Source organism: Oryx dammah, unplaced genomic scaffold (assembly GCF_014754425.2).
Source record: "Oryx dammah isolate SB20612 unplaced genomic scaffold, SCBI_Odam_1.1 HiC_scaffold_26, whole genome shotgun sequence".
NCBI classification, from domain to species: Eukaryota; Metazoa; Chordata; class Mammalia; order Artiodactyla; family Bovidae; genus Oryx; species Oryx dammah.
The window spans coordinates 39,997,953-40,142,131 of NW_024070210.1; the positions used below are offsets into that span (position 1 = coordinate 39,997,953).

Here is a 144,179-nt window from a genome sequence, read left to right on the forward strand (position 1 = left end):
CATCCGCTGGATCATCGAAAAAGCAAAAGAGTTCCAGAAAAACATCTATTTCTGCTTTATTGACTATGCCAAAGCCTTTGACTGTGTGGATCACAATGAACTGTGGAAAATTCTGAAAGAGATGAGAATACCAGACCACCTGACCTGCCTCTTTCTTGAGAAACCTATATGCAGGTCAGGAAGCAACAGTTAGAACTGGACATGGAACAACAGACTGGTTCCAAATAGGAAAAGGAGTAAGTCAAGGCTGTATATTGTCACCCTGCTTTTTTAACTTATATGCAGAATACATGATGAGAAATGCTGGGCTGGAGGAAGCACAAGCTGGAATCAAGATTGCCAGGAGAAAATATCAATAACCTCAGATATGCAGATGACACCACCCTTATGGCAGAAAGTGAAGAAGAACTAAAAAGCCTCTTGATGAAAGTGGAAAAGGAGAGTGAAAAAGTTGGCTTAAAGCTCAACATTCAGAAAATGAAGATTGGCATCTGGTCCCAAAACTTCATAGGAAATAGATGGGGAAACAGTGGAAACAGTGTCAGACTTTATTTGGGGCGGGGCTCCAAAATCACTGCAGATAGTGATTGCAGCCATGAAATTAAAAGACGCTTACACCTTGGAAGGAAAGTTATGACCAACCTAGATAGCATATTGAAAAGCAGAGACATTACTTTGCCAACAAAGGTCCGTCTAGTCAAGGCTATGGTTTTTCCAGCAGTCATGTATGGATGTGAAAGTTGGACTGTGAAGAAAGCTGAGTGCCGAAGAATTGATGCTTTTGAACTGTGATGCTGGAGAGGGCTCTTGAAAGTCCCTTGGACTGCAAGGAGATCCAACCAGTCCATTCTAAAGGAGACCAGCCTCGGGTGTCCTTTGGAAGGAATGATGCTAAAGCCGAAACTCCAGTACTTTGGCCACCTCATGCGAAGAGTTGACTCATTGGAAAAGACTCTGATGCTGGGAGGGGTTGGGGGCAGGAGGAAAAGGGGACAACAGAGGATGAGATGGCTGGATGGCATCACCGACTTGATGGATATGAGTTTGAGTGAACTCTGGGAGTTGGTAATGGACAGGGAGGCCTGGCATGCTGCAATTCATGGGGTCGCAAAGAGTCGGACATGACTGAGCGACTGAACTGAACTGAAAGCAACTTTTGGGCTTCCCAGGTGATGCTGGCAGTAAAGAACCTGGCTTCAAAGAAAACATAAGAGACCCAGGTTCAATTCCTGGGTCAGGAAGCCCCCGTGGAGGAGGGCATGGCAACCCACTCCAGAATTCTTGCCTGGAGAATCCCATGGACAGAGGAGCCTGGTGGGCTACAGTCTATGGGGTCATGAAAATGTCAAAGTACTTGGGCATCTCCAAACTTGATTTCTTTCTTATTAAGCTCTATGAGATCTGATACTTTTAATTACACATAGCCCAATATTTCAAGTTTTCCATGCAGACAAAAGATGGGAAGTTACAATCTGTGCAACTTCAGGAATTCTGACATTGAGTTGTTCCTCCAGTCAAACTCAAATAGGCTCTCACTTTCAATTCCATGCAATGATGGAGGGCTAATTAGGTTACTCTGCCAATGCCAAGTAACTATTCACAAACAAGCTGTTGGTGTGGAATCTGATAACCAAAGAAGGATAGAGAACTATTCAGATTATCTGAATTATATTTTGAAGCATTAAAATTTCAGTTGCTCTATTACAAACCACCCCAAAACTTTCATCTTGAAACAAATATTCATTTGTGGTTAAGCTGGACCCAGATGGAGTGTTTCTCTCTTAGGGTGTCTCATGGAGTCACAGATGGTAACTGGAGGGTTTCAGTCTTGTGAAGTTTGGCTGAGCTGGACATCCAAGAAGATCACACTCTTGGCTAGAAGTAGGTACTGGTCATGGGCTGGGAGCTGAGCTGGGGCTATTGACTTGTATAGCCTATGCATAGCCTCTCCATGTGGCTTGGACTTCTCACAACACTAAAACTGGGTCCTAGAGGCACACTAGAGCGCCCCTAGAAGCTCAGGTAGAAGCTGCTCAGATCTCTCACAACCTAGCCTTGCAAATTTCCCATGTCACTTTGCTGCATTCTATTGGGCAAGCGGATTCAAGGGGAGAAGAATCAGCCTCCATATCTTAATGGGAAAGTGGCAAAAATCACACTACAGACACATGTGTGGAAATGGATAATAAGCTATAGCCATTTTAGAAAATGTAATTTGTCATAGTTACTAAGAATCAAGAGTTTGGGGTCCATTTCTGTGTGACTTTAGTTTCAATGTCTTCCCTCTCTGGGTCCCAGAGCTTCAATTCTTAACTGAGAGAATTGAACAAGATACACTTTACAGTTTATTCACACTAAAGACATCCAGTGTTTGGCTCCTTGTGAAAGACGACATCTGTATCTCTCTGAAAACCAAGAAATAGTATAAAAGGCACAGCTTAAATTGCCAGCAATTCTCATAATGTAGCTTTTAGACAGAGAATGTAAGAAATTAGATGATTAAAGACTTTTCACAAAAGCACACCATGTTTGAAAGCTGTAGAGCAGCAAAGAAGCATTATAATTCTACTAAATTAAAAAAGCCTCAGTAGAAAAAGGGAGTGTGAAAATGGGGAGTATCCTTTCTCAACAAGAACCACCCTGTGAACATTAATTTTCTCCTGCAAATCTCAAAGTGTTTGACACATTCACTAGCCTGAGGTTTTACTATTTTCTTTTTATTAGAGAGGCACCACTGGCACAAAGAATGTAATTTTATCATAGAAAATTAGAGCTGAAGGGGACCCCAAGGTCATCTTATCCAATGGAGTGATACAGGGCAGAAGAGTACAAATTATATATACCCACTGAGATCGTAATCTAGAGATTAGGTGATTTCCTCAGCATCAAACAATGAGTCAGTGGCTGAGTTGTGTCAAGAAGGTAAAGTTCCCAGCTTCTCAGCAACAGACTAGTGGAAGTCCCTTTCTTAGCCCCTGACATTCAAAAATTGCTTTATGATTTTAAGATATTTTTATTTCCTCCCTCCCTTTTTCCCTTCCTTCCTTTTCTTATGTATCAGAAAGTGCTACCTAAATTATTTCATTTTATCCTTACACCAACTATGATGGTGCTAAATACTATTGTCCACATTTCACAGCTGAGGGAAATGGGTACTTGTAAGTGAAGAGACTTAAAACCAAAACCACAGAGCTAGTAACCAGCAAAGTGTTTCAGGTGAGGTAGTGACGTATTGACTTCTATTCCAGCCCACTTTCTCTTTCCTTTTAGTCCTAAGTATTGTTCTAATCACTAAGATTTACTAAGTCTTTTCTATGTGTTGGGTTCGATATTAGTTTATTTTTTATAGTTTATTTAATCCTACACATAATTTCATATCTTATATAGGACTTTCTGTTCTTACCTCAAAGAACTGAGGTCAATGGCATAAATGAAAGTTACCTTTTCACATCAAAACTTAGATATTTATTGGTAAGTTGGAGCTTTGCCCACTGCTCAAATGACTCAGTACAGACCACTGCTAGATGGTATAATAGAAAAAGAAAATATATGCAAAATATACCTCTGACAGGGTGTTAATATCTAAAATATACAAGGAACACATGTATCTCAATAACAAAAAGACAAATAACCTGATTTTAAAATGGGCAAAGATCTTGAGTAGACATTTCTCCAAAGAAGATATAAAAATGACCAACAGATATGTGAAAAAAATACTCAAAACATCATTAATCATCAGGGAAATACAAATCTAAACCACAAGGAGATACTACCTCACATCCATAAGGATGGCCATTATCAAAACGAAAAAGAAGACAAAGCAAAAGCAGAAAACGAAGTTGGCAAGAAAATGAAGAACTAGAACCCTGGTGGGCTGCCGTCTCTGGGGTCGCACAGAGTTGGACACAATTGAAGCGACTTAGCAGCAGTAGCAGCAGCAGAACCCTCATACACTGTTGTTTGGAACGTAAAATGGTATGTCATCTATGGAAATTAGTGGGAAAATTCCTGAAGAAATTAAAAATAGAGCAATCATACGTTCCAGCAATCCTACCTCTGGGCATTTATCTTAAAAAAATGAAGTCAGATTCTCTTAAAGATACTTGCATTTCCATCCTTATTGCAGCATTATTCACCTAGCTGAGAGATGAAAACAACCTTTAATAGCCATTGGCAGATGAACGGATTAAAAAAATGTAGTATATACTTACAATGAAGTACTGTTCAGCCTTAAAAAGGAAGGAAAATCTGACACATGCTACAACATGTATGAAAAGTGAAAGTGAAGTCGTGTCCGGCTCTGCAACCCCATGGACTGTAGCCTACCAGGCTTCTCTATCCATGGGATTTCCCAGGCAAGAGTCCCAGAGTGGGTTGCCATTTCCTTCTCCAGGGGTTCTTCCCAACTCAGGGTTCAAAGCCAGGTCTCCTGCATGGCAGGCAGATGCTTTACCCTCTGAGCCACCAGGGAAACTTGAGTATATTAAATTAAGTAATATCAGTTATGAAATATGAAAAAATTTTAGAGATGTGCTGTACAGCCCTGTGCTTATCAATAACAGTACTAAGGTTTGTTCAGAGGGTAGATCGCATATTATGTGTTATTTATCACAAATAAAAAAGAAAAACATTTGAATGAATGAATAAATGGGTGAATGAATGCCTGCTTCAGATCAGCCTTTGCTACTCAATTACTGTATGACATTGGACATGATATTTAACCTCTCCAAAGGGAGAGTTGGACCATAAAGAAGACTGAGCACCAAAGAATTGAGGCTTTTGAACTTGGTGTTGGAGAAGACTCTTGAGAGTCCCTTAGACTGCAAAGAGATCAAACCAGTTAATCCTAAAGGAAATCAGCTCTGAATATTCATTGGAAGGACTGATGCTGAAGCTGAAGCTCCAATACTTTGGCCACCTGATGCAAAGAACTGACTCATTGGAAAAGACCCTGATGCTGGGAAAGATTGAAGGCGGGAGGAGAAGGGGACGACAGAGGATGAGATTGTTGGATGGCATCACCGACTCGATAGACATGAGTTTGAGCAAACTCTGGGAGATGGTGAAGGACAGGGAAGCCTATGATGCTGCAGTCCATGGGGTTGCAAAGAGTCAGATACGACTTAACTGAATAACCACAACAACAAATCCTTAGATAGTAACATCCTTTTTAAAAGCGGTGATGTGTTAAAGATTGGACTTGTGGTTGCCAAAGAGGAAAGTAGGGAGGAGAGGGAGGGACTGGGAATTTGGGGTTGGTAAGTGCAAACTATTATATTTAGAATGGATAAGCAGTCAGATCCTACTGTATAACACAGGGAACTGTATCTAATCTCCTGAGATACACCCTAATGGAAAAAATATATTTAAAAAATGCATATATGTGTAAAACTGAGTCATTTTTCTGTATGGCAGAAACTAGCATTACATTGTAAAGTCAAATATACTTCAATAAAAAATTAAATTAAAAATTCAAAAGTGGTGATATGAAGTTGAAATGAAATGATTATTAATTATAAAGGATTATAAAATGAAAGATAAGTTTATTACTGTTATCATAAATTGTATTAGCATTTCCCCACCTGAAGAAGAGATTGTCTTGGGGATGTGGTTGATATTGGCAAAATTTTTCAAGTGTAATCAGTAATAAAAGTATTTAGCATAAAAAATACTCTCTAAGAAAAAGCTTTTAGGTCTAATGGCCTACTTGTTTCAAATAATATTCAATTTTTATTGTAGAAGCCAAGTTTCAGCTCCATAACATTAATCTTACTAAATGTCACTGAGTAAGGTGTGATTTAGGGGACATATATAAGCCCTGAAAGGGTAAAGTTAGCTCTTGGGTTTCTTCTCAACCAGTTAATATGTCAGGAGACAAAGATGCTGCAGCCTGACCCAAATTTTTGTGTCAGTTACATCTGCAGTATTCACATCATTTTAAATCATATCAAAAGAAAATATGTGAAGAATTTGTGACCCCAGTGACTTGATTCCGTCTTTATTCCCCCATTTCCAGGACTTAGTTTTCTTATCCCACATATCAAGTCTGGGATGGTTCTTTACCAGGATGGCTTAGCCATATCATTCTATGCAAGCAAAAAGCCAATTAAAGTATTACAAATCAATTGGTGTTGTATTCTAAGAATGATACAACTCTGTCAAGTAATAATATTCTAGTTAAGCTGAAAATGAAATCAGTTTTGATATAGTTTATATGGCCTGAGCAGTACACAAAACTTTGCTCACAAATGTCCATTGAGAGAAATGAGGATGGAAACCCTAGACACTACACAAACACCACTGGGGAGGAGGGGGAGAGATTCCCCCAGCAACAGATCATGCTCAACACTAATGCTGAGCACATAAATGCCGTTGATTGATTTCCTGAACACAGTGAACACACTCAGGTTTAATTCCCATGGCCACATCAAGACTCCAAACAGCAGACCATGAAGAGAAACGGTTAGTCTGTGCACGTATTTTTATGTCAATTTCTCCACCTAAAAGCAATGATGTTTAACTTCTGAAAATAGAAAAGCTGGTAGTTTACAAAAATTTAAAAATTCTTAAATTTGCATTGTATTATAAACTCAGCATTAGGAAAGCACTGCACTTTGGTATTTAGCACCTACTGAAGGCAATACTAGTTGTATGTCTTCATTCTTCTCAGAAAAAGTCAACCTTGAACATTTTATTTGTATTGATATTTGCCTTGTATTTTTTTGTAGACACTATACATCTAATGTATTATAATAATAGATTAGTGTTAACGTTAGTGTTACATTAGTGTTAACATCGCATACCAGTATTAGCATAGCTGTACTAGCACATGGATGATTCATTCTTCTCTGTGAGTCGAGGCACTGGGGCCATGGCTGAGGGAGATATTGACTGCACAGAAGAAATGCATTGTGTCTTCACTGAGTTTAGTTCTGGTAACATGTAACTAATCTTACTATTTTTCAAGCAGCATGCATTTAGTGACCCTGTTAATACCTAACAATAGCAAAATCCAAGAGATGCTGAGGACAGATGATCAAGAGGTAGAATTCTTTAAAGGGATGGATATGTTTTGTTTCAGTTGATACAGAGTCATCCTCAGGAAAACAGACTCAATAGTCTTCACACTTAAGCATTTTCAGCAAAAAGAAATGCATTTCAGGCCCCATTCCCCTCTTCCTAAAAGATGCTGATACCTTCTTGCAGCCACATCAAATGCTGCCTGCATTCAGAGAAGAGTCATGCTTGCATTAGCTTCATGTGGGCTATGCAGTTTTATGGAGTATTCCCAGTCTAATAATAAAAATAACAGCAATAATAACAGCTACTAACATTTATTCAGTGTTGACTATATGTTGTTTGGTACTGTCCTAAAAGTTATGGGTATAAATGTATTTAATGACTATATATATTTTTATGACTATATCATATATTATCATTTTTTTTTCTTTTTAAAGAGTTGAGCTAGGGACTATATCCATTTTACAATCAGTAGGGAAGCACAGAGACATGAAATAGAATGTAATCTCCATGAATGCAGGTATTTTTTACTAGTTTACTGCTGTTTCCTATTCTTTTATAATGTTTGAAACCTACCTTGTTGAGTGAATGAATGAATGAATGAATGAATATAGTTTGTCTAAGGCTACTATGCCAACAATTATCCAATTATAATTGAAAGCTAAATGTTTAGCAAATTGTAAGACCATTTAATATGAGGATTCTATTTTAAAAAATTTATATTTGAAGATGTATCACAATGATAATCAGTTTCAATGACAAATTCCTTAATTATTTATTCCCATGATATTAATTAAGATTAAATAATGTTTTGAAAGACTCACAACCTTATTCCAGGCCTTCTCAAATGTTTCTACTGAAGAATCCCTATGATCAGATGAGAAGGAAACTTTCTCTTCCAGGGTTCTTGTTCTATATCATGAAAGACCCATTGAAAGCATTAACTATTTTTGGTGAGTCATGTTTTGTCATAAAATTCATGACAGTTTTGTGCAATGTCATCCAATAAGTTTTCTCAGAATCTCTAGAAGACAGAGCCTTTAGGCAGGTTCTCTCATGTTAACTCTTCAGTGTTGTTAATGCAATCCCAGGGAGTAAGAAGGAAGACGAAAGGGCATGAAGCAGAGAAGAGAAAGTAAAATGGGGACATTACCAAAGTAGCCATTACCTATAGCAAAGGAAACTCATGTGCTCATATGATATGGGGACTACTGCCTTGAGAAAAGTTCATTGGAAGGGCTGGAGGGAGGGGATAGGGAGGAATTTATCTACTGGTCCCTTTCCATATTTATTACAATCTGTCCCACTGGGAGTTAACCCCTCTGCACTCTGGATTGGACCATACAGACCCTGCAAGGAACCATGGAGCAAGCCGTATCTCCTATAGGTGTGGTAGTTCTTTATCTGAGTCCAGAAGTAGGGAGAAGGTCCTGAGATCACTAGTGGGAGCCTCAAGCCAAAAAATCTCTAGGATCCTAGAGATAGGTGAGGCCCAGAGGGTTTGAGGCTGACCATATGAGGAATCTAATATAACTCATGAGTAAAAACTGATGTCAGGGAGTGCCACATTCCTGTTACGGCTTTGCATCTGCTTTAGACTCCACTCAACATCTTTAGGAGAACTAGTAACCAGAGGAAAAGCACAACCTGATTATGAGGAGCAGATCTGAGAATGGGCCAGAAGAAAAGTACATACTTACTGCCACAGAGCCCACTGGAGAACAGGTGGGCTCATAGACAGGAATAGAAATGACAATATTGGATATTGTTTATTTAAATGAAAATATGAATATTTACTCTCAGCCACTGTCCAGATATAAGAAGTGGATGGTACATTCCTGCACAGTGGCAAGATATATTATTAAGAGGACTTTAGTCATTTATAATCTATTTGGCTCTTAGGTGGATAAGTCATATTATAAAATCATTTGCAATGGTTCACAAGTAAAATCAAGTCCTGAATTGGGGCCAAAGAGAAAAACTTTTAGTGTTTACATGTTTTAGAAAAGTCATTTCAGTAAGTTCCAACCTTCTGAAACTTTTGAAAGTGCTTCAATGACAGTTTCATCCATAGACATGAAGAGTTATTATCTAAACATAGTTGGCTAACTTCAAAAAATTTTCAGAGGAATGATGCACATAGATTACATGATATGAGATTCTGAAAAAAAAATTATATCAGTAATAATGCATTTGCCTAGGTTGCTAACACCATGGACATGTACAACAGTGAAAAAGTATCACACAAGTTCCCTGTTGCCAAATATGGTGAGGCCCCAGGGTAGCTCCGTTGTCATTCTTTCCGTCCTCCTGGTCAGTTGCCCTCCCAGCCCCCTCCAACTCTCCTTTCACAGTTGTCTCCCAGCATATGGTCTCATTGTTATTTCCATATGTGTGCCAAATGTCTTGAATGAATACATAAAAGATAGTCTTATCAAACCTGTAGGTGACATAACTAAAGTAGTGTTAATTATGACAGACAGATCACCCCAAAATAATTTGAAAGACTTAAGCAATGGAACAGACCGAGAAGTACCTTTTTTTACAGAGATGAAGTGGAAGCTTCTACACTGGTGAACTTCTACAAATAATTCTGAACATTTGCTATAGGCCTGCCACTGTGTCTGTACTATGGATACAGTGACGGGCAAGACTGAGCGTTTCCCTGCCCTCAAACATCTTACAGTCCAGGAGAGACTCTGAGCTGGGAAGGAAGATCATTTAGCAGAACTAAAATGTGTGGCTAAGTGCTTTAGGAGTAGAAACAGTGTTGGGATACCTACTTTATCTGGTACATATCTTCCAAATCCCAAGAAGTGACATTTAGGCTAGAATCTAAAGAAAGATTGGGGGTTAGTAGGTAAGGCAGAGCTGTAGAGTGATTCAGACCAGCATGTGTCATGGTTATTCAAAGAACTGGAAAACGTAGCAAAAGTCAGATCATGAAAGTCCTCTTAAGCTACAATAAGTGATTCCATTTTACTAAAAAAGCAGTGGGAGCACACTGAACAGTTTTAAGCAAGAAGTAATATGATCAGATATGAGTCTTGGAAGTATCAACCTGGGAAGCATGTGGAAGATAGACAAATGTAGGAGAAATCCAGGCAGAAGAGTCTGATAACCAGTAGGAACAGAGAGAAGACATGTCTTAGGTTGAAGCAATTGGATATGTTTGCCAAGTTACTGAATATGAGATATGAGGTGGTGGGGAAACTCATTGATGATTCTGACTTTTCCAGCTTGAGTGTGTATGCTTATGCTATTCAGTGAGATGAAAATATTAGAGGAACAGAAGTTTAAGCAGTTTAAGAAAATAATGACTGAAACTTGAGTCATGTGGGATTTGACATTCTTATGGGCCATCCCAATACAGATGACCAAAGCACAGTGAGACATAAGAATCTGGAGCTCATGAATGAGGTCTAAGTTCATTGACTGAACTATGTCTAGGAGAGTCAACATATACATGATGACTAAAACTATTTGGATTAAATGAAGCCAGAGCATTAGAAATAGAATATATGGGAAATAGGGCTTGACTATACATTCACTAAGTTCACAGAGTCAACAACACAATGTGGCTAGCAAATGTGAAGTAATGATAGGATGTATAAAGGCACCATTTGGCTCCAAAATAAGACAGTGGAGAGCTCTGTTCTTCTTGGGGGTGTTCAGGCCATGCTGAGCATCATGTTAACTGGTGGGTACCACACTACAAGCAGATTCAGAAGAGGTGGTGGTGAGGAAGAGGTGGTGGTGAGGAAGAGATGGAAAACCAAGCTAAAACGTAAGAATGACTTATAAGAATAAGAAGCAAGCATGAATGTTCAGTCTAAATAAAAGTTGATTCTTCAAATATTAGAAATACAATCATATAGAAGCTGAATTACAATAATTGTAATGATAATGATAAAAATAATATCAGTAAAAATATTCATTTTTTCCACAATTATTCGTTAAAGTCATGGAGATAGTACACTCCTTGTCACTGGGGACATTTAAACATCAGTGAGGACCTGGAAAGGACTTTGTGGCTAGAATGACAAGATCAGGTAGATGGGTAGGTTAACAAGCTTTAATGCTCTTTCCAGCCTTGAGATGGTTTACACTGATTGGGGATGGCAGAGAGACACATACGAGGCGACATAGTTTTGGTGGACAGCCTGAACAAACACTTATTTTCTCGTTTTGAGTTGACCATTTAATAGTGTAATCTGGCAATTTCACCAGGCTGTGCTTGAGTTTCCGCAGTGAAATATGAGAAACTGACAAAATGTTTGCTAAGATCCTTAAATTCTGTGAAGATTTTGCTAACATTCCTGGCTACACTTTCTATCCATATGTAACTAATGAGTGTGTGCTCAGTGGCTCAGTTCAACCCTTTGCAATTCCATGGACTGTTGCTTGCCAGGTTCCTCTGTCCATGGGATTCTCCAGCAAAGAATATTGGAGTGGGTTGCCATTTCCTTCTCTAGGGGATCTTCCAGACCCAGGCATCAAACCCACGTCTCATACCTCTCCTGCACTGGCAGATGGATTCTTTACCACTGAGCCACCTGGGAAGCCCCTGTATGTAAGCAGTACCCCTCAGTTATTCACGTTTATCACACACATGTGTTGGTGAGATGAAAGGACTTTAAAAAAGAGGACTTCTGGGGAGGCAAAGGAAATGAGTCTTGGCTGATTGTGCATGTTGGCAAAAATGGTGTAAACTGATTGAGTCATAGATAAGCCATTTTGAATCGTGACAGTTGATTCAAATATTTTAATGGATTTAATACTGCTCAAAGACCCACCCAGGAAAAGGAAGGGCTCCAATATGGTGGCAAATATCAGCTTAGACTTGACATTGCAAGGTAAATGGATGGTGTATGTTCACATTCATCATCCTCAACAGTTACACTTATATTCAGATTTTTTAAAGTATGCTTCTAATTTTAGTCACCCCTTTGCAGATCATTTTTATATGGACAGTTGGAATATCTTTAGGCCCTGCTGACCTTTCAGAAAAGGCTGAAAACTTGAACATTGCTCTAGGAAGGCAGTCTCAGACAGCATGTGACTGAATTCCAAGGTAGAAATTGGTTTGGTTCCTTCCTGAATGAGGATGTAAAATTATACCAATCAGATGGCAACTCCCAGAGAATTTGGTCACAAAAAGGCTTAGCCATTTGGTTATATCTTAGAGTGGGGATTCTGGCCTTATAAAGTCAGCTTCTAGTTCAGTGTGGTGATTGGAAAGAACATTAGAAGGTAAGCAGATGGCTGGATTGCTTTCCTTAGTGTCTTTTCCCTAGTATCAAAATGTAAAGGCTTGCCCTGGGCACTGAATAAAATGAAGAGCCTTCAATGAAGAACCCCCATCAACACAAAAGCTCTAGCAAAGGAGGAGATATGGCCTCTACAAAGCTTAATTTTCTCTGGCCCCACCACCAACCCACAGCCACTCTGCCAACTTATTTGGGAAATAGCCTGACTGCATATTTCAGGGCAAGGTCCCGACTCCATTCCTGCCCCATCTCCTTGGCAGGCCTCTCCTCAAAGCCTCAGCTTCCACAATGTCTGATGACATGAGCTTGCTGGGGCACACAGCTTCTCTGTATGCATGAATCTGCTCATCATCTCTTTTCTGTTCACAGCTCCTCGGGGGTTTCCTGGGCAGCAGGAGATTTGCTATGGGGCGGGGAAAGCAGGGATTTAGAGTAAAGTGTTTCCCTGAAACATACTGCCTGGGCAGGCTGGTTCTGCTGTTAAAAGCTCCTCCACAGCCATATGCCTCCATTCCGCTATTAAGTGGAGTGTTACTGTCATATAGACAGAGGCGCCGGCTCCCTCCATCAGTTACACCCTTTGCTGCCCATCTGCACGCATGGCGTTTTGCCCATTTATGAGTTATAGACCAGCTACAATAGGAAACAACTTGCATCTACTGCAAAGCTCAGAAGCTTCAAAACCTAGGCAGTTCTCCCTTGTGTATTTGAAGTCACTGTTTCCAGCACCTGGCCCATAGTTAAATGATTGTGGACCTGTTCTTGATCTGTTTCAAGCTTACTGTGTATGGTGCAAATAGGGAAGGAGTGGCAACTGAATGAGTCAGTCTTTCATGATAGATGGCAAGAAGAGGAACTGCAGATATTAGAAATGCTATAGTTGTTACACAGACAGCACCCACTGCCTAGCTTGATTTCAGGCTTTATCCACATTCTCCACAAGGAATTCCTCATTTTCCCAAGAATGGCGGGGGTGGGATGGGAGTAGGGGCGTCAAAGACTATCCATTTCCATTCGTGTGTGTACAGATATCCTGTAGACTCCACAAGTTGTTTCTTTTGATTCCTCCTCCAGGAGGCACAATAATAACAAAGCATTAACATGTTATACCTTCAAAATCCACTCAACAGATTTTGGCACTGCAGAGTGAGTCCCAGTGGCACCAAACTTAGAGTTCCCAAATCATAAGCAAACTTTGTTCCACACATCCTCTGTAGATTTTTTTTCAGAGTTAGTTTTTAGAAATTGGAACTTTTTTTTTTTTGAGAAACGATGCTGTTTCTTAACATTTCATTTCATAATAATTTTGAACTTTAAAAAAGTTACAAAAATATACACAGAGCTCTATTATACACTTCATCCAACTTCCCTCTTCATGTTACATAACCATGGAATAAATAATCCATAATCCAAACCTAGAAATCAACACTGGTACTTTAGTATCAGTAACTACTCTGTGGACTTAGTTGAATTTCATCAGTTATCCCTCTAATGTTCTTCTTCAGGTTCAGCAGGCAGTTCAGGGTCTCCTGTAATCTGAGACTGGTTCTTCATGTCTACAGGCCACTTTTGAAGAGTACTGACTAGTTATTTGTTAGAATTCACCTCAGTTTGAAGTTAGCTGTGTTTTCTCTTGATTGAAATGAGGTTATGTATTTTTTTTTCCAAAAATTCCAATGAAACAATATTGAACCCATCTCAGAACATCCTATCAGAAAGTGCTTGAAGTTAATATGTCTTATTACTGATGATATTAACTTTGAGCTCTTGGTTCAAGTGGTATCTCCCAGGTTTCTCCAATGTAGAAGTTACTGTTTTTCCATTTGAACTGTTATTTTTTAAAGCTAGAATTTCAAGATAACACTCAAAACCTATGTAACCCATCATAGTAAACCCTGTGCACCTCAGGGTGCTTGAAATAAACAGAAGACAGAGAAGCTGAATCGTACTTCTTTTCATCTGTATCTATATTTACTGAAGGTGGTAGGCAGTATAAAAACTCACTCTGTCCCTGTCACTTTCACTAATGCTTTTGTCTGCAGTTGCAGGGTAATACATTGAGTTCAGAAGCAATTGTTACTCTCGTGATAAAATGAGAATCGTGTGTCAGATCATCCTCGGTTTGAATCATAGATCTGTGGTTTTGGACAAGTTATTAACCTTCTCATCTACAACATAGTGATAATAAGATCTTTCTTGCAGGATTGATTTGAATATTAGACAACATAAATTCAAGGTTTCCATGTAGGGCTGTGCCCACAGTAGGACTTAATAAAAACTATTAACCATGTCTGATGGGAGATGGGTGGATGTCATGAACGTTGGTCAGCTGTCCGTTTTCATGATACCTTTATTTGCCTGGTTTGTTCATTCATTCACTCAGAAAAATTTATATTGAGTGCCCACCAGAAGCTATATGGTCATATAGTCAGGTCATATAGTCACCACAGGTCATATAGTCTTTGCCTTCATAGAACTTACTCTCTACTGAAAGAAAAGACAGTAAACAAATGGAAAACATATAAAATGTGAAACTCTTAGAAAACTGGGAGAGGGAATATATGTTGATGGAATGGTAAAAGAAAACATCATTCAGGAGCTAACATTTACTGTGAAGCACAAAGGATAGCAGAATTTCTCTGTGCAAAGAGACAGGGAAAAGCATTTCTAGTAGACAGAATAGAAAAGGCAAAAACTCTTAAGATGCTTGGGATGTTTGCAAAAAAAGAAAGATGGCCAAAGTGACTGAACACAGTAAAGAATTTAACAGCTACCTGTACTAAAAGCTGAGTGCAAAAGAATTGATACTTTTGAACTGTGGTGTTGGAGAAGACTCTTGAGAGTTCATTGGACTGTGAGGAGATAAAACCAGTCAATCCTAAAGGAAATCAGTCCTGGGTGTTCATTGGAAGGACCGATGCTGAAGCTGAAGCTCCAATACTTTGGCTACCTGATACGAAGAACTGACTCATTGGAAAGGACCCTGATGCTGGGGAAGATTGAAGGCAAGAGAAGGGGACAACAGAGGATGAGACAGTTGGATGGAATCACCGACTCGATGGATATGAGTTTGAGCAAGCTCTGGGAGATGGTGATGGACTGGGAAGCTTGGAGTACTGCAGTCCATGAGGTTGCAAAGAGTTGGACACAACTGAGCAACGTGAAGAAAGCTGAGCACCAAAGAAGTGATGCTTTTGAACTGTGGTGTTGGAGAAGACTCTTGAGAGTCCCTTGGACTCCAAGGAGATCCAACCAGTCCATTCTAAAGGAGATCAGTCCTGGGTGTTCTTTGGAAGGAATGATGCTCAAGCTGAAACTCCAGTAGTTTAGCCACCTCATGTGAAGAGTTGACTCACTGGAAAAGACTCTGATGCTGGGAGGGATTGGGGGCAGGAGGAAAGGGGGACGACCGAGGATGAGATGGCTGGATGGCATCATGGACTCGATGGACGTGAGTCTGAGTGAACTCTGGGAGTTGGTGATGGACAGGGAGGCCTGGCGTGCTGTGATTCGTGGGGTCGCAAAGAGTCGGACACGACTGAGCAACTGAACTGAACTGAACTGAACTGAGCAACTGAATTAACTGACTGACTGCACTAAAATAGCCCAAACCCTTCAGAAACTTATTCACATATTTTTTCCTCTTAGTTAGTGACTGTTTAGAGTTCTGCTCAGCTTTGGGCATTTATCTAAGTCACAGGTGGTGTTAGAAATGAGTTTTTTGCCCCACCCAGTCCTTACCTTAATTCTGCTCATAACTGAAAGTGTTATTTATTCCAAGGAGTTTTCCTTCCTCTGCTGTGAACATATAAAAATATTGGATGTACACCCACTTACCATCTCTGCTTTCCTGTGTCTTCCATGCCAACCACTATTCTGTTGCCCTAGTAATGATCTTGCCTAGGTCCACTTGCTGATTACACACATTTCCTCCGCTTAAAAAAGTCCCTAGGCATGCTGCAAGCAGCATTCCTTCAGCACAGAGAGTTAAGCTGTGAAAACAAGGTTGTCTAGCTCTTTAAATATTGTCATGTTACATTAAAAACACATTATACCTGACTCTCCAATGCTCAGAGGAAAGCAGAGTCATGTAAACCTGTCAGAAAATTCTTGGCTGGCTGAGCTGGAAAGGGTGTTTCAGTTTTCTTGGGGTCTGGTTGCAGATGTGACCATTGCAATGCATACTAATGACCATCTCTTTTCTCATTATGTATCAGTGACCCTGAGACCTCATTCTGGTATCTCACTGCTCTGCTTCTGAAGCATCTTATGAAAAGTGCAGTCTGCAATCATTGACAAAGAAGACTATATTTACATATGACTGATTTTCTACAATTATAAAAAGCTTTAATTTGAATGGAAATTTTGCTAAAAGAGTCTCCCTCCTGAGAATACTTGCCATCTTATAAAGAACAGTATTAGTGTTGTGTGGATTGAATTGTGTTCAAACCCCCAACACCAGCCAAATTCACATATTGAAATCATAATTCCCAGGACCTTAGAATTTGACCTCTTTAGAGATACATAGGTCTTTACAGGGAGAAGGCAATGGCACCCCACTCCATTACTCTTGCCTGGAAAATCCCATAGACAGAGGAGCCTGGAAGGCTGCAGTCCATGGGGTCGCTAGGAGTCAGACACGACTGAGCGACTTCACTTTCACTTTCCACTTTCATGCATTGGAGAAGCAAATGGCAACCCACTCCAGTGTTCTTGCCTAGAGAATCCCAGGGACGGGGGAGCCTGGTGGGCTGCCGTCTCTGGGGTCGCACAGAGTTGGACACGACTGAAGCGACTTAGCAGCAGCAGCAGCAGCAGCAACAGGTCTTTATAGAAGCAATCAAGTTAAAATGAGGTCCTTTTGGGTGAGCTCTAACCCAATATGTTGTTGTTGTTTTAGATGCAAGTTGTGTCTGATTCTTTTGTGACTCCATGGACTATACCCCACAGGCTCCTCTGTCCATGGGATTTCCCAGGCAAAAATATCAGAGTGGGTTGCCATATCCTTCTTCAGGGCATCTTCCCAACCCAGGGATCGAACCTGTGTCTCTTGCATTGGCAGGCGGATTCTCTACCACTGAGCCACCAGGGAAGCCCTAATCCAACTGGCATCCTTATACAGAGACATCTAGAGACAGAGATGGGCACAGAGGGAAGGCAGTATGATTAGACATAAGGAGAACACCACCACCTACAATCCAAGGAGAGAGACTTGGAACAGATCCTTCTCTCACAGCCCTCAGAAGGAACCACCCCGACAACACCCTGATTTCAGACTTCTGGGCTCCAGAACTTTGAGACGATAAATTGCTGTTGTTTAAGCTCCCCATCAGTAGTACTTTGTCACAGCAGTTCTAGAAACCTAATGCAGTTGTTTATCACCTGGGATAGAAGAAAAATGAGAGGGAGAAGTCATTGAAAATGAAATAGGTCTTCTATCTCAAATACATTCCCTACCCCCACCATCACCAGGACCCCCCCTGTTGCTCTAATGCAGTGATTCTTGATTATGCCTGAACATTATTAGAGTCACTTGGAGAGTTTTGAAAGAAAGTTTGACTGCCTGGGCACCCCAGGCCAATTGAAATAGAATGTCTTGGAGCAGAGCCTGGGATCTGGTGCTTTTAAAACAGTTCCCGAAATGATCCCCATATGCAGATAGGTTTAGAAAGCTTGCATTAATTTCATGCAGTGCAAAGTGTGGCACCCAGGCCAAAAGCATGAGAGTCACTTGGGAAACTGTTAGAAATACAGAGTCTCAGGCTACACATCAGACCTACTGAGTCAGAAACTCTTGGAGTTGGGTTTCAGGAATTGGTGTTTTAATGAGACCTCCAGATGATGCTGATGCATGCTCGCATTTGCAAAACACTGGTCCAGTCCTTTGATATTTTGCATGATGGTAGCTCATGAGAATCTGAAAAATTATGCAAGTTTTCCACCAACAAAAATGTATATATGCACAAAACTTTGTGTTTAATATCAGATAATGCAAACTACCTATCTGTTCCATGGATGTCTCAGGGTCAAAAGATCCCAGCTTAAGAACTTGAGACTTTTTCTCTTTACCTCCAACTCACCAAGCCATAGACAAGAGAGTTTTTACCCTCTTTTAATTGCGAAATGGGCTTCCCTAGTGGTTCAGTTGGTAAAGAATCCACCTGCCAATGCAAGAGATGCAGGTTCAATCCTTAGTTCAGGAAGATCCTCTGGAGGAGGGCATGGTAACCCACTCTAGTATTCTTGACTGGAGAATCCCATGGACAGAGGAGCCTGGCAGTCTACTGTCCATGGATTCACAAAAGAATCAGCCATGACTTAGTGACTAAACAACAGCAACAATAATTGCAAAATAAGCAAACTTCCAGGAAAAAATCTTCTCTCCTGCCCCCATCACATGTCCCTCTCCAGCTAACTCAAGGGCTGCTTGGCAGAAACCTAAGCCTCCTTCTTTGGGCCATCGATCTCCATACTGAGGTTTGCATGCCTATAGCTGAGCTGTGCATTCACTCACCTGATAACAAATGGCGATATTTTTCCTAGGCTCACATGAATACAAACAACCCAGCTGTGCAAAGATCAGCGCATGTGTCTGTTGTGGTCAATAAGCTGCAAGTTATTGTTTGCAGCAGGGCACAGGAAGAAAACGGCAGCTTTTCTTAAATCAGAATCATTTTTATATGAAAGTGACAAAGATGAAAAGTCATGGCAGAGAAGGTTGGTAATTAAAATAAATCTGTAACCAATTAGAGTCTGTGTTGCAGTTATTGAGATCGTGAAGTTTGCCGGTTATAGAGAGAGGATCCAGAACCCCAATCATGATGGGCTTTTGAGCGGGGCACTGCCTTAGGCAAAAATTAAGTTAATATTGATAGAGATTATTTATTCATTAAATGGCAACATAGTGCCTGACATTGCCCCCAGGGCTTAAAACCTAAGTTACACACATACACATACAGGCAAATTGCCTCGCCACTGGTGGTCAATGCTTGTTTGGTGGCTGTTCTCAAAGAAGTCCCTCGTCTTGAGTCCAGATGTAAATCAGACTTCTGTGGACTCAAGCTGGTTTGTGATACCAAGGCCAAATCCAATTTTACTTTTTAAAACTGAGAAAAGAAAAAAAATGAAAGAAACGTGTTCCTTTTCCCCTTGCCTTTAAGAATCATGTGATCATAGCCATGTAAATTATGTACCTTTCAGTAAAGCCTTATTTCAGGCCCTAGTAGATTATGGGGTTTAAAAATGTAGAGACAGTTTGCTGCTGCTGCTGCTGCTTAGTCGCTTCAGTCGTGTCCAACTCTGTGCGACCCCATAGACGGCAGCCCACCAGGCTCCCACGTCCCTGGGATTCTCCAGGCAAGAATACTGGAGTGGGTTGCCATTTCCTTCTCCAATGCATGAAAGTGAAAAGTGAAAGTGAAGTCGCTCAGTCATGTCTGACCCTCAGTGACCCCATGGACTGCAGCCTTCCAGGCGCCTCTGTCCATGGGATTTTCCAGGCAAGTGTACTGGAGTGGGGTCCCATTGCCGTCTCCGAGAGATAGTTTTGGCATCCTTATTCCCTTGCAAGGTGCTGTGAATGGTCTCAGCTGAAAGCAGCTAGAAGAGATTCGCTCCTTTGAACTTGGAAACCCTGATAATCTCTAACTAGGAAAAGAGAAGTCATGTACACACATGTGCACAGACACACACACATGGAGATTTGTAGATCTTGTTAAATGAAGTTCTTAATTCTTATCATCATCTGATGCCTTCCCTTCAACTGTCAAATTTTCCAAATGTAAAATCTAAACATAACATTTATTATTTTTCTATCTAAGAAAATATATAATGTATTTTAATCCCCAAAACTAGTACAGGAAGAAAAAACTGAAGTGACATGAGTAAAAATCCATATTGGTGTGGGATTTGAATGTCTGTATGTGACAGAAAGTTGATTCATATTGGATTTTTGTATATTTTAGAGCCTGTAATGAGTTATTGATCTGTGATAAAGTAAACTGACATTTTTGTAACCCAGTATGCCATCAGTATATCCAGTAAGCGCAAGTTTCAGTAATATATTATTAGGATCAAGTCATTGGTAGTTTTGGCAAGCATTTGCAAACATTTGTTGCAGAAGAGAACATATACATATTTACAAGTAAAAGTGTTAGTCATTCAGTAGTGTCTGACTCTGCAACCCCATGGACTGTAGCCTGCCAGGCTCCTCTGTCCATGGGATTCCCAAGCAAGAACACTGGAGTGGGTTGCCATTCCCTTCTCCAGGGTATCGTCCTGACCCAGGAATTGAACCTGGGTCTCCAGCATTGCAGGCAGATTCGTAACCATCTGAACTACCAGGAAAGCCCCATATTTACAAATTTTCAAGTGTGCATGTGTATCTACAATGTTTTATTCTCTTTTCTACCTACTAGGAAATATATTTTTCCTTAGCATAAGTTTTCTCTTCTCTCACCTCCAATGTGCTTCCTTGATGTCAGTTGATGGATTAAGAGGGTGATCTAAACTTCACTTTTCCCAGACTTTTATTAGGGACTTAAACACTTGTTTTCAGTCCAGAGTCTCTTTAGATGACTCAGCCTTCGAATCTACCAGGTTGCATCATGTATTCCAGGTATTGGTTGGAAGTTCTACCATCTCCACCCGGCCTCAGAGTCAAAGTTGCCTGACCTGCCACTGAAATTCTGAACATCTCTGGAGCAACGAGCTCACTTGTTCAGTTCAGGAGAGAGGAAGGCCTTCCAGCAGTTTCTCTCAGCCTGAACAATACACTGCTCTCTGGGATGTTGCTCCCAGGGACTGCAGCTCTCCACGGCTATTTTTAGAGGTAGGGGAGGGAAGGGGGAGCCAGAGGGGTTCTCTGTGGTGAGAAAAACTTGGCAGAAGCTCCTAGTGACTTCTCTTGCTGCCAAGATGAAGAGAAAGGACGGAGGCCTGCTAAGGATCTGACATCTGCTCTGCAGCTTCTTGGAGGCCAAGCACTGTCAAAAGCACTTCACCCCCAGCCTTACCGTGTGGGAATTAATACTCTCATTTTGCACATAAGACACTGAGACTCCAAGGATTTGATTATTTTGAGTCACACGAGTAGTGATGGACCCGGCATGAGAACCACTGCTCTAGGGATGGCCTGCACATTTCATGGATATTCGTACAATGATGATGATAATAATGCCTCTCTCATGGATTTGCTATAAACACTCACATTTGTAAAGTATCTATTTAAGCACTTGACACAAGGGACTCAATCCATGGAAACTGCTATTATTATTATTCTCATCATCATAATCACCATTATCACCTTGTTAATACTACCCAGGTTCCTATTACTATGTGATGGTGTGCTTGTCACTTCAAAGTGTCTAGTAAATTTTATAAAATTATCTAATTACCAAATAGAAAAAAGACATATTTCCTGCTTCTCTTCACTCTTACACCACACCCAGGTTTTAAAGAACATGCTAGAGTGTGTCGGGAGGAGATTCCCCAGTGGGGCAATGGTAAAGAATCCGCCTGCCAATGCAGGAGATTCAAGAGACATGGGTTCGATTCCTGGGTGAGGAAGATCCCCTGGAGAAGGAAGTGGCAACCCATTCCAGATTCTTGCCTGGAAAATTCCATGGACAGAGGAGTCTGGCGAGCTACAGTCCCTGGGGTCACAAAGAGTCAGACAGGACTGAGCATGAGCACGCATGCAGGGTGTGTCAGTAGCACTTCTCTTGTGCAGGAAGGGTAAGGGCAATGCATGTCTGTGAATTGGCTTAGACAAGAGGACAGAATGTAGGGACCTTAGAGTGTCTCTCCTTGCTCCCAGAGCCGAGAACCACAGGAAGTCCATGACTGTTCACGGAAGTATCCTAGTATATATTCTGAGGATTAGCAGATACCTGCTGTCCTAAAAGAGTGAATCCTGCCTCGCCTTGCCCTCTGAACTCTCCGGAAGAACTTCCCAGGACACCCAGAGAGCCCACAGTGATGGCTTGTTGTCCTAGCTAAACTCTTACCTTTTTTTTTCCCACTAGCAAAGGTTGTGGCAATCTGTCCCATTGGTTGACTGATTCCAAGGTTGATCCTATTTTTGCTTATTTTCAGATAATAATCCAATAAATTATACTTGTTAGAATTCAGACTCCAAAATCCCTTTAGCCCATCACTTTTCAAGTATTCCTCAGTCTCTTTCAAAATCTTTTTTCCTATATCAAGAAGTTTGCTGACTTGAGGTTTATTCTAATTAATCTAATTTTATGTGTAACAATAATTAAACCTTTCTCATTTTTCCACTTCAACCTATCTACCCTTTCCTTTAGATAAGCCTCCTAGCATCATACTGCATATACTTATCATCTTATTTCAGACACAGCCCTGTTTAGGGGTAGCCCTGTTTGGTAGCAGATGCTATGATTGAGTGCCAAGCAACTTGGATTCTATTTCAACATGGGGCTTCCCTCAGTCACTAAAGCCCAAAGATCAGTAACTTCCCTGAGCCTCAGTTTTCCCATAAGTGAAGCAGAAAGCTTAGTCAAAGATAGTCTAGAATCCATTCAGATTTTAGTCTATTCTATCAAAAATCACTTGACCTTTAACATATGCATGGAGAAACTATGTGTACTTTTCATTTCCCCTCAGAATAACTACCACTTATTATTAAACTATGGGTTTGGTGAGATACCTTTGTAATTACATAGTTTTTGCATAATCCATGAAATTTGATATTTGGACAGTGCCTATGATGAAGTAGAGGAATGAGCAATAAATAGTTAAAAGCAAGCTATGTAAGATATTTTGCCTTTGTCTTTATGTAACCAATGGAACCGATGAGAAAATGAGGAAAAAAGGGCCAGAGTAAGCTGAGGTATTTTTTAACAGGCAAAATGATCAAACTCTCTGATGGCAAGAACAAAATTTTATAAATGCTTTTTGCTTCTACTTTAAAACCTCTAGCAATAAAAATAAAACTTTCTTAAGACTTCTTTAAGGCATGGCTATTAAAATCCTCCTACCAAGGAAAACTTCTCAAGAGAGAAATGAAAATTTTTTTGATGTGGATGAACCTAAACAAGTGAATCTACTAAATGAGAAACATTTATAAACTTGATTATTCTTTTCATGTCTGTAAATCACCTGTTACGTTCTCTCTTCCTTTATTTGTTCCTCTGGTTTAGCTTATTCACACGTGTGAAATAGAAATACATGGCACACAGGCTTCCAGTCCTTCTTGCTGTACCCATGGCAGGCATAAGTAATCAATCATTGTCCTCTTTCCCCATGCTTTCTTCTGCAGTCATAGCATATTTGCCAATGCAGAATCCCACGCAGTCAGTATCAGAGCTGGCATAATGCATAACACTTACTTGCCCACCAAGAACTAGAGACTAACTAGGTCCCTAGTGGTATGATTTTCCAGGCATGCCACCTCCACGGTAGTAGCTTTGCCCATCATATCATTCAATAAAGTTTAAAAATGGCTGTGAGAGCACAGGCAGTTATAAGGGAAGTCACTATGATTATGAAAGAGGGAAAACATGAAAAAATGTAATTAGTAAATTGCTTTTTTGCCAGTTATCTATATAATTTATTGAACATCTACCCTGTGCCCAGGTCAGAGATGATGAGAAGGGTAAGCCTATGCCAGCCTTTCGAAGGCCTTTATTTCACTTGTCCTTTAATTCAGCACTATTCAGGACTTCCCTTGAGGTCCAATGATTAAGAATTCACCTGCCAAAGCAGGGGTCATGGGTTTGGTCCCTGGTCCTGGATGATCCCACATGCCATGGGGCAACTAGGTCCATGTGCCACAACTGCCAGTCCACCTTCTAGAGGCCGTGCGCTGCAGCTACTGAAGCCAGTGGGCCTCGAGTCTCCACAAGAGAAGCCGCTGCAATGAGTGGTCCATGCACTGCAACTAGAGAGTAACCTCCACTCACTGCAACTGGAGAAAGCCCACCTGCAGCAACAAAGACCCAGTACAGTCAAATATAAATAAATAAAAATTTTAAAACCCACTATTCAATGGGTACTTATATTTCATCTTGAAGCTAATCTCTGTATAATCATAATGATCTCAGAGAGAGCATTGAGCTGTCCTGAAGAGACATCTTACTAGTTTCCTGCCTAAGAACTGAACCTACCCACTAGTCCACCAGGGGCAAGATTCCCTGGTTCTTACCCTGTTTGAAAGTGAAAATGTTTCAAGGAGGCAAAAAGTGTAAAACCAAGTACAATGGGAGAGGACAAAGAGAAATAGTTTGTTTATTGAAGACTGAAGCTAGGCAGAACTACACACTCAGAAATGGTGTGGGCATCTTTCTTAATGAGGAAGAGCACAGTAAATAGATGATTTAAATCACTTATGTAAGACAGTCCTTCTGGGTCTTTGTTTCCATTTGACCAATTATCTCATTTCTTTTCCCACTCTTGACCTGTACTAGGACCCTCCCCAACATGCATGAGCAACTTTTTGCTAGGATGGATGTCACTGCAAAGGCCTGTGGGGGTATATCCGCACTTACTATAGCGTGGAGCCCCCTCCCTTTTGACCCCCAAGAAGCCTTCAGGCATATGTGGATATAGGAAAGTTTTCCTTGACCTCGGAAGTGGTCATCTTATCATTTTATTTCAGCAGAACTCAACTTCTGTCACTAGCTTTGTCTTTGGAGTGTCTAGGGGTGAACAAAACTTCAAATTTACTCCACTTTAAAAGCACCGGTTGTCCAGTCCAGGGGCCCATCTATCTCCTACCTCAATAGGATTTAGGTAAAAGAACATGAGACCCAATAATTATTGGAAATCTGCTGTGTGCCAAGTACTATGCTAAGGGCTTGACCAATGCGATATCATTAAGTCTTTAACAACCCTATGAGGTTTGGCATTATTCCTGTTTTATACATGAGAACATTAAAATTCACTGAGGTAAAGTAACATTTCCCATATCAGACTTTTTCAAGGAATTGGGATATAAACCCAGCTTTATCTGTCTCTATGCAGTGCTCTTTCCACTATACCAAATTACCTCTAAAAAGACCTGAAACATTTGGCACTCTTTTTATTAACATATCAGCAAACTGTATCCTGGAAACATAAGTTAGCAGCAACAGAGAGTAGTGGCTGTCTCTTAAGCTATGCCTACACATGTTGCTTAAGTTACCCTCCTATATCTACTGTCAACTCAGGAGGAAAGGAAGGGAAATATTTAGGAGAGCAAAGCCAACACTGGAAAAACAAGAATACCCAATTCAAGATATTCCTACTTTCCAATCACCTTCGTATAGCAGAATGTTTGTCAGTGCTTCCCCAAAATGACTATGGTGCAATGTGTGTGTATGTTTAAGGAGAAGGACAGATGGGAAGATTTTGAATATGGCTCTATGAATTAACAGTAAAATGTTCTTATTTCATATTTGCATTTACATGTTTGAAAAAGACACAATCTATTGAAATAATACCCTAAAAGAATTTAAAAATTCTAAAGCAGGTGTACATATTGTTAATCAAGTGCTTAATGTTTACTCTAGTTACCCCATTAGCTTTAACTAACAGTAATTTATAACCTGCTGTATTGTAGTTTTTATAGGCTAGATGTTCATTTTATAGTGCTTCAGAGCCTTTTGTGTAATCAATTAAAATATTTTCATGCTATTTTTATAGGAACAGAAATATATTTTTGCTATTTAAAGTAAGTATAAAGGCTTGCATTTGCATATTTGAATTTACGACATTGACTACTGCTGTAACTTATCATACTCGATAACAACACATGTTTGGTCTGCTATGTAACTGTTCATGTATGTCCCTAGTTTTATGGAAAAGAGAAAAGAGCCCATCATGAAACAGCTCACTTTTTGACAACTTCCAGAATTCCTGGAAGGAACAATGATGCCTGTAAGATGGCTTTTACTTTTTGAGCTTGTATTTTCATGAAAAAAAGTAGAAAATTAATACAGTAATATAGATGTGTGTGCATGCGTGTGCTAAGTCACGTCCGACTCTTTGTGACCCCATGGAGCCCGCCAGGCTCCTCTATCCATGGGTTTCTCCAGGCAAGAATCCTGGAGTGAGTTGCCATCTCCTGCTCCAGAGTATCTTCCCAACCCAGGGATTAAACCTGTCTCTTGCATTTGTAAGTATGTTCTTTACCACTAGTGCCACCTGGGAAGCCCACAGTAACAGACACATCTGGCAAAAAAGACTCTTCGTGAAATATCCAAATCCCTTAATAGAGATAAGAATAAGTGGCCCAGTTTTCTTTCTATCATTTTGGAGAGGAGGAAAGATGGAGTGGGTTTATGTGTGTATCATTATGTGAGAACATACCGAAAAGTTTTATAAGGTTTTAGGTTTTCTTAATCAAGATGAAGCTTTTGTTGCTAATAAAATTAATCCCTACTCAATGAAAGAAGAAAACTTCTGATGGTACATAGAAGTGTATTAAAGAAAGAAAATTACGTTTTAAAAACTTAGGAATTTTAACATTTTGATTTATACACAGACACTCTCCTCATTTTGGCTTTGTGTTTCAAAAATGAAAGCATATAAAATAAGAGATTCTACAGCTTATCTTTATATATTAGTATATAGTAGATATATTTATATGCCCAAAATATTAACATGTTTTATCACTTTGATAGTTGTATAGTGTTCCAGTGACTGAATGCAACCCAAATTTAAATACTCTCCCATTAATAGATACTTTAGGTTGTTTAAAATTTATTTTTATCATAAACAGACTGAAGTATGTGTGTGTGTGTGTATATATACATATATATATATGTATATCCATGGGCAGTTTCCTAATTCTTTTTAAAAGTAGTTCACAGAGATGGACTGTATAGTTAAAAGGGTCAGCACATCTTATGTTCAAATATATAGTGTCAAATTGTTCCCATCAACACATTCAAGAATGCTTATGTTCCCATACATACTGAACATTCTATTCTTTTAAATTAATGTCAACCTTATTGAAGAGAAATGATAGCTCATTTTGATTTGCATTTTGATTACTAATGAAAATGTTACCCGTTTTATAGATCAGTTGGTTGAAATTACCTGCTCATATCATTTGCCTTTTTATTATTGGCATATTAGTATTTTTAATTATTGAAGTATACTTAATATATTAAGAATATTAGTCCTTTCACTTGCAAAAGAATGAACATAGACCCCTATATCATACCATAATAAATTAATTCAAAAAGGAATCATACTGAAAAGCTAAAACTATTATACTCTTAGAAGAAAACATACAAGTAATATCTTGTGACCTTGGTTTAGGCAGTGGTTTCTTAGATATGACACTACAGCATAAGCAACAAAATACAAAATAGGTAAGTTGGAGTTCACTGAAATTTTAAACATTTGTGCTTCAAAGGACACCATCAAGAAAGTGAAAGACAACCATGGAATGAGAGAAAATGTTTGCAAATCATATGTCTTTTAAGGGACTTTCATACTTAATATATAAAGACCCCTTCAGTTCAGTTCAGTTCAGTCGCTCAGTCATGTCTGACCCCTTATGCCTCATTAATTAAAAAGGCTAATAAACCAATTAATAAATGGACAAAAGAACTTGAATAATTTCTCCAAAGAAAATACACAAATGGCCAATAAACACATGAAAAAATATTCCACATCTTTAGTCATTAAAAAAATGCAAAGCAATACCACAGTGAGATTCTATTTTGCAACCGCTAAGATGCTGTGTCCAAAAAGACAAGACTGTAACACATAGGTGAGTACATGAGAAATAAGAACTCTCACACATTGCTGGTAGGGATATAATATTGTTCAGCCAATGTGGAAAACAGTTTGGCAGTTCCTCAAAAAATGAAATATAGGGTTATCTTAACAATTCAACATCTAGTTATATACCCAAGAAAAATGAAAACATATGTCCATGCAAAATCTTATATATGAATTTTCACAGCAATATTATTCATAATAGCCAAAAAGTAAAAATAACCCAAACGTCCATCAACTGGTGAATAGATAAACAAAATTTGATACACCTATAGAAGAGCATATTATTCATCCATAAAAATAATCAAATACTGATATGTTATACAACATGGATGGACCATGAACCTTGAAAATTTTGTGCTGAGTTAAAGGAGCCAGACACAAAAGGCCACATATTGCATGATTCCATTTGCATGAAATGTCCAGAACAGGCAAATCTAAAGACAGAAAGTAGATTCATAGTTACCAGGGACAGAGGAAGGAGGGATGTGGAATGCCTGCTTATGAGTACAGGGTTTAGGGCCGATGAGATGTAATTAGACTGTGCTGATGAATGCACAGCTCTGTCAATATGCTAGAAAACCACTGAACTGTATACTTTAAGAGAATAAATATTATAACTTGTGAATTATATCTCAATATAGCTGTTATTTTAAAAAATAATAATAAGAATCCTTTTGTTCTTTCAGTTTCCAGGTAATAGTTTTAGGTTTTATTGTATTTTCCACTGTATATAAACTTTTGCCTTTTTATAGTAAAAAACTAATCTTTTTACTGATTTTTGATTTTGCATCATATGTAGAAACTTTATCCCTATTTGAGGTATGTGGAAACAATTATTTACACTCTTTAAAATTTAGATATTTGATCCATTAGAAATTTATCTGGAGGTAGGCAATCAAGTGTGTAATAGGATTCCAGCTTTTTTTCCAAATTGGATAGCCAGTTTTTTAATTTGGTTATTTAATAATTTATCCTTTTGCTGTTGTTTGACATGCTACTATATTTATATTTAATTTGCATATTAAGATGAATTTAATTTGTACTTTAAAATGTGTGCCTATCCCTATACTCTACTCTGGTCCATTGACTTGAATGGTTCTTCTTGCATCACTGAAGCACTGTTTTAGTTGTTGTAGCTTTAATATGCACATTCTTGCATGAGTAAGCAAGCAAGCGCTATCTTCTGTCTGAAACTGTAATTCTAAACATTCTTTAAAGTAGTCTTCAGTACCTCCATACACAAAAAAAGCATTGGGGATTTAATTGCGATTACACTGTATTCAGTCCTAAGCTGCTTCAGTCGCGTCCAACTCTGTGCTGCCCTGTGGACTGTAGCCCCCCAGGCTCCTTTGTCCATGGGATTCTCCAGGCAACAAAACTGGAATGGGTTGCCATCTCCTCTTCCGGAGGTCGGACCTACATCTCTTATGTCTCCTACATTGGCAGGCGAGCTCTTTACCACTAGCGCCACCTGGAAAGCCAGACTGTATTCAGTGGCTTTCCTGGTAGTTCAGCTGGTAAAGAATCCCCCCGTAAAGCAGGAGACCCCAGTCACTTCCTGGGTCAGGAAGATCCTCTGGAGAAGGGATAGGCTACCCACTCCAGTTTTCCTGGGCTTCCCTGATGGCTCAGCTGGTAAAGAATTCACCTCTTGGACATATTTATCACATTGAGACTTCTTATATAGTAATTAAATCTCATTTTTCATTTAGCCATCTCTCTTTATGCTCCTCAAAAGGACATGGCAGTTTCCTTCATACATATCCAACACATTTCTCTCCAAGTGTGTCCTCAGGTAACCTATGTGTGATTTTCCTTTGTGAATGCAATATTTTCCCATTAAACATGGCAATATCTGTGTGGTATTTGGCTTATAGGAAACTGATGATTTTTACATTATTTTATGAACTATTGATCTTGCTAAACCGTCTTATCCTTCTATAAATTTTACCATGTTTGCTTCTTTCTAATATTTATGATTATATTCTACATTTTTGATTTATTGTTGGGGAGCACATTCAAAATCATAGCATATAGTAGTAGCAATAGATGACTGATATCCATGGCTTTTTTTTTTTTTTCTTTAAGAGGAATTCTTGGATCTTAACACTAAGAACCGTATTGGATTTTGATTTGAGCAGTTTACATTTTCACCATGGTAGAGAATTATCTTATCCTAGTTTTGTTTCAGAGCTGTACTCAAGATGTATTTAAAATTTTTAATGTCTACACTGTAGTAATAGGAATACATTCACCTTTCTGGTAATAATCTCTGTGTTATCACTCAAATTGTCCTTTCAATAAATTTGTATTTAGCCAAACACTGACCTAAGCACTAGGGATACAAATATGGTACCTGCTTTCTAGCACTCACTGTTGAAGACAATTTCTTTTACTCTCTTTATACTCTGAAGAGCTAATGGGCCACAATATAACAGTGGATCACTAAAGCAATGGTGTCCATGAGAGAGGAGAGAAAGACACTGGAGAAATAGGTCATTGATGGAGAAGGAAAAGAGAGAGGGGTGGTGCATAACATTTATCAATACACCCTATGAGCTATATGACCACCATGTTGATCTTTGGACTTTAGTAATGCCTATCCTTAATATATAGTTTACAGTTTTACTCTATAACACTTGCATGCATTCTCACAAAATTACTCTACTCCTAACTCCTACTCATGTTACATATTATACCAGCATTACAGAAGAGAAAACTGAAACTTGGAATTGTTGGGATACTAAAGCTAAGCAAAAAAACCAAAATCTGTGCTCTTTGCAATCACTCTAGTAAAATAATTGAATAAAGTAATGTATGGTTTAATGATTTCCATAATCTTTGGCAGAGGGTTTTAGAATTCTTTCTTCCCTGATTTTTTAACCCCCCTCCCCCCGGCAAAGTCCCCATTTCCCACTTCAACCAGACAATCACTTGTCAATCACACCAGGCTTCCCAGTCTTTGCTTTTCCCAATCCCTCTGGATTGTAGGAATCTCTAAGGCCAGTCTTCTGTGAAAGTCCTATGTCCTTGTCCTACATTGACTTATGCTGATCAAAAGGCGAGGGAGGAGGTGCTCCAATTGGGACCAGATGCTGTGCTGCAGTATGAAAAGACATTGGTTTTTCCATCAAGCCCTGAAGGCTTAAGGCCATTAGCAGGGAGTCAGAAACCTTTGCAGGGTAGCCATGCTCCTCAAACCAAGCAGAACCTGCTTCCGCAAAGTGGGAGTTGCCTCAGTCCCAGAGTCCTTTTTCCAGTCCTCTCCTTTGACAGAGTGCACATAAGAGGCTGTTTGGGCAACAGGATGTTGTGTTTTTCTGCCTTTCTCCAACTTAAGGAGTATCAGAAGGAGAAAGTGGTAGAGGGAGCTCAGGAGGCCAGATCAGCAATTCAGTCCCTGGTGAAAATTGCTCCAGATCTCACAGCTAAAGTGGAATCTTGAGAGCTCTCTGGCATATTAAATATTCATCAAAAGCCAAACACTACTTTTTCAACATTTGACTAATATAAGCATAGCTTTGTCCCATCTCTACTCTTGTGTTGATCAGATATACATCACGCTAAACTACAGTTCTAATGAAGTCAGTTTAAACGATAAGGAAAGAATCCTTTGTAGTTTATCCCTGCCTTTCATTTCCTCTTAATTTAACCATAAACTAAATGGATTCATAAAATGTTTATAGAGGGCAATAAAATGATGTTTTTAATGCAAAGGTTGCTTATGTAATTAAGCATACATTCTGTGACATTCTGTGTAATTTGAAATAGTTTGCATGAAATTAACGAATACTTATATCTATTTTATTTCTTCTTCTGTTAATGGCAAAAAATAAAACAAAAAGAAAACAAGTAAGTTCCTGCCTATGTAAGTACCTACACTTTGGAAACTGAAACTGCAGATGTTGCTAAAGACTTTTTCTTGGAAATGTGTCATTAAATTTAATTAGGTTCCTTATTTGTCTTCCTTTTCTTTCACTCTTTTGCTCTACTTTTTCTTTTCTGCCCATCTCTCCTTTTTCTCTCTTCTCTCTCCTCCCTAAATGTTAGGAAAACACTATATATTTTTAAGTGACCTACATAATATAAATGAAAACTAATCACTATAAGAAAAAATAAAGTGGCTGTTTTTCTAATCCTCTAAGTTTGACAGTCTAAATTTTCTTGCAAATACTGTTACTTCAAACCTCACTGTGATCAGTACATAGTATGACAATAATCAGGCTACCACACTCACTTTTCATAAACTTTCTTTTTCTAAATAAGAAGGAAAACTGTCCTTGAAGAATTAAAGTCATATTCTATTTTATCTAGAACTTTTGTAAGGAGAATTGGAAGTGATCTAATCTTTATCGTTATAGCATTTCATCACCTAACTGTCAGGATGTGATTTCTTACTCTGAAATGATCCACTCTCTATTATATTTCATGTTAACATTTCAAATCAAGTAAAATGGTGATGTTCGTGTTGTCTAAGATAATTTAGAGAAGAAGCCACTGAATTGTATTCCTCTAAGTTCATTTAGAGTTTAGCAGCAAGTATTGATAATCAGAGCCTACAGATGCCTAATTTTACATGGAGTGATAATGGTTTCAGTAAACTAATTTGTGGACATTTTCCTCATCTAAGAATTAGATGAGATAGGACACTAAGAAAGACAGAAGTTCCCTTAGCAAACCTAACATAATGATTTTGGATAGTTTCACAAAAAGTTTTTAAAGTATCCGTCAGCAATTTTTGTAAACGTGTCAGGCTGAAAAGATATCACCAAACAGTCAGCTCAAAAAGGTACTAGATAAAATATGATGAATTGCCATATGTATTTTTTCTATGTTTGCAAGACATGAGTGAGAAATGGGAATAACCCCATAATTCTCCACTGTGTGGTTTCTGTGTTGGAGGAAACAGTCCAGAAGTGGGAAGGGTAAAAGTTTCTCACCTCAGTGCGTCTGAGGACATGTGACTTCAGAGAGTATATTCACTAGCCAGGGGCTGCCCTGGTGGCTCAGATGGTAAAGAATCTGCCTGCAATGCAGGAGACTGAGTTTGATCCCTGGGTCAGGAAGATCCCCTGGAGAAACCAAGGGCTACCCAGTCCAGAATTCTAGTCTGAAGAAGTCCAATAGTCAGAGGAGCCTGGCAGGCTACAGTCCATGGAGTCACAAAGAGTTGGACACACTGGGCAACTATCACTTTTACTTTCAGTCATTCAGTGATTTCCTCTTACTCTCTGTAAGTATTTAGCTCTTTTAGATTTTGGTGTTTCTCTGGAAGATAGAAGTTCCCTTGTCCACTAACTGTAATTATAAGAACAGTTTCCAATTTTCTGTTGGATATCCCCTCAGGGACACCATACCAGCACTTTAAGCTCCACTTAGCCAAAACTAAACTTAATTACTCCCCCTGCAAACCTGTTCCACTTCCTACATCTCCATCACTTATAATATTTCAACTTTTCTTAAATTCAGGAAGACAGAGAAACTTGGAAAAATCTCCCACATCTCCACCTCTGACATTCAAAGATCAGCCCACTCTGCTGCACCACTCGTATATATAATCCTACTTTCCTATCGACTCCGCCACTGAAGTTGTCTTCTGTCATGACCCCTAATAGCATCCTGACTTCTCTGCTGCCTCCTGTTTCTCCAAGCTGTGCTTCCCTCTTGAGAGCTGTCTCGCAAAAGTACAGCCTAGATTAGGATGACCTTTTCCGCAAAACTCTATGATTTCTAAACTCTCTGAGTAAAAATTTCAAATTCCAGCAAGTGCCAATTCAGAAATACCATAAAATGATCCTATCCTGTGCTTTCAGTCACATCTCCTCCTTCTTTGCCTCCAGAAACAGCAGTCATGCCCCAACTGCACCATGGCCCCTGCCACCCACTTCCACTTTTGCTGTCTTCGAGGTCCACAGTACTTTGGCCATAATCCTCTCCCTTTGACACCTGTCTCTCAGAGTGCTGGGCTCAGCTCACTTGATCCCACATCATTAAGTCCTTCACAACCTCACTGTTATTCGAGCCTTCTTTTTCCATCTACAGTACTCTTTCTCTGCTTCTGGATGTAGCATCTCCAGTGTGCTGCCACATACGATGTTGGCCTCTTGCATATTTTGTTTCTCCAGCTAGGATGCACACTCTGTCACTCATTCCATTCATCAAATGCATCCAGAGTTCCAGTCCTCATCACTGTTCTAGACAATAATGATACAAAGAGCTACTTCTCTCTCTCCAGAAGCTCAGTCTAGTAAGTGATAACAACAGGTCAGTAATGTGATATGGTGAAATAAGTATAATAAGGAAGTCCAAAAGGGCAGGGGATAGGGAGACCCTGTGATAAGCACCAACTTAAATTCAGAAGACTCAGGTTCAAGGTCTGGCTGTGCTGTGTAAGTTGTGATAAATGAATCTCCTTGTTTCAGTTTTTTCATTTGCAAAATTAAGATCCCTACCGCTTAGCGTTCTTGAAGGCTCAAAGTAAAATTAAGTAGTGCATTTCCATTTGTTCCACCATATTCACTCTCTGTCCTCTTCCTCTACTCCTTGCCTCTAGAAGTTGACCTCTAAGCAAGGGGTTCCCCTCCACATCACCACTGTGTTTCCAGGTTCCACTAATTGCTCCCTCCTCTGGCTGCTCAGGTCCTTGGGGTAGTCAGGCCCCAGAGTAACTCTCCCTTGTGGGTTCCCTGCACCTTTGCAAATAATTTCTTTATTAAAGGCTCCTCAAATTACCCAAGTCGAATGTGCCATCTGTTCCCTGCCCGGACTCTGACTGATAAAACTGCTTTTCAAACTTGAAGTTGCTGTCTAAATGCAAGTTATTTCTCATTTATCTCTGCACAGAGCTTTACACAAAGCAGATTGCTGCTATTAATAACAAATGGTAAAATGAATGTTGCAAGGATGAATGAGTGGATGATCCTACCCTCTTCCACTTCACTTATGTTCTTCTCTGGAGAATATCTCCTTGTCACCTTGATTGGATTTGGTGATGCCCTGATCTGACTTCTGTTCTCCTTGGAACTTACTGTCTCTTAGGTGAAACGCTTCTGCAGATAGTCTAACTCAGGCTCTGTATGTTCCTAGTGGTTTAACTTGGAAGTGTTAACTTTGTCTGAAATTTCTAAAATATCTGCCTTCAATAGGCTGCACATTTACGTGATATCAAAATGGATTGCTTATTTGTTCATTTGTTTGTATTTTTTGTTCATCAACGTAAAAGTTGGCAAATAAATCAAAAGCAAACAAACTGATTGTTCTCCTATCACTTGAGAACCAAGAGCATATTTAAGGAATCAATAACCCAGATTGAGGTAATTTTTTTCAAAAGCACAATAAATAAATGTGGGGTAAAAGATTTCCTCCACTGACCCCTTTTCTAGGTAAAATCCTAGCCAATGAATGGACAATTGGGTATCATCACCAGCTGATCTAAACAAAGATAAATCTCAGAATTCAGTATCTTGATATTTATGAAGAGGTGAGATCATGACTAATTAGGCTTTAATATGAAATTAATTTATTTACAGCAATTACAGACTATCTTTTTTTCCTTAATCCTCACCTATCTCAATAAAATAAGAGACAAACATTTCCTCTTATTTTAGCATTAGGTGGATGACTTAAAAATGTGAAACTGACCTATGGAAGCTATCTTTAAAAACATAATTTTGAGTAAACATATTTAATGGTATGCTTTGATAATGAGCAGGTATTATTCATTAGCAAATAATTACATAACTGGAATTCTTAATTAAAATTTGTGGTGAGAAATGAATCTGTTTATCCTGTAATTAGGACCCAGAGATTCAGAACATATTGGGATAGATTATGAGCACAATTCCCCAAATTTTAATATAATAAAAGAACTCACAAAGCCTTTAAATAGGGACTCTTGGAGGAAAACTACACATACAAAGACACACTCACCATGCACACAGCATGTGTGTGCATGGATTCAGATGCAATAATATTTGAGAAATCAACTGTTGAATATAACTATTAATATAACATGGAGATATTCTTACTTAATAATGTGTGATACTATTAAAAATCTCACTATTAAAAACAGTACTTCTGGACCTCTCTGGATTTTCCAGAAAGGCTCTTAGCTAATAATTTCTTATTTTAGCTTTGTAATTGAAATACAAATGCAGACAATTGAAAACTCTGTGAGACTCCTTTTTTTTTTTTTAATTTACAATATTGTATTGGTTTTGCCACACATCAACATGAATCCGCCACGGGTGTACATGTGTTCCCAATCCCGAACCCCTCCTCCCACCTCCCCGCAACACCATCCCTCTGGGTCATCCCAGTGCACCAGCCCCAAGCATCCTGCACCCTGCATCGAACCTAGACTGGCGATTCATTTCTTATATGATATTATACATGTTTCAATGCCATTCTCCCAAATCATCCCACCCTCTCCCTCTTCCACAGAGTCCAAAGACTGTTCTATACATCTGTGTCTCTTTTGCTGTCTCGCATACAGGGTTATCATTACCATCTTTCTAAATTCCGTATATATACGTTAGTATACTGTATTGGTGTTTTTCTTTCTGGCTTACTTCACTCTGTATAATCGGCTCCAGTCTCATCCACCTCATTAGAATTGATTCAAATGTATTCTGTGAGACTCCTTTTTAAAGCTTTCCTTAATAATACATTTGAAGTGATTGTTCAGCATCCATCACAATTAACACTTTTAAAAGACGGCCATGCAGGAGTCCATCCTGGCCCATAGTCAACTGAATCAGATAATATTTAAATCTAACTTGGCTACTAGGGCCTTCCTGGTAAGATATTCTGTTATAAAAATGAAACAGGCCTTGTTGTTTTTACTTGCTGACTGTCAACATGTGACAGGTTCTAGATTCGAAGACGAGAGATCTGGGGACAAGGAGAACATGAGTGCAGAATACCCTGTAGAAGAAGCGAAGTCGCTCAGTCATGTCCGACTCTTTGCAACCCCATGGACTGTAGTCTACAAGGCTCCTCTGTCCATGGAATTTTCCAGGCAATGGTATTGGAGTGGGTTCCCATTTCCTTCTTCAGGGGATCTTTCCCACCCAGGGATCGAACCCGGGTCTCCCACATTGCAGGCAGACGCTTTACTGTCTGAGCCACCAAATCACCCTAGAATACCCTGTGGAACCAAGCAAAGGCTAGATAAGCTGAAGGTTTCTCCTAACCTCATTCTAGAGCATAAATGAAACCCCGGGAGCTGGGGCTGGTGGAGCAAGCATTACCTCCTGTCACCTAGTTTGTGCCATTGCTGACTCAATGGTCACCATATCCCAGACCCGGATTTAAACACTTGTTACCCAGATATATCTCCTGTGTGCTGCTGGGCCTTGCCACTTCATCACGGTCTAATAGGGCACTGGGGATTTGAGACAACTCCTCTAATTACAGTGGAGCACTGACAGTGTTTGCTATTGATTTTTATCCCACAATGTCAACTTCTTCTGATCCTCTGTACACATACTATGCTCACTCCCCTGCATATCAGCAGTGTAATTTTTAAATGACTTTAATATATTCAATATTAACAAAATGCCTGTCATAGTAAGCATCCTCTCTGAGAAAGCGAAAAGAAACAAAGAAAGAAAAAATGTATTGTGTGCCTTTATTTTGAAAGACTGGAATTACCCAGAATCCTATTCCTTTTTTTTTGACCAATAGGTGGCACTAGTGCTTGCTGTCAATACCTTGGCTCTATCGCTCTAACATGTAGAAGTTCTAGTATTTAGAGGGTCATGATGATGATGATTTTGTCAAAGCTTTGATGATATAGCCCTAACTACTAACTGAAACATTTGTAACCTAACCAGTAAGGTTGATTTTAATATAAATTCACATTTATATGAATAGACCTGCTGCTAAACAGGTCTATTTTCTCTTTATTTACAAGCAATCCAGGGGAATTTCATGGGTAATAGAATACATATAATGTATAGAGGTTTAAGCTATGTTTTGCTACTGCTGCTGCTGCTAAGTCACTTCAGTCGTGTCCGACTCCGTGCAACCCCATAGATGGCAGCCCACCAGGCTCCTCTGTCCATGGGATTTTCCAGGCACGAGTACTGGAAGCTATGTTTTAAACCCCATCAAATGGTTCCTGACACTAGTTTATAGGTAACAAACAAAACCTAGTGAAGAATTAGAAACTGAAGCACACATTTTAACCTTACTCTGAATATCTAGTTGAGGATTTTTTTAATGTTTTTATTTCCTTTATAATTCAAGATTTTTTTTTTTTTTTAACTAATGGTCTTTCCATTTTTCAGAGCATAGTGTCCTTGAAAGAAAATTAGGCTTGAGAGCCAAACAGACCTTATTAGATTCTAGGCTCCATCATCTACTGGGGCTAAAAATCCTGACAAGATGGTTAACTTAAACAAGGATGGGTTTTTTTGTTCCTAAATGATGCCTGTCTCTAAGAGCTGTGTCAGAATTAAGTGATACTATCATGGCTAGTCACAATTTCTTCTCCCTTTGTTGATTTGAATTTTAATATTGACTTAAGCAATGATAATAATAATAGGAAAGGAGGTCTATTTTTAAAAACAAAGTAAAAAGTTATATATTTTTGAAACAGATGAAATTTTCTAATTCTCTGCCCCTTTTGATTATTTTTGTTGTCTTTGTCCTTGGTTAAGACATTCTAACATTTATTAGGTATTATTTGGTCCCAATTCTTCAAGGTCAGAGGCTTGGTTACTGTAGATTTGTGGAGAGAAGGCTGTCAGGAACTTACACAGAGTCTCATAAGCTGACCTCCCTGTATCCTAAGCTTTCCTCCTCAACGTATGTATAAATAAAATTAAGCAACTCAAACTGAGTTAATACCCCTTTATTTGACCTTTCCTTCAGAAAGTTTATTTTGCTTCTGTTTGTTCAAAAGATCTTCGATAAAATGTTGATAGCATCCTGCCTCTTGCCTGTTTTCAAAAGTGCTAGTATTATTAAAGGTTGTTTACTGTTCATCCTTGCTGGAAAAAGAAAAGCCTGGTTCTTTTTGTCTTGAGAACTCAGTGTCCTTCCACACAGTGGCACCTGAGGAATCATTAGCAAAACTAGCTAGGTAACTGATTTATTATTTCCATAAATGCATGGTGCATTCCCCTTCCTTTGGAGTGCACAGCAAAATTAGTCATGCTAAGATGGAGTAATCACAATGACTAAAAAAGCACATTTTTATCATTCCAAACATAAGCAGAACTGTGGTGGTATGCTATCATAGTACATAATAATAGAAATGAATTATGTCAGTAAAATCTCGAGGTTTAAGATTTATCATGATAAATATTTTTCATTAAAGTGAAATATCTTGGCAGAGTCACTTTCATATGCAGACTGTTGACACAGGAGACCAGCTGTGCCTATGCAGATGCTGAGATTTGGGTCTATATTATTAATGATTTATCATGTCATGGAGAGCTTAGATTAGTTTTGAAAGCAATCCCTTGGCACAAAAGCACTTTCTATAATGTGCGAACGCAAGGAATACTATATGTGCATTCCAAATTAAAGTAATCACAGAAGCTATACTACCTTTGAAATTTCAAAACCTCTAGCTTTTTATTTTGAAACATGAAATTCTACATTCTAAACTATGATTCATGAAAATTCATGCAAAATGTTATTTCATATCAACTGGATAGTAAGTGGTATATCTGAATTTACATATATTTGTATATATAATACACACACACACACACACACACATAGATGAGAAAATTAAAGCAATGGAACAAAAATTTATTGCAAACCTATTGTGTACCATGTGCTTTTACCCTAAGTCTCACATTTAGTGTGAGGTTGGATTAAGTTTCTAATCCAATTCTGCAGGATTCCAAGGTTGCTGTGCCTACAGGGCATGTATAATAACATTGGCTAATATTTATTCAGTGCTTGCAGTGTTCCAGGTAAGATGCTAACCACTTTACACGCATTATCCCAGTTTTCATAAAATCCATTTGAAGTATTGTTATGACTCCTGTTTCACAGATAAGAAGACTGATGCACAATGTAGTTAAATAAATTATCCCAGGAGAAGGGGGAGTCTGGATTTGAATCCAGGTTGTCTAATGTTTCCAAAGCATTCACTATTTACCACTGCTGTTAACTGTGACCTCAGTATTAACCACTATTATAACTAAGTAAGAGGTTAGGTTTCTCTTAGCCATGAAATTACAAGACGCTTACTCCTTGGAAGAAAAGTTATGACCAACCTAGATAGTATATTCAAAAGCAGAGACATTACTTTGCCGACTAAGGTCCGCCTAGTCAAGGCTACGGTTTTCCCTGTGGTCATGTATGGATGTGAGAGTTGGACTATGAAGAAGGCTGAGCGTCGAAGAATTGATGCGTTTGAACTGTGGTGTTGGAGAAGACTCTTGAAGGTCCCTTGGACTGCAAGGAGATCCAACCAGTCCATTCTGAAGGAGATCAACCCTGGGATTTCTTTGGAAGGAATGATGCTAAAGCTGAAACTCCAGTACTTTGGCCACCTCATGCGAAGAGTTGACTCATTGGAAAAGACTCTGATGCTGGGAGGGATTGGGGGCAGGAGGAGAAGGAGACGACCCAGGATGAGATGGCTGGATGGCATCATGGACTCAATGGACGTGAGTCTGAGCGAACTCCAGGAGATGGTGATGGACAGGGAGGCCTGGCGTGCTGCGATTCATGGGGTCGCAAAGAGTCGGACACGACTGAGCGACTGAACTGAACTCAACACAATTACTACCGGCGTGGCCTTAGGCAAGTCACTTAAACCCTCTAAGCCTCAGTTTCCTCTTCTACAAAATGTAGATAATAATACTTAACTCATAGAATTGTTGTGCACATTAATATTTTTAAAATGCTTAAAAGAGACTGACACAGTAAACACTAATGTTTTATTTAATAGCTGTAATAGTTAAGGAGTGGCGTTCTCTGATGATTGAGAAACCTTTACAATTACACAGATTTTCTGTAATTTTCAGATGAATTTTATTGTTAAAGCTGTATTAGAAATGAAACATAGAAACAAAATTTTGAACTTTTCCTAAAGCAAACAGACAAAAAAATATTGTAAACAAAGTTATTACTTATCACATCACTGCTGGCAGATGTATACAGATAACACAAAAGCATAATCCTTAACTACCTAAAACACAGACCATTCTTTCTAGGTGTTAAAAGAGCCAAATATCTTCCTTCTTTCTTTCTTGATTTGTTCATTCTTCACTCATTCAACAAACACCCTTGTATAGATACTGTGCTTGCCCTGGGGATACAAATGAATCAATCCCTACTGTGAAGATTGTATTCTCTGGTTCAGCACAAAAAAGCGTATGTTGGGAAAGTTGTGGCTTCCCTTGCCAGATCTATTTAACAAGTACTTGTTGAGTGTCCACTAAATGCCAGGAACTGTGCTAGGCCCTGGGGTTCGGTTCAGTTCAGTCGCTCAGTCTTGTCCGACTCTTTGCGACCCCATGAATCGCAGCATGCCAGGCCTCCCTGTCCATCACCAACTCCTGGAGTTCACTCAGACTCACGTCCATCGAGTCCGTGATGCCATCCAGCCATCTCATCCTCTGTCATCCCCTTCTCCTCCTGCCCCCAATCCCTCCCAGCATCAAAGTCTTTTCCAGTGAGTCAACTCTTTGCATGAGGTGGCCAAAGTACTGGAGTTTCAGCTTTAGCATCGTTCCTTCCAAAGAAATCCCAGGGCTGATGTCCTTCAGAATGGACTGGCTGGATCTCCTTGCAGTCCAAGGGACTCTCAAGAGACTTCTCCAACACCACAGTTCAAAAGCATCAATTCTTCAGCGCTCAGCCTTCTTCACAGTCCAACTCTTACATCCATACATGACTACTGGAAAAACCATAGCCTTGACTAGACGGACCTTAGTCGGCACCGGGGTTATTCGGGTAAATAAGACAAGATCCTCGCAGTTAAGAAGCACCCAGTAAGGAAGACATCCTGAGCAATTATTTTCCCTTCCATTTAGTAAATTAGAGAGTGAACTTGCTAGGAGAACACAGAAAAGAGATGCTTATATCCATCTTGGGGGCTAGTGGATAAGGGAAATTCTGACACCTAAGTGAAATTATTAAATGATTAAAAGTCAAGAAAAGCAGAAACTAAAGTACCTGAAGTGATGGAGAAAGAGAACCCCAAGAAGCAGACAAAAGTGAAGACACGGAAACAAGAGACAGTGTGACGGGGGGAACTTTACACAGCAGGGCTATGCTAGAGCCTAAGGGATTCCCAGGTGGCACAGTGATAAGGAAGCCACTGCCAATGCAGGAGACAGAGACTCGGCTTTAAGCCCTGGTTTGGGAAGATCCCCTGGAGTAAGAAATCGCAACCCATTCCAGTATTCTTGCCTGGAAAATCTCACGGACAGAGGAGCCTGGTGGGAAAGGACAAATGCTAATAAACTGCACAGAGTGAGCAGTTCCCTTAGATTTCTCTCCACTAAAACCCAGACAAAAAAAGAGTGTCATTTTCTTGACATTCGAGACTCTGGGAACCAGAGAAATGACTAATCTTTAAGAATAATATTTTTATCTGACCAAAAGTAATATTTTGATTTTTTTTTTTTTTTTAGATTTCCACTATAATGTGTTATTTCTAAAATACATCTGAAACAAACACATAAAATGTTAAGATGTGTTGAAGTTGACTGGTGGGCATATGAATGTTACAGCCTTTAATCTTCTAGTTGTTTGAAAAGTTCTTTTTCTTACAAATTACACCTTGAATATAGGGCCTGAATAACTCTCCTAAGTCTGCATTTTACTTGGTAAAAGTAACACTCAGTAAAAGTGTTCTTTACCATTCTTTCGGTGTCACTAAACTGTCCACTTCCGTCTCTCTCTTCCCGTACTGGACCAAACACGGGGATTGGCTCTGAGGTGTACACTGCTACTTAGTCTGAAAACATGTCTAACCCTTGGCTCGAAATGACCTATCAGCATATTCTTCTGCAACCTAAAAGGTGTTTTCATTCTTGAATATAAAACTCAGTCTAAGGTAAATGGCACTCTCTGGGGTGGTACTTTTTAAAGCTGGCCATCGCAGAATTTCAACAAAGAATTCACAAATCTGGAGAACTGAACTTTTTTTTTTCCTTAGCTGCTACTGCAGACAGAGGACAACTCGTAAGCTTTCTGCCTCTAGGTGGGTGGCGATATGATTTGTCAAGCCACTGGTCACCCCTTTGCATATTCATTCAGTGCACAGAGCCCTCTGCCTGCAGCGGGGCTTGCTCTCTTGATGGAGAAAGGACAGAATGACTGGATAGGAGTTAAAGAGGCAGAGCTTTCTGGGTCAGAAGTTGGCTGGGGAAGGGCCCTGACTGCCAAGTAACTTGCAATGATGTCAGAGCCCAGCACAACCCGAAAACACCAGCCAGCCAGCCAACAAAAGCCTTAACAACAACAGAAAAATCACAAAGCTGTGTTGTCAAAGCTGTTCTTTCCGCCCCCTACCCTTGGAATAGGAAGAACAGCAGGAAGAGAGCTTATATTTTAAAAGACTCCGGGTGCATCCTCTTTCTTCCTTTTGGTAACAAAGTGTTAACTAGTAAGGAAACGGTTTTCCGGATGAGTCCTGCAGCAGTTCCTTGGGGTGTCTTTTTTGAGTTCCTTTTCAAGGCTGTCCGTGGAAGTTTCAGAAATAACTCAGAACCGGGTTTTTTTTTTTTTTTTTCTAACTGTAAACAGGTAACTGTGCTTGGGAGAAGCAAAAACCATTGAGGAAAGGAAAATACTTTGCTCCCTTCTCTCTTTCACGGTAATTAACCATGCTCAAATGAAAATTAAAAGTTTGGCGGAAAAGCTGTCATCTTTTTCTTTAAATGAGGGCATCATGGTTCATTCCAGCCATTTAGAGCCCTCAGTGAGTCATAATTCAACTGGAAATTTTAATAAAACAAAGCCCGTTCTTGGATATGAAGTTTGAATTAAAATCCTCTCGTTTTTAAATGTGTGACTTTTTTCCTTTCCTTTGTGACAGTCAAATTTTAAATGATGTCACTTCAAGGACATTTTCATTTCTCCCACAACATATTACACGAAACACTTGCCTGTAAAACCGGCTCATTAGCCTGCAAAATTATACTGTACTGAATGGCTTTCATTCAAAGTAGAAATGGGATTTTTAGTAGGCAATTTTTGTATTTTGTAAAGATAAAACAATGTTTGATTGCTTCTCCCCAGCTGTTTTGCTCAGTGGTTATAAAGAGAAGTTGGGGGTGGGGGGGCGACAAAGGTAATATGGGGGCGGGCTTGTAAGGATGTGCATAAAAAAATAAATCTTAGATCAGAAAGTAAGGCATAACTTTACGGAACAACTGTGCCTGCAGCTCCTCTGGGCTGCAGTGATTTGTCCTCTAGATGTCTGGAGGAAAGCTCTGAAAAATCTTTCAGAGAGAGAAAAAAGAGGGAAAGGAGAGAAAGCGTAAAGGCTGCTTCGCAGGCTGCAGCCGCCGCCGCGAGCCGGATGAGTGAGGCGCTGGGAGTTGCTGGAAGGAGCAGCTCTTGAGAGGTGGCGAGAGCGAGGGCGCGCAGCCGAGAGCCGGGGAGGAGGGACGCGGAGGCCACTGAGGGGTCAGCCTGGCCGCGGCGCCGGGCTGGGGGCCTCCAGGCGGCGCTGGCCGCGGCGCTCGGGCGAGCGAGCGCGCCGGGCCGCCCGCGCCTCCTGCTGTCCGCGCCCGGGGGTGGGCCCCGCGCCGCGAGCTGCCGAGTGCGGGGAGGGAACGAGACTCCGGCTCGCCTGATGGATTGACTTGGAGATGGATCGAATTACACCATTTGCCGTGCCTCGATTTGTTTTGCTCCCGCTTGGTCCGGCTGCTGCTGTCGCTGCCGCTGCTGCAAGGACTGGTGGCGGCGAGTTTCAGGATTATACCGAAGAAACCAAAACCTAAAGAGACACAGGGATATATATATATAAATATATATTTCAATTTTTTTATTTTCATTTCTCCTTGAGCGTAACAAGCTTTTATTATTTTTTTAAACCAAGCCTCCCCCCATGAGGTAAGACAGCCCTATAAAAATTTGCTAATGCTCCAGGCGCCTGGTGGGGATCGGACCCAGATCCTTAGAGCCTGAATCGCTTCTAATGTGTGTGTGTGTGTGTGTACGTGTGCGGATGTGTGTGTGTTGGCACTGGAGAGTTGATTTCTTTTCCCAGCAGCTCTCCGCCTGCCGTGCAAGGGACGCGCAAAAGGCTGGAGAGGTTTGGTGGACGCGTCAAAACTGGCATTGCTGGAGGCTTGGGGGAGGGGCCCTTCAACATTGCGCACCCCCTCTCCCCCAAAAAAAGGAGAAGGAAGGAGCTAGGAAAAGTTTCTTGCCAGGCAGCGCCAGCTCCGCGCTCCCCCACACCTTATCAGTGGGAACCCGAGCTGCTTAGGTGCCGGGCACCACGTCTCCAGCTCTCGCCACCGTCGAGCCGAGGCTAAAGGAGCCGGCTGCGGTCTCCGCCGCCCGCTTCCGCCCGCCCAGCAGCCCCGGAGCCGACTCCAGCACCGCCGGGCCAGGCCAGCAGTGGACGGGCGAGCACTCGCCCGCGCCAGGAGAAGGGGCGCAGCGCAGCTGCCGACACCCGTGCAGCTCTCGGCCGCCGCCGGCTACCTGTCGGTGCGCCTCGGGGTCGGACGGCCCACCGGTAGTGCCGAGGGGCGGGGGCTCGGGGGACTCGGCCCCTCCCCAGCCCCCAGGCTTCTGCCCCGAGGGCGGCCACTTCCCACCCTCCCTCTCCCCCAGCTGGCCGAGCACTCCGCGGGCGGGCTCCGGGGCCGGAGCTGCCCACCGCCCACCCCCGCCTCGCAGCCGGCGCCCCGGTTTCTCTTCCCAGCCACTCTCCCCCGCAACTTTCCGTGCTTTGTTCTCCCGCTGGAAATGATTTACGGAAGCGTCTTGGACAGGGTCTCCGCCAGGCGGCAAGAGCCCAGCGCTGAGATGTGTTACATTCTCATCTACCCATCAATTATGGATGGAAACAAATAAGGAAGAGTCAATTTTGCATGAGCTCCTTCTCCGGCGGCCAGAGGCATCCGCAGCCGGGAGGGAGCCGCCGCGCGCGTCGGCAGCCGCTGGCAGGGGGATGGTGAGGAGAAGGTAGGGAAACTTTTATTTCCCGTCTTGACAGCGGTGGTGTTTGTTCCTGGTCTGCAGAAACTGATACTGCAGCTGCCTTGGGTAATTTGGAAGGGCTAAGAGCTTCCTCTATCATGTATAACTCTTGGATTGAAATAAAAGGTCCTAAGAACCTGAAGGTGTGGATGAGAACTGGGTTTGAAAATTTTTTGCCCTGTAGACTCTTGGGACCACTGGTGTCGGGTGATTCTTTAAATCCCGAACTTGTGAAGGGCTAAATGCCAAGGAGCTAGAGATGAGTGAGGCAGCAGTGTTAGAGAAACAGTAATGCTCTCCGTTCCGAGGGGACCAGTCAGTAACCGAAGTTCCAGCATCCCAACCTCTCTCACCGCGTTCAGCTGGGAGATTCACAGAGAAGGATTATTATAGATGTACAGACTTTGTAAACAGTCATTGGCCGTTATGTCCATTGCTATGGGCGACTGCTTTCCCTTAAAAATAACCGTAGTGTTTCCAGTTACTTGGGAGAAGAAATGACTGGGACAGTTTTCCCAAGAACTTCTGGATCCTAAGAATTTAAATCTGCAGTAAAATGTTGAGTGGCTTTTTAAGGATTATCCTTCCCTCTACTTGATATTTGGGCCAGTAAAGTGGATTCTTTTATTCAAGGCTGAAGTCCGAGGAAAAGGTTTAACATTTTTCTAATCTGCTTTGGTCTCCCCTCCCTGCCCAGAATTGGACAGATACTTGTTTGGAGAAATTTTTCAAGGTTTCTTTCTTGTAGAATTGAGAAATCTTATCCCAGACAGCTCAAGGTGAGGATTTTACTGTTCTTTTGGTGGTTTAGCAATAGGTTTTGATGCTGGCTTATTCATGTGGTTGAAAAATCCCTTCCCTCTCTTTGGTATCTAACTCAAGAAATTAAGTTGTGTGTAGTCATGTTTAATGTAGTAAGTGACAGGCATATTCTGTCAGGCTGGTGAGTACTATACAGACATTTACCCTGGCTCAGATAAATAGAAATTGCTAAATAAGTTCTGAGATGTAAGCCTATGTTACCATGAACTTGAACAAGTAAATACACTGTAGCCCAGCCATAACTTGAGTTTTGTATTTTATATTTGGTGTCTGCTTTGATTTAGGTCCCTGGATTGTTCCCTTAGAAAGACAGTTAAGTCAAAAAAATCCCTGAGATTTCCAAATGTGTTGTTTAGCAGACTGTTTTTTTCCAGTGGTATATTTGGTGAGATTTTGACAGCCAGCACCTAGTTTGGACTGGATTCTAGTTGTCACCTGTCTTTGTTTCTATGAGGGATGCTACATAGGTGAACTCTTTTTCTGAGAAACATTTCTGTGATTCAGGACAGTGTGTCAGGATTCTAGTGGCTTCTCCTTCACTAAACAGCTTGTTAACTTGACTTTGATTTAGATTTGTGGGCATTCTGCCCTTGTCCTCTTTTATTTATTTATTAGTTACTTATTTATTTTGAAGTCCTCTAATAGCACCATCTGGCCTTGTCTCCCCTCATTTGATGGATTTGAAAGATGGTTGTGACGTAAACTATAGAGTGGGGGTAACTTACTTAGAAACCCAGTTTCGCTGCTTGCTAAACAGGAAGGATCTGTCCAGTACCTGTTCTGGGGTAAGTAGGCCCCTGAATTCTGTGTGGTGATTTCTGTTTCTTTAAAGCACACAAGCAGAGTAAGCAGGAGTCAGAGCCTGGATTCATGAAGATACCCATAATTGTTAAGGACTTATTGAAACTGGAGAAGTTCTTCACTTCTTGCTGTTCCATCATAATAAACCTTGGTAATTAGCTTAGTCATTGTTCTTGCATTTGAGTTTCACTAAGTTACAAAGAGTGAAAAATGCATCTGAAATAGGGTCATTTTTCACCCTTCTGAGGCATTTTATGCAGAGTTAAGAGCCTGGCTGAATGCCTAACCATTATTGGTGTAAGAGTAGGAGGTGAACACCTTCCTTAGCATATTGCAAGATAAAATATTACCTTTTGTTTCAATTAATAGACTTTAAGCCTGCCCATTCTAGATTCATTCCTAGAGGAAGCAAGAGGCACTTGGGGTATGCAAGGCAGTCAGCATTTATTGAGTCCCTGTCATTTGTGAGGAGCTATGCTAGCCAGTGTTCCAGCATCACATGAGACAGACATGTTTCTCTACGTTAAACTTAGTAAGAATCTAAAGAAACAGAGAATGGCAAAACTGGATCATTTGGCAAGAAATGTAAATCTGCATCTTTTTCTAAAGCATGTTATTTCATCCCAAAGGTTTTAAGGCAAGATTGTCCATACCAGATATTTTCAAGGGGCCAGTCTTCCTGCCTTCAACAGTAATAATGCAATGTACTAGTAGTGTAATTCGCATGTTGACACTGTCAATGGAGCTGGAGATCTTGCTTTCAGTAGCTCCTGTGAATGGAGACTTAGCGTTAAAATCTACCAAAGCCAGTGTCTTAGGTTGCAGCTTATTTTGTGAAAAGCTGCCAACTTCCAGTTGGGGGAAAAAAGTGTGTTTTGATTTATTCCCATGACACGTGGTGAGAATGAAAATCATAGAACTATATTAAGCATATCGTAACCTTTTCAGTTACGGTGGCTATTGTCAGGCTGACTTTTTCTCCTCAAACCTGACAGCAGTGGCAATGCAGCTGATAAGTGAATCTGCTTCCATTCATCCCAACAGGAAAACTAGGAAATGTTCTTACTTTGCAAAGCAACTGTTTATGTAACCAAGAGCAATCAAATCAGTGCTCCACATAGGTACCACATGAGGTATACTTATTTCTCAAACTTTTCTTTTCTATTAAGCTTTTGTTAACTCACCCAGATTAGCATTTTAACAACCCTGAAGTGAACTTCTGCCATTCTCTCTACTTGGACACAGTATGTAGATCATCCATCATTCTGTCCTTGGCTACAACAGGCTGCTGGCTCCATCACCATTTGGAGCTACACAGAATCCATCCGACTGTGAACAACACAGCTGGCTGCAGCAATTTTTTCTTCCACACCACTGGCAGCATTGTCTGGCTGTGGTAACTAAAGTTAACACCCAGAACAGGAAGTTTCCATTGTTTGCCAACCTGTGCTGGGCCCCTCACCCACTTTAGGGGTGTTGCGGGGGGCGGGCACCTGCAGAAAGACCCTGCTGGCTTGCTGTGGCCTGTTCCACTTAAGAGGAGGCTTGCCTCAACCTTACAGGACTCACAGGAAAGCCTCTTCAGACTTGATACAATTAAATCACCAGAATTACAGAATGAGAGTCATTCAATCATCGTTCATCCTAGACCTTTAAATCTCAGTCTATCAAAAAGGGGAAGAAAATAATGAAGTGCCTTTAGCTGGTGATCCCAAATGACTGAAACAGAAAAAGACCCTGTCTGGTTGTTTGAAGAAGTGAACGTATCATTGTTTTATCTCTATCACAAAGAACGTGGAATGGACCTAAAATCTGAGACCCAAGCCTCATGGAACCCAGTGCATTCTATAACATTTTTTTTTTATCTTCCTTTTACTCAGTTAAGATACCTGTTACAGTAGCCATTGCTTATTAAAGCGAGAATGGCATGAATTAGGTGGACATGTTTGTAAGGTTATGTTGCCAAGCTTTTAAAAGAAAAAGATTTTATAAGTACTGTTTTTGGAGTTTAATATAGGAAGGGGAAAAGATCCTGATGCTGGGAAAGATTGCAGGCAAGAAGAGAAGGGGACAACAGAGGATGAGATGGTTGGATGACATCACCAACTCAATGGACATGAGTTTGAGTGAACTCCGGGAGTTGGCAATGGGTGGCCTGGCGTGCTGCAGTTCATGGGGTCGCAAAGAGTCGGACACGACTGAGTGACTGAACTGAACTGAACTGAATGGAAGGGGAAAGGGTCTCATAATTTGGTGGGAGCTAGTCTTCTCACCTCTTTTTCTAATGTTTACTAATGAAATCAGCTACAAGATACCTGGGATGATGTGATGATGATGGTGGAGAAAGAGGAGAAAGCAGCAGCCTTGACAACTATCACTTATCATTAGTCTGCTTACTAATTTCTAGGTACTACACTCACTAAGATCTTTATCTTAATTATGTCATGTAACACTCAGACAGCTGGGATGATTAAGGCGGGTTCTGTTATTATCACTGCTTTATCAAAAAAGCAGAAAAAGAAGCTCAAGCACCTGAGAAGTCAGGTCATTGTCCTGAGATCATAGAGCAGGGAAGTAGTGGAGTCAGTATTTGAACTCAGGTCTGCCTGACATCTCAGCCCACTGTGCCATCACCGCACTGAGTTGTTTTCAGGAATCCGGACCCCCAGGCAATTTTCTGACTCCTTGATACTTCTGACATTCTTTTTCAAAAAAAAGAGTTCTATTTTGAGGGAAATCTTTGCATTGATTGAAATGATATGTGCAGAATATGTATGCTCTTAACTTTTGGCCTTTCTCTGAACAAAACTGTATTGACACACTTGTCTTCATTTTGATTCCTGTTAGGCAAATAATTATGACATACCCTTCTTTTCAAGTGTCCTAGGGTAGCATCTTTTCCCACTATTTTTTCCCTGTTAGGTTTTCCTGTCCAAAATTGCATGGCACAGGACAAATGGCAATATTCATCACTCTACCAAAAAGTGCTTCTGCATCAGAGTGCGATTGACATTCATTTCGCTGATCTTGGCAGGTGAAGATCCATTATGTATCTTTGTCCCATTTCCCAGGAGTATTTATGGGCCCCATCAGCAAAGACAGTGAGAGCTGCAGCTGTTCAAGCTTTAGTGGCATGACGATGAAAAGCGTATTACTGAAGTTTGACTGCATATTATACTATAATATACACTTTTCTTACTTACAGCTGAGGGAGAATCCTTTTACCTCTGTGAGTAATCAGATATGTTGTTTGAGAAATCATCACCCATGCATCAGCATTTTTGGTTGATCTTTTTGATTCAGGATTCCTATGGGAGGGGAAAAAAAATACACATTACCGCTACCTATAGTGCTGAAATTTAAGGTTTTCAACATTTATTTGTGGAAAGGAAATACGGGTTTTAAAAAGTCCAATATGTTGGTACATGTATAAAAAGTCCTTGGGAAAATCTGCAATTACTTAGCCTATTATTGGAGTCTGTATTTAAAGATAAAGTCAGGAGTTTCTAGTCAGGCGAGGAACTGGCACATATGAACCAGAGCAGATGAAGCTCTTTGAGAAAATAACACTTCCATTCCCAGGAGCCAGCTGTCAGTAGACCAGGGATGCACACTCCCCCAGCGTCTACATTGGTCGAGGTCTCCTTTGTCATTAGAAGGGTCTCTGGAAACACTTTGTGGTCTGCAGAGTTGTCTACATATATCCCCAAACCTCCCCTGGGTAATTGGTAGATCAAGTAAATATATTTTTTAAAGCTGTTGAAGAAGAAGAAGGAGGAGAGATAGAAAAAAGAGGGATAAAGAATGTTGCAGTTGCTTCTGTTTCTATCATTGCTGGGGTAACCATTTGTTCATACAGCTAATTTTTACCAAGTATCTACTCCGTACAAGGAGGTGCCAGGGTGGGGAAACAGTTCAAAGAGGAACTGACATGGATCCAGAGCTCAAGGCTCTTACTGAGTGGTGTGTTGAAGACGAGGTAAACACATAGCCAAAATAAAATGGCCAGTGTCTTAAGTGCCAGAACACACACGGACCTATGGAAATTGAGAGCAGTGAGAAGTTATTTCTGGCTAGGGTGGTCAGGGAAGGCTTTGTGGAGCACTGATATTTGAGCTGGTCCTTGAACTAGGTAGGATTTGGACAGGTGGACACTGAGGCGCAGTAGGCGAGGTGCTGAGAGGGAGGGCATTCCAGGCATAGAGAACAGCTTAGGCAAAGGCCCTGGGATGGGGGCGGGGGTCTAGCTCACTTGCCCTCTTCTGAGTCCTGACCTAGACTTGTGTTTCAGGTGTGAAGAGGCAGTTTGCCAGGCAAATCCACAAATATTTACTGAGTGTCTCTGGTCTACTGTACTGAGCCGATCAGCAGATGGCCCTGCAGCTTAAGCCATCAGAATGGATGGGGTCAATCTTGTGATGATTCAGGAGTTTGCTTCGTGATCAGAGCTAAAACCCCCACATCCACTGCCAACTGATTCAGTGTTACACAGGGCATGGCAAAAGGATCACGTGGTTTGTCTTATATTACCCTGCAAGCCGGTTTCCCCCACAGAGAGGTTTATAAGAATCAGATTAGAAGTTTGCTACATCATGGGCTTCAGCTTTTTGCTTTAACTTGGAAAGACTAGGTGTAGACTCTTGACAAAGAACACGTTGCATATATAGATAGGGGTGTGGGGAGGATGTGGAAATAGGACGTGGAAGAGAGAGAGCAGCAGCTTGTTGGAATTGTGAGAAAAGCGTGAGTTGGACTCCAGGTGCCCCTTCGACTGCAACCCCCAGGTGCTTAGACTGCTTTATTCACCCCTGTAACTGAGCAGAGCGTGTGACACATCGTAGACATGTTGCAAATATTGTAGTAAACGTGTTAATTGAGTCTTAACTTCTTATTCGATTGTAGTTCTAATCTATCATGCCTGGTGAAGTGTGCAAGCAACGGGGTTGGAACTCTGGCAGCCGTCTCCTGATAGAACAAGTGAAACAGTAGCACCGAACAACTTGGAGTTACAAATGTAATGCTTCCCTTTGGAAGACCCCATCCTTGAGTGACCCTGGCGATCTAGCACCCCTTCCTGAGTCTGAGCTTTGAGGATAAACTCAGCCCCCCGCTACTGGCTCCCCCGATCCTGCCTTCCCAACTCCCTTACCTCCTCCCTGCTTACCCCCATGCCCATCCCTCCTCTATGTGGGGCTGTTTGGGTGTGAGGATTTCCAAGCCATTATTAACCCCTTGAGTTACCATAAATTGTAATCAATCCACAGTTACATTAAACAGTGGAGGTGATACGCTTTCTGGGCTTCCCTGCTAGCTCAGTGGTAAAGAATTCACCTACCAAGGCAGGAGACCGAGGTTCAGTCGACCCCTGGGTTGGGAAGATCGCCTGGAGAACGGAATGGCCACCCATTCCAGTATTTTGTCTGGGAAATTGCATGGATAGAGGAATCTGGCAGGCGATAGTCCACAGGGCCGCGAAGAGCTGGACACAACTGAGCGTCTAAACAACAATAAGCTTTCTGAAAGGAAATACCAGAAGTTCTCAGTAGTATAAGCACGAGAACACATACTAAAGGGAAAGTAAAATGAAAACAATTACATTAGGGGATGATTAAGCCAATTGCTTGGCCAAGAAATGCTCCAGTGGTTCAATTTTCCTTGGTATATTTAAGTCTTTTATAAGTTAATGGTTACATGACAGTCTGAGAGCAGATTCTTAGTCTGAAGAATCACTGCCAATGAAAGATCAATCGGAAATGTTAAGATAGGTCAATGGGGAAAAAGGGTTAAGCATTTACCAATTCAGTATTAGGAACTTTTCAGGAATATTCCAGTGACATAAAGCAGAGAACCTGTTGGATTTAATAATTAGTCTGGCTCCTACCCAATTACTTTCTGAAGTGAAGGGCATGCTGCCTCCCCTTGCATAGAACACAGTTGCCTTCCAGACAAAACCTAAAATAAACTGTCCTGGCTCAACTTGCCTAATAATAACAGCTAGCCCTCACCGTATGCTTACCGGGTACTGTGGCCCTGTGCCTAGTACTTTACGTATGTTATCTGATTTAATCCTCATGCTACCCCTGAGAGTGGAGGATGCATGAATAGCTAACTCAGAATTAGCATTTATTAAATGCTTACTGTGTGCTTGATACTCTTTTAAGTGAATATATTAAATCTTCTGGTCAGAATTCTTTGAGGTGGGTGCTACTGTTATTACTCCTATTGCACAGGGGAAAACGGATGGGAGATTAAGTAATTTTACCAGGGTCAGACAACTAATGAGTTCTAGAACCAGGGGACTTGGGCCCGTGAGAAGCAACTTAGTAAGGTGGTTAAGGACATGAACTCTGGCACAAGCTTATTGGGGTATGAGTCCTGGCTATGTGATCAATAAACTGTGTGATTTTGCGCAAATTACTTCACCTCTCTGAGCCTTAGTTTCATGACATGAAAGGTGGACGATGATGAGTGGTAGCCACCTGGTAGGGTGTTTGTGAGACATAAATGAATTAATATTTGCACGGCACTTAGACTAGTGCTTGGCCTGTAGTGTGTACTATATTTATCTCAGTGTCTGTTAAGTAAAAGTAAATGCAGTCTGGCTCCAAGGCCCATGCTTTTAGCCCTTATACTATGCAGTCTTTTCACATGTGGTTCTGTCATATCTCTTTGACTGATACATAGACCTTGAAGCCAGTTTTACAACCAGCTCTCCTCCACCCCCACACACTTGCCACACATTCAGCCAGACTGAAGAGGGGAATTTGGCAGGAGAGCTCCAAGGCCCTAGAGATGTACCCGGACCTTGATGCCTAGTTGCCTAGCCCTGACCCAGATAGCAGCCATTTCAGATCCATGATGTCAGAAATCTGGCTCCACTGATGGTTGGGCTGAAGGACAAAATGTAGGTGATTGGCATGTGTCCTATGCTATTTGCCCTCTAGGCCAATTAAAGTGTGAATAACATCATGGAAAATCAGGCCCATTGCTGTCATCACCCAAATCTTTGATCTCTACCAGTGGTCCTCAAACTTTAAAGCCGATCAGAATCACCTAGGGCTGCATGCAGATTCCCAGGACCCCAGCACCAATGGGTCTGTGTGGTTGGGTCTGGCATGAGGTCCCAGTGTTAGCATTTTCAACAGACTCCTCAAGTGACTCACATTCTATGGTACCTTGACCACAAATGGGGAAATGATGCTCTGGTGTAGCCAGAGTTTCTCAAAGCTCAGAGCACCTGCAGTTTGCCCAGCATCTTCTAACATTCAGATTGCCATCCAAGCAAAATGCTAGACGTCAAGACTAGTGTTGGCAGGCCACTGGGTAGCAGGTCACAAACCTCTTGCCCACAACACAGGGAGAATACACAGGAGCCAAAGGCAACCCGGCCAGCTCATGAAAGAGTGAAGAGAGTAATAAAATCTGCTCAAAGCTGAAGAGACTTTTTTTTTTCGTAGTTTGCAAAGGATCCCCCCAGTAAGCAGAAATTAAGAGAGAAAAAGGGCACTCACTCACTTCTGCTGACTGGCGTATATCACTTCATAAATGGAGTCCTGGTCCAGTATTCGTAGCAACAGTCTTTGATTTAATGATAAACTGAGATAAGGGTAATCAAACTTCATGCTTCAGGGCATCAGGTGATTGCCTGCTGCGGTCAGGATGAGATCTTTTCCCTTGTGCTTTGCACAATTGACTAGATGCATTTGAGACAAGCCGCAGGCTGCACTTGGAAAAGTTGGGGCAGGAGGCATGGGCAAAAAATGCCGCTGGATGAGACCACATGGGAAATGGCGTTGTGTGGGATGAACAACCCCATCATCATTTGGCCTTATCATTTTTGTTTCATTTTAAGATTCTCCATACCCTCTGTGTATATTTCTATAAACCACATGATGAAATCGGCAGCCTGCTGTGTCTGGAATGACTTAGACTCCTAACTTTGGCCAATAGTGGGCTCTCTGAGTGACCTAAGGGAAGCACTGTCCCCCTCGGAGGCTCTGGCTCCTCATCTGTGGACTCGCAGTTAAAATGAGCGTCAAATAAGACAGTGTTGATAAAAGGGCTTCATAAAAACCAAAGTGCCACTCAGAGGTAAGGGATCATTATGATACAATGAATTATACTTTATGGAATCACCATTTATCACAATCATAACATAGCCAACTCATCTCTGTGTAATGATATCATACATAATGACAGTGAACATTTATTGAGTTCTTCATTTCTGCCAAGCACTAAAGAGTTTTATTTACATTCTCTTATTTAATCCTCATGTCAGCCCTTTGGGGCACATATTTTTTTTCCTCCCATTTTTTAGATAAGGGCATGGATGCTCCAGGAGCATCAGTTAGTTTCCTGTTGCTGTTGTAACAAATTACTACAAACTTAGATGTCTAAACAACAGGGATTTGACCTGACGGTTCTGGAGGTTTGAAGTCCCAAATGGGCTTCACTGAGCCAAAGTCGAAGTGTCAGCAGGGCTGTGTTCTTTCCACAGGCTCAAGGGGAAAATCCCTTTCCTTCCATTTTCCAGCTTTTAGTAGGCTACCTGGATTTCTTTGCTGTGGCCCCTTTCTCCAAACTCAAAGTTAGCCATGCTATAACTCTGACTTCTCTTCCATAGTCATGTCTCCTTGGATTCTTCTGCCTTTTTCTTCCACCTTTTAAGGACCCTTGTGATTACATTGGGTCCACCCATGTAATCCAGGATAAATCCACCTATTTTAAGATCCCTTACTTAATCACATATACAAGGTTCCTCTTTCCATATATTACAGTATATTCACAGATTCTCGGGATTGGGCATGGACATCTTTGGAGATGAATGGGAACATTATTCTGTCCAGTACAATTATGTACCTGCTAGGAACACACAGTGGCAGAGTCAGAATTCATGCCCAAACCTGTCTGACTCCAAAGCCCATGATGTCAAACCACTCACTATAAAATCTCCTTGATTCATTCAGTGAAAGAAATAAAATCATAGAATGTAAGTAGTGAGGAGAGCCATGTTACTTTTATAATATCAATTGGGGGCTTTAAAATCATTATAATAGTAACAATAAAAATATTAACCTTACTGGTTTTCATGTCCTACTTTGTCCTAAGCATTCTGTATGCAGTTGTTCACTTTTTTCTTAGGAGGGTGAATATTATTTACCTGAATAACTGAATTGAAGGGTTCCTAAATCCAGCTGTCTTTCATGGGGTGACTAAACAAAGGAGTGGGGGACCAGGGGACCATTTTGGAGGACTATACAAAGGTGTTTTAATGAAGCTACTGGTGCAGCAAAGGATGGATGATCAAAGGTGATGGAGATAACCAGGCTCTCCTTTGCTGGCTCTGACACTGTCTCTTGGCCCGGCGGATGTGGTTCCTCAGGTGACAGTCACCCTGCCCACTCATAGCCAAGACCATGTCCAGTTTATGAGGCTTTCATGTCCTCAGAGGTCAATCAGGAGATCAGATGCTGTGTTTGACAGGAAGTGTGGGAAGTTATCAGAGATCTCTCCCTCACTCTTTCCTTGTCCTCTCTGCTTCTCTGCCACATGCTTAATAGCTAATTTGTGAGGCTTAATGTAATTTTAAAGTTCAAAACATGGTCCCATCACTGAAAAGGCCATCAGAGCAGTTTAAAAAGGAGTGAGAGGACAGAGCTGGGAATCTGGAAGCCTGGCCTGGTAACCCTATTAGCCAACCAGCTATCTCTGGACAAAGCCCAGGCCTTCTGTGCCCCTAGTGCTCTTATTAGAACAAAGTGAGGTTGGGATGGGCATCAAACAGAATCTAAATGACGTCCAAGTTTCTTTCTAGTAGTAGCATTCCTTAATGTTACACTTATCTTCGTATTTTAATTGCCACATAGTATCACATCTATTGGTGATTTCAAAAAATACGAACCCATCTCATGAATATAACCATCTGTACAAAGACACACACACCCACAAATAGCCCCACTTCTCAAATTTATTATTGCCATTTACATTTTATAACACTTTGCCCTTTTCTTTCAAGATCACTTAAAACTTCATTGCTGCTAATATAGTTTTTATACTCAATTTTCAGAAATATATAGATAATATTTTCAGTTAGCAGTAATTGCACCTCATTCAGCTCTCAAGGGTTGATACGCTACCATGGCACAATTTCCCTGTAATTTTCAGTTACATCCCTGAAGAGCCATTCCCCATGGAACACATAGGACAGGCAGAGAAAATGAGTTTCAAAGTAGAGAGGCCAAGCCTGACTGGTAGTAGGCTGTTTGCATCTTGTGTTGTAGAAATGTGTGGGGCTGCATCTAAGGTCAGGGAGAAAAAGGATACCTTGATTGATTTGCAGAGTCTTCTATGTGAAATAGAGTGCATGGTAGTCCCAATACAGTACATTTGCCATCTTTAATTTAATTTTTTTGAGACATTTATCTCCCTTAAAACACTCATATGTGCATGCTAAGTCGCTTCAGTCGTGTCCGACTCTTTGCGACCCCATGGACTGGAAATCCATCAGGTTCCTCTGTCCATGGGATTCTCCAGGCAAGAACACTGGAGCAGGTTACCACTGGAGTGGGTTACCACGCCCTCCTTCAGGTGATCTCTACCCAGGGATCGAACCCAAGTCTCTTACATCTCCTGCACTGGCAGGCATGCTCTTTATCACTATCGCCACCTGGAAGCCATCCTCATTAATGATCTCTGTATAGGTTGACGAGTATTTAGTGCAGATGCCATCTGGCTCGATGTCTCAGAACAGAGCTTGAATCATCTGACCTGTGAGAAGGCAAATAAGTAACTCAATGGATAAGTAAACTTGGTAATGATTACTTTTGCCAGTTCTTTCCATTTCTTTGTTGTTGTTGTACAGTGACTAAGTTATGTCCGACTCTTTGCAACCCCATGGGCTGCATCATGCCAGGCTTCCCTGTCCTTCACCATCTCCCAAAGTTTGCTCAAACTCATGTCCATTGAGTTGGTGATGCCATCCACCATCTCATCCTCTGTCATCCCCTTCTCCTCCTGCCCTAAATCTTTCCCAGCATCAGGGTATTTTCCAAGGAGTCAGCAGTCTAGGGCAGAGAATGGGACCACTATGATCAACTTACATGGAAGAGACTAGTTTATTATTGAAAACATGTTCAAAATCAGCATTTTGTTACAAACTATTTGCAACTGAACAACAACAGAATTTGTATTTATACATTGTTATATATGCATGTTATATACACCCCACGTAACATTACATAAACATGTTCATGAGGGCTTACAAGCTAGAAAACTTTGGCGTTTGGCCAGAAATATTTTTCTGCCATTATGAAAAAATTTTGCATCCCTGGAACAGCACTTTCATTTAATTAGGCAGTTAAAAAATGTAAAAATTATGACGTTGGTGGGCAATGCTACAAAAAAGTGGACAGGATATATCAAATGAATTTGCTCTCATATTTTTTCTTTTTTTTTTTTCTTCCCTATGGCTTGTTTTAAATGAGACGTAAGATACCCCTGCCAGATTTATACTTTGAAACATCATAATAAATACAAGCCATAATTATGAAGCCACTTCTATCTGGAGAGGTAAAGACAGAAACAGTAACTCTCTTCTCTTCAGTTCTGAGACAAATGTGAGTCTGTCATCATGAATGTTACCCACATTTTTGCCTGTCTGTCTCTTAATGAAATATATTGCAGACTACCTGAGTGGAAATCTCAGCCTGGTGAAGTCTTCCTTCACTCTTGAGTATAGAGTTCAGCCTCTTTTTCTGTTACAGTAATGCAGTGAATCAGATCCTAAAGCCCCGTAAAAGATAGGTGAGGAGGCTCCTCCTTTACCTGTCTTTATCCAAATTTGCAATAAGCTATAAAATTAACCACCTAGATTTTCAATATCAGAAATTTCTACTTTCAGGGTTTTATGACTGCATTTTTGCTCACCAAAGTGAAACTTCACTCAGTCCTTATCAGATAAAAGTCTCATTCCTTAAAGGCAGGCCGTAGCCCTTGCTCTGCTGTTTTGTGGTATAGCCAACCTTCCAAAGAACTATCAGTCTTCAGGAGTCCAAATGGTCCTAAAGGCAAATTCTGTCTGATGCGCCACTCGACCTCTTGGAACCTTGTTTTCCTCACTGGAAAATCACGATAATATATCTCCTTCATTCACAGTTTGATGTTTTGAGGTCTTTCTTCAGGAGAAGTATGCAAAGCACTGAGCATGGTATCTGACATAATAAAACTCAACAAATTGTCGTGTTGTTATTATTACTACTGTTTTCAAATCAGGGATGCTTGGCAATATATGAAATACTCGCATCTGAAGTATTTTGTAGTTTTGCACATGGATAGGTTCTGTAAAATATATCTGGATAGCTACTTCTAAACAGAAAGAGAAAAAGAACACAAGACCAGTTCTGCCAAAAAGCTGGCATTTCTTGAGCACATAAAAGCATTGTAACACTACCACATGTAAACCTCGCTGTTCACATTTTGTACATGGTACTGGCAACTCCCTTATGCTGGGGCTAGGAAATTTTTTGTGTTGTGAAGTATTTTCAGACTGTGAATTGTGTCACTTAAATAATGGACCAAGTTCTCAGGGTGACTTACTGTATTAACTCAACCTGTCCCTGGGTCTGAGGTGTAATTTTCTAGCTGCATTCTTTCACCCATTCACCTACACATTCATTCACTTACCCACATGATAGATCATTTTTTAGCTTATTCAGTGTTCAAAGAGATGTTCTTCCCCTTGGCCTTCAAAGAGTCACAGTTTAGTAAGTGCTGACATAACTGCAGCCAGGATCGGTTTCATGGATGTGTTACTTGTGCGGTCACACTTGGCCCCACGCCTAGAATGTGTTGCTCTAGCCGTCTTGAAATTCTTAATAATTTTTGAATAAGGAGCCCCCGTTTTCATTTTGCACTGGTCCCTACTTATGTCGCCTTTCCTGATTGCTCCTTTTTACCCATGCCATTTATTCTGTAGCATCTGAGTAGACAGACATGCGTTGGAAAGAGGCACGTTTTCTGGGTCTGCACACTCAGGCAAGGCACATAATTTCCCTGGGCCTTGGTTCTCTCAGTTGTAAATTGAGGCAGAATAGACATGGTGTTCAGGGCCACTGCTAGTAATCTGCACACTTCAAGAGACTATAAGACATGAGTGTCAAATGACATCCGGCCTGGGTTTGGGTTATAACTGGGGTGACTAGACTCTCAAAACTTAAAGTTATGGTATGGGGATTATATGAGATCAAAAAAAAAAGTAGAAGTCAGGACTCTTCTTGAGAAGTTGAGCTGTATAGCTGAAACTTTTGACCTCTAGACTAGGCCTACATGCCGTATGATGATTTTATAACAGAATCAAATTGATTCAGTGCTGGAATTATTCTGCTCATTTCATTTGGATCTGTCCTTTCCTCTCTATAGATTTTATGCTGATATCCCAGAGGAGGTGTAACTCACTCCAGGATTTTTGCCACGCTTAGAAAAAAAAATCTGTATCTGAGACTTTAAAACTCTAATATACAAATATTGGCATCCTTGAGAGTTCTCTAATTTACTGCCTCAGTTTTGTATATTACAAGGTGATAAACTATTTAGCCAGCCCACTGGCATGGGCCACTGACCAGTTAAAACAGACCCCACAATGTGGTGCCAAGTGAATGCTGGTTCTGGCTCTAGTCTCTGTAGTCTTTTCTTTAACATTTTTATTGGAGCATAGTTGCTTTACAATGTTGTATTAGTTTCTGCTGTACAGTAAAGTGAATCAGCTATATGCATATGTATATCCCCTCTTTTTTTTAATTTACTTCCCATTTAGGTCACCACAGAGCACTGAGTAGAGTTCTCTGAGCTATGCAGAAGGTCCTCATTAGTTATCTATTTTATATATAGTATCAGTAGTGTATGTATGTCAATCCCAACCTCCTAATTCATCCCACCCTCCCCTTTCTCCCTTGGTATCCACACATTTATTCTCTAAGCCTGTGTCTCTATTTCTGCTTTGTACGTAAGATGGTCTCTCCCAGTGTTTTTCAGATTCCACATATATGCATTAATATACGATGTTTCTCTCTTTCTGATTCACATCACTCTGACGACAGTCTCTAAGTCCATCCATGCGTGCGTCCTAAGTCACTTTGGTTGTGTCTGACAGTTTGTGACTGCATGAACTATAGCCTGCCAGGATCCTCTGTTGATGGGATTCTCCAGGCAAGAATACCGAAGTGGGTTGCCATGGCCTCCTCCAGGGGCTCTTCCCAACCCAGGGATCAAGCTTGTGTCCTAATGCACCTCCTGCTTTGGCGGGCAGGTTCTTTACCGCTAGCGCCACCTGGGAGGCCCAGGTCCATCCCTGTCTTTACAAATGAGCCAATTTCTGAGTAGTCTTAAACTTAGTTGTAACTTTTAGAAAAGGTGCCACTCTACTCATGGTGGCCCAAACATCTAGTTCTGTGGAGACCCAGTCACTCCAGGGCTCAGGAAAGAGGCGCCACCAATGAATCTGCCTTTACTCTGTGAGAAGCATGATTTTTCTGGTTCAGTCATTATGACACTTTGGAACACTTGCAAATTCTGTATTAAAACGTATAGCTATTTAATGGGAAGCACAGATTCCAGGTATACTCAGGTTTTTTATCAAGCTGAGGTACCAACTTGATAAGTAAATATGTATCAAATAAAGACTATCAAAGAAAAACAACTTTAATTGAGATGTAGCAATTATCATTTTTAGATAGATCTTCATTTCTGCCTGGAGCCACCTTCCACTTGAGCAGCTTTTAGACCGCAAGAGAATTTGGTGCTCCAAGTGTCTCTCATCACCCATCTAAACATTTACATCATTTAAGTGGACCTTTTCCACTTTCCAAACATGTTGTTGGCCAGTTTAAGTACAGAGATGGGAGGCTGTTCTGTAATGTTAAAGCCCACAAACATCTCCAGTGTAAGCCACAGTACCATGGGCCAATTAAAATCAAAGTCTTGATGCTACAGACTTCATCAATTAAATATTAAGCAATTTTTACTTTGACACTAATCAAGAGGTGTTAATGTAGATTCTTTTAAACAACTCAATTTAAGGTATGTATATGAGAAAAAGAATAATAATCTTTTTGACTTTTGAGAGCTGGAAGTATCATCTCTGTGGGCCTCAGTTTAGGGGTTGTTTATTCATTTATTTTAATTTAATTTAACCTCATTTAATTTTACTTTATCTTGGTAGAGAACATCTTGACTTCTGCCTGCTTTATTGTCTGTGTGCAATAAGATGCTTAACTTAGGAGCCTTGGAACCAAATAGGATTTTATACTTTAGCTCCCAAGACTTTTCTTGAGCCCCTAATGACTGGCTGACTGATGTGTTTACATTTATATTAGTGTTGAGTGGGCTCATTCAAAAAGGGCTACAGATAGAGCTGATGTCTGACTTCTTGTTGCTTTAATACCTAGAGGCAGATTTATGGAATTATCTTTCTCTACTATGGAATTTATTTTATGACTAAGAAAAATGGCTCAATGCGACCAAATTCTGAAATGGATTCAATGTTCCAGCAGCCATTTATCTTTTAAAGTAAATTGTAAACAGCTCTGCTTGGACATTAGCTTAGGAAAATGTGTATTTAATGTTTGGCTACACACACAAATAAAAGTATGTTTAATGCTTAGAATGGCACTTAGGTGGCTCATGGTGAGGTAGGTTGATGACTCCAGCAAGAAGGCTGGCAGAGAAGTCATCCTTCTTGCCACTCTGCTCACCGGGCTAAAAGAGGAAGTTTGAAATTTGAGTGAGCCAGGTCTTTCTTCTCCATTTTCCTGTGCATGTTTTTAGGATAGAGAAAGGAGACCTTAAAGCCAGTGTTTAAACAACCAGGGTAAAAATGGGTTTGGCTTTAAATATCCAAGGACACAATTGCAATCAGTTATCCTTTTGCTTTTACTGGCATGCACTTGATCACTGAGAAGTCTAAACCAGGTTTTCTTTCTCCTATGTGACTAGAATTCTTAATGTTTAATGCAAAAGACAAACACCATTTTACTAGCACCAGGAGTACAGCAGTGATTTTGAATTGGGGTGGATCTTTGTGAAAATCAGATTAAAGTTCACTTTAAAAGTAGAAACTATTGTTGCTGGTTTTATTTTAGCACTTTATATTTTGGAAGCCTAAGAAAGAAAAAATTGAAATTAAAAGTGGCGGGGGGGTGGGGGCGGTGCAGGGTGGGAAGCAAAGCCAAAATTATGATATGCTAACTTAACTGAAATCTTTGAATTACCTCCATTGTCTTTTATTAGATGCCCAGAGTGTAAAAATGATATAGAAAACTATAGAGGACTTATTTTCTAAGACATTATCATCTAAAATAATGTTTTAAGAGACAGATTCCACAGGATCCAAGTATTAGTTCTTGGCTTTGGTCAACAGGTCAATAATTGCCTTCATCAGGAAAATGTTTAGCTTATTTGGGTTGGAGAGTGATTTTATATCTTTAATGGATCATCGCTCAATCTCTCCTTTTATAATGTTAAAAGTATTATTCTTAAGAGGGAAAAATCCTAAAATAGCTTATTTTACTTTTATTCCCTTTTAACATTTGTCAATATGTATCTCTGTTTTTATAGAGTAGTAATTAATGAACATATAATTTTATACTCTGATTTCCCCATTTGGTATTACATCATAAACTAAGGATTACTGGTCTTCATTATTCTCATCTTAATGATTGCATGATATTCCATGAGCCTGGTATAATGTACTTTTATTTTTACTACTTCTCCATGTTAAATAAGCATCTTCCTTGTTCTTCTTTAGATCTTTTGCTTAGGATAAAGTATAAGAAGCAAAAGTCACTGAATCAGCATTAGTATTGTTAGCATACATGGATGGGAGCATGTGTGTACACACTGACAAATTGTTTTCTATATGTTGTAACTTTTTTACGCTGCCATGTGTAATATATCAATTAATTCCAATTAACATTATATATCATCCTTGAGAAAAAAGACATGTATTTGCCTTTTGTAAAATGTACCTTGGTGATATAATTTGCATTCCTGATTATTAACAAGAAGCCTGATGTTTCTTTAGAAACTGAGAAAAGACCTTTTAGGAACAAGTTTAGTCCTGCTGACACCTAGACAATCTGCAGGCTGGGAATTGTGTTAGCATCTACATTCTGACCAGCAGCTTCCTGTGTTTCTGCCGTATACTCAGCTCTGACAGCTAATTTCAGTCTTCAGCTGGACCAAGAGGAAAAAGCAAAACAAAGCAGTATTTCAAGCCCCAGAGAGTACCTTAAAGCATCTAGGAAAGGATTCTCCCCAAAACATGCAGTATATCAATTATCTAGCTTCGTTAGAGATCATTGCAAAACTGAGTGTTTAAAATAATTGCAATCATTCATCCGACTCAAAAATCTACAATTTGAGCAGAGCTCAGCACTGCTCCACTTTAAATCAAGTAGGGTGTCTCAATTATGGGCTGGAGGATCCATTTCAAAATTGGCCCACTCATGTGGGAAGCCCATGTGTGCTGCCTATAAGCTGGGAGATCAACTAGGGCTGAGCCTTAGTCTCAGAGACTAACCCACAGTCTAGTCTCTCTCTACATGGGCCTCTTCATGAAGACCTGATAAACAGCATGGGCTTCCTCATACTATGGTGTGTGTGTGTGTGTGTGTTTAGCCGTGTCTGACTGTGTGGCCCCATGGACTGTGTGTAGTCACCAGACTCCTCTGTCCATGGAATTTTCCAGGCAAGAATACTGAAGTGAGGTACCATTTCCTACTCCAGGGGATCGTCCCAACCCAGGGATGGAACCTGAGTCTTTTGTGTCTCCTGCCTTGGTGGGCAGATTTTTTTTTCACCACCAGTGCCACCTGGGAAGCCCCATATTATGGTGGCTGGGTTGAAAAAGTATCTGAAGAACCAGAAATTGGAAACTGCCCATTCATTACCTTCTGGACACACAAGTGACAAAACATCAGTTCACCATATTCTACTCTATTCAGGCAAGTCATATCTGAGACTCAAAGGAGGGCTCTATATACCCACTTCTCAATGGGAATGGTAGATGATATTTGGGGACCATGTTTTTGAGAGGCTAAGAATCTAGATATTTGAAACATCATAGTCTTGGAAGTGTTATAGCATTGATCTCTACCCTTGCTTTCTAGAATACTCCAGGAATGAGTTCTCCAATTATTTAACTCACCTCTCCCACAGCAGGGGATTCAGTCATTGAGTTGTGTCTCTTTACTAACTTTTCCACTAGCAGCATTCTTTCCATTCCCCACCCTTCCCTAGGAAGCCAGGTCTCAGGGCTTTTAGTCATCTATGTCATGGCTCTTTTCTTCTAAGACAGCGATTAGAAGTGGGCCTGAATATGTGATGCATCTTAAAAAAAATTAACAACTTTAAGTATATTTGGTGCATTTACACCAGTAAAATGTTTATCATCTGGTGTGCTCGCAGATTCCAAGAGATAATTTAGAACATAGAAGACACTGAAATCACCAGAGGTGGTCTTCAGGAAAGATTAGATTATCACAGGGCAGGGAAGACAGAAACTCTATTGACAAACACAGAGTTATGTCAGTAATGATACTAACAGCAATAACCATAATAGCTAAGACTTGACTTATTTGCCTGCACACTTTTCAAGATTTTCTGAATATGAAGCCTGTAACCTTTAAACAGTCCTTTAAGACAGTCTACTTGTTTTCTATTTTTTACAGGTACAAGACAAAGTAGGTTTTCCAAGGTCACACAGCTAATGGGTAGTAGAACCAGAATAGCCTTAAACCCCATTTCCTCAGTGAATTGTATGAGGGTGTTTAGTCTCAGGCACAGTGAGAAGATGGGCTGTCGTCTCATGGCTCCTTCTGTGGGCTTCCATACTGACCCCCTTTTTCCAGCCGTTTCTCAGGGTTGAGATGGAGTATGGATAAGAGTTTCCTCTCTGCTGTTCTCTTATTGATCATTGATGATAGAAAGAAAAGAAGTAGACGAGCCTTCAGAGCACAGACTTTCCTTCTTACGTGCTCCCTGCCACATCCATGCTGCCTGGCCTGCTGGACGTTTCCAGGAAGGAATTCTCAAGGAAAGCTTTCTTAACTCTGGAGACCCAGGAGCAGAGGGACCTGGTGAGCTTTCCACCCTCAGTTTGTGTCCACACAGGAGAAGCACCTAAACAAGAAGGTTCCCTGATTTTGAGGTGGGTCCCCATTGCACCCACACACACACCAGAAACAGCTTGAAGACTCTGATGTTGGGTCAGAGATGGTAAGGAAGAGGCCCTGGCCACTTCAAAGGTGGAGGTAGGAAGAAGAGGTGGAAAACAACTCCCACAACTTAGGGAGACAGGATCTTTGCTCACTTCCTGCATAAAAGTCCTCTTATTAATTTGTTGTTTCATAAAATCTTTTATTTATTTATTTGTCTGCTGCAGTTACCTGCTAGGTCATTAGACTAGAAGAAGACATGAATGCTGTTTATATCTTCAAATAACAATAATAAATGCAAGCTAAAAATATGACTATGCTTTTCTTAATAAATTAAAAAGGCCCCTTTCTCTTCTCCTTTCCATTTCTTCTGCATTATCTTTTTCTGGTGTCATGATTAAGACCACAGACATTGGAGTCCAACTGACTTAAGCCCTGCTATTTAGTTTTGTGACCTGAGGCAGATTACCTTTTTTATTTTCTTATCTGAAAATTTGGGAAAATAGCACCGGCTTCCTAAGGAGTGTTATTAGCACAGTGCCTAGTGTTTCCTTAGCATTCAACCATGGCTTGTTGTGCTCAGAATCATCTCCACTTTTCCAGTTTCTAGCATGTGCCTGTTACTCGGAACTCCAGGGATGTCCCATGAAAATAAAAGAGGAGTATGTTACTCGGCAAACGCTGCTCTCTTAGAGAAGTGGGCATGGGAGATATTTCATGTAGTGGCCCGTGAACTTATTTCCACTAAGAAGTCTCAGATCCTGCCTTCCAGGAACTCACTCTCATCAGAAAGAAAGACAAACTTGTAGATGGTCAGTGCAACCTACCGTGGTCAACTCACAGTCAAAATGGATGGAATGTTGCAAAAAGAGAGAAACAGAAAAGGGTTCAAATTGGTGAAAAGTCCTAAGGAATGAGTAGGAACTTGCCATCAGAGAACTCATGGAAACGATCCCTGCTCCAGAGAACAGCAGGAACCAAGAGTCGGCAGCCCATCAGGGCCCTCAGCTTGCAGAGTAGCTGCGTCCAAGGAAACAAGAAGGCTAATACTCATCTGAACCAAAGCAGAAGCAATGTCCATGTACCGTGCTGTTGCAGACTGGGACCAAATAAAGCACTGATAATAACGCTACTACTTCACACGTATAGCACCTTTACAATCTACAGAGTATTTTTACTCTCAGTTTCTCACTTGCCCCTTTAAAAAACCATGGTGAGTTAGTCAGCAGTGATGCTTCCTTATCTCACCTCCGTAGAAGCACTGGGCCGGCCTAAGAGCGTGGGAGGCTGAAGAATCTGACCTGTGAGTGGTAACCTTGCCCTGGGATCCCTCTTCTCCTGTGGCCTCCATGTCTTCTCCCTGGGGCAGGCTGGATGCTGCAAAAGACACAGTAAGCAGAGAAGGTGTAAAGGATCACTCGAGACAGAGCTTAGGGCCTGGGAATTTTGGATTAGGGCACCTCTGAAAGGAATGACCCACCTCCCTTGGCTTGAGGGTCATGCCTGTTGGTGGCTGCTGCTCCTTGATTTCCTGCCACTCCGAGGGCTGACTGGGACCTTAACATGTAAAGCATGAAAGAGGTAGCTCTCCATCCCCCAGCTTGGTGTAGACACAACTTTGGAGGAAATTCTGAGGTCCCTCCTGTCTTTCTTCTCCAAGTACCACTTACCAGTTCTCTGCTGAATCTCCTTGTAAGCCCACTTTTGTCCCTATATCCTTTATACAAAAGACCTCCAACCCTCCATCTCCCCTGAATTTTTAATCTTTCCTTTTTATCAAGTAGCTGTGAGTTTGTGATAAGGGCGGATGGTAAAAAGGAAAGCCAGCCACACTTTTTTCCCTCCAAAGGTAAGCAGGCTAATTTCAACAGTGTTCAGCCTGTTTGCATGAATAAAGCACTAATTATTTTTCTATACCTCCCCAGAATGCTGCCTGGGACAGCGGCAGAATTGTGGGCCCCAGGTCCAAGGCATTAATCATTAAAGGAAATAGGTCAGAGAATATTGCTGGAATATTATTGAAAGTCCTATATATCTATCCCAGCAATAGTAAGATCAGTGGAAGTCCAAGTCTTACTGTGGTTAGATCAGCAGTGGTAAGAGACCACCTTCCCCACATACTGTAACATTATTCAGTGTTGCTGTGTGTCTGTTACTTGGTGACTGGGGGTAAACTGTTGCTAGCAGTTCACCATGAGTGGGAAAGGTGCTCTTTGGAGATTTTATAAGTTTTCTTTTTTTTCCTTCACAAGATACAGAGCTGCATCTATCAACTCATCTAACCAATAGCCATTAAAAAAAAAACAAACCTATATGGTACTGATGAGCCTATTTGTAGGGCAGGAATAGAGAGGCAGACTTGGACATAGTGAGGAAAGGGGAGGATGGGACCAATTGGCAGAGTGATGTTGACATGTATACAATACCATGTGTAAAACAGCTAGTGGAAAGCTGCTGTATAGCCCAGGGAGCTCAGCGCTCTGCGATGACCTAGAGAGGTGGGGTGGGGGAGTGGAAGGGAGGTGCAAGAGGAAGGGGACATATGTATACAGCTGGCTGATTCACTGTTGTACAGCAGAAACGAACACAACATTGAAAAGCAATCATATGCCAATTAAAAAAAAAACAACAATGTACCCACCACTTTTTAAGGAATATATTTATGGATGTAAAGGACATAGTCTTTGCACTCAAGGAATTCACAGTGTGAGGCTGGGTGGGGGGAGAGAATACTGAGAAAATAAGGAATTTAATTTATTCTATTTTTATTTTCTATATTCTATATTTATATAGATATATTTATCTATATTTATTATCATGTACATAGCATATTATATGCTATGTGCTCTGAGAAAAGGTGAGCCCAGGTTTTGGCAACAGGTGGAGGAAAAGAGAGGAGAGCCTGGTGGGAAGTGATCTCTGATTAGAAACTGACCACATGAAGCAAGAGGGAGGACAAGAAGGGTGCCTGAAGGGGTAGGCACAGCATGTGCAAGGCCAAGAGACAGGAGAAACGGTGTTGTTTTTAGAATTCAGTGAATTCATACACCCAGAATTGGGGTACTAAAGGAGATGTCCTCTAAGAGAAGTGAGATCCAAATGCTGACCTCTGGACCTTTTGGGTCCTCATAGTTGTAAGCTCCTTGGACTGCAAGGAGATCAAGCCAGTCAATCCTAAAAGAAATTAACCCTGAATAGAAGGACTAATGCTGAAGCTGAAACTCCAATACGTTAACGACCTGATGCGAACAGCCAGTTCATTGGAAAAGACCCTGATGCTGGGAAAGATTGAAGGCAAAGGAGAAGGGGGTGGCAGAGGATGAGATGGTTGGATGGCATCACCTACTCAGTGGACATGAATTTGAGCAAACCCCAGGAGATAGTGAAGGACAGGGAAGCCTGGCGTGCCGTAGTCCATGCCGTTGCAGAGTCAGGAGAACTCTGTTCAGTGACTGAACAAGAACTTATAAATTCACCACTGAATGTCACTGTGGAACCTGGGTTTTCTTTTTCTATGCAAATCCACTTTGAGCCTCTGACATTAGCCACTGAGGTGATAGAGCAATGAGCCTGGAGACAGATGACCTAGAAGCCTGACCTGCAGCAGTTCTTGAACTCATTATCTCTACAATAAAGATTCATTCATTCACTCAGCAAACATTCTCTAAGTAGACACTGTGTACCAGACAACACAGTGGTTGTGGTTGTAAAGATAAAGCAGAGAACAGAACAGATGTAACTTCTGTCCTCATGAAGCCGACATGTTGTTCAGTGGAGATAATAATTTCTGTCTTAAACCTTTAAGGACCAAAATAGATAAGGTATGTCTGCTTTAAAAAGTGCAGGACGCTATAAAAGTGAACAGCCCATTGTCCGTGGTCTCTGGTCTGGGGTGACTGTCACTGAGAGCTGGGAGTTCCTGATCCCTGCCTAAACACAGAAGAAGTTAGTGAAATACCTCCAGCAGATCAGCTACCAAGTACCTCTAGAACGCAGAGAAGGGCTAAGAAACTTAGTGGTTCCTGGTGTATGTGACCTGAACTTCCCACGAGCATGTCCCTCAATTTAAAGAAGAAATTGAAAATTATCTTTTTGACCATAGGGAGGGCCCGCACCACCTCACCCCTGGGTCCAGAAATTAGAGATCAGCATCTAAAGGCAATTTTTCTAAGACCACGTGAGTGTGAGAGGGAAAAATGCACTCTCTGCCTTTCCATCTGGCTTAGAGTCAGAATGCCAGATCCACACACATCAGCATGTGTAGAGACACGTTCTGTGTTGAACACATCTGTCGGTTTGTACTACAGAGCCCGTTTGTGGTTTGGTGTTACAGATCAGAGGCAGCGATCACAGCTCTCCTGTCTTGGGGTTCAGAGGGAGCATGTGCGTTTTGTATCCTAGGCAACGCCAATGCTATAGGAAAAATTTACAAGTGTGAATTGGGAATTCTGTTCCTTTTGGTGAAGAGCCCTTTTCAACTCAGGCACCTAAGTCAGAATCAGTAAAATGTAATGACTTAGAAGGACCTTAGGGATCATCGATGTTCTAGCCCAACCCCTTGTTTATAGATGAGGAAACTGAAGCCAGAGGAGGTGGGGCCTCTGGGCTCCTAGAGGAGAATCTAGATTTCTCAAGCCCCTGTTATCTCCAGGTGTGTTTGATATGTTTGATGTTTGGGGTGAGATTAACATCCCCTCAGGTGAGTCATAGAAGAGGCGAGAATAAGTGTAAATAAAGGTCATATAACACTTGAGGCATAATTCTCTCCAGCAATAGCTTGAGCCACACAGCCCTTCCTCAAGGTTGTGCCGTTAGCCTTGCACCTTCCTGGTACTCACCTGACCATGGAACAGGGTCAAAGGAGCTCAGGGCACCTCACCTCTTGGGCACCTCACCCAGTCCTCACAGCATCTTTCCCTGAGAGGAGCTGCTAGTTCTCCCCACTTCACAGGGAGACAAGCACAGAGCAGTTAAGCAGCTTGCCCGAGGCTAATGAAGGGGCAAAGCTGGATCTCCTCCCTAGGCATTCTGGCTCCAGAGTCATGTTCGCAAGTTGGTACTGCACTGCTCAGCACTCACTCAGGCTCCAGCCCAGAGGAGGAAGGACCTGACTGCTCATACCCTCTGGGTGTTGAGTCGATTTGGTAAAAATCAAAAATTGGCATCAATTTACATAAACTCCCATTTTGCTTCTGTGAACACAGAGGTTTCTAAAGCTCATAGATTCAGAGCCCAGACAAAGGGCTCCAGGTGACTCCCAGGTAAACTGACTCTGGCCCTGACTGAGCCCTCACAAAGCTTTCTCTGGCCATAAAATTCACTTGGGCTGTTTATTAGTCCAGGACTGCTGGCTGAATGAAGACATAATTTGCATCAGTAGAACAAAAGAACATTTTTTAGAAGTTGTTTTGAACCGACTATAAACTAACAGGAAATTGCAACAGTAGCAGAGAACCGTGTACTTTTCACCCAGGAAGTGGATTTTTAAAAACAAGTCACAGTTCTTGAATACAGATAATAGTAGTGCTATGCTTTAGATCCTTCTGAACAGTTAGTCATCATTCTCTACATTTCCCATAAACAAGCAACTGTTAACTGTGTTTTCAAATAGGAGGGCAGATACAAAGGCAACTGGAAGCCACAGTGCTTGGATCAGGAATTTTTGGCTTTACAAATAAGTTTAAAGTGCACTTTTCTTTCTCTTGGTTGTTAAGTGTAACCCTTCTATAAACCCTTCAGCAACTGCTTTAAATCATGACATCACCCAGGAACCTCTGGTGAGGGGGCTTGCAGAAGATGAAACAGGAAGACATGAGCTTCTTCATGTTAGAGTGAATCCCTGCCGTGGGCAGGGCTGAGCAACGTAGATCGCTAGACTGCAGGGACATCTGGGTTCTATACTAGTTTCACGACTCCTGGACCTTAAGTTTCTTAATTTAGGTCCTCATTCTTTCCTAGAAATAGGAGCGGCAACCCGTCCTCAGTCCTTCCTTGCTTGGGTATTTTTCACGTCCTTTGAAAATCCTGAAATAAAAAGAAAAGGCACTGTGGAGGATACTGAAAGCTGTGTCTCCACAGAGGTGGCATCAGACATGCCGGTAGAATCAGAGCAAACATGCTCTACTTCTGTCATCCCAGCCTGGAGGGAGGAACCAGGCACGGACCCAGGCCCTATTCTACTGAACTGAGTGTCGTGGCGCAGGCGATACGGCAGCCTCAGCAGGTCAGCTGCTAGAGGAGGCCAGTGTTCCAAAGACAGGCTGAGTCCCTTGGCATCTCAGTCATCCCTGGGAACCCTGAGCCCTTCCTTTGTCTAGAATGGTTCCTTTCGTGGAGGCCAAAGGGGAACAGCCAAGTCGGGCTGGGACCACACATTTGGAGGAGATAACAAAGGAAAAGCTTTTCATGTCTTGTCACTAGTCAGCCTTAAAAGCCTTACGGTCCTCCCTGAAGAAAGGACACACTGTTGTCTTCATTTCTGCCACAGCAACCTTCTGCTTTCTTTCTCTTTTTTCAATTGTAGACGATTCCTGTGTTTTATATTTTCACAAAGCTAGTTCTCATCCTGATCTCATAAGAAGTTGATGTGTTTTGTCATCTGCCTGGTTAGCAGATAGTCTCTGCTTAGGTTGGGGCTCATCCTCGCTTTAGTTTCTTGTGTTAATTTCACTTTAAATGAAGATTGTTTCTAGAGTGGTTTAGCTTTAAAAACGTTACCCAATTGGAGTTAGGACGGACAGGCAAGATCTTGCAGGCAAGTTGTCACTGGAAGTATGCTCCCCAGAGCCATGGTTCTGGTCAGAGGTTGAGTTCTGGGATTCCTAATCAGATTTGCTTAGAATTTGGCAGAAACAGGTTAGATCCTGTTTTCCGTCCCTTCCTGCTCAATTCCTTTTAAGTGCTACTCCTTTTTGAATTATTAATATTTGACCAGAAGCATTACTGATGGAGATATTGTTATGCTTTGCTTTAAGAAAATCTAGGTTTAAAGGGGAAATCTTACGTAAGAGCTGCTTTAGTTTTCAGAAAACTTCTTTAAATAGCCAGCTTTCCTCATGCATGTAAAACATAATTAAAATAAACAAAACTGACCCAGCTTTTAGGAAGACATTGATTATAAAAGCAAGGCATTAATAAAGAGCACAACAGGCCTCCATACCCTGCAGTGTGCCCTTTCTTGCCTTCTGCAGCGTCTGCTGCCACCTTTCTCTTCTATCAGAATCTAGCCCCAAGGAAAGACCTTATAAATGTATTCTTACTGATTTCTGGCTTACGTTATGCTCTAGCACTACATACTCTATACCTGGAAAAAAAGGCTGTCAGCCAAAGAACATAATTTCCCGTTGTAGAGTCTCCAGCATCAGGCAGCCATTAGGCAGGCTGGTTTTTATTTTATTTTTGCTTGTTGGGTAATGGGGAATCAAACAAGACTTCCTTTTCTGCCTCTATATACCCTGCTCTTTAATCTCAGGAATATCCCTGCTTTCCTTTTCTTGTACTGGGAAGACTGTAAAATGAGGAGGAATTTCAGTGTGGGGGTGGGAGGGCGGTGACAGAAATCACTTACTCTCTTGGCCTGTGTTGCCCATCCCTCCTGGATTAAAGAGCAGTCTGTTAATGATGCGAAGGTGTGAAAGGAGGCATCTGTTGCTATTAGTAACAACCTGTTGGTTTGGGAGCACCTAGAAGTGCCCGGGGCTGATGAGGCTCATGGACTACTATTGTCAGAGGAAAGTGGTAGACCCAAGACTTGGTGTTTGTGGCAATGGTGGCGAAGCATTCAAGCCAAGGCGCCTGTACCATCACTGCTAAGTCAATCACATGTGTAGCCTTTGTCTGTTTTTCCTCTATCCTTTACATACTCATTGAGGACCTCCTTACATGCCAGGCTCTGTGCCTGATGCAAAGGATAAACAGGATGAATACAATGTACTCTTTCTCAAGCAGTCCTAGTTTAGTAGGGAAAATGTGGAAATAAGTAACATTATGATGAGTGGTGAGTTCTGTGTTAGAAGTATTTACACAGTATCATCATATGATTAGTCATCCTGAGGGAAACAGAGTAGCCTAGGGAGAGAGGGATTTGGAGTATGGGAAGAGTGGGAATGTGGCAAAGGCCAGGGGCATTTTGAGCTGGTAAGTAGACAATTGCCAGGAAGAGCTTTTGAGGGAAAATACTGTGTATAGAAGACACTACTTTAGGATCAAGGTTGGGAAGCATCTAAAACTGAAACAGAGAAGCTAGCAAGAATCAGGTGGTGGAGGACCTTGTACATCTTGGAAGTGATTTGGACTTTATTATATAGGCCTTCAGGAGCCATAAAATAGTTTTTAGACAGGGAATTAACATGATGCTATTTGGACTTTGAGAAGATTATTCTGGTGGCTTTGTGGTGAATCATCTAGAAGTCTAGAAGGGCAGAAACCAGTCCAGAGTGGATTCTAGAATGTTGAAAAGAGAGAATCAACAGAATGTACTGACAGGTTGAAAATGGGGTGATGGAGCAGGGGAGATCTAGGGCGACTCCCAGGTTTAAGGCTTCAGTGACTGAGTAGGATGTTGAAATACAGATAATAACAACAATATTGTAACAGTAATTACAACAATATTGTTGTAACAGCAATTACAACAATAGTAGTTCTAATTGTTGGATCTATAGCAGGTACAAAAGATTTAGCTATGTGCTTTGAGTAGATTATTTTATTGAATCATTGTAGTATTAGTGCTAAATTAACTTCATTTTAGGCATGAAAACTTGAGACTTGGAGAGGTAAAGCAGGGTCACATTGCTGATAAGTGATAATGCATGAATCTGAACCCAAGCATTTGAAGCTCAGAGCCTGCCCTCTGTAGGGAATTTAACAAGAGTACAAGTCAAGGCACAGTCCCTGAATTTCAGGCTTGCACCTTCCAAATTTAAGTTGCCTGTATTTTATAAGCCTAAATATCTAGCAAGAGAGTTGGACAACTGGATCTGGAGCTGAGGAGTATGGTCTCTGCTGGGCACATGGAGCTGAGGATCCATCAGTTAACTGGTGGGTGTGATGTGGGTGAATCTCCAAAGAGCCAGTGGGAGTCATGAAGAACCACATCTAAGTGGCACGTTTGCACAGGTTGGGGAAGGCTGCTGAAATGGAGTAGCTAGAGAGGTGAGGAGTTAACTAGGAAATCCAGAGGTCCAGTTTCAAGATCTGATGGAGGGACCAACATGACTGAATGCTTCAGGGAGATGAAAGAAGATTTAAAATGAGAATTGACTTGGATTTGACCATATGGTAGCTGATGGGCAAGAGTTGAAGTTAGACTGGGGGGGATTAAAATTTTAATAAAAAGTGAGTAAAGGGAGACAGTGAGCTCAGACTTCTTATTGAAGAAGTTTGACTGGAGAGGGGGTGAGAGACGGGGAGGTAACAGAGGCAGCCTCAGGATCAGGGGGACCCAGTTTGCGATGGAGTCACTTGAGATGCTGGTATGTGACAGGGAAAGACCATGTGGAGCAGTGGGTGTTACACCATGATGTTTTTCTGAGCAGGCAGGAAAGTTAGAATCTGCCCTCCAATCCCCAGAAGGAGCTCACAGACTGAGAAAAAGTGCTCCTACCCTTTGAATGTACCTACCTTTTATTGCATGAAGAAACTCAAGCCCCAAAAGTGAAGTGACCTGGTGCCTGATCCCTTTCTGCCCCCACTGCTGGTGTCCGTGGGAGAAGCAGCCCTGATGCGCCTTCCGGTCCCAAGCTCCCAGTCCTCCAGACCGACTCTTCCCTGCTCCATCAGAAGGCATATCCTTCTAGATTCTGACATGTCGGCAGGGCTTCATCTGTGTGTATGGGGAGGTGGGAGGGGGCGGTGAGTCAGAGGGCTGCTTTCCATTTCCTCAGCATGCCAGGGGGCAGTGTTTTAAGTTGTTAATTATAAAGTGTCATTAACATAACAGTGCAGGGCAGAACCGTCTCTCAAAATCAGGGGGCTCTCAGACATCTCTTCTCGCCCCAGGGTCAGGGAAGACATTTATTCATACCTGGTGCAAGGTCCCAAAGCCCTTGTGCAGAAGAGGACTGGATGGGTATGGGGTGGAATGTCAATTGAGAATTTCTTAAGTGAGAGAGCTAATGCTCTCCCGAGAGACTCCATCAGTCAAGAATCACTAAGTGAGCCTGGATGTAAGAAGCTACCTACGCTGCTCAGAAGGACCTAGAGAACCCCTAACTCTGCTTAGAGGTCTTCTGAAATCCGTGTCCTCATCCCTTCTTCTCATCTTATACTCCGGAGGTTATGCTGACAGCCTGGCTGCCATACCATTCTCATTAAATACTGATGTTGAGCACCAATTAAAATCCATAGCCCTGCACAGAATGAACTGCCTGGAATCTAGAAATGTGAGTGCTCTATAAACATAAACTTCTCTTTTGTAACTGACCTTCAATTACAACCCTCTGTGTGTTGGTAGACTCCAAGGAATAGCAATTAACTTTCTTCTCTTTACTCTTTTTCAGTCTGCTTAAACCCACTGCTCCTTTTCCGTTTTGTCATGTGAGGCTGTCAAGCCATAGACCTAACTCCTGTAGCTCTGTGGGCTGTCTTTCTCATCGACTGCCATGTGGACAGTGCCCCCTGGAATTTCACAGACTGTGCAGTGAATGGCACCCCTTATGCTGCAGCCTCGGGTCCACCCCTGTTCTCTCCTGCTGTTCACAGCACTCTCAAATAAAAGAATAAATGCTATTTGGGAACAGAACCCGGGGTGCCTATCCTCTCTGCGTTTGCTGCTCTCTCTCGTTGTTGTTGTTTTGTTTCATAGTATTAGATAAATCTAAATCAGACAGAAATCCAAAATGCTAATCTTGCCCTGAGAGATTTACCAGAGCTTGTGGTATTCAGGGCACATGATTAGTTCTTTTGTTTCTTCCTTCCTTTACACTTTATTCTCAGTTGTGTTGATGTTGACAACTGTGAGACATGCTTGTCCCAAGGGACTAGAAAAACTCTTCTCCAAGCTCTGAAAAAATTAGGAGGACTTAATTAGGTCAAGGATGGGAGGCAGGAAAGGCCATCCAGAGGGAAAGAGGAGCAAAGACTTGGTGGCATTTAGGTAGCATCTGACACATTCCAGGGTCAGGTGGTAGAAACAGAAGTAAAGAGGGAGAGAGGCTTGAGATAGGCTGGAGAGGGAGCCAGGACTCAGATCAGGAAAAGCCTCACGGCAGAGATCTGGACTTTGTCCTAGGAGTAATAAGAAGTTCCTGGAGGAGTATGAAATTCTGTGATGGGGTTTATTTTCTGAAAAGCTCATTCTTACTTCATCTACAGAATGAATGGGAAACAAACAAGGGGCAGCCAGAAAGTAGGTAAAAGGTCAGAAGAATGTGGTAGAAGGGACGGGAAGGATCCCCAGGGCTTGAAAAAGCTGTGGACCATCATCAGTGTCTTACGTTACTGAGGGATCCCATAACATAGAACCAGAAAGCATCCATTGTGTTGAGCTACCTGGAGGTCATCAGTGTTTTTAGAAAGGAACTATGGACAGAGGAGCTAGAACAGAGGAAGGAGAAAGCAGAGTGGAGGGTGTGGAGATGATGACAGCGAGAATGAAGAACTTTTTGTCAGTGTCCATGAATGGAAGAAAAGCGGTAAGTTGCAGCTGGAAAAAGATCTGAGGTTATGGAGCTTTTTCACCTTTTTTCTTTTTTGAGATGAGAGCAGTTTGAACAAATTTAAGTGCTGATGGATAGTTTTTATGCAATAAAAAATTATAGAATATGCTAGTAGAGAAAAACATAATCCATTCCTTTTTTTTTTTTTTTTCCCTGTTCCTGGGAAAACAGCAGGGATTGGATTTGGGGAGAGGAGTTGGGGAGTGAAATCCTCTTAAAGCAAGAGAAAAGGAGGAAAAACTAGAGGAAGAATCATATAGGTTGATATTCTTGGTAATGGGAGGGGGGAAGGAATAAGGAAGTTCTTATCTTAAGGCTTTATTTTCTAGGTAGCATCCAGGTAGGAGGGAAGAATTTATAGAGTGAGGAGGGAGAAGAGATAAGGGCCTTGAGGAGAAAGGGGAAAGTTTAAACTTACTGATTTGGGATGTGGGCAAATCTAGTAGAAAAATAGTGGACCCCACAGTTTTATAACTATGACATTAGTGTGTACCCAATTGCCATAAACTGTGGTTGACTTAATTGCTCAGCTGCTCTGGAACAGGTGCAGAAGGCTGAGTTCCTCCACAGTAGAAACTTTGTGAGAACCTCTGACACAGAAACAAAGGATGAGGGCGTTTAGAGTGCAGGCAAAAGTGTTATTGAAGTGATTGACTACTGAATATCACACGTAAGATGGATAAAGTGTCAAGACTGGGGGTGGATAATGGATGAGAAGAAAGTAGCATGAAGGCCTTGATGAGAAGAAAGTGTTGTCATGGTGAAAGCAGTCAGATAAGCAAGCTAGAAGGACAAAAGTTTGGGATCAAGGCATGTAATGCTTGACTTCATGATTTGGGGGATGAAGAATCTATAACTAATACCAAGTCTGAGAGTGGAACCATGGACCAGGACTGCTAAAGTCCTTGAAATGTTTTTCTTAGAGAAAGTGACTGGAAAGTTACTAGCTAAAAGAAAGGAGGAAAAGAACCTCAAGTAAGCACAAGATTTTTTTGTAAAAGGCTGGAAGCTCAAGGTCTCCAGATTAATTTGTGTGGGTCTTCCCAGGGTTTCCCAAAGGCACTGGGAAACTGGGAAGAAACAACTCCTCTTTCAGATCCTGAGGCTGGGGGAGTATGAGTCTAAACAGCTCCTGTTTGAGAAGGATCATTTCCCGAAGAGAGCCAGGAATCTAAAATCAGCGTGGTTTGTTTTTTTTTTCCTGAATTCTTTGGACTGGGGAGAAAATTAAGTAGGCCTGCTCTATTTCTGAATTCTCATTTCCTTTGAATTAATATAGTTTTAAGGGAGATAGACTATAGATCAGTTTCTCTGAGATTCATTAATTCCAAATGTGGCCACTATACTTTAACCATAAAAAGAACCTGTATTAACCAACCCTATAAATTTTCATACTTAAAGAACTTCCTTTCAGTATTTCTTTTATTTTGTGTCTGTTACACAATAAATCTCTCAGTTTTTGCTAGTCATAAACATCTTATCTCGCTTAATTTTTGAAGCATATTTTCACTGATTATAAGATTTTAGGCTTGAAAAGTATTTTCCTTCCGCACTTTAAAAATGTCATTCTGTGGTCTACTGGATTCCATCATTTCTGTTGATAAGTCAGCTGTCAGTATTCTTGCTTCTTGAGAGTAAAATATCTTAGCTTTTAACATTTTTAAAACATTTATTTTTAGCATCTTGACTATGATGGATATGTGTGTGTTTTTTCTTTATAAGTTCTTAGAACTTCTTTAATAGGTGTCGTATTGTCTTTTATCAACTTTGCAGCCATTATCTTGTCACATGTTGATTCTATTCATTTTTATCTCCTCAGTCTCAGGGATTCCCATATGTAACATCTTTTCACAAAATCTTATGTATCTCTTTCTGATTGGTCTGTTTTTTCCACCTTTTTTGCTGTCCGTGTTTCTGTCTGATAATTTCTATTAATGCATCTCCAGTTCACTAATCTTTTCTTCAGCTGTAAGAAATATGTTGCTAAAGACATCTATCAGAAAGCTGTAGTTCCGTGCTTTTTAGATGGAGAATTTCTCCTTAATAATTCTTTTTCAGTAGATTCTTGGGAGCTGGTGAAATTCTTCATCTTGTCATCTTTTTTTTTTTTTTTTGGACAAAATAAACATAACTTTTAAAACTATATCTGAGCATTCTAGTACCTGAGTCCTATTTTCTGTTGTCTTTTTTCTCTCTTAGTTCTTGGAATGTCTTGTCATTTCTTTTGGAATGAGCACTTTGTGTAAAAAAATATAGTCTCTGGGTGATTATCTTTTCTGTAAGTAGCTAGAGGGAGAGGAGTTTACATTCATCCAGTCCAGACTTAGTTTGCTAAGTCACCTCAGTCGAGTCCGACTCTGTGCGACCCCATCGACAGCAGCCTACCAGGCTCCTCCGTCCCTGGGATTCTCCAGGCAAGAACACTGGAGTGGGTTGTCATTTCCCTCTCCAATGCATGAAAGTGAAAAGTGAAAGTGAAGTTGCTCAGTTGTATCCGACTCTTAGCCACCCCATGGACTGCAGCCTACCAGGCTCCTCCATACATGGGATTTTCCAGGCAAGAGTACTGGAGTGGGGTACCATTGCCTTCTCTGAGACTTAGTTTATTAGAGATCAAATTGGAGTTTTTATAAGGCTTGATCGGTCTCTAAAGATCTATACTATAATTTTCAGAGGTCCAAATGAAAGGCTTTGGATATTTCTAGGAAGCCCCTACCCCCCGCCTTGTTGGTGGGTCCTAAATTGAGACTGCCAAAAATCTGGCATTTCATTATAACTACATTCTCACCTTTATCTAATTTAAGAACTAGCAAACCCATAATGTGAACTCAACTGCTGAGTGTGAGGCTCATTTCCTTGTACTTCCCTTTTCTCCTAAACCCTATCGTTTCAAACCCTGGCTATCTTGGCAACCCTGAACTCCTTTAAAGAGCTTTTGTCTTTATATTTAGGCTTAAAATCAGGAGTGTAAAGTTAACCCCATATAAGAAAATCCAAGCTATACTTACTCAAGTACCCCTGCTCTCTCACTGAAAGGAATGACCTCATATAAGTATGTACTTTACTATAAACTTACACATTAGAAATGTGGTGCCCTCCTCCTCCTTGGAGGCATCTGTGTCTATGAAGCTGTACCTTATCCTCTAAGAATACCTCTATTATTGTTATGATGATGTACATAGACAGTTGTAGGTAGTTATACAAAATGAAAGAGTAAACACTTTTTCCTTTTGCCCCATAAGATGTAACAATAATAGTCATGATAATATTCACTAAAATTTACTAGAGATTTACTAGGGACCAGATTCTGTGTTAGTTGTTTTGTATAGATTATCTCAGAAGAACCTGTGAAGTAGTAAAGGTAATTATTCATATTTTACACTTGAAGAAACTGAGGCTTAAAGAGATTAAGTCACCTTCAATAAGGTCTCAGAGCCAGGAAGCAAATGGCACAAGCAAGTTTAAACTCAGATCCTTCTGGGATTTCTTTGGTGGTTCAGCAGCTAAGACTCTGCATTTCCAATGCAGGGGGCCCAGTGTTTGATCCCTGGTCAGGGAACTAAATCCTGCACGCCACAACTAATTGTTCGTGTGCTGCAGCTGGAAGATCCTGCAGCAAAGGCTGAAGATGATCCCACATGGTGAAACTAAGACCCTGCACAGCCAAGTAAATAAACTCTAAAAAAATAAAACAAAACAAAACTCAGATCTTTCTAACCTCAAAGTCTATGTTCTTTACCAACATCTCATCCTGCCTCATGTCTTGCCTTCATTCCACATAATTGGTTTGATAATCTCACTACCCCTGGAACCCTGAGATTAAATATTGCCTTAAATAAGGCGAGAACAAAGTAGTCTAAATGGTTTACATACAAATAAATCTTCTTGGTCCATTTTTCTCAGGTGTTTCCAAATTCTTCCCTTCCCTACTCAGCTTTGCTTTGATATGTATTTCACATTAAATATTTCCATTTATAATTTCTATGGCAAATCTGAAAGTAGTTTTTTAAATACAGCTTTATACAGGGACAGGAAGTAATTAGCAGTGGGGTTTTATTTTTGGAAGATGAGATTGGTGGGGAATGGGGTATAGCGAGAAATTGCTTTCTGCGGTGTCAGTTGAATGAATTATAGGAAATGATGGTTCAGCCAGCAGCTTGGTGCTTGCCAGTGAGTCAGCAGTGATTCCATCCCCATCTCAGTGCCAGAATCACAGCTGTAAAAGACACTCTTCCTGGTGAGTGCCCCTCCCCGCCTTGCTGTCTGGGGCATGGAGGCTCTGCCTACATGATGGGAACTGTTCAGTTACCTGTCCCAGTGGACAAAGATTCACAGAATTATTTTGTGTTCAAGCAAATGTTTCTATGTTTCTTTAGGCTTCATTAGTGTTTCTCATTTTTCCATCTGATACCCAGCAGAAACGTCCAGTGTGGTATTGATGTCCTAGCAGATCTTAATTCCTAGGGCAACATTTCATATTTTTGTATGTCCTGGGTCTCTCTCTCTTTTTTTTTTTTTGGAGTATAATTGATTTATAGTGTTGTGTTAGTTTCAAGTATATAGCAAAGTGATTCAGATATACACACACACACACATACACATATATATCTATTTCTTTTCAGATTGTTTTCCTTATAGGTTATTACAAAATATTGAGTCTAATTCCCTGTGCTATATAGTAGGTTCTTATTGCTTATCTGTTTTATCTATTTCATATATATTAGTGTGTGTATGTTAATCCCAAAACTCTTAACTTATCCTTACCCTCCTTTCCCTTTTGGTAACCATAAGTTTGTTTTCTCTGTCTGTGGGTCTATTTCTGTTTTTCTGAATAAGTTCCTTTGTATCATTTTTATATATTCTGCATATAAGCAATATCTTATTTGTTTTCCTCTGTGGCTTACTTCACTTAGGATGCAGTCTCTAGGTCCGTGCATTTTGCTGCAGATGGCTTTGTCCATTGTGTGTGTTTACACACAGTGTCCCGGGTGGCACAGTGGGAAAGAATCTGCTTGCCAGTGCAGCAGGAGATGCAGGACGTGTGCATTTGACCCCTGGGTTGGAAGGACCTCCTGGAGGTAGAAATGCCAACCCACTGTAGCGTTCTCGCCTGGAAAATTCCATGGACAGAGGACCCTGGCAGGCTACAGTCCAAGGGCTCACAAAGCATCAGACATGACTGAGCACACACGCACGTATGTATATACAAACGTATGTTGTTGTCCAGTCGCTCAGTCGTGTCCAACTCTTTGTAACCCCATGGACTGCAGCACGCCAGGCTTCCCTGCCCTTCACTATCTCCCATAGTTTGTTCAAACTCTTGTCCATTGAGTCAGTGATACTATCTAACTATCTCATCCTCTGCTGTCCTCTTCTCCTTTTGCCTTCAATCTTTCCCAGCATCAGGGTCTTTTTCAATGAATCAGCTCTTCTCATCAGGTGGCCAAAGTATTAGAGCTTCAGTTTTAGCAACAGTCCTTAAAATGAATATTCAGGGTTGATTTCCTTTAGGATGGACTGATTTGATCTCCTTGCAGCCCAAGGAACTCTCAAGAGTCTTCCCTAGCACTACAGTTCAAAAGCATCAATTCTTGGGTTCTCAGCCTTTATGGTCCAACTCGCACATCCTTAATGACTACTGGAAAAACCATAGCTTTGACTATATGGACCTTCGTTGACAAAGTGATGTCTCTGCTTTTAATACTCTGTCTAGGTTTGTCATAGGTCTCCTTCCAAGGAACAAGTATGTTTTAATTTCATGGCTACAGTCATTGTCTGCAGTGATTTTGGAGCATGTCTTCTTTAGAATCTTTAAAATTGACAAAATACTGTGGAAAAGCAAGACAGGGAGATGCCACTTAAGGAGAAGTAGCAACTGAAAGAGGTTCTCTTCTGTGAAGATTGAAAATACGTGCATGTGGCAAGAAAACTAGAATCAGATCATCATAGTTGTTGGGTTGGGATGGTAGGATTATCAGTGATTGCTTTTTACTTTATTTTCTATGTTTGATAAATAGGCTCAAGTTGTAAAATTTATTCTAAAAACAACTTTAGCATTTTAAACCTTTGGGAAAACAATTGACCAAATAACTTTAATATTTTAGGATGCCTTTTTTCCAGACTCTGCCCATGTTCTTAAGGTCAACTTGGTCATATGCATGGTATCCTATAGGAAATGAGAGAGGAGGATCAACTTTGCTCAGAATCTGTAAGTGTCAGGCACTTAGTTCTTTTTCACCCAATGGAAATACCACCCAAAGTGGTATTATCCACATCTTATAAATAAGCTAATGCTAAGACAGATTGAAGAACCTTTCCCAGGTTGATAAGCCTGGTGGTAGAGTTCCATTCAAGCCCAAATCCCATCACAACCAAGTTCTCTAGTCTTTCAACTCAAGTACAAGATGATGATGCTGCAGGTTCCATTCCACCAGACTATTTTCAGGACATTTTAAATGTGTTAACTTACTACTGGATTAGTTGTCCATTAAGGAAAATTGTACTGCAATATTATTCTCTCCTTTTGTAAAACTAGGATTTGAAATGTTGCGTATACATAAATGGCTTCTACTTCCATTAAAAAGATAAATATTGAAAATGTTAGATAGAATGCATGTGTGTGCATCTGTGTTTTTGACATTAAGAAGATGAAGCAAAAAAAATTAAAGGAATTTCCCTGGCAGTCCAGTTGTTAAGACTCTAGCCAGGGTGTGGATTCAATGCCTGGTTGGGGAACTAAAAGCCCATATGCTGTGTGGCACAGCAAAAAAAAAAAGATGATGATGAAAGAGGTATATAGTATTAGTTGAGTGGTTGAACTCCCCAAGAATTTGAAGTGATTCTTATGATCCCTGCTAAAGTTTTTAGATATATAAAGACTGAGACTAACAGTATAGTAGCAGTAAGTGACAGTTTTAGTCAAGGAAGGGGTGATACTATTGTGAAGCAGAGCTTTTACCATTTCACAAAAATATCCATTGTCCCAGCAGGGCCTTAGTTTATTTTCTTAATTAATTAATAATATTTAAAGATTTTATTTAAAAATTACAGCTAATAATATACAATTAATGCTATAAGCTTTGTTCATATACTGACATGCAATACACTGCATATATGTAACTGTACAACTTGATAAAATTTAGCATAAACCTACACCTATGAAATATCACTTCAGTAAAGATAATGAGTATATTCATTATCCCCCAAAGATTACTATTTTTGTAGTGCTCTATTCTCTAAGGAGAAAAACCCAGTCATTTAATTTCATTATCTAATTTGATGGAAAACATCTGGATAGGGACTCAGGTAATGTCAGTCTGGACTCTCTGATCTTGCCCTAAATAGTTCCATGAAATTCAATGAGTCCCTTAATTTTTCAGGCCTTAGTTTTCTTATCTGAAAAATGAGGGGGTTGGACTAGGTGGTCCCTAAGGCCCCATATGGCTCTAAAGCTTAATAAAGCTAAGAGGACAGGCATACTTAGGGTATTGGTTTGTGTCCAAATGCTTTCATGTAAAAATATAGACTTCCCCAGTGGCCTGGTGTCAGCTGTGCTGGTCATCCCTGCCCTGCTTTGCCTGATTGATTGATCGTGAAATCATTTCATTTCTTTTCATTCTCTTTCACCCTGATTCAAGGTCATTCATGTCATTGCTTTCATGCTGTTCTTTCTAAGTTTAGGGAACTGTCCTACTTAAGAATTTAGGGGGTAGCTTGAATAATGCTGGGAATTTGGCAGTGCCTTAAGGGGCTGAGAGGGGCTACAGGCCCATCAGCTCCTTGGATACTCTCGAGACAGCTTGGGCATTTTGGGGGGATGGGGAGGGCAGAGACAAGCTGTACTGGATTTATTTCAGGGATGGGGGAAGGGAAGCAGATTGGCATTTAATTAAAATTCTAATCCCAACTTTGCCCATCTTCTTGCCAAGTCAGCAGCCAGCATTTCTGTTCGCGGTTCTGGTGATTTTGCTGTGATGACATACGTAGTTACCTCAAAAACTCTTGCAAATGGGCCTAAAACTTCGATATGCTCACCAGATGCTTTAATCAGACTTGGCAGAATGCTGCCTTTGGCCTGTGTTTGCAGAGGTATCTCCTCCACCACTGCCATCTTTCTGATGGGAGGGGGACGTTGGAGAGAGCTCATGATGAAACTGAACTGATTACAAATGCAAAGCTCTTTGATCACAGCAGAGATCTTTCCAAACTCTTTCTGTTTTCCAGGTAGCTAAGTGGACTCTCTGAGGAGGGGCTGCTCTGCCTACACCTTGGCCCAACCATGAGGTTCTTCCTGCTCTGTGCCTACATGCTGCTGCTACTGATTTCCCAGTTGAGGGCAGTCAGCTTTCCTGAAGATGATGAACCCCTTAATACTGTTGACTATCACTGTAAGTAATCTAAAGAATACTCTTTTCTAAGAAGGAAGGTATTTTTTGGTTTTGACTTTCTAAGCATATTCATTTTTAGAAAGAGGATTTTATGTCTTTAAAATGTTTTACATCCTCATTTATCCATAATCATTTCCTAGTGTCTGAAGAAAATGGGACAATTTAGTTAGGCACTTTTCTAAAGCAACCTATATATAGGTTAAACGTTTTCAGTTAAAAAGAAAAAGACCATTTGGTGATATTCACCATCTCTTATTCATTCATATTCAAGACCTTAAGTAAAGAATTTAGTTAAAACTCTTCTACAACTAGTATATACAGCTAATCAATGCTGTATATCGATTCTTCAGCTCCGTAATCCTGACTGATGGTTTAGCCCGTTTTTACTTGCAGATTCAAGGCAATATCCGGTTTTTAGAGGACGCCCTTCAGGCAATGAATCACAGCACAGGCTGGACTTTCAGCTGATGTTGAAAATTCGAGACACACTTTATATTGCTGGCAGGTAATTTTCCTCTCGTTGGTTTATTAGATTAAAATTCTTTTCTCTTGTGGTGCTTGCATTAATGTGTCTAGTTCATGAAAAACTAATATGTGATTGTGATCAAAAATTGCAAGTAGCCAAAAATACTCACTTGAGAAGAGTCAGCGTTGTGTACCAGGAACAAAATACAGCAAAAGCCTTCAGCAGTCCTATTTTATTACTGCAGTCAAGAAATCAGACACCACTCTTTATTCCTAAAGCAGCAGGAGAAAAAAACATTTTTTCTTTAGTCTTTTTTTAACTTGGAATTATTCAAGAAAATATTAAAAGTATGTCTATGCTAATACTGAGTAGTGGTTTGACCCATGCCTGAAGAAAAGGGCTTTCTTCACTCCCTAACCACAGTGATATATAAAAGCATCTCACTAATGAAAAAGTACTCTTTGTTGACTTTGTTGGAGACAGAGAAAATCCAAATGATCTCTAAAACACAATAAAAGCAGCTCTGTAAAAATAAAATAAGAAGCAGCTTAACATTTTTATGTATTCACATGATATGACTTACTGCCTTGTTTCCAACAGGGATCAAGTTTATACAGTAAACTTAAATGAAATCCCCAAAACAGAAGTAATACCAAACAAGGTGAGCAACTGTAGTTGGCAAATTTATTTGCATTCCCTTAGAACTTGGGTTATGTCCCTCTCCCCTCAATATTTAAAATATTGAACTTTGGTTTTGCTTGATTGATGCAGAAACTGACATGGCGGTCAAGACAACAGGATCGAGAAAACTGTGCTATGAAAGGCAAGCATAAAGTAAGTAAAACAAATATATGATCACTAGATTGAATCTGTATGGTGGCTTGAGCCCACGATGTAGGCATATGGAATGTCTGATGGTAGTGTCGTTCTTGCTTTCTTTAGGATGAATGCCACAACTTTATTAAAGTATTTGTTCCAAGAAACGATGAGATGGTTTTTGTTTGTGGCACCAATGCGTTTAATCCCATGTGTAGATACTATAAGGTAAGTATATTTTATACAATGTGCTGTTTTTAATCAATTCTTCTTCCTCTACTGGTATGGTATTAGCATCGAATCCTTTCTTCTATAAGTCCAGTAATTTGTTTTATCTCTAACACTATGAAAGAATAAAGACAGAATTTTTCCCATAGAATTTCAGTACAAATAAAGCAGTATTGCCTTCAAACATGTACATTGAACAGATGTGACACTAGCTATTTATTTTTCTTTTGTAGTTGAATACCTTAGAGTATGATGGAGAAGAAATTAGTGGCCTGGCAAGATGCCCATTTGATGCCAGACAAACTAATGTTGCCCTTTTTGCTGGTAAGATTCTTTAGTGTAATGAATATAAATGATTAATGACATTGAAGGTGCAAGAAGAATTTAAAGGAAGGAAAAAACCTCATAACTAGAATAGCTACCTTGACATGAGTGTTTCAAAGACTAAAAGCTATGAACAGATTTTCAAAAAAGAGGAATTATAACTGAGCATATTATAAGTATTCTGACACTTGGCTCTGTTGTTAGGCCAGTGACCCTGAATAAGCTGAAAGTGAAAGTATTAGTTGCTCGGTTGTGCCCAACTCTTTGCTACCCCATGGACTGTAGCCTGCCAGGCTCCTCTGTCTGTGGAATTCTCCAGGCAAGAACACTGGAGCCATTCCCTTTTCCAGGGGAATCTTCCCAACCCAGGGATCGAATCTGGATCTCCTGCATTGCAGGCACATTCTTTAACCATCTGAGCCACCAGGGAAGCCTTTTTTTACTAAGTTGCTTAACTTTTTGGTGCTCCAAGTTCTCATCTATAAACTTAGATAATACGGATCAACCTGTCACAAGTTGATTATGAACATCAGGTTTCTAGATTTATTTGTATATATAGCAATGATGTCAGTGAAAACACTCCAAAGGATATAACACACTTCATGGGAAAACATGGGCTTCCTAGGTGAGGCTGGGAGTAAAGAACCAGCCTGCCAATGCAAGAGACATAGATGTGGATTCCATCCCTGGGTTGAGAAGATCCCCTGAGGAGAGCATGGCAACCCAGTCCAGTATTCTTACCTGGAGAATCCCATGGACAGAGAAGCCTGGCAGGCTGCAGTTCATAAGGTTGCAAAGAATTGGACACAACTGAAGTGACTTAGCACACACATAAGATAACACACTTATGATAACTGTGGCTATTTTTATTTAAATTATAACCTTGGTTCCAGATGGGAAGCTGTATTCTGCCACAGTGGCTGACTTCTTGGCCAGTGATGCTGTTATTTATCGAAGCATGGGTGATGGATCTGCTCTTCGTACAATAAAATATGATTCCAAATGGATCAAAGGTAACTTTGAAGACCAATATTGCCAAGGGTGGCAGGATGGGTACATGGAAACAGGAGCCCTGGCATTGAAAAGTTCAGTGCATGACTTTATATTGTTAATTTAGAGCCCAGTACAAGCTGCCTTGGTTGGCTGCATTAGTGGGGAATGAGGAGACCAGTAGCTATGTCTGGAAAGTAGATTTCTATCTTAGGTGACCTCAAAAAAAAAAACAAAACAAAAAACCATTCTGTGTACCATTTGCCTAACTGAATGCAGGCACTGCTCCTTGCCCACTTCCTTCTGCCTATCCTGGAAAGTTTAACCCTGGAAATTGTTAGTTCATATCTTCAGAGTTATTTTGTTCTTTGGAGTCTAGAAATCAAGATTTTTAATTTTCAACATAAAAGGTTTCCTTTACTAGCTAAATAGGTTAATGAATAAATCTGTTGAAACAAAGACCTTTGCTGTAGTTCAGTTCCCTGTAGGCTTTTTCTAGTCCATTAGCTAACATTAAAGACTCTGGGTTCCCTAAAGCTTCAACATACCCATAATGGGACCCCTGAAACTTGGTGGCGTATCAAAGTGCTTGGCTTGAAAGTAGCAGTGTGATGTCTGTCAGTCATGCCTAGCAGTCGGGATATCGTGCTAATTGAATTACCCTTTAGGAACCAGTTTGTTTTCACTTTCTGTTTCAGAGCCACACTTTCTGCATGCCATAGAATATGGAAACTACGTCTATTTCTTCTTTCGAGAAATTGCTGTAGAACATAATAACTTAGGCAAGGCAAGTATATGACTGTGCGCCCGTACTGCATGGAATTGAGCCCGCCTTGGTAGGGTCTGTGCATGTTTTCCAGCACTCAGTGCATTTGGGGCCAAGTGCAGAGAGTTGTGTTGCTTAGCAAGAGAATAGTTGCTGGGAAATAACTGAACAATGGCCAGAGTGGAAACAGCAGCCTTGAGAAGGTTTTATTTTTTCCTGTTACTACAGAGAATGTGCTGCAGGCACCCTTGAGCTATGGATGCTTCTTGAACTCTTTAGAAATCTATTATAGCTGTTCTTTCTTAGTGTCAAAAGGCAGAACAGAAAGGAAGGGCCCCTGTTCATTGACGAGTACTTCAGTCCAAGTCCGTAAGATTCTAAAATATTGCATCTCCTTCTATGCCAGGTTTAAGGACGGTGCGTTTCGTTAACAATATGAGAAGCTAAGTGGGGAATGAAGTATGGGAATGGTTTCCATCCAGCCAGGCAGCCCAATGGCTCACTTCTTAGGGAGCTTGTTTGGTAGAACAGGAAAATGGCCCTCCTTTTTTGTTTTTCTCACAGGTAAATATAGTTTACATTCTTACTCTGCAGATCCCTAGAGGGAAGGCTGCTGGAGCCTTTTGAACCCCATGTATCTTTTATCATTTTTTGTCCCTCCCTAATCTGGCAGCTTTTTGTTCCTGTTCTCCCTCCATGCTCATGATCCTGTTGCCTTGCTTTTGTCCCCTGGGCAGGCTGTCTATTCCCGTGTGGCCCGCATATGTAAAAACGACATGGGTGGCTCCCAGCGGGTCCTGGAGAAACACTGGACTTCGTTTCTGAAGGCTCGGCTTAACTGTTCTGTCCCTGGAGATTCCTTTTTCTACTTTGATGTTCTGCAGTCTATTACAGACATAATACAAATCAATGGCATTCCCACAGTGGTAGGGGTGTTTACCACACAGCTCAACAGGTGAGAACCGACCCCAGCGCTTCAGAAGGTGCTCTGTGTCTTGTTTGTGGGAACCCAGAACAGGTCTGCTGTCCCCTGATGCTCTTCCTCTTTTTCAGCATTCCTGGTTCTGCAGTCTGTGCGTTTAGCATGGATGACATTGAAAAAGTATTCAAAGGACGGTTTAAAGAACAGAAAACTCCAGATTCTGTTTGGACAGCGGTCCCTGAAGACAAAGTACCAAAGCCAAGGTAGGAACACAAAAAAGACGGAAAGGATTTCTGTCTTTAACAAAGCCCTCTGGTCACTGGAAGCATGCATCCTCAGAGAGCAGCTGGGCCCCCCTCCCTCTCTAGGAAGGGTGTCTCTGTACAGCCCTGCAGATAGAAACTCAGTGACTGTGATTGAGATCCTGAATGTGGAGAGCCCACAGAGTTCGTGGAAATAATGTTATTCAGAGGGTTTGGCTCACTCTCCTTACTCTCTTAATGTTTTCTTCCAGAATAGACACCTTTTCCCTAGATACAAATTGTGAGGAGGGGGAAACTATTTTCCTTTCAGGCCTGGCTGTTGTGCAAAGCATGGTCTTGCTGAAGCTTATAAAACCTCCATCGATTTCCCTGATGAAACCCTGTCATTCATCAAATCCCACCCCCTGATGGACTCGGCCGTCCCACCCATTGCCGACGAGCCCTGGTTCACCAAGACTCGGATCAGGTAAGACTGGGCAGACACGCAGGCCCGCTCCTGTTCAGTAGTCCCCCTTCCTGTTGGCCCCCTCTCTAACCTGATTCACCTCCTCTGGCAGGTACAGACTGACAGCCATCGCCGTTGACCATTCTGCCGGACCCCACCAGAACTACACAGTCATCTTTGTTGGCTCAGAAGCTGGCGTGGTGCTTAAAGTTTTGGCGAAGACCAGCCCTTTCTCTTTGAATGACAGTGTATTACTGGAAGAGATTGAAGCGTACAACCATGGAAAGTAAGTGTATTATACCAGAACACTTTTTGTGACTTCCAGTGTCTGTTTCATCTAGTCATTTTCTTTCAGCCCTCTGTATTAGCAGTGGTAGAAATGGTGGTGGTTAGTCGCTAAATCATGTCCCACTCTTGTGACCCTATTGACAGTAGCCCACCAGGCCCCTCTGTCCATGGAGTTCTCCAGGCAAGAATACTGGAGTGTGTTGCCATTTCCTTCTCCAGAGGGTCTTTGCAACCCAGGGATAGAACCCAGGTCTCCTGCATTGCAGGTGGATTCTTTACTTATTGAGCCACCAGGAAAGCCTCAAATTAGTAGTGGTTTGGCTTATTAGTATTGTGGTTTGTTTGTTTTTCTCACTGAAATAAAAACCCGGATTTGGTGTTTTCTTGAGTCTCAGGGTTTGGAGGGTGGACGATGATACATTTAAAAACAATTCAGCCCTTGTTTGTCACCTATGGAAAATGAGAATATTTTACCCCACCCCTCTTACTTTACAGATCTATTTCAGGATGCTGTATCCGGAACTATGCTACAGCTGGTTGCAGATAGACACACATACACACATATACCCCATAATTCTTACAACCACTAATATAAAAAATTATATGAACCATTAAAACAAACGAGATAGATGAGAGTAATGGAGCAAAGAAGACTAAGGAGAGATCTAGAAATAGCACAGGAAGATTAAAATGCATTAGAACATTATCCTTTTTCTTCCCTATAACCTAACATGCTCTTCACAAATGCAATTCCCTTCTATCATCAGAACAGGAAACCAATCTTTAAAAAACCCTTTGTCCAGCCTGAAATTTAACTAACCATGCAAAGCAGTAGAAGATGAATCACATAATTATTACATCCTAAACTGCGTACTTGCCTAGTTTGCTACTGAGAGTATTCCTTAACACCTCCCCAGCTCTCAGTAATTGCGAGAACCAAACCTCACTTGCCTCGCCCAGTTCCTATAGCTCTTGACTTACTAAACCTCTATCTTGAAAATGTCTCCCACAATATAGGTGCAATGCTGAAAATGAGGAGGACAGAAAGGTCATCTCATTACAGTTGGATAAAGACCATCATGCTTTATATGTGGCGTTCTCCAGCTGCGTTATCCGCATCCCCCTCAGTCGCTGTGAGCGTTATGGATCATGTAAAAAGTAAGCTGATGTTTCTTTCCTTACCTTGGGTTTTTCAGGATCATGACCTTTGATAATGAGAAAATTCAGGTTACCTTCTGTCTGGTTGCATACAGGTCTTGTATTGCATCTCGAGACCCATACTGTGGCTGGTTAAGCCAAGGGGCCTGTGGCCGAGTGAGCCCAGCGATGCTGTAAGTACACTTTGTCACATTAACTGAGATCTTCTCCAGATGTGCTTCTGTCTTCTTCAGGGCCTCAAAAACTAGGAGTTTTAGAAAAATTCCAATAACACTACTTTTTTTCTTTTCTTTCTTTCTTGCCTTTTTTCTGTTTCTGTTGTTGTTGTATGGGAGAAAGAAAAACAGAAAATCTGGAGCTATGACAGGGAAAGGAGATTGTAGACAGCATAATACTTAAGGGAAAGGGATAGATGGTGAGAAAGAAAACAATTCTCTTCTGCTCTCTTAAACACTCTAGTTACTAAATGTTGAATACAAATATTCATCTTAGCAAGCTATGTTGAAATGTCCATTTTTCTCTCTCTGCTCATTCTTACTAATCTGTCTGTGTTCTTGGTTCTGCTCTGGTTGTCACTTGTGTTCCTATGAAGGCTGTTAACTGAAGACTTGTTTGCTTTCCATAACCACAGCGCTGGAGGATTTGAACAAGACACAGAATATGGCAACACGGCCCATCTAGGGGACTGCCACGGTAAGACCGAATCTTCCTTTCCCTCCTGGCGCTTCTTTTGGACCACATTTGCACGTGAACATTATTTTACAATCAGCCTTTTATAATGACTCAGTACACATGCCACCTAGCATTTAACTTGAACTTCGCAAAAGCTGAGCTGTTTGATCATGGGGATAAGTTAGAGAAGAATCTTACTTTTTTTTTTTTTTCTTCGCCATTTACAATTCCATAGGAAATCTAGAGAAAGGTAGTCTAACCAGTAGGTTCATTTTTTAATTTATAGTCCTTTCTTTTGACTTTTTGAGTTAATTGGAATTCGTAAATTTTTGCTTTCTTTTGGTTACTTCTTACTGATTACTTGTTCCTTTAATTCTTTTAGAAATTTTGCCTACTTCAACTACACCAGATTACAAAATATTTGGCGGTCCAACATCTGGTTAGTTTTTTTTCATTTTTTTGAATTAACAAACCTTTTCTTTCCTTCAGTTCAGCATTTTCAGCCCCTTCTCCCCTCCTTTTGCGCAGTTTGGCAGCCCCTCATTTTTGTGCTTTGACTCATAACCCCCTGATGGTCCCAAAGACTTTTTCTTACTCAGCACTTCACCTTGTGTAGCATGTTGATAGTCCATCATTGACCAAGGCACATCCTTTAAGAAAAATCCAATGGATTAACATAGGCTGCATTCCAGCTGCACGCCCGTCCACCTGAGCTTTCTTCTCTCACCCCTGTGCATCGTGAATGTTCCCTGCAGCCATCTATTTTTAATGGATGGCAGAACTTCATTATTTCCCCTTCTCTCCTCACCTTTCCTAAGACCTAGTAAACAAATACACATTTCCGCAGAATGTGTATTTATAAATTCTAGGGATCTTTTTTGGAATGGTTTGTGGTAATCCCTGGAACCTTTGAATGTTGTGATCTCAGTGGTATGAAAAAGGTCCCCATCGAGTGAAGCTGGTTTCTGATGTATTAAGATGTTCACTGGGTTCCCTGTGCTTCCCCGCCCCTGCCTTGTCTTCATCTGTTCTGGAGTCTTCATCTGTGACCCTTGTACCAGTCTGAATTTGGGTCTCCGGAGTTTTTGCCTAAAATCATATGCTTCCATTTTGATGGACACTCTGCTTGGCGGAACTCAGTAATAGATGCGCTAAGAGGTTAAGCTACTCCCGATCCTATCACTGGTTCTAAAATTCACTAGCTGTTTCATTCCTCAGAGGGGAGAATAGAATGGTAGATCCTGTGTATCAGGACATCCTTAATCAGCTCATAAATGCCATTTCTTGTGCATGAGTTGCTTCTTACTCTTTGGAAAAAAAACTCCACGGGCATTCTGGAAAGCTTCAGTGGTTCCCCATGGACAGTGACCCCTCAGTGCACTCAGGAATCTACAGATGGGCGGGAGGTCTGTGCTAAAACAGGACAGCCTGTTTGTCAAGTCCAAAATCGAGTGTTTATGCAGAACCAACCAGGTGCTTTCTGATGAAGTTACACTCTAGGTTCCCCAGTGAAAGATATACAGCTTCTTACCATCAATCAAAATTATTTTTTAAAAATACACAAAAAAGAAATGAAATGATGCTGTCCCACAAAAAGATGAGGAAATCACAGTCTGTGGGATTCATATTACCTTTTCCATGAGTGTCATTAATCACCCCAGAGGTTTCAGTAGGAGTATTCTGAGCATCTTCAAATTTGAAATCTGCGTAATGTGTCTTTATGATTAATTTTTCGTTTTTATTTCTCCCTTGCAAGAAAGGGATTTGGTATAATCTCCTTAGATGTGTTTTGATGAAATCCTCAAACAGGCTTTCTCATAAAATTTGCTTAAACTTTACTTGAAAATACAACAGCCCAGTCAGAAACAATGGGCTGACATTACCCACGTTAATAAAAATCTGTTTGCCACCACAGACATGGAGGTATCTTCATCTTCTGTTACCACAATGGCAAGTATCCCAGAAATTACACCTAAAGTGATTGATACCTGGAGACCTAAACTGACCGGCTCCCGGAAATTTGTAGTTCAAGATGACCCAAACACTTCTGATTTTACTGATCCTTTACCAGGTATCCCAAAGGGTAAGGCCTCACCAGGGAACTCATCTCTCGCTGAGTGGAAACCTGATTCCTAATATCTCTGAGGAGGGGGTGGAGGTGAACCCAGATGGAGCCCCCTCTGCTGTTATCACCGCCTTCATTGGCCGCGGTCACTCCGGTTTTCTGTCGTTACGTGGAGTGCATTCCTTAACAGCAACAGAGGTGGAAAGCTGAAACGGTTGGTGAAACAGCCACTCGGACAATCTAATCCATGTTGGCTTCCGTCTGAAGAAGCTGGACCCTGCTGGATATCAGAAAATGCTGAGGGCCCCCCGGGCAACATCCCAAAACAAAACTCATTAATTGCAAATATCCTGGTACTGGCTGTTTTATTTAGGAGCCTTTCCCAGTCTTTTGTTTAGCTCTAGTTTACAATGTGATCTGAGAAGTATTGATATATGCCAGGCACCAAGTTGTTCGAATACCACAAGCTATAAAACAAAACAGAGCACTTGTCCGGAACTATCATTTTCGGCCCACAATAGAAGCAGTTATCAAATAGCTGCCTGTTGAATTACCTTATTAGATCTATGACTCTGGGGGGTGGGGAAGTCTATTCTTTAGTGCTTACTAAACCATGGTATCAGGTTTCCAATCAGTTTTTATGGCAGTGCCATTGTTATTTATAATTTACGTCTATTGATTTTGGATTTTTATGTTTTCATTGTAAACAATTTTATAATCATTCTTCCTCTTTTGTTTTCTTTCATGATTTCATTTCTCTCTACTTTTCTTTGTCTTTCACATTGCCACTGAATTCCATTGCCCTCAACATTGATTAAAAACAACTAATGTTTGAAGGCCTTAGTACTAACCTAGAGCAACAGAATCTTCAATTCACTCTGACTTACCTTATTCTGGGATAGCTGTGTTTATAGCATGTAACAGACTTGGATACCTCTTAAACTAACATATCTAAATGTCTGTGGTTGCATTAAAAAAAGCAATAATTACAAACTAATTCACTCTTTTTCTTCTAGTCTAATTTAAATATTTCCTAAAATATCTCAAAACAATTGGATAATATCATTTAACTCTAATACATAGCATACTTCCTTAGACTGTCTGGATTTTTTTCATAGCAGACAATTCAAGAGTGCTTCACTCCAACATGGAATGCAAAAAAAAAGCAAACAGGAAAGGTTGTATTTGTAGCTAACAGTAACTAAGCAGATGCTTTTAGTTTGTGAACAAATTATGTAGTTTCATGCTAATTAAGAAGAACATAATTGTCTTAGCATAATTATTTTATCAAAATGTGTATTTATATGGATTCATACATTTCCCTAATCCCAGTAGCTGCCCTTTAATCCTGACTTATGAATTAACAGAAAATCATGAGAAAGAAAGACATTTTCTGAATTTGAAATGGGCCAGTTAGAAAATATGTAATTTCTAGCCCTAATTTTTAGATGGAAATGCTTAAAATTTTGTATGTTATATAACAACTATTTAAGAGGATTGGAAGGGAAAAGACTAATACATAATACAGATCAGTGGAAGAGTTATCCCTTATTTGTAGCAATTGTAAGTGTCTCTGGGGACCCTAGTGTGATTAAAGAAAAAAATATGTGATTTAGGAGTCCACCTCACTCTTCAAGCTAAGCATATGGACCATGTGAAGGTAGTGTTGATTCAAGGCAAGCCACTTGCTGGCTAATACTGTTTTAAAGAAGCTCCTCACTCAGACTCTTTTCCTGTGTGTCTGTTGCAGGTGTACGATGGGAAGTCCAGTCTGGAGAGTCCAACCAGATGGTCCACATGAATGTCCTCATCACCTGTGTCTTTGCAGCTTTTGTCTTGGGTGCGTTCATTGCAGGTGTGGCAGTCTACTGTTACCGTGACATGTTTGTTCGGAAAAACAGAAAGATCCATAAAGATGCAGAATCTGCCCAGTCATGCACAGACTCCAGTGGAAGTTTTGCCAAGCTAAATGGTCTCTTTGACAGCCCTGTCAAAGAATATCAACAGAATATCGATTCTCCCAAATTATACAGTAACCTGCTGACCAGTCGGAAAGAGCTGCCACCCAATGGAGATACAAAATCCATGGTCATGGACCATCGAGGCCAACCTCCTGAGTTGGCTGCTCTCCCCACTCCTGAGTCTACGCCTGTGCTTCACCAGAAGACCCTGCAAGCCATGAAGAGCCACTCAGAAAAGGCCCATGGCCATGGAGCTTCGAGGAAAGAAACCCCCCAGTTTTTTCCTTCTAGTCCTCCACCCCATTCCCCACTAAGTCACGGGCATATCCCCAGTGCCATTGTTCTTCCTAACGCTACCCATGACTACAACACTTCTTTCTCAAACTCCAATGCTCACAAAGCCGAAAAGAAGCTTCAAAACATTGACCACCCTCTGACAAAGTCATCCAGTAAAAGAGATCACCGGCGTTCTGTGGATTCCAGAAATACCCTCAATGATCTCCTGAAGCATCTAAATGACCCAAATAGTAACCCCAAAGCCATCATGGGAGACATCCAGATGGCCCACCAGACCCTAATGCTGGATCCCGTGGGACCCATGTCTGAGGTCCCACCCAAGGTCCCTAACCGCGAGGCCTCTCTCTACTCTCCTCCCTCGACTCTGCCCAGAAATAGCCCAACCAAGCGAGTGGACGTTCCCACCACCCCTGGAGTTCCGATGACTTCTTTGGAAAGACAGAGGGGTTATCATAAAAATTCCTCCCAGAGGCACTCTATATCGGCTATGCCTAAAAACTTAAGTTCACCAAATGGTGTTTTGTTATCTAGACAGCCTAGTATGAACCGTGGAGGGTACATGCCCACGCCTGCAGGGGCAAAGGTGGATTATATTCAGGGAGCACCAGTGAGTGTTCACCTACAGCCTTCCCTCTCCAGACAGAGCAGCTACACCAGTAATGGCACCCTTCCCCGGACGGGACTAAAGAGGACACCGTCCTTAAAACCTGACGTGCCACCAAAGCCTTCATTTGTTCCTCAAACCACCTCCGTCAGACCGCTGAACAAATACACTTACTAGGCCTCAAGTGTGTCCTTCCTTGTGTGGCTTTATCCTGTCCATGTTGTTGAGAGGATGATATGGTTAAGAAAAGAGACTCGCTTGTCTTTCAAGAGAACCAAGTGGCCAAAGAAACTCTTCCTAACTTTGGCAACATCAGAACTTGCCATATGTAGCTACTGCAGCAAGGCTTCTGTGTACTTGCTTGAAAACAAAGGAAGGTGCTGGTCATTCCATTTCTTTTGTTTGAAGCTAAAGAGATGTGTGGCTCTGAGGGGCTACCTGTAACCAGTATAAAGAGCTGATACAGCGCTCAGAAGAATCTGTCTGTGAGCAAATACTTGAAAATGGGTTCAAGTTAGACTGCCATTTTGTGTGGTCTTCCCATTAAATGTGAACATTTTAATATGTATGCATTCACCTTGCCTCTTGCACAAATGTCAAAAAAAAAAATGGTAATGTCTCAAAGAAACGAACTTGTAGATTACCAAACAATTTGCTAAAAATTCAGTCTTTGACCCAAACTGTAGCATCTTTTTTGCGTGTGGCATTTTTTCCCATGCCACCAAGGAACTGTGTTGCGTGTGCACGTATGCGTGTGTGTGTGAGTGTGTGTGAGTGTATGTGTGTTCTGTCCCCACTAGCGTTTGTTTAGGTGCCCATTGCATCTTTTTGTGCTATGGAGTTGTTTACATCGCGCATGACTGAACAAGAGACAATAATTTCTTCCCACAGCAGTCCATTGGGTTCAGCTTTGAGAAAGAAAACCAAGGCTGATTTTGACAGTCAAAATGATTAACTCGACTTCCATGTTACCCAATGCCAGAATGTAAGAGTACTAAGTAATTTTGTGCTGCTATTCACTGAAACTTCTATTACGGTCTTGCCAGCTTAAGGAGATAGAGACGTTAAGAGGTGTCCTTGATTTATCCACCAGTTTCAGTAGTAAAATTCACCAGTCCACTGTGAATCCAAGCCCCAATGACTCTATTAACCTTGGACACACTAACAAGGTTTTATTTTTATTGTGTTTGGTTTCTCCCCTGTAGTAAAATTCCTCTTGTTTTAACTCCCCTCTAACCCCAAAATGGGAAAGAAAAAAAAAAAAAGAACCACACACACATACAAAACAGAAGACAAAAGAAGGGAATGCGAGAGGGTCATAATTGGCTTAACAGAAACAGTCTATGAAAACCTGAGTGGTGCAATCACGTTGTCTGTGTTGTGTGATGTGAGAATTTTCTCCTAAGTCATGCAGGTAACGACAGTATACTGTAAATATTCCATGTGAGTTTACCTGAATCTGTGCATTTTGTGCCTTATTCATGAGAATGATAGAAGTACTCAAATATGTCAAGTGTTTTCAGTATAGCACATCATTTACTGAGTGCCAGTTGTACATGTTTTTCAACCAGCACCTGAAAAGACTTTTCAAAAAACTCGTAACAACAACCTAGAACAATTAACTGTAAAGCAATCCATCCAGATAGCCGCATTACATCCTTTGCCATGATAAACATTCCACTCCTGCTTTCACTAAGGAGGAATCAGTGATAATGTGAAGTCAAATGAGGTTTCCCGGGTAATGTGACACCTGCAGAAACCATATAGAGTCATTTAGTCGTAGTTTTGCAGAAGCCACTTACAGCTGATGATGTGCAACCCTGACGACTGTTTCAGTTAATATGCTGCACACCACGGTTTATTGAACCTCATCTAGAAAGTATCAAGGCAGAGGAATGCTCCTGACTTAGTCAGACAAATAAGTTCAACTGATTTCCTGTGATGATATCTATTACTTGGGGGAGGATGGGTTGCAAAAGACCAGAGCATTTTTATACAGAATGTAGAATACGGATGCAGTTATTCTTTTCCTTTGAGAATATTGTTTTATAAAGAACATGATTCCCTGAGGTCTCTGGAAGCTCAAAAGCTGAAACTTCTGTTTTTGCAACACTTCAGCTTTGAAACTAAAATAATACAGATTGATAATAAATTAAACCAACCAACGATAAACACTACTCAGTCCACCGCCGACAAACCTGTTTGAATTCACCCTGCCAATATTAATCCCGGCGTGCGGAAAATGGAACAGTAACTGTATGTGAACCCGGATAACATTTTGTAACATTGTGCTGCCTTGTAGTTTGTAATGTGAGTTCTATCAGTATTTATGTTGAGATTTCTAACATAAAATCTAGTCTCTATCCTGTTAATTTAATTTTTAAATGCTTTATTCATTTGTGCAAAGGTAAACACAGATTGTATCTTTTTTAATGGTACGGCATAAAAAGTAACCCTAAAGTGAAGTGGCTCTATACTGTTTTATAGAGTACTTTAACATGTATAGATATCTTGTAAACTTGTATTGTGGATGTGTAAATAATATGTACTTTGGGTTTTTAACACCGCATGTAAAGTCAAAATAAAATATACAAATCATTATATTCTGCCTCTAGATGTGGAAGAGGTTTATAAGGTGTCATATTTTTAAATATCTTTAAGTCAGTCAACACCAGTGAGCGCTTCTTTTAAAATATACCAAAATATTCTTACCTAGAATACTTGCCACCAAGTCATGGTTATAACACATTGCTCTTCTTAGAGTCTGATACTGATCATCAGAGCCCCTGAAAAATATACAATACAGAAAACCAGGTGAACTGTATTATTTAACAGTCATATTCTTCAGGCCAACATCCCAGTGGTTCAACCTGTCCACGTATTGTTAGTTCATCAGGTTTTTGGGGTTTTTTAACTTTTTTAGAAAATTTATTTTTAATTGGAGGATAATTTCTTTACATAATTGTGTTGGCTTCTGCCATACAACAATGTGAATCAGCCATAAGTATACATATATCCCCTCCCTCTCAAACCTCTCCCCACCGCCCATCAGAACTTGCCACAGAGTACTGGGTTGAGCTCCCTGTTTTACGCAGCAACTTCCCATTAGCTATCTGGTTTACATATGATGATGTAAATGTTCCAAAGCTACTCTTAGTTTTCCCCACCTTCTCCGTCCCCTGCAGTGTCCAAAGTCTGTTCTCTATGTCTGCACCTCTGTTCCTGCCCTGTAGATAGGTTCATCAGTACCATTTTTATACCTTCCACGTGTATGTGTCAATATGTTACTTGTTTTTCTCTTTCTAACTTAACTTCACTTTGTATAACAGGCTCTAGGTTCATCCACCTCACTAGAACTGACTCAAGTACATTCCCTTTTATGGCTAAGTAATATTCCATGGTTATATGTACCAAACTTCCATCTTCTTTATTCATTCACCTTGGTTTCTTCCATGTCTTAGCTATTGTAAATATTGCTGCAATGAACATCGGGGTACCTGTTTTTTTTCAGTTACAGCTTTCTCAGGGTATAAGCATAGTAGTGGGATTGCTGGGTCATATTATGATAGTTTTATTTCTAGATTTTTAAGGAGTCTATCTGCATACTGTTCTCCATAGTGGCTGTATCAGTTTACATTCCCACCAACAGTACAAGAGGGTTCCTTTTTCTCGACACCCTCTCCAACGTTTATTGTTTATAGATTTTTTGATGATGGCCATTATAACTAGTGTGAGGTGATATCTCATTGTAGTTTTGATTTGCATTTCTCTAATAATGAGCAATGTTGAACATCTTTTCATGTGTTTTCTGGCCATCCATATGTCATCTTCAGAAAAATGTCTGTGTAGGTCTTCTGCTTACTCTTTGATCACACTGTATTTCTAGTATTGAACTGCATGAGCTGCTTGTATATTTTGGACACTAATCCTTTGTCAGTTCTTTCATTTGCAATTGTTTTCTCTCATTCTGAGGGTTGATTTTTCATCTTGTTTATAGTTTCTTATGCTATGCAAAAGCTTTTAAGTTTAATTAGATCCCACTTGTTTATTTCTGTTTTTATTTCCATTGCTCTAGGAGGTTGGTCAGAGAGGATATAGCTGTGATTTATGTCAAAGAGTTCAACAGGCATTTTTAAAATTTGTGATTTGTATTCTCATATGAAATTTTTAATATCATTTTAATCTAAAACTATAACTGGTAAATCAGGTTCCTGTGAATATTTATTGTCGTTTGGTATAGGATGTTTCTCAATTCCATCATTTCAGTTGAATAAGACGATAGTAAGATATGTGTTCCTCAGTTATTGAAATGGGAGGCAAAATCATGATTCCATTTGGTTCTCTTAGCATGCATGAGTTAGTAGCTGCTGTCATTGGATCTGGAAAAATGAATGAAGGAAGAGACAATAAGGGAAATGTATCTTCAGCCTTGTTTCTCCTTGGCTATTTGAGCATTATATTCTCTTTCATTTCCATTGTCTGTCTCTATTAAGTTGCTGTTTATCGTACTGCCTGGCCATTATACCAGTTTTCCTGGGTACAGCATTTTTTTTGTTCTAAAAAGTGCATCTTTCTCTTTTCCCTTTATGGCAGATTTTAGCCTTTTTCAATCATGGACATCTTTGATAACTTAATAAATGGTATGGACTGATAACTGAATTTCTTTTCTTTTTTTTTTCAGGAGATTTACAGAACCCTTAAATCATACCTATGAATCCTCAAGGTAAATGTTTAGATGCCATTTGAAAGAAATGGGGTTAGAGGACTTGGAGCTTTTCATAAGGAAAGCTTTGTGAAGAAACAAATAAAATGAATTAACCAAGACATACCAGAGTGGTGGTGCCAGAAATCCCACTGGTTGGCATTTAGGTTACTCTGGGAAATAGGACAAATGAAATGCTGGTTCAGCCTAGGAAGAAATGTTGCCTCACATGCAAGGATCACCTAGGTGCTGGCCAGGTGCCAGGAGGACTCCTTCCTGCTGAGAGAAGCCTACTTTCTTCTCCTGCCCTCCCAGCTCTTCTCTTTCATTCTCCTTGTTACAGGAGGGCAAAGAACAAGACATCCGAAATAGCTCAGGGTCCAGGTCTGGGAGCTGGATTCATATCCTGGCTCCACTATTAATCAAGTCACTGCAGCGCTATACCTCTCTTTTCTTTAGCTTTTTATTTTTTATTGGAGTACAGTTGATGAACAATGTTGTGTTAGTTTCAGGTGTATAGCAAAGTGATTCAATTATACATAAACATGGATCTAGTCTTATTCAAATTATCTTCCCATTTAGATTGTTCATAATACTGAGCAGAGTTCCCTGTGCTATACAGTAGGCCTTGGTTATCTATTTTAAATATTAACAATGAATACATGTCCATCCCAAACTCCCTACCTATCCCTTCTTCCTCCCTTCCTCCACCCTTCCCCATTGGCAACCATAAGTTCATTCTATAAGTCTGTGAGTCTGTTTCTACTTTGTAAATAAATTTATTATTTTTTTAGATTCTACATATAAGCAATATCATGCCATATTTCTCTTTCTCTGTCTGACCTACTTCACTCAGTATGACAATCTCAAGATCCATCCATCTTGCTGCAAATGGCATTATCTCATTCTTTTTAATGGCTGAGTACTATTTCATTGTATATATGGACCACATCTTTGTCCATTCCTTTATCAATGGACATTTAGGTTGCTTCCATATCTTGGCCATTGTAAACAGTGCCACAGTGAGCACTGGAGTGCGTTTATCTTTTGGGGCCATTTTTTTCTCTGGATATACACCCAGAAGTGGGATTGCAAAATATTATAGTAGCTCTATTTTTAATTTTTTAAAGAACCTCCATACTGTCCTCCACAGTGGCTGTACCAATTTACATTCCCACCAGCAGTATAGGAAGTTTCCCTCTCTTGATTTGTTTTCTTATTTTTGAAAGGAGATGGTTCAACATCCATTTCTCTGACAGTTCTATGGTATCTGTCAGCTCTATAATACCATTAGCTATTTTATGAATGCTGCGCTTAAATATTACTCTTCCAATAGCTTGGTTTGTAGGCCTTTTATGACTGTGAGAGGCCTATTCCATGTTAGATGTGAGATATGTGAGACTGGCAATAAAATAAGGCATGAAAACAAAGCATCTTAAGTCAATCAGCTTGTGTTTATATTTGATGCTTACCATTTTTGCATATATAACATCAAAACACTTAAATATCTGCTAACATTGCATTCTTTATCAAATAGATGTGAAGCCATAAACAAGGAAAAACTCGGCAGATAATAAAATCAATCTTTAATTCACAGAGGAATCAGGATGAGAGGATGGAGGAGGGCACTCAAATCCTGGATATCCAGACCATGGATCTACAGGGACTCACATATTAAGGAAAATAGAATATTTCTAGACTCTGTCCCATGATATAATTCTTTTTAAAATTAGGTATTGATTATTGATTGATAAATCTCTCTGCAGCATGTACTTTGGCTTATTCTAGCCGCTAGTGCTGGGTATGGGTGAAGAAAAGTATGATAATACGTCATTTGTTGCATACGCACTGTTACTTTGGACTGCTGTTCATTTGTGTGAGATGGATTCACCTGATGTTACTGTAAAGACTGACTTAAAGCCAGTTAGAGAAGCTGTGAGAGGGAAGATCTGTCAGTGTTAGACAGCCCAGCCCAGCAGAACTTTCTATACTGATGGAGATACTATATCTGTGCTGTCCAATGGGGTGACTTGGTGGTAAAGAATCCACCTGCAAAGCAGGATACATGGGTTTGATCCTTGGGTTGGAAAGATCCCCTGGAGGAGGAAATGGCAACCCACTCCAGTATTCTTTTCTGGGAAATCCCACGGACAGAGAAGCCTGATGAGCTACAGTCCATGGGGTCGCAAAAGTCTGACATGATTTAGCAACTAGAACAACAACAGTAATGCTTTATGTTGGAAAAGGATAAGATTTGTCCTTCCCATTTTCAAGGTACAGAAATTGAGATCAGCGGGGCTGTGACAACTACGGAAACATAGATGACAGCCAATTTACAAATCAGGCCTAACTTATGTATTTTCACACTCAGGCCCTGTGTGCAAAGCAGCACACTCCATGAAAGCGCTGAAAGAGAATATCAGTTTTCAAACAGAAAGGGTGGCCTCTCTCTGCATTTCAGGTATAATGAGGAGAGACAAAAAGGGTAGGATAATTACAGTGTCCGGGGGTATGTGCCAAACATGGAGTGAAAAATGAAACATTTAGTCAGTCAGTCACATGCTTGGCCGTCATAATAAACATGTCAAATCAATTACTCTGCAAAAGAAAAAAATCCCTGAATTGAGTTGATGCAGTACTGTAGGCTGAAAGCAACCAAAGAGGATATATTTAGAGACGTTAAAAGAAATTAACCTGATGTGACCAAATTGTACCCATCTAAGTTTCTGGGCATCATGCCAGACCTATGTCTGGACTGTCAGAGAGTCTCTGGAGAGAATTCACTTTATTTCTCATTTTGGAATTTCTTTTACATTGAGCTGGGGTTGTAGATCGGGAGTTAAACACAGTTATATTTTTTCACTTTTCCCTATGGTTGGTGGAGCTAGAGGAGTCAGACTTCATCCTGAAGGAGAATGTTTTCTGATGATATGAGCTACCTAGCCTTCTGTGAGGTCTGCAATAAGCCCATAGAAAATGTCTATCGATGCATCAAATTTGAGGACTGTCTTGAGGGTTTTATTCTAATTCAGGTGGCAGGATCTGGCCAGACATTTGCAAATGTTGATGATAGTAAGCAGAAAGGTATATACCACTTCACATTTTCAAATCAGGTTCCCCATCTAGGGGATTAGAGGATTTTTTAACATTCTGAATGGAGCATGCCAAAGGACTGGGAGAGTTTTATAAAGTGTGAAAAAAGAAACGGAACTTTGGGGTACTTTTGCAAACTTGAAAACCTCAGGTGTTAGCAGGTGTTTGGAGTTTGAGATAGGTTCCAAAATTCAAGGACATTTCAGGTTGAGAGACAGGACCATTCGCTGGTCTGGGCAACCTGGATGTTTGCTGGTCAGTTACAAACCTGCGGCAACTCATAAAGTTTAAATTGAACCTTAAAATTCAACCTGACTTGATGACAGCCTGGTCAGACTGCCCAAGTGAAGGCTGTCCCCTGAGTAAGCCCATCTGAATACCAGGACTTACTAATCTATTATTTCCAATTACCTATGGAACACGTCTCAAGAAAGGTGGAAACTGTTGAACTCTTGATGTTGGATTAATTTACATAACTATCATACATTTATTTAATGAAAATAGTAAAATATTTAACTGAAGAAAGCAATGGAATTCAAATTATTTTAAATATAAATATAGAGGGGAGTCTGGAAAGAAATACACAAAATACTAAAAACTGGTTGTAATCATTAAAACTAACATATTTTGAAATGTACTTCATTCAAACATATGTTTTGCTAAGTTTGCTTTAGGCTTTCCTGTGGTTCAGTGGTAAAGAATCCACCTGCCAGCCGATGGAGGAGATGCAGTTTAGATCCCTGGGAGGGGAGGATCCCCTAGAGATGGAAATGGCAACCCACTGCAGTATTCTGGCCTGGGAAAATCCCATGGACAGAGGAGCCTGGCAGGCTACAGTCCATAGGGTTGCAGAGACTGAGACACGGATGAGTGACTGCACACACATGCACACACACAAGTTCACTTTAAAAAGGAGAAAAAAAAAATCCGGGAGACAGCCCCTGATTTTGATTAGTTATCTGGTCTCAAGAAAAGGTGACTTCTGTCCACTGCTGGAAACGAACTCCATGAAGGTTTGATTCAGCTGAGAGGAAGATGTCACCATGATGATCACCCTCAGTATGCCTTGGTTTCTAAGGTGTCTAAACAGTGTATTTCGATTTTAGCTGGAGATCCTAAGACTGACGTGATGGAATATGAAAACTGTGAAAATCCCAAAAGGCAGAACAGAAGCTTCCAAGGGAAGGCCTGGGGGGCCCCGGCAGAAAGGCCCAGGCAGCAGCTGAGCCGGTGCAGGAGCAGATGCTGAGAGTCCAGAGCAGCACCTCAGAAAGGAGAAGCTGCCGCAGCCTCCGTCTTCTCCAAGGGCATGAGCACCGAAACCTGGAAAGGCCCATTTTCGCCTTTGTCTTCTGCTCCCTGGATTCCAGAACAACAGAAAGCTAGGAAGCGCATGAACAGAGGACAGGTAGCTCTGAGGACAGTGAGACTGTTACCGTGATGACAACTTGTGGAAATACAAAATAATTAGTAGAGCAAAACCCTCTCCTCTGAGACAGCATGCCAATTAGGGCTGTCAGGAAAGCTACACGCCTTTAGAAATTCCCTGCTATTCCCCCTCACCCCTCCCACTGAATCCCTCCCTTTTTTAAAAAAGTGAATTTTCTCAACAAGTTCTCCCTTTGAAGAAACTGACTTTGCCTCTCCTCTCTATTAAAGCATGGACCACCTTAAAGGGATTAAAAAAAACTTTGGGGGGTAATTTTAACTAATGTAGCCAGCTAAAATAGAATGCAACCTCTATATCAGCATTTAAGTTGTATGTATCATGTTTTTTCATTGGTATTTCTGATGGTCTAACTTATATCTAACTTATGTGAAGAAGGCTGAGCACAGAAGAATTGATGCTTTTGAAGTGTGGTGTTGGAGAAGACTCTTGAGAGTCCCTTGGACTGCAAGGAGACCCAACCAGTCCATTCTGAAGGAGATCAGCCCTGGGATTTCTTTAGAAGGAATGATGCTAAAGCTGAAACTCCAGTACTTTGGCCACCTCATGTGAAGAGTTGACTCATTGGAAAAGAGTTGACTCATTCTGAAGCTGGGAAGGATTGGGGGCAGGAGGAGAAGGGGATGACCGAGGATGAGATGGCTGGATGGCATCACGGACTCAATGGACATGAGTCTGAGTGAACTCCGGGAGTTGGTGATGCACAGGGAGGCCTGGCGTGCTGCGATTCATGGGGTCGCAAAGAGTCGGACACGACTGAGTGACTGAACTGAACTGAACTTATATTGAGTGTGTCAGCAACCAAGCCAATTCAGTGTGAAGTTCTTGTTCACTGAAAATAAGCCTAAAATGCACAGTTCAGTTCAGTCACTCAGTCGTGTCCAACTCTTTGTGACCCCATGAACTGCAGCACGCCAGGCCTCCCTGTCCATCACCAACTCCCGGAGTTCACTCAAACTCATGTCCATCGAGTCAGTGATGCCATCCAGTCATCTCATCCTCTGTCATCCCCTTCTCCTCCTGCCCTCAATCTTTCCCAGCATCAGGGTCTTTTCAAATGAGTCAGCTCTTTGCATCAGGTGGCCAAAGTATTGGAGTTGCAACATCAGTCCTTCCAATGAATACCCAGGACTGGTCTCCTTTAGGATGGACTGGTTGGATCTCCTTGCAGTCCAAGGGACTCACAAGAGTCTTCTCCAACACCACAGTTCAAAAGCATCAATTCTTCGGCGCTCAGTTACTTTATAGTCCAACTCTCACATCCATACATGACCACAGGAAAAACCATAGCCTTGACTAGATGGAACTTTGTTGACAAAGTAATGTCTCTGTTTTTTAATATGCTATCTAGGTTGGTCATAACTTTCCTTCCAAGGAGTAAGCATCTTTTAATTTCTTGGCTAAAATCACCATCTGCAGTGATTTTGGAGCCCAGAAAAATAGTCAGCCACTGTTTCCACTGTTTCCCCATCTATTTCCCATGAAGTGATGGGACCAGATGCCATGATCTTCGTTTTCTGAATGTTGAGCTTTAAGCCAACTTTTTCACTCTCCTCTTTCACTTTCATCAACAGGCTCTTTAGTTCTTCTTCGCTTTCTGCCATAAGGGTGGTGTCATCTGCATATCTGAGGTTATTGATATTTATCCCAGCAATCTTGATTCCAGCTTGTGCTTCCTCCAGCCCAGCGTTTCTCATGATATACTCTGCATATAAGTTAAATAAGCAGGGTAACAATATACAGCCTTCACATACTCCTTTTCCTATTTGGAACCAGTCTGTTGTTCCATGTCCAGTTCTAACTGTTGCTTCCTGACCTGCATATAGGTTTCTCAAGAGGCAGGTCATGTGATCTGGTATGCCCATCTCTTTCAGAATTTTCCACAGTTTATTGTGATCCACACAGTCAAAGGCTTTGGCATAGTCAATAAAGCAGAAATAGATGTTTTTCTGGAACTCTCTTGCTTTTTCCATGATCATGCGGATGTTGGCAATTTGATCTCTGGTTCCTTTGCTTTTCCTAAAACCAGCTTGAACATCTGGAAGTTCACGGTTCTCATACTGTTGAAGCCTGGCTTGGAGAATTTTAAACTACTTTACTAGCATGTGAGATGAGTGCAATTGTGCAGTAGTTTGAGCATTCTTTGGCAAATGCACATGGGGGAGTGAAACCACTGAAGAGAAAATTACCCCCATTGTTGAAAAAATTTCAATCAATCACATAACTGGACTTGAGTCTTTTAGTTTTAGATTGGTCACCTACTGCCAGGGAATGAAGAACTATCTGTAGAAGAATACTTCTCTCATCTTTACATATGAAATCACCTCAAACGAGTCATTTTAATTTCTAAAGCTCTAGTACCTAAAATGGGTGGCCCGGGCACACTAAAAATACATTGATTAAAACTTTTTGCAATCCCTGCTGCTCTAGGCCTTATTCACATTTATTAGAATCTGATCAGGTGCTAGTCTGACAAAGTTATTGTCCAGTGCAAGAAATTGAAGGTGTCTAGGAGTCAATTCTGTTGCAATCTTTTTTAAATGGTTTTATCCTTTTCCAGCAGTCAGATGTTTTGCTTTTTTTCTTCTCTCCTTTACTCAGATATCATTATATTTAGGGAATTGTTTAGAAGAAATACAGAATGGATTCAGGTTTATTATATATATAAATTTGTTTGACAACTGTTTGGTTTTGTTCACATCTGATTAAAAGATAATGGAAGAAGCCATCACTCCTAAAAACAATGACATAACAAAACTCCTCAGCAAAATGGTTGTATTTTAGAGTTTTGTGAAGAAACTCCCTTTCATGTTTGAATAGACATAGGAAAAGAAGAAAGGGATTCTGGAAAGAATGGATTTCTCTCTAGCCTGCAATAGGGAACTTCTACCATTCGGGTAGCAAAAGTTATGAGGAAATATGGCATCTTTGGAAATTCAAAACATCATCCCCTAGGAGAAAATGCATCTTCCAGCGGCTTAGAAGGGACAAAATTAATTACTGACTTTCACTGGGAAAGTAGAAAGAGACTGAAGGACCTTAACAGCTAAATGGGAGTATCAGGAGACTCAGACAACTTTTCTAAGCACAAGCAACTAGTTGAAAGATAGTGGATTAGTTGGAAAATACTTTACTTCATAACTGTGTTGCCCTGACATCCCAGACAACACAGCATGAAAGGCTAAAAGATATTTACTCACGTTGTTTTTTAAGTAGTCAACAATTATTTTTCTTATTTGTTTGACCACGCCACAGAGCATGTGGGATCTTAGTTCCCTGATCAGGGATCTAGTGGTCACTCCTTGTATTGGAAGCATGGAATCTTAACCACTGGATGGCCAGGGAAGTCCCTGTACTCAGTTTTAACTGGACTCTTTGATAGAAGTTGAAGGAGAGCGTGGAGGGAAAACTGAGAAAATTTGAGCAATAACAGGCAATATTTAGAGATCAATTTTAAAAAAATCTCTGTATATACCTTACAGAGTTGCCACAATATGATCCTCTTTTGGTGTATAAAGAATGACAACCCACTTCCCTATATGCATTCTTTGATGATTTATATTAGGCATTGAGGGAATTACTAAAGGATAAACATCAGGTGTCAACATTTGATGTTAGACTGAAATAAAATAGTTAAAACTATTATAATAACAATAGTAGAATGTGAGAGGAAGAATGACCACAGTAAAGACCATCTATGATGTAATTCTATTTATGCATGCACCTGTATATACAGATATATGAATATGTATCTTTAGATGAACATACTGCTACTGCTACTGCTAAGTCGCTTCAGTCGTGTCTGACTCTTAGCGACCCCATGGACTGCAGCCTACCAGGCTCCTCCATCCATGGGATTTTCCAGGCAAGAGTACTGGAGTGGGTTGCCGTTGCCTTCTCTGTTAGCTGAGCATAAGGAGCTATATATAAAGATGCATTAATATGTATCTTTAAATGAGCATAAAGAGATGCACGAAAGAATCAAGGTGGTTGGTCATCTACCAAGTAACCTACACATCGTCCCCTACTGAGATTTTGCTAGAAGAGTCCACTTCCCACTACAGTGGCTGAACATGCTGGGTATTTCTCTTCCAGTCTCTCGGACAGTGAGTACCTGGAAATGTAACCCAATTCTTGCCAACAGAATTGAGCAAAAGTCTGGGAAGACTTTGGGGAAGTTTTCTTTCCCTGCCAGAAGAGAATACCTGAGGAGAATTCGCTTCCTTTGGATGGTGGCAAGTGATACGTGGTGTACCAATCAGGAACTACCACCTTAGTACCACGAAGCAACTGGGACAAAAGCCCACGTGCTGAAGATGGCGGAGCAAAGACAGTTATGCAGAGCCACTGAACTCACCAGCTATGAAACCCCTCATATCTGGATTTCCCATTAAAGGAGAGACTAATGATCTTGTTGCCCCATTGCTGACGGGATGCTGTTTCTTCTAGTTGAAACACCCTACCTGAAAGAGTCACCAACATGCTCAAGGCAACTGTCTCACAATGGAGGGGTGATGGGATGGACATCCCTCTCATCCATCTCTTTGCCCGTACATAATTTGTTTTATATTAGTGGTTTTTGCATATTAGAATTACCTGGGGAGCTCTTCAAAAATACCAATACCTGGGCCACATCCCAGAACAATTAAATCAATTAAGTTTCAGCATCTCTGGGGTGGGCCCAGGCATGGACATATTTAGAGGTGCTCCACAAGATTCTGATGTTCAGCCAGAATTAAAATTCCCTGCTCTATGGTATGTGTTTCTTGTGTGTCATGAAAATGTTAGTACATGTATTTGTCACCTAAAATAAACTTGTATTAATCTTCTATTGCTGCATAACAAATTAGCACAAACAAGATGATTATTAGGGTCTCCCAGGTGGCTCAGTGGTAAAAGAATTTGCCTGCCAATGCAGGAGACTCAGGAGACGTGGGTTCAACCCCTGGGTTGGGGAGATGTCCTGGAGGAGCAAATGGCAACCTGTTCCAGTGTTCTCATCTGAAAAATCCATGGACAGAGGAGCACGGCAGATTACAATCCACAGAATTGCAAAGAGTCAGACATGACTGAGTGACTGAACATACACGCAGAAGCTTATTAACATGTGATGCTGTAGGTTAGTGTTGTGGGCACGCTGGACTCAGTTCTCTGCTCAGGGTCTTACAAGGCTGTAAGTAAGGTCTCCGCTGAGTTAAGCTCTTAGCTGGAGGCTCCGGGAAAGAACCTACTTCCTACTTTTTCAGGCTGTTGGCAGAATTCAGCTTTGGTTGTACAACAGAGGTCTCAGCTCCTGTGCCGGCTGTCAGCTGGAGCCACAGATATTCCCTGTTATGTGGCCTCCTCTATCTTTAAGAAAAACCGGAGAAAACTCACTGCATTTAAAGTGCTCACTTCAGCACTTCAGATGATTGCATCAGCTTCCTACCACAGGATCAACTGACTTGGGGCTTTTTAATTTTTAAGATACAATCTCTCTTTTTTAAATTTACATTTTATTTATTTATTGCTTTTGGCTGCACTGGATCTTCATTGCTGTGTGCAGACTTTCTCTGGTTGTGGTGAGCAGGACCTGCTCTTCGTTGCTGTGAGTGGGCTTCTCATTATAGTGGCTTCTCTTGTGAAGCACAGGCTCTAGATATGCAGGCTTCATTCACTGTGGCACATGGGCTTAGCTCCTCCTCGGCACGGGGGATCCTCCCAGACCAGGGATCGAACTCGTGTCCCCTACATGGGCAGGCAGATTCCTAACCAATGGACCACCAGGGAAGTTCCTGGCTTGGGGCTTTCTTTATATTTGCAAAATCCTTTCACAACAGCACCTATATACTATATGTGATTGAATAAGAAGAGAATTAAAATCTTGGGGGGACTGTCTTTAAAATTCAGTCTGCCACAACATCACACATTTAATGGCTGACAGCAATGATTATGTTCCACCACTGTGTAGGTTGGCATTTGGGGGAGGACTCAGTCAGGACTTCTTGCCTCTGCTCCACACGATGTTGACTGGGCTTTCTCATGCATCTGAGTCTATCACCTGGTGGAGCTGGTTGTGATGCTGGCTGGTCTCTGATGGCCTCCCATACCTTGGACCTCAGCCGGGATATCTGTGATGAGTGGACTTCTGTAGTAACAGGATCTCTCTCTCTCTCCCTGTCTCTCTCTCGAAGAGGCTATTCTAGCTCATTTCAAGCCATAGAGTCCCAAGACTGGGACTCATTTTTTGAAAGCAACAAAAGCTTAGTTCCACATCAGACTTTGCACAGGTCTTCTATGTAACCATTAGTATGATCTTTCTAAAACAACTTTGATCACTAAATTACTCCCTGATTGCTCAAAAAGCTTCAGTCATTACCTTAACAAAAAGAATAAGTAATAAAGCCCAACTTTCTTATTGTTGTATACAAGCCCTTCCCCATATATCTTCAGTGATGGGCCTTCATTTTCTCCATTCATTTCCCTAAGTCATGCTTACATGCCAGTATTGTTTAGACACTTTTTTTTTCCGTCTGTTTTCCTTTTTGGCCATACCACTCGGCCTGGGGAACTTCCCTGACCAGCAATCAAACCTGTGGCGCCTACAGTGGAAGCGCTGAGTCTTAACCACTGGACTGTCAGGAAAGTCCTAGAAACCAGTATTGTTCATTCAGTAATTTAGTCATTCATTTAGTCAAACAAGAATTCACTGAACATCATTATGGACCATATATAGTCTTCCAGTTGCCAGAGATTCAAATATTGTCCTCTCTCTCCCACTCCCTGTCAGTGGATTCAAGGCTTACTTGGGGCCAGGAACAAAATTTTTAAAGGCAATAAGAGTGCACATAGTGTGATAATTATGATAGCTTTCCAACCCAGGCACCTTTTTGCAAACATTCATCCAATGGATGTTTAGTGAGTGTCCACCGCTGAGCAGTATGAAAGCACCTGAAGAAACCAGTGGGGATGCTCCGAGCTTAAATTTTCCACTTTAAGTGGGCTTCCATGGTGAAAGAAGAAACAGAAAACCAACACATAAAGGTCCAGAACACTTTATCCGTCTTTCCCAAAGCAGTGCAGTCCTGTGCAGAAGAACCTCCAGTTGAGGAATTGTACAGCACACTGGAAAGTATCGCTGCCCTGCAGCCTATGAGAAGTACCTGAGTCAGGTACAAGGCTGGGGGTGCATATGGTGAGGGTGTGAAATGAAACAGGTTTTCACAGAAACTGGAGGTGGCAGATTGCAGGACAAAGGCCATGCTAACATTCTCTAAAATCTCTTTCCCTTCTGTTTCCCATGTTTTCTGCTTTTGGTTCTTGCAAGATGAGGAGAGAAGCAGGAGAAAGGGGTTTAAGGGATAAAGTAAACAGCCTTTGCTCTGGGGTTATTTTGAGTTTTTTTATTTAAAATCAATTAATTTATTTTAATTGGACTATAATCACCTTACAATATTGTGGTGGTTTTCACCATACACTGATATGAATCAGCCATAGGAATACATGTATCCTCCATCCTGAATCTCACTCCCAACTCCTCCCTACCCTATCCCTCTAAGTTGTCCCAGAGCATCAGCTTTGGGTGCCCCGCTTAATGCTTTGAATTCTCACTGGTTCATCTGTTTTACATGTTTCAATGCTGTTCTTCCCCATCAGTTCCCACCCTGTCATGTAATCTCTGGAATAGGCTGTTAGAGGCTGGAAACTCCAGGCTAAGCATCCGTTTCGGTTACCTCATAGAGCCCCTCTTCACTCCCATTTGCCCTTCCACCCAAATCCTTCTCTTATAAAGGAGGACAAGAGCAAAATGAGAAAGTCAGTGAGAGAGGGAAGGGGAAGCATAGCTTGAAAGAAGAAAGAACATCAGGAGGACAGATTCACAGGCCTGACAAAATCTACAACCCTTTCACATGCCAGAGGCTCTAGCTGAGCTAAACTTCCTAGTTTCTGCACACACAGGGTTTTCCCAGCACATCACAAGTGCATGTGTGAAACCTGGGCCTCCTTTAAAAGGTCCAGGGCAGACACAGCCACCTCCTCCGTGGAATTTCCCCTGCTCTGCTGGCTGGAAGTAATCTGACCTGAGGACCCCTTAGTCATTCTCTGAACCTCCTTTATGGCCCTTCTTGCTTTCTATGCTGCAGCCAAACTTCATGTGTACAGGTCATTTCCCACTTTTGACTGGAAGCCTGTTGATGGCAGGCTCCATATCTAGTGCATCTTTGTAATCCGGGACAGTGCCTAACCTAGCCCTGCAGGTAGCAGAGTGAAAGTTGTTCAGTCATGTCCAACTCCTTGCAATCCCATGATTATACAGTCCATAGAATTCTCTAGGCCAAAATACTGGAGTGGGTAGCCTTTCCCTTCTCCAGGGGATCTTCCCAACCCGGGGATTGAACCCAGGTCTCCCGTATTGCAGGGAAATTCTTTACCAGCTGAGCCACAGGGGCATAATGCAGCCTCAGATGTCTCAAAGCCAGGAAACTGAAGGTTTGCGCTCAGCCCGGTTGCCTGCCCCACGTCTCTCTCTCGGCCTCCAAGTGCCAGTAACTGCACTCTGTTCTCTCTCCTGGGTCAAGAGATGAGAAATGCTATCTGTTATTATTAGACGCCAGGTATTACACTCATTTCCCTACAAAAGAATTTTATGAATTCTTATTCTATTCAACTCAACTCCAATAATCCTAACTTGAGTGTATTGTTAATTTCTTGCTTGGGCCCTAATTGACACAGATTTTATCAATGACAATAACAGCTACTATCTATTGAACCACTCATATATATATATATTTCCTCTCCTCTGTCCTTACAATAAACTAAGAGCTGAGTACTTTAATTTTATCCTTGAGAGATTCAGGAAGGTTAAGTAATTTATCTCAAGCTACACAGCTAATAAGGTCTCAATTCAAGTCTTACCTTCTTACATGAAGCCTTGTGCTCTCTCAGTCGTGTCCAACTCTTTGGGGCCCCATTGACTGTAGCCCACCAGGCTTCTCTGTCCATGGGATTTTCTAGGCAAGAATACTAGAATGGGGTGTCATTCCCTACTCTAGGGAATCTTCTCAACCTAGGGATTAAACCTGCTTCTCTTACATCTCCTGCATTGGCAGGATTCTCTACTACTAGTCACACCTGGGAAGCTCACAACCTCACGTACTTGAAATAACCTCTTCCTCCCAAGCCCTAATGGTACTTTTCATCCCCTTCATAATACTCTTCACTATCATATATTCTGTTAATTGGTGCTTTATATACTTGTCTTATCCAGCCAGAATGTATGCTCCATAGAGGCAAGACTTCCTTTCATTCATGGCTTTACCCTTGGAATAGATATAATACTCAGTAAGCATGTGCTGAATGAGTGAGAGAAAGTCGCTTCCTTCAGCCCAGGCTCCCTTTACACTCTGTGTCTCTCCTAGTAGCCTGGGATTTCCTTTCTGTTTGCATCAGGATCTTCAAATCCAGAGTTTAGATCATTAAATTCTATCCCTGTCAACTCTTTGGACCAAAAGTAGGGAGTCTCTCAAATTAATTCTGACATTTTTATGAAGGAAATTAAAGAGCCAAGAAGAAGCAAAAGAAAAGAAAGACACAGAGGGTGTTACAGAGAGACACAGAGAGGAAGAGAGAGACTCAGAGAGACAATGGGAAAAGACACATTGAAATTCTCCAGGGCAACTGCTTGGGGACCACTTATAAAGGAGCAGCCCAGAAACAGCATATGCAAACCTGATTAATCACTCCCTAGATTGCATTTAAGATTGGGGTCCTCTGGTAACTCACAGAATAGTGTGAACGGTCCAAAGATGGTTGACACCATGTACCCTAACGCAACAACAAAGTAAAAATGGTCACGTTTAATAAATAAATAATCTTTGTAAGAGTTCAAAACCAAACAGCCCACAATCTCAAAAAAAAAAAAAAAAAAGAATACAGATTGTAGCACACATTCTGTAGATACTATACAATCTATTCCCTCGTGAAAAAAAATTTGTTTTCTACGTACTCTCCTAAATTTACTGCTTGTTACTATAGTACACACCTACACAATTTCACATTTAAAATATTTTAAAATTTCAAATGAAAAATTTCAAATTCATATGCTTCTATATATAAAGTAGTCATTTGCCTGAAAAATCAGTTTTGAAAAAAAAATCAGTTTTGTACTTAACTTCTTGGCAATTCTTTAATTTTGTTTCATAAACCACTCTCTCTGGCACAGAACTGGTCCCCGTCTACTAAAGGTCTATATGAAGCCCTGTTCTGAGCTTTTTCTGTTCAGAAAGACAGGATTCAGTTAAACTCTCATTTCTCCATTGTGTTCCCTGTTGCCCACTGTGAATTTCCCATGGACATCATTGTAAGGACAGTCCTGAGAACTTTCCAAAATCTATAGGTTGTAAGACCTTGAGCCAGGGAAACTAGACCATGCTTGGCACATTAATGGAAATCAAAAGTTATTCCACTGGCTGGCTCGAGGAACTCAGGGCTTCCTCAAGAGGGTAAATATCTTACTCCTATTGTGCCATTTTCTTTTCCTAGAAAAGAAGTTGTTGCTATGTAAGTCTTTGTAATTTTGGTGCTGTGTTCACTGTGTAAATATGAGGACACTTGTTCCCTACACACTTCCTGATTAAAGCAAGCCCCTGGAATCAGAATGGACAAGCATGAATATCTGGAGGAAAACACCACAGACTAAAATAGAAGAGTGCTGCGTAGACGATAACATGGGTCAGAAACAGGCCTGAGAAGTCCTGTTTCTGGCTGCTCGTGACTGTTGCAATGATGCCAGTCACCACTGAGATGGACCACAGGTGAAGGACGAAAACTGCGTATAAGACGCTGCTTCAGCAAACCTAGATAATTTATTTAAAGTGTTGCTCTTATTCTTACTGAACAGTTTTTGTGTGTATATCTAAAATCTTTGTAAATTCTATAGAGATGTTGTCCCAGCAGAAATCCTGGTGATCACTGTGATGAGTCCTGAACACACTGTCGTTTTTGGAGAAGAAAATCCATGCAGTGTGTGTCCCAGAGCCGGACCCTGTTGTGGGACAGCTGCCCATCACTGTGATTACGAGGACAGAGAAGGACCTGTCCTGATTATGAGGACAGAGAAGGATTATGTGGTCCTGAGAAGGACCATATCCTGCTGAGATTAACTTGACCTTCAGTGAGTCAGTCTCTGGGCATAGCACACATGTGTCAGCAGCTCTGTGGCCAAGCCAGTTCTACACTGGGGGTTTCAATGGGGCAGCCTCACAGACTTGCATAGGAATTGTGAATTAGCAGTGACGTGCAATTCCCTGAATTAACCTCCCATTCCTCTTTGGATCAATAAATATAAGTTTCTTCTTTAAGGAAAATAAACACCATGGTATGATTTGGGCTGTGCTCTTACATTCTTTCAAACAAATTCTATCATCACCCTGAGATAAATGTTTTAAAACCCAGTTGCTGATCCAAACCAAAGTTACAGCAAGATGGAGGGAGAATATTTAACCCAAGGGGTTTCATTGTTATTTTTGTTTTGCAACTACTTTGTTGTTTTTAAACAACAACATAGTTTAGGTTGGAGAGCACAGGAACGGAGGTCAGGATATAGACTCTTTGCTGCATGAGCCTGAACCCTCCATTTCCTGAGTAACAAGAGGTTACATCAACTAAGCTCTAACATTTATTTCAAGTTTTGCTTTTGTGAGTTTGTGCAGTGGAGCCAGTTGACCTGGGGTTGTTTCACGATCACTGGCATTTATTAGCCTATGCTGGGAAAGATTAAAGGCAAGAGGAAAAGGGGACAACAGAGAATGAGATGGTTAGATAGCATCACTGACTCAATGGACATGAATCTGAGCAAACTCCAGGAGATAGAGAAGGGCAGGAAAGCCTGGCATGCTGCAATCCATGGGGTTGCAAAGGGTGGGACATAACTTAGCGACTGAACAACAACAACAAGCTGTGCAAATTTCCCCTTCTGCAAAAAATAAACCATCCTGGATTTCCTCATTTGTTAAATGGGTACAATAACAATATATATACCTCTTAGGGAGTTTGTGGAGATTAAATGAGTTCCTATATGTAAAGTGTTTAGGCAGCCTTGGCACTAGGAGTACCCTGTACATATTAGCTATTGGTATTTACATTTTTATTATTATTCTGACTTCATTGATAAAAGCTAAACCAACACTTCAGAAGTGAAAACGCAAGCTGAAGATTTTGTGAATGTTCATGTAGGCATGGGCTTGAGTAGCAAGGTTTAAAGGAGGGCTTTAAGTTGTATGATAGTGAACGATGGAAAAGTGAATGCCCTTGAAATTCTACTAAAGCTTTCGCCTTGTGAACCTCTTCCCAAGGAAGTCACTTCTTTCTGAATAAACAAGTCAGGCCCCATCCAGGGTAAGCACTCCATGAAGCCTCCTTCTTTGTGTGTGATAGGAGTCTGAAATAAGCATTTCAATTAGATTCATTAAGACAGTTATTACTTGGTAATTGAATAGCAACAGATTGCAAAGGAACACTTATTGAGGTCTAATAAGTATGTAGGAGAGAAATCTTCTTCTGTAATTCCATCAGCTATAAACCAGTATAATTAGATTCTTACTAACACATCCAAATTGAAGGGAATGTTGAGGCATATAATTGGCACTTAGGAAGATACCTGCATCACGTTAGGATGCTTTCCATTTACATACTTATTAAGTGTCAGTTTAAGTTGTTAAATAATTGAGACTATTGGACAGTAGTAGGTCAAGTGGTTAAGAATTAAATTCTTAAACATATTAATAAATTAGGACTAGATTTATTTTAAGATATAAAATGCAACTTTACTATGTCCATAAGTTTGTATCAATACATAAAATATTTCAATGCATCTCATTAAAAATTTCATGACTCTGAATTGACTTTCTCAAGTATGATAGAATCATTCATCCTTCATTTGCAATCATTTTTTGAGCAACTACTGTTTGTAAAAGAGCACCTTGTTTGCCCTCAGTCTGATGATGGAGATTGAGATAGGTATATAAGAAAATTTCCTAGTTAGTGACACAAACAAAGCATGCTGGGAGAGCATAACAGAAGAAAAAAATACAAATTCTTTTTATATTCTTTCTTTTTCATGGGACAAAATTCTCTTTGGGATTTAAATTGTCTACAACTATATGGCTATATGGTTCTACTTCCAAGTCAAAGTACAAACTTCTGGGGAAGGTCTTTATTCTTTATTATTTTTGATGGAAAATGATGACCAGATGCTATGTAAATAGCAAACTAAATTAAGAACTTACAAAACCTCAGATAATTTTTATACTGAAAATATACTTAATTTTTGGAGAAATTACATTTAATGCAATTACATTAATAGCCAAAACTTGGATAACTTAGGTTGGCCTTTCATTGAAATCATTCATAAGAAAATATAACTTCTTCTTAAATACAAATGACTCATATCCCAGAAAGTCCATAGAGAAACAAAACCTAAAATGACTGGAAACTAAATTTATAGGGCAGAAGTTTCACTTGATTGTCGTTGACAGGTGCAAAAAAGTACCACTTTTGTTACCGAAGTCCCGAAGAAGCAAAAAAAAATCCACCAACCCCCTCCATCCTCCCACACCAAAAAGTCAGACTTAATAATACCCACCTTTGATAATTTTCTAATTTATAAGCCTTGCCAGGATGTGTACAGATTGCTAAAAGTTCTTATTGTTGATATTTTCCTTCTCCTCTCTTTTTTAACCACCTATTTATCTAGCAAGGTACAGAGAGAAAAAGAAAATGTCTTTTTTACTATTCTGGCACCATTTTGATTTTACTATCAAAGCCCTGGTAATACCACAACCATATATTTATAAATCCAACTCCTTATCTAGCAGACCAACCTCACCCTGCTCGCTCGTCATCACAGATACCATTGTCTCCCTCGTCTTTCATGCCCACTATCACAGGCATGCATCTGACACTACCCTTTCTCCCTGTCACTAAAAAATGCATGTCACTAAGCCTTGTCACTTTTCTCTACAGCATCTCTAAAGCTCCATCTTAGCCTTCCATGTCTGTTAAACCTTTACCCATGTTTTATCCTGTGTGAAGACATAAAATGGGCTTATGTGACAACCGGAGGGATTTATCTTGAATATAAGGGAGAATTTCTTGACCATGAAGCATTGGAAAAGGCTTTTATAAGAGTCTGATATAATGTTTAAGGATGACAGATTGACCTTGGATGGGAAACATTGAAAAGTCTCTGAAACCCGATTTTATTCCTCTGCTTATTTGGGGCCATGCTTTAACTTTCTTTTTCCATATGCCATCCTCACTCTGGTGCTTCCTCCAGCTCCTATTTTTCACCTTCGTTATTTCTTTCTCACCCAAGTAAGTGGACTTCTCTTTTGTTGATATCTTAGCATTTCTTTACAAATTCCCATGAACATCCCTCTGAAGAGTCACTTTAATGACCATTACAGCAGAAGCGAATCTTTGTTAAGCACTTACTATGTGCCTGACAATGTCACTAGCAAATTGGTTATATTACCACATTTAATCCTGCAACAACCATAGAAGTCAGATACCATTATTATCTCGTTTTCTGAATTGGGGAAATGAGATTTAAGTTAAATAAGTTGTCCAAGGTCACATGGCTAGTAGGGTTTACATCTAGAACGTCTCCCTCTTAACTACCCACAGCATAAAATGTCACTTTGTTAAATTTCAGGTTTGTTTCCAACACAACTGAAGCTTACTGCTATAGTCCAGTATGCCTCCCCTTTTCTTTCCTTAAAATCATCCAGATTTTTAAAAAAATTGTTTGTTTGACTGCTCTGGGTCTTAGTTGGGGCACACAGGATCTTCATTGCTGCTTGCAGAATGTTTAGCTGTGGCATGCAGGATCTAGCTAGCTCCCTGACCAGGGATCAAACCCAGGCCCCCTACATTGGGAGCACGGATCTTAACCAATGGGCCACCAAGGAAGACCCCAAATCACCCAAATCTTAATGAAAAGCAGAAAAGCCACTCAATCCCAAACAGTCCCAGTACTAAGAAAAAGTGACCCACTCACAGCCCCAATGGTGGACCTCTGTTGGTGGAAACCAATCAAAGAATTCCATTTCCTGGGCCACAACATTTATAAGTGGTGGGCACATGACCCAAGCGTCTGAACCTCAAAATCCTCACTTGTAAGCCTCAGACCAGAAGTGTTCTCCCTGTTGCTGGTTGTGAAAGCAACAGCCTGGAGCCCTAGTCGCTCTGGGAAGTCATCCTATGACCACCAAAGAACCAGCTTCAAGATAAAGCTGCCATCCAGAAGGAAGAGTGGAGACCTCAGAAGAAACTGGTTGGGCTACTTCAAAGTCCACCAACCTCTGCAGTTCTCATTATGTGGCCAGTGACTACCTTGCATTGCTCAAGACAACTCAAGTTGAGGTATTTTAAGGATAGGAAGGTGGCCCATTTGCTCAGGACAGTCTGAGTTGATACATGTTGTCCTGGACTAATTATCAGCAGTGCCTCCTTTCACTCTCAAAGTGTGGATAATAAATCATACGGTCACCCTAGTTTTCCTATAACTTGAAGCAACAAGTCCTAACTAAACCATTCATTTCTTTCTCAGACTTGATTTCTTTTTGTGCTTTTCACAAATATCCTACAACTTGACATGAGAGGATCAGCAAAGAAAGATGCCTTGATAAATGGAACCAGGGTAACTTTGGCACATCAAATTCCTGAACCCTCCTTGCTTTTAGCCAGCAAAGAGGAGGTCTCTTTGTGCCCAAATTGAATGAAAAGGCCATTTAGGGGTTCAGGATCCAGTAAATTACTGGTGCTGTAAACTGCCTGCAAACTCAGCTGATCCCTGAGTGTGACCATCAGAATCTAGAAGCATCTCCTCCACACTCATTCTGTCATCAGGTAAAGCCTTGGCTGTGTCTTGCTGTTCTATAAACAGCCAAACATAGCCCCTTAGACTAGAAAGAACCATGCATTACTGAACACCACACTGATGCCCTGGCACCACACATCAGTGCCGACACCCTGGGAACCAGACTGCAAAGGTGTTCTTGGCATCTGATTCATAGTTAAAGCAACATACTGAGTGAGCTACAGATTCCAGCTAGGAAAGCTAATTTTAGCAGGTGATGAGAAAGAGAAAATGAGGGGGAAATGGCTCTAACAGAGAATAATAATTGAGAACATTTGGATTTATATCCTGAAATGTAGCACAGGCCTCAGGACTTGGTGTTTGGGGAAGAGAAAACAACATAGTGATTACCAGGTACAAATAGGAAAGGGTTCAAGCACCCAGATTTTTCATGACCTTTCTGACTTTGAATATTTCTTTCTACTCTAAAACTAGGAAGAAAAAGAATTGTAAATATTTACTTTTTTCCTCTTGTTTCATGTTCATCTTCCTTAAAAAAAGAAAAAAAATTTTAAATAGCAACCATGACAACTAGGGGGCTTCCCTTGTGGCTCAGACTATAAAGAATCTGCCTGCAATGCAAGAGACCCAGATTCAGCCCCTGGGTTGGGAAGCTCCCCTGGAGAAGGAAATGACTATCCACTCCAGTATTCTTGCCTGGGAAATCCCATGGACAGAGGAGCCTAGTGGGCTACAGTCCATGGGGTCTCAAAGAGTCGGACACGACTGAGTGACTATACTTTCACTTTCATGACAACTAGTAACAGTGGTGAGTATAACAACAATGGTAAGTATAAGTGGGTATCCTATCTGGACGGTAGTTGGGTCTCCAATACTTTGAGGGTCTCTCTTTATACATAGTAGTTGCGACTCGTAGGAGAAAAGGTGAAACTCGTCTGGTGAACCCTGGTTGGTGTCATGATGACTGTGTATCTGAGGGCCCCAGAAGGTCTGCAGCCAGTGGAAAGGAGTCTGGTGAGGAGGGACAGACACGGAACAGGGCAGAGTATCTTGAAAGGGAGTGGAGATCTGAACACAGCTCAGATGATCCTGGACAATTTGTCCTTATCTGGGAACCCAGGAATCTATTCCTATGTAAGAGAGTATCCCCTCGCTTAAAAGTAATGACTGTTTTACATAGGCCAGGAATTGGTTGGCTTCTCTGCCATGTGTCAAGTTGACTGAGGTCACTTCATGGCATTCAGCTGGTGACTGGCTTCACCTGGAGGGGCCAGAGGCTTCGGCCACATGCCTGGGGCCTTGGCAGGCATGGCTGGGCCGTTTCCCTTTCCGTGATGTCCCAGGGCCTCTGCACCAGGCTTCTCAAGCAAGGTGCTCGGATTTCTTAGGTAATGGGGCCGGGCTCCAGGAGGTCAAGGCAGAGGCTGCCAATTCTTGTAAAAGCCAGGGCCAGATCCAGCATCGATTCACTTCCACAGTCCTCATTCTCCTTGTTAAGCACAGGCCAGCCAGAGCCACGGGGAGCAGTCGGGGGAGGACAAACAGCCCCACCTCTCCTTAGGAAGCCTGTCAAAGAATTTGCCCCCATCTCCATTTTGTCATATCCAATTATGTTATCTCTGTGTGTGTGTTTATACATTAAAAGCATATTTTCTAAGTACTTGAGGGCTGCTCATGTAATCTTGCTGTGGGTACCTTACTCTCTTACAAACTAAAAATGAAGTCATTCTCTCCCTTGACTTCCAAAGTGTTGCCCTGAGCACGTCTGGCACCCATGTCAACCTCAGTCAGGTAAGGCGATCCTCGGTACTGTAGGGAGGCAAGCCGAGTTCCCCCATCAGAACCGTGTCTCTGCTGGCCTGGGGGCTGCTGATCTAGGCTCACACCCCCACACCTGGAGGAGGAAAGAGCCGGAACACTAATTGCTGTGGTATTTTGAGGCACAAGCTGACTTTTTGCAGGAAATCCTGTTTTCCACCCTCAATTTTCCTGGCCCCACCCTCAGCTTCTGACTCTGCGGGAGCGGTGACAAGGATCCCTGGCACCCGGTCAGGAGGTAGTGTTCCACTCGCCCTGACCTGATGAACAGTTGATTTTAAATTCCTGCAGGACGGCCACAGAGACAGCAGCTGTATTCTAGCATCAGACTAGTCCCTCCCCAGAAACATCAAGGCAGGGCTACAGAACACCTGTGAAATACAGAAGTTTCGAAAGCAGTGGTGATGAGCCACAAAACCAGTTACCCTAGGGTTGGAGTGGAGTGGGGTGGGCAGTTAAGTATATGAGGGGCTTGGAGCCCTTAAGATTTGGGTATTAAAACTCAGTCTGTCCTTACTGAGTGGTGAAGCCTGAGATGGGCGTGTTATACAGGTAGGATTTTTTTTTTTTTAATGAAGAAACAGAGTTAAAATAAAACATCCACTAACTACTGACAGCCGACTTAGCAAAAGGAAAGGTGAAAACAATGGAAGACGTGTAAAATAATCGTCATTCCACTCCATCTACCTTAGTTCTCCACTTACACAGTTTGTATTTCAGTTCCAGTAGGGAGAGGTAAATCGCAGGTACTCCTGAGCTCCAGTTACAGGCTTTTGTAGAGGTTCTCAGGGCATCCACAGAACAGTCTGGCTTCAGGCTAGAAACTGGGGCTGAACAGCCCAGTCCTTTTTCCCCTTGGGTTCTAAGTGTTTGAACAGGAAGCCTGAAACTTGAGAGGCAAGGACATCCTTCATAGAAGCATCATTTGTGATCATCTTGTGCTAGTTCCTTCCTTCAGTTTATTTCTCAGAAATGTGAATAATACATTTCACCAGGAATGGTACTAGTAAGAAGGGAAGAAATTATTAAAGAGAAGCTATTCAATGACCTCATTTAAACTTCAATTTGAATTGTAGCATAACTTAATGTCCTTTAATGAGGTGAAACTTTTAATAGTAGTCATGGTTTCTAATGTGTTTAAAGCAATACTATGTTTATTTTTTTTTCTTTTCCTTTTCTCCTTTTTAAGATGTTTTTTTTCATAAAGGTAAAAGCAATTTGTACTATTTAAATCTACTATTTGAGGACAACAACTATAGCACTGAGAAGAGAAAAATTGCTTAAAAGTAATCTTTAAAATGATCTTATGATTAAACATTTCAAGAGAAGACACATTGAGATAGTGCAAATATGTGTGCAGCGTTATACAATGTATATACATTTTATAGGAAATAAAAATATTAATAATCACTTCAATTACCTCTTTTTCTGAGACTAAATCTCTTAAATAACATGATGAAAACTTAATCTAGCTTCTGAAGTGAAAATAAAAGCCAAGGAACATATTGCAATGAAAGATCATGCATCATTGTGCAAATAGAAATTCAACACACAGACCATCCCTAAATCGTTAAATAAATTTTCCACCTTTATTGAGATGTAATTGACATATAACAGTGTAAGTTTAAGGTGATGACTTGATACATGTATATATTGTGAAATGGTTACCACAGTAAGGTTAGTTAATACTTGTATCACCTCACATAATTACCATTTTGTGTGTGTATGGTGAGAACATTCTACAAAACCTTCCATAATATATGCCTTATTTGCCTGAGGTGGACTTAGAACCATCATTCTGAATGACATAAGAGCCACTGAAGCGGGAGCTTATTCCAGCCATGGGTATAGAGGACACCTGGACCAGCTTCACAGGTAGGTTTTCCACCACTGCGTGCAGGTGGGCTGAGGGACTCACACTGTGAAACAGTGCACCCCTTTTAGCAGCTGTAAACCCCAGGTACCTCTCAGCAAGGCTGCTGCCTGGAGGGACTTAATGAGCCTCCCCTGTGCTCCCACTTTTGCTCAGGTGGAAGGCACTGGCAGGAGGGTGTGTAGGTCATAGGATAGAAATCAGCATTATCTACTCCACCACAGCACTGAGACTCAAGGCTGAGAGTGCTAGCGTGAGGTGTAGAAAAGACACACGTGCTAGGACCCAGCCACGGAAGCAGAGTTCACAGACCAGAGGGGCTGACATTGCCTGGGAGCTGGCTCAGAGCTGCAGGCTGAGGACAAATTGCCGGGGGGTCTGGCTCAACCTGAGCTCTGCTTCCATAGGTGTGGGGTGAGCCCTGAAACCTGCACTCCTCCTGAGCACGCGGATGTTGCTCCTACAACAAGCGTGGCTCTAGGGTACCTGGTAATTTCAGGGCAGTTCCTCTATTTTTAAGCAGGCACTTTTAAAATTGGAAAACATAATTAGATATTCCCATGAAATGGATCTCATTATTCTAGGGACTAAAAATATTGGGATTGATAAGGGGATGGGAGGGCGGATTCCCTGTGGTCCAGTGGTTAGAACTCCAAGCTCTCAATGCCAAGGTCCTGGGTTCCATCCCTGGTGGAGAACTAAGATTCCACAAGCCATGTAGTGTGACCAAAAAAAAATGCCCCTAAAATCTTATGGGGCTTCCCTGGTGGTCCAGTTATTGGGACTTTGTCTTCCAATGCCAAGACTCAGGTTTGATCCTTGATCCGGGAGGTAAGAGCCCATATGCCTCCTGGCCAAGAAACCAAAACATAAAACAGAAAGAATATCATAATAAATTCAATAAAAACTTTAAAAATGGTCTGCACCGCCCCCGCCCCCGCCCCCACCCCCTCTCCACAAAAAAGCGAGGGAGCAGACAGTGGAGGGTAGAGACTTACCAATAGTTCTTCTGGATCCAGCAGTACATAAATCTTAGGTCATGTATCTTCTAGGTGTCCTGTGTTTTTATATTGTTGTTATTATTTATTATCATTATTATAGCATCACAGTAATTAGAAGTAATTAAATAACATGGAAAGGGGCGGTTTAGTAAGATAGCTCCCTGTTTGCCATTTGCATGACCTTGGACAAATCTCTTACCCTCTCTGAGTTTCTGTTTTTTCTTCTGTAAAATGGCAAGAAAAATTATGCCTCTCTCACTGACTTGTGAGAATGAACTGCAGTTAAAGAGATTATGAGGTTAAAGAATAAATGAACTATTCAGATATTAATTGTCGACACTGCTCTTATCAACAATTATATTGCATGGACCCGGTTGTCCTGAATGCGCTCAGGTATGTTTTCCTGGGGCCTGCCTGTGTGCATGCTCAGTTGGGTCTGACTCGTTGTGACCCCATGTACTGTAGCCCTCCAGGCTCCTCTGTCCATGGGGTTTTCTAGGCAAGAATACTGGAATGGGTTGCCATGCCCTCCTCCAGGGGATCTTCCCGACCCAGGGATCTATCCCATGTCTCCTGCATTGGCAGGTGGATTAGTTATCACGGAGACACCTGGGAAGCCCTGGGGCAAGCAATGAGAAATTAAGTCCCTTCTCTTAAAATACGAATTCTCAAAACCAGTCAGAACAGGGGAATTACTGGAATAAGCTGAGCAATTTGCCTGAGTCAAAGAGGGAACTACTGATACTTCTAAGGACTCAGAGAGCCTCTGAGAATTAATATCTATACCCTCAGATCTCTGGGGAAGGGAGGGTCTGCCTGGGTTTGAGTGACGGCCTTACTTTTTGCCCCTCGCCAACCAGTGAGGCCTCAGGCAGACCTGCCTTCATTGTCCTAGTTGCTGAAGCCCAGTTCATGAGACTTGCCTTATGGTGAAGTCCCGTGCTGTGTTGCTGGTGCAGGTGAAAATAAGTGATGTTGTTAGAAGAGAATAGGAAAGAATATTTAGGACCCGGTGAGAAACTGAAGACTCCCAACTCTGGAAGATTTCATCACTTTTTCCTACTGCTTGTTAAACTTCAGGATGGAAGGGAGGAAGGGCAGGGTTCAGATCTAATTAAAGTATTCTATGAGTCAGTTTTAGATACTATTATCCTATTTAATTCTCAAACAACATTGTGGGTTAGATAAAATTTCCACTGTTTCAGAATTGAGTAGACTACAGCTCAGAGAGGTTAAATTATATGTTTATATAAGCTCACATAGCTCACAAAGGATGAGGTTGAGACATAAACCCAGGTCTGGCCAGACTCCAAAGCCTACAGTTTTTCCATCCTATCTTGCTGCTTCCTGAAAAAGATCTGGGAGATGTTCAAGTTGCTACACAAATGGTGTCAACATAGTTTGTGGGTTTCTGAAAAAAATTGCTTTACTTAAGGCAATTGTTCTCAAACTTTAGCAGGCATCAGAATCGCCTACAGATCTGGTTAAAACACAAGTTGCTGGTCTCTCTCCCAGTTTCTGGATCAGTCTGCCTGTGGTGAGGTCACAGAGTTTGCTTTTCTAACAAGCTCCCAAGGGATCCCGATGCTGCTGGTCCGAGGACCACACTTTGAGAACTGCTCACTTACGGCAGTGGTTCTCCAACGTGGCTGCACATCAAAATCACATTGGCAGGGGGGTGCTTTAAGAATCCCAGTGACCAACCTGCACCCCATACCAGTTACATCAGAATTCTTTTTAGGGGTAGGTGGTACCAAGGCATCCATTTTTTTTTCTTTTTTAATTCCCCAGGTGATTCAAATGGCCAGGCAAGTCTGAGAGTCTGTGTCTAAAGCTACTGACGTGATGAGCCAATCAGTGATACAGGTGTGGAATGGGTGGCCTAGAGCACTTGTGGAATACAAGAGGGTTGTTTTTCTTACAGTTACAGGATAGGGAGGGGAAGAGGAACTGGGTTTTGTTTATTTTTTTGGCAGTGGTGGAGGACTTCTTGGGTGGAGAAAGTCACTCAAAGTCCACAAACGGGAAGGTCAGTCAGGGAAGTCTCCATTCTGTCATGTTTTCTATTTCCTATTCCATGTCAGAGATAATCTGCTAATTCTCTCCAGCCTCTATGAGTTGCTTCTTTTCTTTCCTGCTTTCAGGGTAGAGCCTGTGATTTAGAAGAGACAGAATACAAATCAAACCTAACTGTGGTCTACAGCTCATAAAATAAAAGTAAGCAAACTTGATTATGCTGATACCATGCGGTTCAATGTGACAACACCCCAAACTTTGTGGTATATTCAGAATCATCAGTGTATGTTGTTTATTTTTTTTCCTAGTCCACCAAGCCTTCTTGGTTACATTGCTTCCCTGCTTTTCCCCCCATGTATTAGAAGCTTATACGTGCTTGATTTTTAATAAATGAGATATTGATTTGTTTCCCAAAATGCTGTAGCAGGTAAACCTTAATTGACTGGTTCCTAAATATTCACTTGGGCATCCCAGGTGACTCAGTGGTAGAGAATCTGCCTGCCGATACAGGACACGGGTTCGATCCCTGGGTCAGGAAGATCCTCTGGAGAAGGAAATGGCAAGCCACTCCAGTATTCTTGCCTGGAAAATCCCATGGACAGAGCAGCCTGGTGGGCTACAGTCCATGGAGTCGCAAAAGAGTCAGACGTGACATAGTGACTAAGCAACAACGGAAACAAAGACCCACGTTATAAAAAAAGGCATTAGACCCCACAATTACACTCTGATTTTTTTTCTTTCCAACTTCAGAAGACATTATAAAGAATTCCCACCAATGTGACCTCCTTCAGAATTGTTCAGGATTCTTAACAGAGGCAGATGCAAACTATTATATATAGGATGGATAAACAACAAGGTCCAACTGTATAGCACAGGGAACTATAGTCAATATCTTGTGATAAACCATAATGGGAAAGAATATGAAAAAGAATGTATATATGTTTGTAACTGAATCACTTTACTCCTCAGCAGAAATTAACATAATATTGTAAATCAACTATACTTCAATAAAATACAATAAATTCAATTAATATTTTACTAAAAAATAAAATATTCTTCAAAACAATAAATGAAATGTCTCTTCTGAGACCTTTCTCTCACTCTCAGAGGAGCTGTCCCACGGCACTGACCTCTGGAATCCTGTCATCTCTAGAGTGAATTTTCATCTCAGGCACTTTAACTTAGCTTAGGGTCTCAGAGCTGCTCAAGAGCACACATTGCAGGAGGGGTGGAGAGCAGCAGTCTTCTGGGGAATTTAGGAGTCAAGTGCTTCCTGCTGATCAAGGAAAGGGGTGAGGTTTCTGAATGTAAAGGGATTACTAGTGCCTTGTGGCCAGCCTGCTTGAGCAGGATCTTTATGAGATAACTATAAAATCACATCTTCACTCTGCAGCTTATGGAACTGCCTCACTGGTTGAGAACACAGAAGGGAGATGGAGGAGGAGGTGGAGTCGGAGGGCAGGAAAGACCATCTGAACATGATATTCCAGAGTATGCAACTGTATCTTTGTGCCAGACAATTAAACATTAACCCATGACACTAAAATTTAAACACATGGTTAATAAACTAATGCATGAGGCCATCAGGCTAAACAGAAAAGCCAATTTGTAGTTATATCCTTGGTCCTGAGGCTAAACCTTTGGGTTTTGAGACATGAACTGAAATGTTCATTTTTCAAAATATGGCAAAACTTGGGACTGAATGCCACCAGTAAGGATTAAACAGCTTATGAACAAGAACTCAAGAGGACCCATATTCACACTGCAGGACTAACTGGCCTTCAAGCCATTCCCAACCAAATGCCCTCTAGTTGTCCTGAACAGATCAATGTGGCATTTGGTGGTGGGGTAAACCTAATTGTCTATTTACTACTTCCTTAATTTCATTACAGTTTTCTCCTAGTTTGGCCTACCTATCATAGTAGTGGTTACCCTGTCAAAAGGAATTATTGTATATCATGCAAAGATTCGGTGTGGGCAGCATTTGGTGCAGTGCAGATCAGCAAGGATGATGTACATTACCTTAAGCAGAATCTAAATGAGATGACATAGGCTGATCTCATCAAGCCAGCGAATCCCAATTCAGCAAATCACTAAGTAATTACTATGCCCTGGTAGGTGAAGCTAATCTGATTGTCTTTGTTTTCTCTAAACACATATATACACTTATATTTATTTTGGGAAAAAAGATAGCAGTCAGTGGGAGAAAAACAAACAAACAGAAGCAATACAGAGTACAAAAGGCTAAGTAAGAAAATCAAGTTAAGGTGCCCCAAGAGAAACAGTCTCTAACAGGGGTATCAAGGAACTTTGGGGAACATCATTCCAGAAATTCATGTACAAATAGAAGAAAGGAGGTTGGGAGATAAGTTTCACAAAAACGAAGTTACTATACAAGCTCATTTTTATTAACTATCTTAAGCTTAATTTACATAAATGTTAGCAGGATTGTTGTTGTGTAGTTGTAAATTATACCCGATTTTTTGCAACCTCATGGACTGCAGCACGCCAGGCCTCCCTGTTCATCACCATCTCCCAGAGTTCACTCAGACTCACGTCCATTGAGTCCATGATGCCATCTAGCCATCTCATCTTCAGTCGTGCCCTTCTCCTCCTGTCCCCAATCCCTCCCAGCATCAGAGTCTTTTCCAGTGAGTCAACTCATCTCATGAGGTGGCCAAGGTACTGGAGTTTCAGCTTCAGCATCATTCCTTCCAAAGAACACCCAGGGCTGCTCTCCTTCAGATAGTAATGTTCTATTATAAATTGTAAGGAAACTAGCATCCTACTCTTTCTCTCCATCTCATGATTATTATGATGATTGTTATTACTGTACTATTCAGTCTGGCCCTACCATTTGTGAGGTCTGCGGCAAGAATAAAACAATAACTCACTTACCCTACTCTTAAATATGTGTTACACATGCTAACTGGTTCCAAATAGGAAAAGGAGTATGTCAAGGCTGTATATTGTCACCCTGCTTATTTCACTTCTATGTAAAGTACATCATGAGAAATGCTGGGCTGGAAGAAGCACAAGCTGGAATCAAGATTGCCGGGAGAAATATCAATAACCTCAGATATGCAGATGACACCACCCTTATGGCAGAAAGTGAAGAGGAACTAAAGAGCCTGTTGATGAAAGTGAAAGAGGAGAGTGAAAAAGTTGGCTTAAAGCTCAGCATTCAGAAAACGAAGATCATGGCATCCGGTCCCAACACTTCATGGCAAATAGATGGGGAAACAGTGGAAACAGTGGCTGACTTTATTTTTCTGGGCTCCAAAATCACTGCAGATGGTGATTTCAGCCACAAAATTAAAAGATGCTTACTCCTTGGAAGGAAAGTTATGACCAACCTAGATAGTATATTCAAAAGCAGAGACATTACTTTGCAAACAAAGGTCCGTCTAGTCAAGGCTATGGTTTTTCCTGTGGTCATGTATGGATGTGAGAGATGGACTGTGAAGAAAGCTGAGCACCGAAGAATTGATGCTTTTGAACTGTGGTGTTGGATAAGACTCTTGAGAGTCCCTTGGACTGCAAGGAGATCCAACCAGTCCATCCTAAAGGAGATCAGTCCTGGGTGTTCATTGGTAGGACTAATTTTGAAGTTGCAACTGCAATACTTTGGCCACCTGATGCAAAGAGCTGACTCATTTGAAAAGACCCTGAGGCTGGAAAAGATTGACGGCAGGAGGAGAAGGGGACGACAGAGGATGAGATGGTTGGATGGCATCACTGACTCAATGGACATGGGTTTGGGTGGACTCCGGGAGTTGGTGATGGACAGGGAGGCCTGGCATGCTGCGGTTCATGGAGTCGCAAAGTCGGACATGACTGAGCAACTGAACTGAACTGTTAAATGAAATTTTATCTTCCTATCCTGACAAATATACCTTCATAATAACGAATTTCTGGAGAACAGAATGGCAATCCACTCCAGTATCCTTGCCTGGAGAATCCCACGGATGGAGGAGCCTGGTGGGCTACATTCCATGGGATCGCAGTCAGACACGACTGAGCCACTCACACTACTACACTAATAATGAGCTGGAAACTGTGTAAACTGTAGTTATTAATATGGCTAAACATTGGGAAATATCGTAGAAAAGAAAATATAATTATTTTTGCTCCTACTGATGTGTTTTGATGTTTAAATGAGTTATAAAATATATAACTTACAAAGCATTGTGGACTTACGTTTATATAATTTATACTTTTATATAAATTGTGTTATACTGATAGTGTGAGACAAAGAATTAAACATAAAATGTAGTTTCATATAATATATGAACATATTTGAACCAAAAGTGTAAATTAAGATAAACATAAAAATAAAAGTCAAAATTATTTTTCATGTGAATTTTTCACATGTGGGGTCAATTTTAATTTATCATTAAATGTTGTGAATGGAGAAGTTAAGTTCACTTAAATATTTTTTCTTGTAATTATGATTTGCTTGCTAAAGCTGAAACTCCAGTACTTTGGCCACCTCATGCGAAGAGTTGACTCATTGGAAAAGACTCTGATGCTGGGAGGGATTGGGGGCAGGAGGAAAAGGGGATGACAGAGGATGAGATGGCTGGATGGCATCACGGACTCGTTGGACGTGAGTCTGAGTGAACTCCGGGAGTTGGTGATGGACAGGGAGGCCTGGTGTGCTGAGATTCACGGGGTCGTGAAGAGTCAGACACAACTGAGTGACTGAACTGAACTGAACTGGATCCCATGAGATTCTTTTTTTTTTAATTTTATCATGAGTTACTTTGTTGTAGATCACTTTGTATCAGTTTTGCTGCTGACACAGTTGTTTTTATTATATCTCTGAATATTTTAAGATTCCATTTTCTTTGTATCACATATGAGAGGCTCTATAGCCTAGCATACCTAGTTGCTTTAGTCACATCTGACTCTTTGTGACCCCCGTGGCTGAAGCCCACTAGGCTCCTCTGTCCAAGGGAGTTTCCTGGGAAGAATACTGAAGAGATCTAGATGTCCATTGGCAGATGAATGGATAAGAAAGCTGTGGTACATATAGCACAAGGGAATATTACTCAGCTATTAAAAACAATGTATTTGAATCAGTTCTAATGAGGTGGATGAAACTGGAGCCTAATATACAAAGTGAAGTAAGTCAGAAAGAAAAACACCAATACAGTATAATAATGCACATATATATGATATTTAGAAAGATGGTAACAATGACCCTATATGCGAGACTGAAGAAGAGACACAAATGTAAAGAACAGACTTTTGGACTCTGTGGGAGAAGGCGACGGTGGGATGATTTGAGAGAATAGCATTAAAACATGTATATTAACATATGTGAAATAGATCACCAATCCAGGTTCAATGCATGAGACAGGGCACTCAGGGCTGACGCACAGGGATGACCCTGAGGGATGGGATGGGGAGGGAGGTGGGAGGGGGGTTCAGGATGGGGGACACGTGTACACCGGTGGCTGATTCATGTGAATGTATGGCAAAAACCACTACAATATATAAAGTAATTCAGTTCAATTCAGTTCAGTCGCTCAGTTGTGTCTGACTCTTTGTGACCCCAAGAATCGCAGCACACCAGGCCTCCCTGTCCATCACCAACTCCCGGAGTTCACTCAAACTCATGTCCATTGGGTCAGTGATGCCATCCAGCCATCTCATCCTCTGTCGTCCCCTTTTCCTCCTGCCCCCAATCCCTCCCAGCATCAGAGTCTTTTCCAGTGAGTCAACTCTTGGCATGAGGTGGCCAAAGTACTGGAGTTTCAGCTTTAGCATCATTCCTTCCAAAGAAATCCCAGGGCTGATCTCCTTCAGAATGGACTGGTTGGGTCTCCTTGCAGTCCAAGGGACTCTCAGGAGTCTTGTCCAACACTACAGTTCAAAAGCATCAATTCTTCGGCGTTCAGCTTTCTTCACAGTCCAACTCTCACATCCATACATGACCACTGGAAAAACCATAGCCTTGACAAGATGGACATTTGTTGGCAAAGGAATGTCTCTGCTTTTGAATATGCTATCTAGGTTGGTCATAACTTTCCTTCCAAGGAGTAAGCGTCTTTTAATTTCATGGCTGCAGTCACCATCTGCAGTGATTTTGGAGCCCAAAAAAATAAAGTCTGACACTGTTTCCCATCTATTTCCCATGAAGTGATGGGACCGGATTCCATGATCTTCGTTTTCTGAATGTTGAGCTTTAAGCCAACTTTTTCACTCTCCACTTTCACTTTCATCAAGAGGCTTTTTAGTTCCTCTTCACTTTCTGCCATAAGGGTGGTATCATCTGCTTATCTGAGGTTATTGATCTTTCTCCCAGCAATCTTAATTCCAACTTGTGTTTCTTCCAGCCCAGCGTTTCTCATGATGTACTCTACATAGAAGTTAAATAAGCAGGGTGACAATATACAGCCTTGACATACTCATTTCCTATTTGGAACCAGTCTGTTGTTCCATGTCCAGTTCTAACTGTTGCTTCCTGACCTGCATACAGGTTTCTCAAGAGGCAGGTCAGGTGGCCTGGTATTCCCATCTCTTTCAGAATTTTCCACAGTTTATTGTGATCCACATAGTCAAAGGCTTTGGCATAGTCAATAAAGCAGAAATAGATGTTTTTCTGGAACTCTCTTGCTTTTTGGATGATCCAGCGGATGTTGGCAATTTGATCTCTGGTTCCTCTGCCTTTTCTAAAACCAGCTTGAACATCTGGAAGTTCACTAGCCTCCAATTAAAATCAATAAATTAATTTATTAAAAAAAAAAGAATACTGAAGAGGGTTGTCCTGCCCTCCTCCAGGGGATCTTCCCGACCCAGGGATCAGACCCAGGTGCCCTGGGTCTCTTGCATTGCAGTGAGGTTCTTCGCCGCTGAGCCACTGGGAAGAATAGCCATTGAGAACATTCGAGCCCTCAGGTCTCAAACCTAAGCTCTGTCACCTATCTTCTAAGCTCCTCGCTTTCCTCACCTATTGTGTTAGTCTGTTTAGGCTGCCATAACAAAAGGCCATAGACTAGGTGGCTTGAACAAGAGAAATTTATAGTTCTGGAGACTGCAAGTCTGAGATCAGGGTGCCAGCAAGTTTGGGTTCTCATAAGCACCCTCTTTCTGGCTTGCAGATGACTGTCTTCTCACTGCATGCTCACCAGGCAGAGTGAGAAAAACAGAGAGCTGGAGAGAGAGAGAAAAAGCAAGGGAGAGAGAGGGAGACAGTGAGCTTTCTGGGGTCTCTTCTTAATGGGTACTAATCTTATTAGATCAGGGCCTCACCCTCACAATCTCATTTAACCTTAAGAACTCCCTTAGAGGCTTCATCTCGAGATATAGCCACTCTAGGGAGGGGTTGTGGGTAGAGCTTTCATATATAAATTTGGATGGGGGAGCACAAGTGTTCTATCCATAACATCCATGAAATGGAGACCTAGTTTATACAGCTTTTATAAAGATTAAATGAGTTAATAAAAGCCTTAGAAAATGTCTGACATTTAGTAAACATTATATAAATATTAGCATTAATGTTATTTATGAACAGCATCTATATATTTGTAATGTTGCTGCTACTAAGTCCTTTCAGTTGTGTCTGACTCTCTGCGACCCTATGAACTGTAGCCTGCCAAGCCCCTCTGTCCATGGGATTCTCCAGGCAAGAATACTGGAGTGGGTGGCCATGCCCTTCTCATGGTTTAATAACAGAAATGACTTCAGCACTGTGCTCTGTCACTTAGTAGCTATGTGACATTTTTGTTATTATAGAATGGGCAAGCAATATGACTGAGCAACTGAACTGAGGCAATATCATTCCAATATGGAGATGTGTAACATATATTCTGGGGATGTTTAATGTAAAGCCTGTACCAATTTTCAGATTTCTAATAGAGTCTAAGAATATCCAAATGTGGAGTCACATTTATGTTTTCCTATAAGCAGAAGGGAAATTGGAGTCTTATGTGAGCCAGAACTCCCTCTTTTCCCCTTCAAAACAAGATCAGGTGGAGATATTAAAAGCTACACTCTCATTCCCTAAGTCACTGACTGGAGGGACACTTTTCCTGTCTATTCATGTTACTTTCCTTTCAGAACTTGGGTTTTGGGCACCACCCATCAGCCTCAAGACCAGATAAAGTTCACTTGATCCCATATCTGGCTTGCACACACCTTTCTCAGGCAGTGCCAGCCACAGGCACAGTTTTGAATCCTCCCTTCTCAGTGTCTTCCCCTCTCCAGCACCCAGCTCCCTCCCAGCACGTGCCACTTCTGTTTTCTCTCCTCCAGGTCTTGTTTGCAGCTACCTGTCATTTAGTTGTCAATAAATTTCTAGAGGTATTACCTGATGGATTATTCTTATCTCACTTAGGGGAATTACATTTTAATAGGTCATACTTAAGGCAAATACATACCCAAAGACATTTAATACCCAAAGAAATACAACCTAACCAGTGACTTTCGAGCCCCATGGGTTAAAAGGGTGCTGGATAGGGTCAGAGAGAGACGTTTGTGATTAAGAGGACTTAATATTTGCTCATTAAATCTCTGCTCACAAGGCAAGTCTGCTTTGGGAGTTCAGTCTTCATTCCCCTCCCGCCTCTCCTTCCAGGCTTAGCTTCTAAACCCGTGGCTCCCACTCCATGTCTCCTCCGGAGACCCTTCCAGCACTCCTGTGTAGCTGTTCAGAGATATTCATGCTTCCCCTAAAAACTGCCGTTCCTTCCGGTCTCTCTGCCTTCATCTAAGCTGTGCATTTTGTGGAGGTATCTTCCTTACCCTTCTTCTTTCTCCCTTTCCTGAATTTCAAAATCTGGTCAGCATCTAAACCCCAGAATAAATATCTCCTCACCTACACAGACTTCCCCTAAATTCTCCAGGCTGAGCTCATGATATCTGACTCCCTGGATCCCCTCTGGATCCCCTGAAGACCTCAGATGGAGCATCTGCTGTGAAGTGTTTAGCACACTGTACCTTCCTGAAGGCAGTGGCTGGGTCCTGGTTGACTTGATCTGTTTGGCTCCCAGCACAAGCTTTGCATTCTGGTGCCCGATAGAAGTCTCACTGGTTATTACTGTTTTTTGTTTGTTTGTTTTTAATGCTACTTACAGTTTCTGCCATGAACTAATTCTACATTGTTGTTGTTTAGTCGCTCTTTGCTACCCCAAAGACTGTAGCATGCCAGGCCTCCTTGTCCCTCACCATCACCCAAAGTTTGCCCAAGTTCAGGTCCATTGAGTCAGTGATGCTATCCAACCATCTCAACCTCTGCCTCTCTCTAACTTTATGTTCTTGATTAAATTGTTTCTCTGGGCCTCAGTTTTCTCCATTTAAAAATGAGTAAGTTATTAGCGACATGCAAATAAAAACTACAATGAGATATCACCTCACACCAGCCGGAATGACTATCATGAAAAATTCTACAAACCGTAAGTGCTGGAGAGGGTGTGGAGAGAAGGGAGCCCTCCTTCACTGTCGGTGGGAATGTAAACTTATACAGCCGCTGTGGAGAACAGTGTGAATGTTCCTTAAAAAGCTAAAAATAGCTGACTACTGACTGCATATGACCCTGCCACACCAGTCCTGGGCATGTATCTGGAGAAACATGATTTGAAAGAGTACATGCACCTTAATATTCAGAGCAGCACTGTTTACAGTAGCCAAGACTTGGGAGCAACCTAAGTGTTCACTGACAGAGGAATGAATAAAGAAGGTGTGTGAGATATATATATATATATATATATATATATATATATGAATATTCAGGTCAGTTCAGTCGCTCAGTCGTGTCCGACTCTTTGTGACCCCATGAATCTCAGCACGCCAGGCCTCCCTGTCCATCACCAACATTACTCAGCCGTTAAAAAGAATGAAATAATGCCATTTGCAGCAACGTGGATGGACCTAAAGAGTGTCATACTGAGCGAAATAAGTGAGACAGAGAAGGAAAAATATCATATGATAACTCATATATGGAATCTAAAAAGAAATGATACAAATGAGCTTACTTACAAAACAGAAACAGACTCACAAACCTTAAGAAGGAACTTCTTGTTGCCAGCGGGAAGGATGGGAGGAAGGGATAGTTAGGGAATTTATGCTGCTATATTTAAAATGGATTAGCAACAAGGACTTACATACAATACATACATACAGACCTACATTCAGCACATGGAGCTCTGCTCAATGTTTTGTGGCAGCCTGGATGGGAAGGGGGTTTATAGGAGAAGGGGTCCATGCATATGTTAAGCGGAGTCCCTTTGCTGTTCATCTGAAACTGTCACAACTTTTTTGTTAATCGGCTATACCCCAGTACAAAATAAAAAGTTTCTAAAAATGAATAAGTTGGGAAAAACTTATCCTTTAGGCTTTAGCCTTTCACAACAATAAAATTCTATGATACAGCATCATGGCTGAAGCTTACCAAAACAAAAACTATTTTCTTAATAAGTTTGTTTTCCAGAGAACTTTTGACATGTGTGTGCGCAAATAAATATTGTCCACAGATTCATTTGGCCTGGAACCACAAGCTCACATACCAAAGAGAACCGAGATGCAACAGGAGAAAAATACTTTCAATCTGTCAAAGTAGGAGTGTACCACTCCCCATTTTCATTCCATGAGTACTAGCCATTATTGTCCTGTCACTCTGCAGAATGGAAGCTCTGGATGGCTTCTCCGGGAAGCACGAGGGTCAGGGACGGCTGCCAAGGCATCAAGACATAGCATCACACCTGTCCTTCTTGTTGACTCTGCTTGGATTATTACAAATGAAATGCAGGAGAACCCTCAAAGGACATGTGAGGCTTGAGAGGTTCTTAGCTTTCTGACAATGACCAGAGAAGGAAATCAAGACAGATGCATTCCTCTGATGGTTCACTTGGTTGCCTGTTCTGTTCAGCCTTGAAGGGTCTGAGCAAATGCCCATGTCCAGGATAATGACAACAGACCTGCTTTTTTCTCTCTGCCCACTTTGTAACTTTCTTCTCTTCCATGCACTCACCCTCTGCTCTTGTGGTAGATGCTATGCGGGCTGGGCCCAGCCCCCTTTAACCAGCTGATGCCCTGACCCCACTTGCTGTGTTAATGACTCATAGCTACCCTCTTCTCCGGAGACCCACCTTCAGAGGACCGGAGCTGTCTTGTCCAAGAAAATGAGGCCTACAGCCAGCACCTGATATACACGGGCATATAGAAAGCTGACCTCCTTGCCTAAAAGGGGGCAACTGTTCTGCATAACATGTGCTCCAGAACCTTCTCCCATAGATCAGACCAAGGCAGGGCCTTGCCAAAGCACACCCTCACTAATCTTCTCTGCCCGCCCTACCCTGTGTCAGGCTCTGCTTCTAAGGAACCTGACCTGATTCAGCCCATCTCTCCTGGGACTTTCCATAGAACTCTCCTCTAGAAAAGCCAGTCTAAATGGTAGCTAGACTGCTTTGCTGCATGGCTGCTCTTTGGAGGCTTTATGCCATCCTAACAAATGGACTCTGTGGTTCATTTATATTTAATGGGCTAGTGGGTCTCCAATAGTAACATTTTCAGATCCCTGGGGAGGAGGAAATGAGGCTCATGGTGTCATGGCAGAGGACTGGCTTGGGATAAATGGAACTGAGTCCAGCTCCACTCCCAACAGTCATCTTGACCAGAGGTCAGTTGGTGTGGCTCTCGGGTCTCAATTTACTTCTCTATCAGATGGAGAGAGGAAAACATGAGCTCAAACACCCCTTCCTGTTCTGCTTCTCCAGGGGTTTATGATTCACACACTCTTCTTTCTGCTTCTATCTGGAAGGAACATACAGGAAGATATACACATGCAGGAAGAGATATGTGGATGGGGTCGACCTTAAACTCAATTATTCATTTCCTAGGTCCCAAGCAGAGAATCCACACATATATTTAGTGATATTTATTCAGCACTCAGTGCTTTCAAATAATTGGTTTTGAATAATATGGTCTAAAGTGAAAGAAAGTGTTAGTTGCTCAGTCATGTCTGACTCTTTTCAATCCCATGGACTGTACCCACCAGGCTCCTCTGTCCATGGGATTTCCTAGGCAAGAATACTGGAGTGGCTTGCCATTTTCTTCTCCAGGGGACCTTCCTGACGCAGGGATCATACTGGGGTCTCCTGCATTGCAGGCAGATTATTTACTGTCTGAGCCACCTGGGAAGCCCATGGTCTAAGCATCTGCTTTTGGGGGACAAACTGGCAGCAGGACTCCCTCATTTCACTCTGGCAACCATTCAACATCTTCTCTTCTTGGCTCTGCATTAACAAAACTATATGAGAGCCTGTTGAAAAAGGTGAAACCTGCTTGGATCAACACAGGACTCATTTGTAAAAAGAGGAGGTCTCTTATTGACTCTGTCATAGACCATAGCATTCACTTTAAGAGAGTTCAAGGGACTTCCCTGAAGTCCAGCGGTTAAGACTCAGCACTTCCATTGCAGGGGTGCAGGTTCAATCCCTGATTAGGGAACTAAGATCCTGCATGGCATGTGGCATGGCCAGAAAAAAAAAAAAAGAGTAGGGAGTTCACTGGTTTTCTCTTTCCTTTGGATTTCCAAAATGCTTTCACATTCATTCCTTCATCTGGTGTCCTTACTGACCTTGTAACATCCTGCCTTGTTACTACATGTTATTTTGTAACAATCTTCTATTTGGAAAGCAAGGAAAACAAGGAAGGGTGTGGTTATATGACCTGATTTTCTTGTCACAGTGCATTAATATCTAAAACAGTCCTAGGGCCCAGTTCTCAGGCTCTGAGTCACCTGAATTCCTACCAAACCACACTGCCTTTCTTAAGAGCCTAGAGTTAGCCCAAGTGTTCTCAAAGGAGCTCACAGTTCCTTGAAAGGTGGATAATTGTTATGCAAAAAGGAGTGGTCTGTGATGAAGTATGGGAAAGCCTAGCTTAAGCAGGCTGCTTTAGAGAAAGACACCTTGGAGCCTTTCTGCTTCTTAAATGTTCCAAGGCAAGGCAATGCACGTACAGTTCCAAACACACTTAACCGTAAGGACCTTTACTTCCAAATAACCTTGCAGGTTGGAAAGCACTCTGAGAAGTCATTGATGTATATGATACAT

At 41.1% G+C, this 144,179-nt stretch overlaps 1 protein-coding gene across 8 annotated transcripts; it reads left to right on the forward strand.

Annotated features, from left to right (window-relative positions):
- The first annotated feature begins 44,727 nt into the window (after positions 1-44,727).
- SEMA6D (semaphorin 6D) lies at positions 44,728-101,910 on the forward strand. 8 transcript variants are annotated; one of them, XM_040226448.1, is made up of 19 exons: positions 44,728-45,071; positions 86,881-87,044; positions 87,438-87,549; positions 88,111-88,171; positions 88,282-88,344; positions 88,453-88,554; positions 88,788-88,878; positions 89,772-89,891; positions 90,567-90,655; positions 91,372-91,589; positions 91,688-91,819; positions 92,130-92,285; positions 92,377-92,550; positions 93,570-93,710; positions 93,806-93,883; positions 94,303-94,403; positions 94,765-94,821; positions 96,298-96,465; positions 98,198-101,910. In XM_040226448.1, exons 2-19 carry the CDS (start codon positions 86,936-86,938, stop codon positions 99,484-99,486), a joined length of 3,261 nt encoding a protein of 1,086 aa, XP_040082382.1. In that variant the 5' UTR covers positions 44,728-45,071; positions 86,881-86,935; the 3' UTR covers positions 99,487-101,910. The 8 variants fall into 8 exon arrangements, with proteins under 8 accessions (XP_040082382.1, XP_040082384.1, XP_040082389.1 ...); XM_040226450.1 differs by having other exon boundaries at positions 96,298-96,453; XM_040226451.1 differs by having other exon boundaries at positions 44,729-45,071; positions 94,342-94,403.
- Positions 101,911-144,179: the final 42,269 nt, after the last annotated feature.

Bases quoted from the DNA above. Each gene is read 5' to 3' on its own strand.
- SEMA6D (XM_040226448.1), top strand. From the start codon at position 86,936: ATGAGGTTCTTCCTGCTCTGTGCCTACATGCTGCTGCTACTGATTTCC. The intron at 87,550-88,110 runs GTAATTTTCCTC...TGTTTCCAACAG, and splicing joins ACACTTTATATTGCTGGCAG to GGATCAAGTTTATACAGTAA. The intron at 93,884-94,302 runs GTAAGTACACTT...GTTCCTATGAAG, and splicing joins CGAGTGAGCCCAGCGATGCT to GCTGTTAACTGAAGACTTGT.